This window comes from Camelina sativa, chromosome 15 (genome assembly GCF_000633955.1).
Source record: "Camelina sativa cultivar DH55 chromosome 15, Cs, whole genome shotgun sequence".
In the NCBI taxonomy this organism is placed as follows: Eukaryota; Viridiplantae; Streptophyta; class Magnoliopsida; order Brassicales; family Brassicaceae; genus Camelina; species Camelina sativa.
The window spans coordinates 18,145,040-18,256,402 of record NC_025699.1 but is presented as its reverse complement, the minus strand read 5'-3'; the positions used below and the strand labels follow the sequence as shown (position 1 = coordinate 18,256,402).

General features: G+C 37.3%; 12 protein-coding genes and 3 pseudogenes across 14 annotated transcripts in view; 7 read left to right on the top strand and 8 right to left on the bottom strand.

Moving 5' to 3' along the window:
- The window catches only part of LOC104747120, a 1,841-nt gene extending 469 nt beyond the window's left edge, over nucleotides 1-1,372 (top strand). Inside the window, exons 2-6 of the mRNA XM_019237258.1 lie at nucleotides 1-145; nucleotides 338-497; nucleotides 587-685; nucleotides 766-848; nucleotides 932-1,372. Coding sequence (XP_019092803.1) covers nucleotides 1-145; nucleotides 338-497; nucleotides 587-685; nucleotides 766-848; nucleotides 932-1,067 — 623 coding nt within the window. The 3' untranslated portion in view covers nucleotides 1,068-1,372. The remainder of the gene's footprint in view (nucleotides 146-337; nucleotides 498-586; nucleotides 686-765; nucleotides 849-931) is intronic.
- LOC104747121 (long chain acyl-CoA synthetase 8) lies at nucleotides 1,315-5,236 on the bottom strand. Its single transcript, XM_010468692.1, has 12 exons — nucleotides 5,081-5,236; nucleotides 4,454-4,974; nucleotides 4,284-4,364; nucleotides 3,919-4,191; nucleotides 3,639-3,770; nucleotides 3,379-3,552; nucleotides 3,066-3,295; nucleotides 2,436-2,553; nucleotides 2,219-2,350; nucleotides 1,999-2,133; nucleotides 1,692-1,898; nucleotides 1,315-1,611 (listed from the first exon to the last, which is right to left on the bottom strand). The coding sequence occupies exons 2-12, from the start codon at nucleotides 4,958-4,960 to the stop codon at nucleotides 1,447-1,449; spliced, it is 2,154 nt and encodes a 717-aa protein (XP_010466994.1). The 5' UTR covers nucleotides 4,961-4,974; nucleotides 5,081-5,236; the 3' UTR covers nucleotides 1,315-1,446.
- Nucleotides 14,634-15,746, bottom strand: LOC109129119 (uncharacterized mitochondrial protein AtMg00810-like). Its single transcript, XM_019236757.1, has one exon. The coding sequence runs from the start codon at nucleotides 15,744-15,746 to the stop codon at nucleotides 14,634-14,636; it is 1,113 nt and encodes a 370-aa protein (XP_019092302.1).
- LOC104747119 (TMV resistance protein N-like) lies at nucleotides 33,504-34,918 on the top strand. Its single transcript, XM_010468690.2, has 2 exons — nucleotides 33,504-34,085; nucleotides 34,175-34,918. The coding sequence occupies exons 1-2, from the start codon at nucleotides 33,664-33,666 to the stop codon at nucleotides 34,374-34,376; spliced, it is 624 nt and encodes a 207-aa protein (XP_010466992.1). The 5' UTR covers nucleotides 33,504-33,663; the 3' UTR covers nucleotides 34,377-34,918.
- Nucleotides 34,928-36,940, bottom strand: LOC104747118. Of its 2 annotated transcripts, none has more exons than XM_019236533.1 (4): nucleotides 36,812-36,940; nucleotides 35,763-36,034; nucleotides 35,387-35,575; nucleotides 34,928-35,286 (listed from the first exon to the last, which is right to left on the bottom strand). In XM_019236533.1, exons 2-4 carry the CDS (start codon nucleotides 36,009-36,011, stop codon nucleotides 35,203-35,205), a joined length of 522 nt encoding a protein of 173 aa, XP_019092078.1. In that variant the 5' UTR covers nucleotides 36,012-36,034; nucleotides 36,812-36,940; the 3' UTR covers nucleotides 34,928-35,202. The 2 variants fall into 2 exon arrangements, with proteins under 2 accessions (XP_019092078.1, XP_010466991.1); XM_010468689.2 differs by having other exon boundaries at nucleotides 34,937-35,286; nucleotides 35,763-36,038.
- On the bottom strand, nucleotides 45,382-46,637 carry LOC104747117 (annotated as a pseudogene).
- LOC104747116 (zinc transport protein ZntB-like) lies at nucleotides 50,665-52,950 on the top strand. 2 transcript variants are annotated; one of them, XM_010468688.2, is made up of 5 exons: nucleotides 50,665-50,853; nucleotides 50,960-51,797; nucleotides 51,963-52,042; nucleotides 52,191-52,455; nucleotides 52,530-52,950. In XM_010468688.2, the coding sequence occupies exons 2-5, from the start codon at nucleotides 51,032-51,034 to the stop codon at nucleotides 52,787-52,789; spliced, it is 1,371 nt and encodes a 456-aa protein (XP_010466990.1). In that variant the 5' UTR covers nucleotides 50,665-50,853; nucleotides 50,960-51,031; the 3' UTR covers nucleotides 52,790-52,950. The 2 variants fall into 2 exon arrangements, with proteins under 2 accessions (XP_010466990.1, XP_010466989.1); XM_010468687.2 differs by having other exon boundaries at nucleotides 50,666-50,853; nucleotides 50,956-51,797.
- LOC104747114 lies at nucleotides 53,062-55,072 on the top strand. Its single transcript, XM_010468686.2, has one exon. The coding sequence runs from the start codon at nucleotides 53,201-53,203 to the stop codon at nucleotides 54,908-54,910; it is 1,710 nt and encodes a 569-aa protein (XP_010466988.1). The 5' UTR covers nucleotides 53,062-53,200; the 3' UTR covers nucleotides 54,911-55,072.
- On the bottom strand, nucleotides 55,001-60,581 carry LOC104747115 (annotated as a pseudogene).
- LOC104748584 lies at nucleotides 64,299-65,847 on the bottom strand (annotated as a pseudogene).
- Nucleotides 66,801-68,342, bottom strand: LOC104748583 (AAA-ATPase At1g43910-like). Its single transcript, XM_010470199.2, has 3 exons — nucleotides 67,980-68,342; nucleotides 67,341-67,893; nucleotides 66,801-67,254 (listed from the first exon to the last, which is right to left on the bottom strand). Exons 1-3 carry the CDS (start codon nucleotides 68,333-68,335, stop codon nucleotides 66,859-66,861), a joined length of 1,305 nt encoding a protein of 434 aa, XP_010468501.1. The 5' UTR covers nucleotides 68,336-68,342; the 3' UTR covers nucleotides 66,801-66,858.
- LOC104748582 (F-box protein At1g11270-like) lies at nucleotides 72,512-85,210 on the top strand. The gene is made up of 3 exons (XM_010470198.2): nucleotides 72,512-72,689; nucleotides 78,028-78,981; nucleotides 85,077-85,210. The coding sequence occupies exons 1-3, from the start codon at nucleotides 72,512-72,514 to the stop codon at nucleotides 85,208-85,210; spliced, it is 1,266 nt and encodes a 421-aa protein (XP_010468500.2).
- Nucleotides 93,180-94,644, top strand: LOC104747113 (probable E3 ubiquitin-protein ligase XERICO). Its single transcript, XM_010468685.1, has 2 exons — nucleotides 93,180-93,320; nucleotides 93,827-94,644. Exon 2 carries the CDS (start codon nucleotides 93,925-93,927, stop codon nucleotides 94,408-94,410), a length of 486 nt encoding a protein of 161 aa, XP_010466987.1. The 5' UTR covers nucleotides 93,180-93,320; nucleotides 93,827-93,924; the 3' UTR covers nucleotides 94,411-94,644.
- On the top strand, nucleotides 96,233-97,562 carry LOC104747111 (probable E3 ubiquitin-protein ligase XERICO). The gene is made up of 2 exons (XM_010468682.2): nucleotides 96,233-96,491; nucleotides 96,723-97,562. The coding sequence occupies exon 2, from the start codon at nucleotides 96,821-96,823 to the stop codon at nucleotides 97,304-97,306; it is 486 nt and encodes a 161-aa protein (XP_010466984.1). The 5' UTR covers nucleotides 96,233-96,491; nucleotides 96,723-96,820; the 3' UTR covers nucleotides 97,307-97,562.
- LOC104747112 lies at nucleotides 98,767-104,678 on the bottom strand. Its single transcript, XM_010468683.1, has 15 exons — nucleotides 104,226-104,678; nucleotides 102,226-104,093; nucleotides 101,701-101,877; nucleotides 101,542-101,613; nucleotides 101,367-101,447; nucleotides 101,255-101,292; nucleotides 101,087-101,174; nucleotides 100,875-101,000; nucleotides 100,341-100,535; nucleotides 100,176-100,255; nucleotides 99,993-100,062; nucleotides 99,811-99,915; nucleotides 99,553-99,658; nucleotides 99,330-99,417; nucleotides 98,767-99,249 (listed from the first exon to the last, which is right to left on the bottom strand). The coding sequence occupies exons 1-15, from the start codon at nucleotides 104,608-104,610 to the stop codon at nucleotides 99,060-99,062; spliced, it is 3,669 nt and encodes a 1,222-aa protein (XP_010466985.1). The 5' UTR covers nucleotides 104,611-104,678; the 3' UTR covers nucleotides 98,767-99,059.

Sequence of the window (111,363 nt, the reverse complement as noted above, 5' to 3'; positions counted from 1 at the left end):
CGCAAGACTTGTACTTTTTGAAAAAGCTCTTGAATTTGAAGAGTGATGATGGTTTTAGAATGAATCAGATCCTTGTTGGGTTATGGTACATCATGGGTTTGTGGCCTTTGGTATATGGCATGCTCCTGCTTCCCACTGGTCGAAGGTATCATTACTTTTATGGCTTCTTCCTTTATCCTCTTTAGAGAGTTAAGTAACACTCTAAGCTGCAATGAAATAGAGAAAAACTAGTAGTTTAGAGTTGTCTGATACCATATTAGAGATTGTTCAGTGAAACTTTCTCATCAACTCTCATATTAGTGTTTATATTCAATCTATTATACACTTTGTTCGACAGTAAAACCCCGGCTTGGCCTTTTGTTGTGCTTTCGTTTTTCGGTGGTGTATACGCTCTGTTACCTTATTTTGCCTTGTGGAATCCTCCTGCTCCTCCTGTTTCAGACACTGAACTGAGAAAATGGCCTTTGAATATTCTGGAATCAAAAATAACTGCTGGGGTAAAAGATCTCCCTCTTTTTGTAATCTTTATTCATGTCTCTCGCCTTTTGGTTTTCCATTACTGAGAGTTGACACATTTATGCATCAGGTAACTCTTGTTGCAGGACTGGGTATAATTCTTTATTCAGTAGTTGGTAATGCTGGTGACTGGACAGAGTTCTATCAGTACTTTCGAGAGAGCAAATTCGTAAGTTCGATATGCTCATTCTTTTCCAGAAATGCAAATCATCTTTTTGCTCATATTTGACATACCTTCTCAAAATGCAGATTCATGTTACGAGTCTTGATTTCTGTTTACTGTCTGCATTTGCTCCGTTTTGGGTTTACAATGACATGACCAGCCGAAAATGGTGAGTTCTATACAAAGCTATTTACCGTGTTTACTCAAGCAAGACCCTTTTCTTTTCTATTGAACACACTGCTTCTTTTTCAGGTTTGATAAAGGCAGCTGGCTTTTACCGGTATCAGTGGTGCCATTCTTGGGACCTTCTTTGTATCTTCTCCTACGACCAGCAGTGTCAGAGACGACAGCTCCTAAAGAATCTCCATCATCTGACCCAAATCAATAGCAACATCAACGCTCACTCGATGACAAGAAAATTGTCACGGAGTTTCCAAAAGCCGAGGAAGGTTTCTCAGAGACTATCAAATTTCTGATGCATGAAGGCTGATGATAAGATTAATGAAAATGGTAAATCACCAGTGCCACAAATGTATTCTAGAAGAGGGAAATGTAATTCTAGATCATACAGAGGGAAATGTAATTCTGGATCATCAGAACAAACTACTCCAGCTCCTTAACAATAGATTCAGTACTACAGTGAAAATGTAATCTTACCAATATTTCATTAACAAGAGAAAAACTCCAACTTTATTGTAGTAGATATAACGAAACGTGGAAAATCAAACTGAAATATATAAAGTTTGTCGCAAGTCAAAGAAAATTGTTTAGGCATACAACTTGTTGAGTTCATCTTTGAATTTGGCCTTAATCTGCTCCCTCTTTATCTTGAGAGCAGCTGTGACTAATCCCGACTCCGGTGTCCACGGCTCTGACAGCAACTTGATCTTTGCTGGAAGTTCAAACTTTTCGAGTTTTGCCGCTTTTCCTGCCTGAAATTGTAAGAGTTTGGAATACATATATTAACAGATGTAAGTATGTAAAACCTGAGACGGCTATTGAAAATACAAACCTTGGTAAGAGACTGTTGAACCTCCTTGACTGCATCACCGTTCTCGCATAGCTCAGCGAAGTCACTGTGTTTAACTCCGGCTTCCTCTGCCCATTTCTCTAATGCTCCGTGTGATGCAACGACAAGAGCTACACAGTAGCTGTTCATTGGGTCAGCATGTACCATGATGTTATCAACGTAGTTGCTTGAACCCAAAGCTGCCTCCACCTGTGAAACACACAATTCAGACAATAAAAAGGCATGAGGCGATAATAATATCATACCATCCTCATTTCTCCATGTAGAATTTAAGTTTTATTTGGCAAACCTTTCCGAGAGATACGTATTCCCCGTGTTGAAGTTTAACAATATCTTTCTTTCTGTCAATAACTTCAAGACATCCATCAGGGTGGAATCTTCCAATATCTCCGGTGTAAAACCACCTCGTGCCCTTCTCATCAACCTGCATTTTGTCATGTTGACCCTCAGAAATCTATATAGCAAGTGGGTAACTAAGCTCCTAGAATATGCAACACCGTGTGCTTTACCTTGTAAACCTCATCGGTTTTTTCTTGATTGTTGAAGTAACCTGCTGTTACACTGTTACCACCTACCACAATCTCCCCTCGAGGCATTGGTTTGTCTGAAATTCTGTAGCCACCTTCTTCCCAAGAAACAAGCTGCAAGATGAAAATTTTTTCTCATGATTACAAAAAAATTTACAAATTGTCAATGTGTTGTGTTGATTAAAGATTGTCTGCGAACCTTAATGTAGCCGCATGGAAGTGGAGGTCCTACACGGCCAACAGAAGGGTCGTCCCACTCAGAAAATGTAGCTCCAGCACACGTTTCAGTCAATCCATATCCTTGACCGATGGGAGCCCTAACAGAAAACAATGGGCAGTCACAATCAGAAAAAATCTAAGCCCAAGCATTATGAAGTTGCTATGACGAATACAGACAAGTACAACCATACCAACGTCACTAATGATGTGAACACAAATCCAAACGATTTCAATGGCATTTTCCCAAGCTAATATGGGACAAGATGTTATGAACCAACTATTTGCTTGAGAATTAAGAAAGATATGAATGCTTAGCTACCTCTTAACCCTAATTCTCTCTTAGAGAATAAGGTTAATTCTTGGGGCTTCGTTTCTCATTAATCAATAAAGACCATTATATAGGCCTTGATACAACTTAATCAAAACCCTAGTAAAATATAGAAAATACTTTAACGTAGAATGGAAATTATGAAAACCAAATGCATAAACTAAAGCACCAAAACCAATTAATTAAAACGTCCTAACCATACTCTAATCTACCTAACCATGATCACGTATCACAAGACTCGTATGGAAATGTCAAAAGTGAGACCACAGAGGATTCTCTTACCCCATGCAGATATTGATGAAGCGTTGTGAATCAGGAGATAGTGGAGCCCCTCCACAGAGCATAAACCGGATGTGTCCTCCAAGCACAGCACGCACTTTCTTAAAGATTAGAGTATCCCACAACATTTTCTCCAGACCCCAGGCACCAAACCAGCTTCCATCCACAGCTGCCAGCCGGCGCTTGTATGCAAAGTCAAAAAGGGTCTTCGCCATCCCTCCCTTTTCCTCAACCTAGATTATTACGTATAGAAATATAAATGATATAGCAAGTAACTCCAAAAATACACACAACATTATTGTCGCTAAGATGGTACCTTTTTCAGAACTCCATCACGGACACGATCAAGAATAGCAGGAACTGCAGTCATGATAGTTGGATTTAGAGCTGAAACATCTCCTTTAGTTCCTTTCTTAATTTTATTAGAAGTGTCAGTCAAAGTCATTGCTGAGCCATAACCGATGGCACAACCTGAGGTAAAGACCACAATCTGAAGAAAAAAAATCATGATTTGGTAAGAAAGAGCAAGACAATAAGGTAGTACTTAAAAGAGAGAGAGAGAGCACCGTAACATACCTCAGCTTCCAGCTCAAACACATGAGCCAAAGGTAAGTAAGCAATATATGTGTCATTCCTATCCAGTTTTGGAATAACCTTCATAACTCCTGCAGCAGTTGCGACAAGATTCCCGTGGGTAATCATAACTCCCTGAGTGAATACGCACAACGAAAGGTTAGGAAAAACTGCAGTGATAGATTTGCTAAACGAAAATAAAATATGGTTTCCCGTATCAAGAATTCAGGCAAGCAAAAACACATAACAAAGAGCAAGGAAGCAGTCCAACACACACACACACCTTTGGTAGGCCGGTACTACCACTGGTAAACATTATAACAGCAACTCCATTCTTCGAAGGTAAGATGGGTTGAACAGGATTCTTCTGCCCCAGTTTCTCAACTTCAGAGATGGACGAAACAGTTGTGTCATCCATATTATTGAAGTCACTAGGATCAACATCTACTCCATCTTCTTCAATGTAAATAATGTTCTTTATAGTCTTCAAGCTTGATTGTATCGCACACAACTTTTTAAGTTGTTTTGAGTCGCATATTAGAGTCGACACTCGTGTCTGTCAACAATACAAAACTCTATATTCAGAGATCCAGCAACCAAATTTAGTAATTAAAGAAAACATCAACGTCAAAAACTTCCCCTACCAACCTCATTAAGTGAGTAAATCAAAGCCTCTTCTCCTAAAGAAGCATAGATTGTAACAACGGTTATGCTCTGCCTGAAACATCCCTGAAAATTTTGACCAATTTCATCAAACAATATCAAGCAAAAACCCACATAAACAAAAAAACGGCAACCATTAGCTAAAATGAAGGAACCTGAAACGCGATAAACCACTCTGCACGAGTATCCGAAAAGATAGCAACACGAGTATCAACATTATGTCCAACATTAACCAACCCGGACGCAAAGTTACAAACACGATCAAAGACCTCTGCATAAGTTTGCCACTTGTACTCTCCCAAATGAAGCTTCTCAAACTTCCTGCCATCACTAGCCGTAACAAACTCTTTACCAATAAACTCTCTAGTCCCAAGCAACCGATCTCTCGAATACTTTTTACAAGACTGCTCAAACAAAGCAGAGATAGTTGTAGCTCCTTCCCAAGGAACAGTAACCAAATCAGGAGCACTAGCATGACGCATCGTATAACCTTCCTCGCCGCCTAATTTGATCGGAACACCTCTCTTTTTCCCCTTTTTGCTTCCGTTGAACACAACGGAGAGTAACACAGGTACAAGTAAAGCAACGACTCCACCTCCTATGATCCCATAGACTCCAAATCCACTCGGTGAACCCATTGGATTCACCCCAGAATCTTCCATAAGAGCGAAGAAAGCTACAACAACGGAAAGGAACAATTTTAACCGGACCCGATGATGATCGATCGAGCGAAACAGAATCCAAAGCTAAGGAATCGAAAAGTTTTGGGAATTGTGGGTTACCTACGAATGGGATCGAGGGATCAGTGAAAGGAAGTTTCTTGATGAGTTCTTCGAATCGTATTCCAAAAAAAAGAAAGTGAAAGTTAAAACCTTTTTCGCTGTTTGAAAACTTCTGAACAATCCGAAGCTTGTGGACTCTGTCTTTTATTCGAGCAGCCGTGGTTTAGAGAGGAATGATTCGTCGGTACGGTGATGGACACGTGGCTGTTGGGTAATGGAGGGACACGTGGATGTTTTTCTATTTGGTTTTTTGTTGCCACGTTTACTTAAAATTCCGGGGAAGCTGCTTCGTTGAAGTTCTAAAAGATTCTCCCAATTGAATAATATGGAAACGCTGATTTTTCAAATCCAGTGGCAACTAAAATAGTTATAGAAAAATACGTAATAACGATTAATATTCAAATGTTTCATTCTTTACCAACTGGGATAGATTCCGAATTACCAATAAACTCTCTATAATGTTTTGAGAGTCTGAAATATACTTAATTAGAATTTATATCTGAGTATGTGATTTTAATTTAAAATATTTTTTATCAATATAAATTTTTAAACTCATATATAATCATTCAAATTTTTGAATATAAATCTTTATAAACACTAAACTTACTTTACTAAGTGATATTGAAACGACCGACCTTTTTTTTTTAATAAATAATAAATATAAATAAATAACTACAACTAGTGGTCCCATACCTACTAGCCACCTAACCAAATTCACAATCAACAGCGGAATAACAAACCAATAAAATTAAGCATGTGATTTTAATTTAAAATATTTTTTATCAATATAAATTTTTAAACTCAAATATAATCATTTCATTTATGAGGCAAGTCTTGAGTTCGACTCATTTCAGCATCAACTCTGCTGTTAGCTTCTTTTTTTCTTCCTCCTCGAAGCTGCTCTACGGTGGCGGGATGGCAACGGATCTTGGATCACCATCTCCGTTTGACTCGCGTCGTCCAGGCTCGTCGGAGGACCTGTTCCGATGAGCATCCGCAAAAATTTGGGCGGCGGCTGCAACTGTGTTCTTCAGTTGCAGAATTAGGGTAAACGAAGCCGGTTTGATTCCGGTTCGTGTTTTAAACCTGGGTCAATTTTGATTCACGGTTTTTTATTTGGTTTGATGTAAGTGGTTTAAGCCCTTTGGGATTTGTAATGGGCTAAATCCGGAAATAGCCCATTGGGCATTTATTTATAAAATTGAATAGCCTTTAACAAAAAAAAAAAAAAAAAAAAAAACAAACCAATAAATATCCAATAAACCAATAACCAATAAAATAATAACCAGTATTAATTCCAATCACAAACTAATGGTCCAAACAGCATAAATCAAATAACCAGCAATCCTAAACAATGTTCTAATGACTCAACTCTAGCAACCTAGCAATGCCAGACAACATCCAATCGAGTCCCTAGAACATCCTCTTCTTCATTGCCTTGATTCTACGATCACACTTTGCCTTTACCTGCACTATAAACACAAATTGAGATGCATGAGTATTTGATAAACACTCAGTGAGGCAATCTTCCCATCTACTGGGCTATACACACAAGCAACAATGATTCCAAAGTTCCAAACAAGCATCAAACAAAACACACAAACCAGGAAATCAAACATCGTCTCGCTGGAAGGGAGGTGTCAACCGACACCAGCCTAGTGTCGACCAACACTGGCTCAATGGTGTCGACCGACACTACCCCACAGTGTCGATCGATGCCCAATTTGCTGGTGTCGACCGACACCAAGTGGTATCGATCGACACTCCCTCTGCAACTGCGATCCGCGCGAAGTCGAGAGTCGAATCTCGCTCCCAAATCTCCTCCAAATCGTCCAATACTCAAAACCCAAGCCTTATACCTCCATAAGAACCTGTATCAACCAATCCCAGCAAGAAAAACACACAAACAAGCAACAGCAAGCAAGAACAAGGGAATCAAAGGCTTAGATTAGCCATGGTCATGCACTCACCTCTTTGCAGGAAGATTCAGGCCAAAAGCAACGAATCCAACCTTCCTAGCAAGCTTCTAAATCCTTCCTAGCTTCCAATCTCTCAAGAACAGCCAAGAAATCTCCGAATCCCACTCAAAAGCTCAAGAACCAACTCTCTCTTTTGTTTTTCTCTAAAAGCGGCCAAACAACACAAAAACACGACCTTAGGTTGTTTTCCCCCTTTTACAACTCGATTTTAGGGATTTCCTAAACCAACCACACAAACCGGACGATTAAAATCGAACCGACCAAACCGGTCACAACTAGTGTCGATCGACACCTCCTGTGGTGTCGATCGACACCCTCACCAAAATCTCAATAATAGGTTTGCGGGTGTTACAGATATACAACATATATATTGTTGAAGATAATATTTTTTTGTTTTTTTTGTTTAACATCTATCAAATTTCATTAATATGAACCAAATACAATCAATGGTTTATGGAACAAACATTTGTGCGGAATTTTACTTTAATTTTTTATTAATAAAAATTATTTAATATAAATATAATTATTTTAAATTTAAAAGATAGATTTATATAAAAGTCATACTTATTTTACTACTCCAGAAATTATAAAATAGCAAAAACTAGGAAAGATAAATTTCATCTGCCATATTCTGATATTCATATGTAAGTTTCCTTCATGCATTAGTCTTCGTCCTCGTCCTTCCTATGTTTTCCAGTGATACACAAAATGCAAGAACCCACAATCATCGAGAGGATCACAAAACCAAAAACGGAAAGGAATGCCACTATAAACCATTGCATTTTTAAATAACCGAAAGAATTTAGAAATGGAGTTTACGTTGATATAAAACTTTTTCCTGCCTTTCTCTCTTCATTCAACATCCATTGCTAATATACAATGGATTTCAAAGGGATTTTGGTATGGTTGAATGAATCCAAATTTACTAATAATTTTGATATTGTCTCTAATAGTAATCGGATATGTATGATGTTTATCCATAAAACACAAATCATATACATTAAATTAATTTTAAAATACCTTATTATTAAACTTTTAGTAGAAGAAATGATACATTTATCAAAACATAACTACATTTAATAGCTAAATTTCATTATATTTGGTAGCAATTTAATTGCTAAATTAATAAAATAATAACTAAATAAAAAATGAATTAAGTAAAATAAATAAAATATTGAAATATTAACAAAAATAGTAATTGGATATGCATGATGTTTATCCATAAAACACAAAGCATATTGAAACAACCCGACCCTTTTTTTTTTAATAATAACATTAAATACAATACATAATTAAGCAGCCCATACTACTTAACTAGACCAACCTAAATCACAACTCTTCTTTAAACCAATAACAACCAATACACACAGCGGAAACATACCAACCCTACAGAACCATTACAACATCAATACAATACCAATCCTAAGCATTCTATCCAACAACCTAGCATATATCTATCCAAGGTTCCCAACATAAACAATATAGCAAAGACCAACAACACACAAACGAGACCCTAGATCATCCTCCTCCTCATCGCCATGATTCCACGTCACATACCTTTACCTGCACACCACAAACAACAATTGAGATGCGTAAGTATTATCACAAATACTTAGTGAGGCAATCCTCCCATCTACTGGGCTATACACACAAGCCACTGAGATTCCAATGCTTAACAAATAACAACCAAACACAAACAAACCAGGAAATCACATAACAAGCAACTTGGTGTCGACCGACACCAGAGAGGTGTCGATCGACACTGGCCAAACATGGTGTCGACCGACACCTAACTGGTGTCGATCGACACTCCCTTCGCAGACGCGAACTGCACGAATCCAAACGACGAACCTCCGTTTCCAATCATCTCCAATCCGTTCCAACCTCACCCAAAACCTTCAGGAACCTATAAGAACCATAACACAACCACCACAAGCAAGAACAACACCACTAACACAACCAATCAAGCAAGAACAACACCACAAAGCACCACCAATCAAGCAAGAACAACAAAGGATTCTCAGGCTTAGATAAGCCATGGTCATGCACTCACCTTATCAACTGATTATAACAACCAATACAACCAGTTGAGACCCTCCTAACGTCTGAAACAGCCCAGAAACGCCCTACAACAAGCCACACAACCAAAAACGACTTATAACAAAACTGGACAGAAACATCAGAAAAGAACAGTCTCAAAGACGAAACCCTAAAATAAAAACCAACCGTTAACTATCAAATCGCTCCGGTGAAAAGCTACCCCTAGACGTCACGAAGCTTCCCACAAAATTTCAGCACGATCAGGCACCACACGAGACCACGATCTCAGTTACAATCTCCGATGGTCCCAACTCGCGTCTGAGAAAACGTGTCTCACGAAACTGCCAATAACTCATCGAGTTTAAATCCAAATCTACTTCTGTAAAAAGGCGAATGACGATGAAAGACTTGGGAATAAACCTACCAAATTTCATTACCTTTGAGAACGATTTGATATGCCGAAACTGTTTCCTCCCAAACCCTAACGATTCTGATCTTTCTCCTTTAATCTCCTTCACACCACAATAGGCTCTCTCCTCTCTCTCTATCTCTGAAAACGGCGACAAGACACCCTAAAACCCTTAAATTTGTCGCTTCTCTACTTATAACACGATTTAGGGATTTTTCCTTGAACCAAACCGAACCAAACAGCAATTAAAACGAACCGGACCAAACCAGAAAACATGGTGTCGATCGATACACCAAGGGTGTCGATCGACACCCACACCAAAACCTTAAAAATTGGTTCGCGGATGTTACACATATGCATTAAGCTAAATTTAAGATAATTTCTTATTAAACTTTTAGTAGAAGAAATGATACATTTATCAAAACATAACTAAAATTAATAGCTAAATTTCATTTTTTGGTAGGAATTTAATTGCTAAATTAATAAAATAATAACTAAATAAAAAACCAATTAAGTAAAATAAATGAAATATTGAAATATTAAAAACAATAGTAATTGGATATGCATGATGTTTATCCATAAAACACAAATTATATGCATCAAACCAATTTTAAGCTAATTTCTTTTTAAACTTTTAGTAGAAGAATTGATACATTTATCAAAACATAACTCAATTTAATAGCTAAATTTCATTTTTTGGTGGGAATTTAATTGCAAAATTAATAAAATAATAACTAAATAAAAAATGAATGAAGTAAAATCTATATAATAATAACAATCTGAAAAAATGCAATCAACATTTGCGATTTTTCGTCGTACCTTTTCGTAAAATATATATATATATGTATTGACAGAAAATTTCAACGGTTGCATCTCTTTAAACGGTTGTGTCTATTCAACATTTTTATAAATTTATATATAAGTGACTTCTCATCATTGTATTCAATTTTCTTTATTTTATATTTTTGACAGAAATTTTTTGCAGTTCCGTATCTCTAAAAAGTTGCATCTGTTGAATATAGAGTTATGTCTTTTACAAACAGTTGTATCTATTCAAATGTTCGCATCTTTATAAATCTATATATAAATAACCTCTCATTATTGTATTCAAATATAATAATAACACTCTGAAAAAATACCAACAACAGTTGTGATTTTTCGTCGTACATTTTCGTAAAATATATATATTTTTGATAGAAAATTTCAACGGTTGCATCTCTCTAAAAAGTTGCATCTGTTAAATGTAGAGTTGTGTCTCTTACAAACAGTTGTGTCTATTCAAATGTTTACATCTTTATAAATTTATATATAAGTGACTTCTCATCATTGTATTCAAATTTTCTTTATTTTATATTTTTTTGTAAAAAAATTTACAATTGCGTCTCTCTAAAAAATTGCGTCTGTTGAATACAGAATTGTGTCTTTTACAAACAGTTGTGTCTATTCAAATGTTCACATCTTTAGAGATCTATATATTAATAACTTCTCATCATTGTATTCAAATTTTTTTTTATATTTGTATTAGTTAAAAGAGAATTTGTTAGCAATAACGTCTCATCACTGTGAGAAATTTATTGCAGTTTTATATATGTTTTTAATTGTTGTATTATTTAATTATATTCAGTCTCTATGTATACAACCATCTATTCATCGAGGGTTATCGTTCTATTGGTATGAATCCAAACCGAAATTTTTGTTTTTAGCTGTTAAAAAATGTGGTTCAGTTTGGTTTTTAAGAAAATGAGAGCATATTGGCTCGTATATGTTTGTTTTTTTTATGTCACAAGCATATATATATATATATATATTTTTCTACTCCATGCTTTTTGATTAGAAAACTAATTGTATTATAGAAAACAATATGGATTTCTATATTTTTACTTTAAAAAAAAAATATAATCATGAAATATCAAGGTAAAAATAAAAATAAAATATCATAGTTTTTTTATTATATTTTCTAGAGTTGGGAATATTCAGTTTATTGAGAGATGGAAAACTGGTGATCAACAGAAAGATTGACGGTTGAGATGATTATCCAATAAACTATCTTGACAACAAAGACTTATCTACAACTTCATATAGGTTAATGGAATTTGTATATTTAGTTCTAGTCATAATACACTCAAATTGAAATCTTAACAACAAAAGATACTGAATATGAAATATTATAAAAGTTTGAAAAGGTTTTGGATTCTGACTGCCAAAAAAAAGAGGAGCGTGTGAGAGCAATGAATCCGGCCGTCCTTGGCCGACCATCTTCCTTAGACACGCACATTGTGATGCTACATCATACACCTAAATATTATTGTTATAAGTTCTAACTATTATTGTTCCCCTATAATATTTATTATATTATTTATTTATGTGTGACTCGAGATAATTAACCAGCATCTTATGGAAAAAAATTAGTAATAAGTACATTCAATATTAGATTAACCATGTATATATAATCTATTATAATTGGCAAAATGTTTAATGACTATAGGTTGTTTTATATAAAAATATGTTTCATCAATAAAACGATAGTTGTTTTTATTACATATACATTTACAATATTGCCTTTATGAAAATAGATGTATCCTTTTATATGAATATATAAATGATTTTTGATTTAAATAAATAAAATATGTGATAATTTTCTGTTTAGTTATATTCAAATTTGCTAGGATTGGTAATTTTCTTACTGATTGACTGAATAGTAATATTTATATTCATTTTTATGAAGTAAAAATTGATTTTGGAAATAGAAATATGTTTGAGTTATGCTAAAAAGGATTAAAATAATTAATAGAAATGAATTTAAACAAATCATTATGTCAATTTAAGAATGGTCCTCAATTAATATTTTTAATATTTATAATTTGTTTTATGATTATTAAAGAAATTTATAGTGTCTTATATAATGTATTCATATTTTTATCATTTAAAACAAAACAAAAAAAAAATTTAAAAATATAATCATTTACATATCATATTTGACAATAAGAGAATAAATTGTAACGATTCATAAAATATACAAAATATGACTGTAAGGTTAAGAAGAGAAGACATGACTGTAGATTACATTTATACATTTTTCAGAAATTTAAAAATATTTTACGAAAAATTACGACGATAAAACATAGATAAAAGGTTACATTGAAAAGACGCAAACGGAAGGTTAAGACGAGTAAAAGCGAACAAAATAACACAACTGATATGTTATCTCATGGCAGTTAATCGTAAAAATTTGTTTAATTTGATGTGTGTAGCACTGATAATTATTTAATCATACGTAAAGGTAAGATTATTTAAAAAAATATATTTTAATAAAAATATAAAGAATGTTTCAAAAAATTTGTATGTTTTTGAAATTTTTATTAAATAGTTTAGGAATACCAATAGTTTAATTAATAAATTTAATTAAAGAATTTTTCTAATAAATATTTTACTAAAATGAGTTTCCGTGATATCGCGGGGGCTCTATACCTAGTAAATGAAATATTGAAATATTAAAAACAGTACTATTAATTTTTTAGTAGTTAATAAAAGTAATAACTATATAAAAATGTATTAATTAAAAGAAATAAAAATTTAAAAGTAATAAAAATAATATTATGAATTTTTTTAGTAATAATAATATAATTCATCATTTAACAAAAAAAATGATCGTATTTTAAAATTATGAATATGTTAATGAGTTTTTGAGATTGCATCACAAAACTAACATTTAAAAAATAAAATAAAAACTAACATTTAAAAATAGAAAATGAATTTTTAGAAAATATGTAACTTGTTTAGTGAATGGATATTCATTATCGGGTTTAACTGTTTGATAATCTTAGCATTTATGACATGGTCCAGAGTTCTATTATGGCAGATGATGATTCACTTGGTATATTTTATTAAAAATGGAAAAGTGCTCACTGTGGAGTCCATATTTTATGATCCGCGTGAGAAAAGAGAAGAGGTGAGCATACCAAAAGACCAGGGGATAATTTTATTTTTCTTTATATTAATAGTTGATTAAAGCAGCCACTTCTATTCATTTGTTTTACAGGCAAGAACTGCAAAAAACCACTTTGCTAGCGTTGAAGGGGATCACCTAACTTATCTTAGTGTTTATCGGGAGTCAGATAAGTTATTGGAAAAGAAAAAAGTAGCCGGCAGTGGAAACAATATTGATAAAATTATGAAAAAATGGTGTAAGGAGAACTTTGTGAATAGCCGTTCCTTGAAGCATGCTCGGGACATATATAGGTTGGTACGGTTATGCCTTCTTTGTAGACGGGTTTTAATGTGTCTTCATGCGGAAATGCATGCTTGAGTTTCGTAGATGTCTTGCTGCATCATTTTTCCTTAAAGCAGCACAGAGACAATTGGACGGTACATACAATACAGGTAGGTTTACCTATATATGGTGGTTCATTTATTATTTTAACATGTAAATACGCCTATTATGCTCTGCTCTTTTAGCAAAACTTCCATCGATATCTAATGACTTGACAGGGCTTTGGAAAGTGGTGAGATTGTCCACATCCACCCAACTTCTGTTCTATTCCGTGCTTTGGAAAGTGTTATATTCGACGAGCTCATGCAAACCAGCAAGAAGTACATCAAGAACCTCGCAAGCATTGATCCCTGATGGTTGGCTGAGTTGGCTCCTCATCATTACAAAACCGCAGAGTGAATTTAGCTTACCCCCTTAACTTATTTTCTAGGTAAAACACAACAATATCTCTCATCAGTTTTTGAAATTTTAACATGGCATAGAGAGAAGATTTACATCTCCCTGGTTCTTTTTGTAATCATCATTTCTCTCTCTCTCTCTCATGCAGATATAACTATTTCTATCCTGATGGAGGTTGAATACTGATACCACTGGAGACTGATGCTGAACATTTAAAGGGAATGCGTTCGGTTGATAGAAGATGACTGTGGCTGAGCTTAGCATTACTTATTAGGAAACAAGAAGCTTAATCTATGCTATGTGAGAAGAAAGTAAAGACTCAAGAAATACTCTGTTTCTTTATTATGATTTCAAGATAGTTTTTACACAAAGAAGACAATGTCTTATATAGACAACAAAGAGAACAATCTAGAATTGATGAGTCACTGTGACAGCTCTCATTACAGCTGTGATCAGCTAGTCAGCATCCTTATCTTGCAGTGAGCTAAAACGGTTGTGTAGCAGAGGCATTGCAGGTACAGCTTTTGGCATGACTTGAGAGTGTTGACCTTGACCAGCTTTCTTTATTGGGCTTCCTCCTTGTTGGATCATTTTGTGGCCCAGCTCACAAGTATCACTTATATTCCCCCTCAAACTTGTGGTGGGTGGAACACCAACACCAAGTTTGTGTCGCAGACTCTCAAACTCACGCCTGGGAAGAGATTTTGTAAAAATGTCTGCAAGTTGAAACTGAGCTGGGCTGTGTTGTGTCTCAATGTGTCCCAATGCTACTTGCTCCCAAATGTAGTGGAAATCAGTGTCAAAATGCTTTGAACATTTGTGAAGAGCAGGGTTTGTACTGAGATCCACTGCAGAGAGATTATCACATTGGAGCAAGGTTGGAAACTGTTGGGATATCCTGAGATCACGAAGAAGGAATGATAGCCAGGTTATTTCGTGAGCCGTATCAGTTAGCGCCCTGTACTCTGCTTCAGTAGACGAGTGTGAGACCGTTTCTTGTCTTCTAGCCGACCAGCTGATCAGGTTTGGACCAAGAAGAATGCAGAACCCTGATGTGGACCGACGAGTTTTTTTGCAACCAGAGTGATCACTATCACAAAACGCTGAAAGAGACAGATTAAAGCTCTTCTTTATGGACAACCCCATTTGTATTGTACCTTTGATGTATCGCAATATACGTTTGAGCAGTCCAAAGTCAGAGATTGTAGGTTCATGCATCCGTTGACACACAAAACTGACTGCAAACTGAATGTCATGCCTTGTGATTGTGAGATATTGAAGCTTTCCCGCAAGACTCCGAAAGTAAGTGGGTTCAGAGAAGAGTTCTGTATTCATCTTGTCAAGATTTTGTGGTAGTGGTGTTGGCATGGGATTACAGTCGGACATACCAGCCTGATAGAGAATGTCTTTTGCATAAGCCGTTTGATGAAGAAAGAATCCATCCTTGCATTTTTGGATTTCAACACCAAGGAAGTAGCTGGGAGCTTCAAGATCTTTCATAGAAAACCTTTTATTTAGAGATTCTAGCAGAGTGTCAACTAAACTCTTATCACTTCCTGTAAGAAGCATGTCATCAACGTATAAGAGCAGAACTAGGGACTTACCATTTTTGTGATAAGTGAACAGAGATGGATCAGATTTGCAGCAAGTGAACCCAAATTCAATTAAATATTTGCTGAAAGTGTCAAACCAAGCTCGTGGAGCCTGTTTTAGGCTGTATAGAGCTTTTGTGAGTCGACAAACATGGGAAGGTCTCTCTTTATCAAGAAGCCAGGAGGTTGAAGCATGAATACAGGTTCTTGTAATTCTCCATGAAGGAAAGCATTAGAAACATCAAGCTGTTTGATGTCCCAATCCTTAGCAACTGCAACATCAAGCACCATACGAATTGTTGTTGTTCTTACAACTGGACTGAAGGTCTCCAGATAGTCCAAACCTTCCTCCTGATCAAAGCCCTTTGCAACGAGACGAGCTTTTAGCTTGTCCACCGAACCATCAGGTCGAAGCTTGGTTTTGAAGACCCATTTGCACCCCAGAATGTTCATATCCTCCGTAGGCTCAGTCAAATCCCAAGTGTGCAGCATATGTATTGTTTTGATTTCGTCATGGGCTGCATCATTCCAACCAGGATGTGCTAGAGCTTCTGTAATGTTTTTTGGTTCTTGAGGAACAAATCTTGATGTAAGAAGGACGTATCTTGGATTCGGTTTATGAATTTCTGCTTTCCCTCGAGTTGTCATAGAATGAGCATTAATCTCTTGTGGTTCATCTTCTTGATTGTCAAGATTTTCTTCTTCTTGATTTTCAATATTTTCTTCTTCAAGAGCTGAACTGTCAGTGTCTTCCCCTGTTGATTCTTCTTCACTCTGCATATTATCTGTCTCATCAACATTCGTGATTGTATTTTCAGATTCTGAACCTGTTGTTGTTGTGACTCCACGTGATGAGTGGACCAAAGACTGAATCGGAGCTATGTCAGGTGATGTAATTGGTGATGCTGCTTGCCACGCTTGAAGTAGAGGAGTTTGGTATGTTGGAATCAGGTGTTTGTATTATTGTTGAAAGGGGAAGCAGTTTTCATCAAAAATAACATGCCTCGAGATGTAAACTCTACCTGTTGGAGGGTATAAGCATCGATATCCCTTATACTGAGTATGGTAGCCCAGAAAAACACACTGCAGTGACCTTGGATCAAATTTGTGAGTAGCCATAGGTCTAAGACACGGATAGCAGGCTGAACCGAAGACTCTCAACATGGAATAGTTAGGTTTCTCGTTGAATAGAACCTCAAACGGACTGCAGTTGTTCAGTATTGACGAGGGTAGAAGGTTGGTGATGAAGCTGGCTGTGAAAAAAGCCTCAACCCAGTGATATAGAGGAGTGTGACTATGAAACAACATAGTTAGTCCTAGCTCAACTATATGTCTATGTTTTCTCTCAGCAATTCCATTCTGCTGGAGAGTGTAAGGACATGAGATTCTATGAATTATCCCATTCTCTGAGAGAAACTATTTAAGTGCATTGCTTGTAAACTCTCCTCCACCATCACTCTAAAACGTTTTGATCTTAGTCTTGAATTGGTTTTCAACCATTGATTTAAAGACCTTGAATATAGAGATAAATTCAGATTTTGCTTTCATAGGATAGAACCAGGTGAACCTTGAGTATTCATCCACAAAACTGCATAATATTTAAACCCTTGTCGAGATACAACTGGAGAGGGTCCCCATAGATCACAATGAACTCGATCTAGGGGACAAAAAACTCTTGAATCCGAATCAAAAAACTGTAATCTACTATTCTTCCCCATCTGGCAAGGTTCACAAATGGAGGTTGTTCTGCTCTTATTGATGCTAACTTCCTTGCTGGTCTTGAGATGTTGGAGAACCTGAGAATTTGCATGTCCAAGCCTATGGTGCCAAGTGTCTTCTGAGGCTGTACACTGTCGATTTGAAAATAAAGCTACAAATTCTTGATTCTCCGAAGTGTATAACCCTCTATTTCGTGGACCCTTTGCTACCACCTTCTGAGTTGGTATGTCAACAATACAAACTTTATTAGAATCAAACCAAACTCCACACGGCAAGTCATCACACAGTTTAGATACAGAAATGAGTGATTTTTGCATATCTGGGCATACCAAAACGTCTTTTAGCGAGATTTTACCTGCAATGGTAGCGGATCCAACATGAGTGATAGGTATGAAGGTGCCATCTCCAACCTGAACTGTGTCATTCCCAGTGTAAGTCGCAGCAGACTGCAGATTATTGGTCAAGGAAGTGACATGAGCCGTGGCTCCAGAATCAATGACCCAGTCACTTCCGTCAGAGATTTGCAGAGATGAAAACACTTGAGCAACATCAGGTCTTTGATAATTATGATCAAAGCGATTCCAGCAATCAGATGCGAGATGTCCTGTTTTACCACAAATCTGACATATGGGACGTTCACCAGAAGACTGCGGAGCTGTTTGATGTTGTGAGAACCATCTGCCACGAGAAGAGTAACCTCCACGTCCTCTGTTTTGGCCTGAAGATCGACCTCTGCCACGATAACCTCCCCTCGACTGATTTCCATAGCCATTTTGTTGAACATGAAACGCAAGATGTGGGGTAACAGCCTCTGGAACCGTGTAAGACTAAAGCTTGTTGTCAAAGCTCTCAACTTCTGAAACCACATCACCGAAGCTTGGCGGAGAGGCCTTGCTCAAGGAGCTTTGAACGACAGTGGCAATCGGATCATAGTCACGCCCCAAACCATTTAAGAACCCAAAAATCTTTGAGGATTCATCTATTGGCTTGCCAATAGAACTCAAGGCATCACAAATAGCTATAAACTCTCGACAATACGCAGCAAAAGACATGTCTTTTTTCTCTAGAACCCATAGACTACGGCGAAGAGCAAATTCCCTAGCAATGCTACTCTTATTGAAGTTCTCAGCTAAAGAAATCCAGACGTCTCTAGAGGTAGTGAGATTATGAACGTACCTGAGGACTTCTTCAGACAGAGTGCCAAAAAGCCACGATCTGACAATTTGATCTGTGCAGAACCAGCTTTCAAACTGCGGATTGGGAACCTCTGCGCCATTTGTTGTCGTGGTGGTACGAGAAGGAGCTGTCACGGCTCCATTGACAAACCCGATGAGCTTTTGACATGATAAGAGCGATTCAAACTGAGTTTTCCACAGAAGGTAATTTGAGTTGTTTAGCTTGATAGTGACTGTACTCGTGACATGAATATTGTCAGGAAAAGGGTAAGAAGTCGCCATTGTAGAACCTGTTAGGGTTTACAAGGCTCTGATACCATGTAAGAGAATCCAAGAAAGGATTTATTGAAACTAATGAAATAGAAAAGATATCAAATAGCTCATTGAGCTTTATTATGCAGAAATGTAAAGAGAAGGGGAAGAACTTAGATTGTCACCAAGAACAAGAGATTGTAGATTAATATTTCATAAATGTGATGAAGGAGAGTTGTCTCGATACAACTCTCAAGGTTCTCTTGCTCACATAACAATCCTATTTATATCACTTTCTAAGGAAACCCAAAGATACATAGGCTTGCAATAACACATTGGGCTTGGCTTGGACTTATGTTTGGCTTCTACCTTGAATGGTCTTATACTCTCCCGCAAACTCAGCAGCGGTGTGAAAACAATGATGCTTAGTTTGTATGCACAAAGGACGACCAACATCAAGTTTTAGCAAGTAGTAGGCTTGGCTTGGACTTTAGAGCTGAAGGTGAACTTGACACTTGCAATAACACTTTAAAAAAAAACCATGTGAGGTCTATACTTGTAGAGTTTCGATAAACTCTCTCAGAGGTACTTTGACCAATTGACACTCAAGTTTGGGTTTATACTTGTAGAGCTATGAGTGCTCTCTCAGAGGTATTCCCAATTTCCAGATTTGGGTAAACACTTGTAGAGTTTTTCACTCTCTCAGAGGTGCTCCCAAGCTATTCTGAAACAAAATCACTCTAACTACTTTGAGTGACTGTTTTGTAACCTTGCCATTGGCTTTGAATCAACCACAATGTCCCTTCTCCTTTTCACTTCAAGACTTCTGTCCAAATAAACCATAACAGCCTAATGCATTCTAACTTCTTGATTCCAAGCCAACAAGCCTAAACTAACCAGAAGCATTGTCTCTTGTTTAGCCTAAGAAGAAAGTTCAGACACTTTACCGTAGTTGATGTAGGAGCTTGATTTTCAGTCCATGATCCCATGGATGAACATTATATCTCAATCACACTTTTATCTTCTTGAATCAGTCTCAATGCCAACAGATGTGAAGAAGTATTTTGCAGCAAGAGGAGATCAATAGATGTGTGCTCCACAAACTCCATCATTCCAAGCATAAGTGCAGCAGATTGAGAGAGAAAAGAGAGCTTGAAGTCAGTTCGTTTGAAGTATTTAATAGCCTCAGTTCACTCAAAGATCAGTCCTTAGTGTGAGATATTTTCAGGTCTATCTTTGTAGCCTATTTATCTCACGAAGAGTCCGGGTTTTCTTTACCTCGTCTAACTCCCCTAAGATGCCTTGTAATGAATGTGAGACTCTTCCTTATCTACTAACATACTACTCACTCTCAGCTTCTTCTTCAACAACCACAACAAAACAGATGATTAACAGTCCATCTAACCTTCTGATTTTCTCTTTGGCATTTTATCGAACAGCTTGTATGCGCTCAACAAAACCAGACATATGCAGCCATAAGATCATATTTAGCATACCCCAAACCAGCATATTTCATCCGAATATCTCAATTCCAGACCTATAAATCTAACCAACCATCATCCCTACTCTTGTGTTGTCTCAAAGCAAAGACCAAAAACATTACCGTTTGTTATGATTTGGTAGTAGCGGGTTACGGTCTAGTTCGGGGACAACTCCAACAATTTCTGTTCTCAACATACAAGTGTTGCATAATCTCCTCTGCTCTTCTTTGTCTTCGTCTCAGCTCGGGAACCTTAATCATCACCACCATTGAATGTGTTTTCAACATTTGCCTTTTAGCTTTCTTCTGGATTAGATTGAGCGGAAGCTATAAGCTAGTTAAACCCATAAGAACCGTTTGGCTCTGATACCATGTAAAGAAAGTAAAGACTCAAGAAATACTCTGTTTCTTTATTATGATTTCAAGATAGTTTTTACACAAAGAAGACAATGTCTTATATAGACAACAAAGAGAACAATCTAGAATTGATGAGTCACTGTGACAGCTCTCATTACAGCTGTGATCAGCTAGTCAACATCCTTATCTTGCAGTGAGCTAAAACGGTTGTGTAGCAGAGGCATTGCAGGTACAACTTTTGGCATGACTTGAGAGTGTTGACCTTGACCAGCTTTCTTTATTGGGCTTCCTCCTTGTTGGATCATTTTGTGGCCCAACTCACAAGTATCACTTATACTATGCTCTTATGTAGAGCTGGAGACACCGAACATTTCAAGGGAAGAAGGTGTGTTTATTATTGTATCTTGTAATAGATTTAGGTGTTTTTGGCTTTCGCCTGCACTCGACTTATTATGTGTCCAAAGTACAAACATTCCAACTTTGAACACAGTTATTATTCTCATTTTATAGTATATTCCTCGATCCTCTCATATTTTAAAATAAATTTACAAGTATACTATATGCTACTTTTTATACTTCATTTTAAGGTTTATGTATATGTAGTATACCATTATTTATATGAGGTAATCATATATTAAATAATAAACTGACATCATATACTTTAATTTCATTTAAAAGTTTGCATTTTTAATAATATCAATTGTTTTTTTTTGTTTTTTTTTTTTTGAAATAAGCAGTTTATTTTAGATAGGTTATATTTTAGATAATGGATATTGGTAAGGGTAACCCAATTAATTCCAGAATAAGAGATTCTATTCTAATAAAATAAACAAAATCATCAAACAAATAGAACAAGATTTTAGTGAAATGAGTTACAGTCTATCGATGCATATAAATTAGTTAGTAAAAATAACAAACTTATGTACTTAATACAACAATGAAGTTAAAAAATTGAAAACAAAACAAAACAAATAACTTTATGTATCTCCAGATTGATTGAAAACACAATTAAACAGTTAAAGAAATTACAAAAGTTGCATTGCAAAATTTTTTTTTTTAAAATAACAAAGCCGCACAATGGGCGGGCTTCTCCCTAGTAACTTATAAAACCAAAACGAGAAAGTCGAAACATTAGCCGACTACTCTTCATAACGTAGATTGGACCGTCTCGTTGAGCTGTTAAGCTCCGTCCATCAATCCATCATCGTAGACTAAACTTATGATTTGCCATTAGAGATATATATGTATAACAGACAGTACAAGCATGTTTTAATATGGTATAGGTTTGATTGTTTTTGTTTTGTTTTTATGTTTGATTGTTTACAATACTCCGTAACTCAATCTATGACATGTTATGACGTATACTCACTAACTCATAAATTTTTGTTTCAAAACAAATTATGTTAACAATACCGATCGAACTAACCATATTTTACAGTCTAATTGATATGAAACAAATTTGTAATAACAAGACCGATCGAACTAACCATATTTCACAGTCTAATCGATATGAAACAAATCTATGTTAACAAGACCGATCGAACGAACTAACGATATTTTACAGTTTAGTAGAATATATCATTATGAAGACTCAAACTGAGTAGAATGCGTGAACTAATTAATAAATGGAAAACAAGCTCAAGACTTTTGGTCATTACGCGCTCGTACAATTGATAACTTTACGTGGTCGTACAATTAATAACTTTTTAAAAAAATCATGGTAATTTTAATAATAGTTTAGTTGACTAACGGAAAGTTTATACTTTATACTGTATTTTTCATTCAGAACTATAAGCAGAATTCCTCATGACCATCACGGATCTAGTGTGAGAACAGAAAAGAATGAGAAGAAGATGAAAGTACATCTTAGATCTATCGAACAGAATGAGACAGAAGCAGAAGGGTCACCACAAACGACAAAAGCATAGCTTTTGTCTAAGCAAACGGGCCAACACAGAGCAAGGCCCAATAAGGCTGTCAAAGTAATTTACAGACCCAAATCCATTAGTGAGCCCAACAATACAACACAAGCTTCTCCCTTCCAGAATATTCCTGCACAAGAAGACAAGTCAAAGATTGAAACAAAGATTGAGACAAAAGGAACTTCACATAAGCTGCCAAAGAAGGAAAAGGAGAAGGTTAGCTGTAACACTCAAATAGAGCTAGCCAATAGGTTTGCAATACTTGGCATTGAGGAGTAATCCTAAAACCCTAAGGTCTCATGTATATATAAAGACACTATTGTAATAAGCAGTCAAGTAAGAAAATGCAATAATAAGAAATGCTTATCTTCTTCATATCTTGACTGCCTCACTCTATCTTCATGGTATCAGAGCCATGGCTAATCAGTCCATGGAACTCTACTCTTCTCCTTTCCTTTTTCCTACATTAAACATTTCAAACTGTGTCACTTTAAAGCTTAACCAAAAGAACTACATATCATGGAAGTCTCAGTTTGAGTCGTTCTTATCTGGTCAGAATCTTCTTGGATTCGTGAACGGGTCGTTTCCTTCTCCCGGTGCGGTCATTCAAGTCCCACACATCGGAGGTCAAGTCACCACAGTTCAAAATCCAGATTACAGCGAATGGTTTAGAGCAGACCAGATTGTTAGAGTGTGGCTTCTTTGATCTCTTTCTGAAGACATTCTCGCTGAAGTCACAGGCACCACAACGGCTCAGGAACTATGGAATGCTCTCGCTAGGCACTTTAACAAGGTATCCTCTACACGGCTCTTTGAACTGCAAGGCAAGCTACAATCCTCAGAAAAACTAGAGAGGCCAATGTCTGAGTACCTAAGAGATATCAAAAACGTGTGTGAGCAACTAGCATCTATAGGGAGCCCAGTTCCAGAAAAGATGAAAATATTTGCAGCTCTTAGAGGGTTAGGTAGAGAATACGAACCTATCAAGGTTTCTATTGAAGGGATGATAGATCTGGTTCCACCTCCTACCTTCGATGAGGTCACTTCATGCCTCATCAGCTATGCAGACAGGTTGGCCACTTACAGTGTATCACAAGAGATGTCACCCCATGTGGCGTTCTTCACTAACCAGCCTGGTCGAGGAAGAGGCAGGAACGGTGGATCTCGTGGAAGAGGAAGTTTCTACACCACCAAAGGCAGAGGCTTCCCACAACAAATTTCCCCTCACAGTAGTGGTACTGAAGCAAAGGTGGTATGCCAAATCTGCAACAAACCAGGTCATCCTGCTATCAAATGCTGGTATAGATTTGACAGTAGTTATCAGTATGAAGACATACCTCAAGCTTTAGCAGCCTTAAGAATCACGGATGTCACGGATTCTGGTGGGAACGTGTGGGTTACAGACTCTGGAGCCACCGTACACGTCACTAATTCCCCACATAATCTGCAGAAAGCTCAATCATATGCCGGAACTGACACAGTTATGATTGGGGATGGTAACTTCTTGCCCATCACTCACACTGGATCAACTAGTCTTCGACAACCTATGGTAAGCTCCCTCTCAATGATGTGCTAGTTTGTCCTGATATTGCAAAATCATTATTGTCAGTTTGTAAGGCTACAAATGATTATCCGTGTTCTTTTCAATTTGATGATGATGCGGTTCGTGTTAATGATAAGGAAACAAAGAGGCTGCTGATTCTGGGAAATTACAGTAAAGGTCTATATATACTGAAGGACTCACCTAAGAAAGTTTTCTACTCCACACGACAACACTCCGTAAGTGAAGACGTCTGGCACAGAAGACTGGGACATCCAAATGATCAAGTCCTTCAGCAATTGTCTGCAATAAAAGCTATTCTGGTTAATAAAGGAGTCAAGAAGATGTGTGAAGCATGTCAACTTGGCAAGAGTAGCAGATTACCTTTTTCTTCCTCTAGCTATGTTGCTTCTAGGCCCTTAGAAAGGATTCACTGTGATCTTTGGGGACCTGCTCCAATAAGTTCATTTCAAGGCTTTCGCTACTATGTAATCTTCATTGATAATTATTCACGCTTCTGTTGGCTATATCCATTAAAGTTGAAATCAGATTTCCTCTCCATCTTCACTATATTTCAAGCAAGAGTTGAAAATCAGTTTCAGAGTAAAATAGGAATTTTTCAGTGTGATGGTGGAGGTGAATTCATGAGTACAAAGTTTCTCGATCACTTACAGAAATGCGGTATTCAGCAACTGGTTTCATGCCCTCACACTCCTCAACAGAATGGCATGGCTGAAAGAAAACATAGACACATTGTAGAATTGGGATTATCAATGATGTTTCAAATTCGAGTACCTCAAAAATATTGGGTTGAAGCTTTCTATACAGCAAATTTTCTGATAAACCTTCTACCTACCTCGACTCTTACCAAAGGATGTAGTCCGTATGAAGCTCTAATGGGAAGGACTCCAGACTACTCAGCTCTTAGGGTGTTTGGTTGCGCCTGCTATCCTACTCTCAGAGATTATGCTGCCACAAAATTTGATCCAAGGTCACTTAAATGTGTCTTCTTAGGATATAATGAGAAGTATAAGGGATACAGATGTTTAGTACCTACCACAGGAAGAGTCTACATTAGTAGGCATGTGCTGTTTGATGAAGAGAACTACCCATTCACTCATTCACATCGGCATCAACAGCCTTCTAATCCAACACCACTGATGAAAGCTTGGCTCCAAAGTGTGGAAGTAACTCCTGCGCAAGCACTTGAAATGAAAGACACAGAGGATGCTAACTTAGATCAACCGGTGTTTACAGATGAAGATTTCCCACCTTTACCACAGAGGAGTAGTGTAGTTGTCGCACCTTTGATCGAGGAAGAGAGTTCTGGGTGTACGACAGGCTTAGATCCTGCTTCTATAGGCAACAGCTCTCTACCTTCATCACCAAGGGTTTCGACAGCTCCATCTACTCCTTCTCACCAATCACAATCAACAGACATAAGAGTTAACACATCACTTCCCATACCAGAGACAACACAAGAAGAGTCACCACCAGAAACAAGCAGGTCCAGTAACTTATTGCCTGTCTCGCCTTTACCGTTCACAACAGAGGAAAATGAGCAAATGTCTTCTGTGTGATTTGGGAACTTGATCACCGTGTCCGTACAACGGCCATCCGTACAACCTCCGCCGGGCCGTCCGTACGATCGTGAGGCCTAGTGGTGAGAAGCCCATGTAATGTCTCACAAGCCTCATGTGAAAGACTTACCAAGTCTCTAGAACCTTCTTTCCCAACCGTTGGAGATTCAAAGCAAGTGGGAAGCCAAAGTCAACTTAGTATCACATGTTTAGTTAAGGAGTCTTAGATGTCTCTATCACTAAGATAATCGTGTAGCATATTGTAGAGAATATTCCCTAGCTGTATTGTCTATATTTAGGTTGTAACTATGTTCTAATTGAAGTAAGAAGCTTTATTCTTCTTCTATACTCTCCCTCTTACACTCTCATACTCTCTTGTGCGAACACTCTCAATCTCTCTTGATCATTACACTCTCTCATTTCTAAACTTACATGGTATCAGAGCCTTGTTGCTCCTCTCTCTAAACACTTCGTTCATCACTCACTTCCGCACTCTTTTACTTCCCTTCACAAACGTTCAATTTCTTGATTCTTTCTCTTTAACTGTTGGGTAAACTTATTGACCATTGGACAAAACTCCATGGAAAGCACCAAAACCTTGATTGTTCCAGTTACTCTCAAAGGAGAGAACTATTTATTGTGGGCAAGAACCACAAAGACGGCTCTATGTGGCCGAGGGCTTTGGACCCATGTGACATCGAGTGAAGCTCCAAAAGGCGAGCCTATTGAAGACGGCAAAGTTGTGGCCGCAAGTGGTGAAGAAAAGTGGTTTCAAGAAGACCAAAGTGTTCTCGCCATCATACAAAACTCTCTTGATGCTCCAATACTCGAGGCCTACTCGTATTGTGAAACGGCCAAGGATCTATGGGATACCTTGCAAAATGTCTTTGGTAACACTACCAACTTAAACCGAGTCTTTGAGGTCAAGAGAGCTATCAACAACCTAAGCCAAGAAGACATGGAGTTCACCAAGCACTTTGGGAAGTTCCGGTCTCTTTGGGCTGAGCTTGAAATGCTTAGGCCAGCGACACTTGATCCGGCTATCTTGAATGAGAGGCGTGAGCAAGACAAGGTGTTCGGCCTCCTCCTTACACTGAATCAATCCTACAATGACCTTATCAAGCATATCTTGAGGTCGGACAAGCTTCCTAGCCTAGAGGATGTGTGTAGTCATATTCAAAAGGAGCATGGCTCCATGGGGCTGTTTGGTAACAAGGGGGAGCTTGTAACCGCCAACCAAGCTGATGTAGCGACCGCAAACAAGGGCTACTATCGAGGCGACGACAAGAATCCTTTAGTGTGCCACCACTGCAAGAAGCCGGGCCATTTCAAGAATCAGTGTTGGATTCTCCACCCACACCTCCGAGCAAACCGGCCAATGAACAACCGTGGAGCACCAAGAGCTCATCAAGCGACTGTGGAGACGCCAAGTGTAGAATCAAATCAGCGAGCCTCGGACGTGAACGAAACTGCCATGGCCGCAAACAGTGACCTAGTCAGGAAGTCTGACCTTGACGCTCTAATCAAAGCGCTCAAAGAGAACTCCGGTAACTCACTTCTTGCTTTAAAACCAGATAAACATCTTATAGTTGATTCCGGTGCATCTCATCACATGATTAGTGATTCTAGACTAATGAGTGATATTAAACCGGCTAATGGTAATGTTGTGATAGCAAATGGTGAGAAAGTGCCGGTTAAAGGCATTGGAAATTTGAGATTATTTGATAAGGAAACTAAAGCCTTCTATATGCCAAATTTTACTTCTAACTTGTTATCAGTTAAGAGAGCCACTACTGATTTAAATTGTTGTGCAATATTTGGTCCTAACAAGGTGCATTTTCAGGATATTGAGACAAGTAAGGTTCTTGGTCAAGGAAGTTCCAAGGATGATCTCTATGTGCTTGGGGACTTGAATTTATCTTCTTCTGCTTCTTGTCTTAATTCGGTTGTTGTTAAACCTAATGACTCTATTTTACATGCTAGGCTAGGACACCCTCACACTAGAGCCTTAGCTTTAATGTTTTCTAATATTTCTTTTAAAAATGATGAGTGTGAGACTTGTATTCTTGGTAAACATTGCAAGGCTGTTTTTCCTAAATCTGTTACTATTTATGAAAAATGTTTTGATTTAATTCATTCTGATGTTTGGACATCTCATTGCTTATCTAGAGAAAATCAAAAGTATTTTGTGACTTTTATTGATGAAAAATCAAAATATACTTGGATAACTTTGCTTCCTTCTAAGGATAGAGTTCTTGAGGCTTTTACTAATTTTCAAAATTATGTCACTAACCATTATCATGCCAAGATTAAAATTTTGAGATCAGATAATGGTGGAGATTACACAAGCCATGCCTTTAAGCAATATCTAGCCAAACATGGAATTCTTCATCAAACTAGTTGTCCATACACACCACAACAAAATGGTGTGGCTGAGAGGAAGAATAGGCATCTCATGGAGGTAGCAAGGTCTATGATGTTCCACACAAGAGTTCCAAAACGCTTTTGGGGAGATGCTGTACTCACAGCGTGTTATCTTATCAACCGCACACCAACAAAGATCCTCAACGACTTGTCTCCATTTGAGGTATTGAACAATGAAACACCTACATTTGATCACTTACGAGTGTTTGGTTGTGTGTGCTATGTGTTGCGACCAGGTGAACTAAGGGACAAGCTTGATGCTAAGAGTACTAAGGCTATGTTTATCGGCTATTCGGCAACTCAAAAAGGGTATAAGTGCTATGACTCGGAGACAAGGAGAGTTCTAGTGTCTCGTGATGTCAAGTTTGTGGAGTCACAAGGATTTTATGACGAAAAGAACTGGGATGAGCTTCGCAACCTCTCGACCTCTTCATCTGATCGGACACGCAACCTCCGAGTGATTCTTGAGAGACTCGGTATTGAGAATGATCGGATCATCAACGAGCCGGCCAGACCACCATCACCTGAACGTCCTGAGCCATTGAATGAGCCTGACCTTGATACACCAGAGTATCCTGAGATACATCCCAATGACGAGACTGAGCTGCCCGCGGATTCAACCGAGCTGCCCGAGGATAACAATGCCGAGTCACCCGAGGAACCGGCCGAGCAACTTGAGGAAATCATTACACCAGGGAGAGCCAGCTCGGAGGCTGGAACTATAGTCCCTCTTCGACGTAGCCAACGTCTCAAGTTTCCCCCATCCAACTGGAAGAACACACGAGTGTACTACAACAACATAGCCGTTGCACACCCGATTCAAGACGTATGTACTCTGGCGCACTTTCCGATGGAACATCAAGTCTTCCTTGGCCAAATTGACAAACATTGGGCTCCCCAGACCTATGATGAAGCCAAGGACCACAAGGTTTGGTGCGACGCCGTCGATGCCGAAAATACGGCCATGGTGCAAAATCACACATGGGACGAGTCCGACTTACCCAAGGGCAAGAAAGCTGTGACCTCTCGGTATATCTTCACTATCAAGTATAAGAGTAATGGGGAGATTGAACGTTACAAGGCCAGACTTGTGGCTCGTGGGTTTATGCAAACGTATGGGGAGGATTACAAGGATACGTTTGCTCCGGTGGCCAAATTACACACAGTTCGAGTTATTCTCTCCTTGGCCGTAAACTTGGACTGGGATCTATGGCAAATGGATGTGAAGAATGCGTTCTTACAAGGCGAACTTGAGGATGAGGTCTACATGCGGCCACCGCCTAGCTTAGAGGACACCATAGGCCCGGGCAAGGTACTGAAACTCAACAAGGCGATATATGGCCTTAAGCAATCACCTAGAGCTTGGTACCACAAGTTAAGCACAACCTTGCTTGGGAGAGGCTTTCGCAAATCAGCATCGGATCATACACTCTTCACTCTACCAAGTAACAAAGGTATAATAGTCATTCTAGTATATGTTGATGACATCATCATATCTGAAAGTGACAAGGTAGGCATTCAAGAGACCAAGGAATTTATTAAGTCAGTTTTTGATATTAAAGACCTTGGAGAGCTTAAGTATTTTCTTGGTATAGAAGTGTATAGGTCTGATGAAGGATTGTTTTTATCACAAAGAAAATATGCACTTGATCTCTTAAGTGAAGCAGGAAAGCTTGGATCAAAGGCTGTGACTACACCACTTGAAGAAAACTACAAGACAGCCGGAAAGGGGGAGCCTCCATTCGAGGATGTCACGCGATATAGACGCCTAGTGGGTAAGCTTATATATCTAATCATAACTAGGCCTGATCTTTGTTTTGCTGTGAACCAGGTGAGCCAACACATGCAAAACCCAACTAGACATCACTGGAACATGGTGAACCGAATCCTCAAATACATCAAGGGTGCTCTGGGACAAGGCATATGGATGGGCAGAAATAAGAGCACCGAGTTAATAGGATATTGCGATGCAGATTATGCCGGAGACCATGGGGATCGTTGCTCAACCACAGGATAATGCACGTTTTTAGGAGGGAACCTAGTCACTTGGAAAAGCAAGAAACATAAGGTTGTCTCGCTATCTAGTGCGGAGTCCGAGTATAGGGCCATGAGGAAGTTAACAACCGAGCTTATGTGGCTTAAAGCTCTATTGAAGGACCTTGGAGTCGAATCATCAACACCTATCACTATGCATTGTGATAATGAAGCAGCCATCCACATCGCCACCAATTCCGTATTCCACGAGAGAACGAAACATATCGAGGTTGACTGCCACAAGGTGCGAGAGCAGATTCAACTTGGTGTCACGCTTCCATGCCATACCGACACCAAAGAGCAACTAGCCGACATTTTCACAAAGGCGGCTAGTCCACAACTGTGTGAATACATTCACCCTAAGCTTGGACTCATGGACCTCACCAAACCTTGAGATCCTATACTCTTTTTCCTTAAGTATAGTTTTTTCCAAGTGGTTTTCTATACTAAAGTTTTAATGAGGTAGGTGATCAATGGTTCAAGCTTGTGTCATGGGGTCCAATGACTAAGCTTGAGGGGGAGTGTGATTTGGGAACTTGATCACCGTGTCCGTACAACGGCCATCCGTACAACCTCCGACGGGCCGTCCGTACGATCGTGAGGCCTAGTGGTGAGAAGCCCATGTAATGTCTCACAAGCCTCATGTGAAAGACTTACCAAGTCTCTAGAACCTTCTTTCCCAACCGTTGGAGATTCAAAGCAAGTGGGAAGCCAAAGTCAATTTAGTATCACATGTTTAGTTAAGGAGTCTTAGATGTCTCTATCACTAAGATAATCGTGTAGCATATTGTAAAGAATATTCCCTAGCTGTATTGTCTATATTTAGGTTGTAACTATGTTCTAATTGAAGTAAGAAGCTTTATTCTTCTTCTATACTCTCCCTCTTACACTCTCATACTCTCTTGTGCGAACACTCTCAATCTCTCTTGATCATTACACTCTCTCATTTCTAAACTTACATTCTGATCTTCAGTCTTTTCGAGAAGACAATAATAAGCTACCGGATCTCCAAGCAGTTGAGCAGGCAGTAGAAACTGTTCCGGACATCCAAACAACTGAGCTACAAGAAGACAATGCTCCTCAAAATACTGGTCCTACAGGAGATGCTGGTCCTACAGAAGAGCCTCTTCCAAGCCAACCTACACATAAGATGATCACACGGTCAAAAACTGGCATTCGTAAACCAAATCCGAGATATGCACTCATGACTCACAAAGTGTCATATCCGGAGCCTAAAACTGTAAAAGAAGCCTCGGAACATGAAGGATGGAATAATGCAATGGGTGAGGAAATGAGTAATTGTAAAGAAGCAAATACCTGGTCTCTCACTCCGCCTACACCAGATATGCATATTCTGGGATGCAAATGGGTATTTCGCACAAAGTTGAATGCTGATGGATCCCTGGACAAGCTTAAAGCGAGATTAGTTGCACAAGGTTTTGACCAAGAGGAGGGAATTGATTACCTCGAGACCTATAGTCCAGTGGTCAGAACACCCACAGTTCGCTCTGTTCTTCACTTGGCTACCATCATGAACTGGGAAATAAAACAAATGGATGTTAAAAATGCTTTTTTACACGGTGATTTAACAGAGACAGTATATATGAAGCAACCTACCGGGTTTGTGGATCCAACAAAGCCAGATCATGTCTGTAAGTTGCATAAGTTACTCTACGGCCTCAAGCAATCACCGAGGGCCTGGTACGACAAATTCAGTAAGTTCTTACTTGAATTTGGCTTCTACTGCAGTCAGTCGGATCCGTCTCTGTTTGTCTACATCAAAGATGATGCTATGATCATTCTCCTTTTGTACATTGATGACATGGCTATAACAGGCAACAGTTCCGCGGCTCTGTCAAAATTGCTAGAAGAGTTAAACAAGCAATTCAGAATGAAAGATCTGGGAAAACTACATTATTTTCTTGGCATCCAATTTCAATATCACTCAGGGGGAATCTTTCTTTCTCAACAGAAGTATGCAGAAGACTTACTGGTGGTAGCTCAGATGGAAAAGTGCAACCCGATGCCAACTCCCTTGCCCCAAGACATTCATCGACGTATCGAAAATGATACTCCTTTCCCCAATCCGAAGTACTTTCGCAGCTTGGCTGGTAAGCTTCAGTACTTGACTCTTACTAGGCCTGATCTCCAATTCGCTGTGAATTTTGTCTGTCAGCGGATGCATGCTCTGATGTAATCAGATTTCAACCTGCTTAAGAGGATTCTCTGATACGTTAAGGGCACAATATCAATGGGAATTTCGTTTTATAAAAACACTGATTGCACAGTTCGAGCTTATAGTGATAGTGATCACGCCGGCTGTGACCTCTCTCGACGTTCCACTGGTGGCTACTGTACGTATCTAGGCAAGAATATCATCTCTTGGGCTTCTCAGAAACAAGACTCGGTCTCTAAGAGTTCCACTGAAGCGGAGTATCGAGCTCTTTCAGAAGCTGCATCCGAGGTGACTTGGCTCTGCAAGATTCTCAAGGATCTTCGGATTCCTCTTTTCAAAGCACCGGAGCTCTTCTGCGACAACCTCTCTGCCGTCTATTTGACTGCGAATCCGGCTTTCCACAAACGCAGCAAACACTTTGAAACCCACCATCATTACGTCCGTGAGAGAGTCGCTCTTGGAACCCTGACTGTCACGCACATCCCTGGTGAGTTTCAACTCGCCGACATCTTCACAAAATCCTTACCGATCGGAGCTTTTGAACATTTGCGGACCAAACTCGGCGTGTCCTTTCCACCCACTCTGAGTTTGAGGGGGGCTATAAGCAGGATTCCTCATGACCATCACGGATCTAGTGTGAGAACAGAAAAGAATGAGAAGAAGATGAAAGTACATCTTAGATCTATCGAACAGAATGAGACAGAAGCAAAAGGGTCACCACAAACTTTTGTCTAAGCAAACGGGCCAACACAGAGCAAGGCCCAATAAGGCTGTCAAAGTAATTTACAGACCCAAGTCCATTAGTGAACCCAACAATACAACACAAGCTTCTCCCTTCCAGAATATTCCTGCACAAGAAGACAAGTCAAAGATTGAGACAAAGATTGAGACAAAAGGAACTTCACATAAGCTGCCAAAGAAGGAAAAGGAGAAGGTTAACTGTAACACTCAAATAGAGCTAGCCAATAGGTTTGCAATACTTGGCATTGAGGAGTAACCCTAAAACCCTAAGGTCTCATGTATATATAAAGACCCACTATTGTAATAAGCAGTCAAATAAGGAAATGCAATAATAAGAAATGCTTATCTTCTTTATATCTTGACTGTCTCACTCTATCTTCAAGAAACTCCCAAGAAAAGAGATGAACAAATAAATTAATAATCCAACGCGGTTGTTGTTAGTGGGGTTATATATGGGTATGGATGATTGAAACATATGCAGAACAGAAGTCGTCATGGTTTTCCGGGATGACGTTTACATCTTTTGCCGAGATTCAAGTGGAAGTCGCTTTTCTTCATTATTATTAGCGGCTCTACTCAGTCGGCAAATAAAAGTCTTTGAAGATATCTCCAACAGTCCCAGACAAAGTGAGCATGTTGACGTTCTAGCAATAGACGAATCCAAGGTTTTAGTGATTGTCTTCAGTGCTACTTTAATACAACGTCGACGGTATTGGAATTTGAAAAAGCTTGAGACGATCATAAAGGGGGAAAGAACCGCCGGACAAGTTATCATACCGGTGTTCCTTGACACAGAGCCTTGCCATGTAGTAGCCGATGAAGTCTTCGCTAGATTTAAAATTGGCAAGGAAGAGGCGGTTAGATGGGTCGATGCTGTAACCAAAATTGCTGCGCTACCTGGCCGGATGTATGCAAGGTTCCACTTCTTCTTCTTCTTTAGCATTCATTTTTTGTTTCAAATTGTTAAAAAACAACATCCATGTAATATTGATGTAATATGTTCAGGGATGAGAGCGTGTTTGTGGAGAAGATTTTTCTCAAAGTCATGAAGATTGTGAAGCCTAACAAGCCGATAGTGAAAAATAGAAGCCGGTGTTCCATTGCAATGACCTTCCTCGTCATCATCAATTTGCTCGTGAGATTGCTTCAGTGGTTGCGGACCGGTGTTCTTTCGTTGGCAAGCCTTACTTCGCAAGACTCTCTTTAGCAATGGCAATTGTTTCTGTTGTCCTCTCCATCATTGACCTCACTTACAAAATCCGAGTCCATAAACTTTGTTTCCGTTGCAAGTGGCCTATACCTTGGTTCTACTATCCATCACGTGGCTACAACAGAATCTTCGCAAGTTTCTCGGATACGGTCTTATTGTTCTGTGGCGTTGGTCAGCTACTAGTGTCGTCGATCAATTGGGGTTTTGTCGAGAAAAAACGCCGTGAGGGTCCTATCAACGTATCAGTGACGGCACTCTTCTTTGCTATCGGTATGGTAATCTCCAAGTTCTTGGAGAAGCCGGGCAGCCATTTGAAGGACAACTGACTCTAACAAAAATGTCTTGATTGTTTTAACAGTAGTTTTTCTTAGCACAAGACATTGCCAAAAGTGTGATCAGTTTGGCTTCCACTCTTGCATTGAAAGAAGAATTAAGGGTTTAGTCTTTTATTTCCTTCCCCTTTTGATTTGGTTTGCTCTGTTCTGCGTTTAGTCTTTTAAAAATTTACCTACAATATACTGAAGTACCAATCAAACCCATTTAGAGTGTGAAACATCTTGACACTGTAAAGATGTTTAATGATTTTGATGAAAATTTGTGTGAATACACGATGCAGTTCCGAAACAAACGAGAATATTCATATCTCGCTTTCCAAGATTTCTTTATTACAAGACTGCTTATGTATGTTCTTCTCCCTACTGTCCTAATAATGCCTATGTTCGCTTAGGAGAATGGCCGATAATGTTCTTGACTACCAAATTCTTCTTAAGTTATATATATTAACCAGGAAACTCCCATTGAAACAAGGAGAATTCATGAAAACCTAACTGGAACCGCGACGAACACTTTCTTCGGTTCGTGCAAGCGCATCTGTTAGCACGTCTATTGTCCAGTTTTTCAAGTCATCCTGATGAAAAAGGAAACAAGTAAGAAGTCTGATCATCAAACGACGATATGATTTAGCAAATGACAGTAAGGTTTGATGATTGAATATAGGTTTTTTTTACCTTGCGCACAGGTTCTCCAGTTCTAATTTGTGCATTTGGGCGAGCAAGCTTGGACTCAAAAGGTGTTCTTGGCCTTACTTCTCTAAACTCATCCCACTCCTCACGTTCGATCATCCGCACTGTGCCTTGCCCCGGTGGTGCATTCTTTATCTTGCGTTCAATCATTTCTTGCGATTTTGAATCATCGATCTAACAACAAACCAATAATGAGAAACAGCAATTTCCTCAGGATTCATCTTTATCTAATCACTCAATTGCACAAAGAAATTATAAAGCAGTGTAACAGCTCAATTACGAAGCCACATCTACTTAACAGCTGCTAAGACATTAACAAGGAAGACACACTCATAGAGAGAGATGACATAGAAAGGCTTACCATCATTAACACCTTTGCAAACAATGCGATACCGACAACGGCGAGGAACATAGGCATGGTTGCTGTGTCCAGATACGATCTTGATTCTGGAACTTCAACTAGAAACTGATTCTTTACTGGGTTCCTTCGCTTCTTACTTTTTTGCAAATCGGCTAACTTCTTTCTTAAGGTTTCTGTTGGGGCATCATTAGACGGTGAATGAAATCTTCTCTTAAGCAATGTAAATAACTGACTCTGCCGAGACATCATAATAACCAGGAGCAGGGAATCTTCTTTCTATGTCAAAGAATAGACAAAAAAAAAAACACAGTTTAGCCAAATTGGAATCAAGGAAACGATGGAACCATTAGCCAAACTCCAACACAAAACATCAAGCAGAAATAAACGTTCAATAGGCATTTATTTGCATCTTTTGTTTAATCAGAGAAAGTAAGATGCAACAGATATAGACTTAGATGAAACTATTAAGTCTCTCTTTTTTATTTAACCAGCAGCCCTCTTAGAAGAACACACCCATCCTATACATAGTAGACAACACAAATCCTCTCTCATAATGACCTCAACAAAAAAAAAAAACACTTCAGATATCTTCACGGAAGCTAACAATACTAAAACTAATCTCGATGTGCAAACTTAATTGCGACCACTCTGCTAGATGCTAATGAACTATGCTAAATGAATTGAGTGACATGTTCAAAACAAAGAACCACAAATTTTCAAGAACTAATCCAACTTAGGTAGCAAGATAACACTGTAAATTATAATAAATCCAATCTCGAATGTTAAATAACATTTCGCTGCGGCATTGTAACGAACACTTTGTGTGCAGCTTTTCCTCAACATGAGAGATACGAAAGATTAGACATTTTTTGCAGCAAGGACTAGTGGGAAATGAAAATAGGTGCGTAGGGAAAAAATTGGCTATAAAACCCAGAAAGATCATTCACCAAACAGATCAACGAAACTTATTCAGAATGAATTAGTTCAATGATTAAATCTCTTAAGTGAAGAGAGGTTATAAGATGAGGAGCTTGCAGATGTAAACGTACCAGATCAAGAGTGATTGGGTAGACAAAACGAGACTTGTTTTGTCGCCAAAGTCTTCTTCTTCGTTTAGGGCATCATCTCCAACAAGTCTCCTGGTTTGGACTCCAACAATGGATCCTCGAAAAATCTTTTAAAATTAATTAATTTGCAATATAGTCCTTAATATTTACAAAAGTTAGTAATAATAATAAAAATTCATAAATAAATATAAAACTTACAATTATCTATATATAATAGCAAACCCACTTTTTTGTGTCAATTTTTAATCCAACGGATGAGATTAGTTCCAGTTTTAATCCAACGGTTTAAAATTATTAATCGTGTCTTTTCGTCGCACCCCCATCTTTCAAAAGTCACACCTCTTAGTTTTTGCATCTTTTTGTTGTACCTTATGGTTTCAAAAATAACATCCATTAATTTTTACACCTTTTAAATCATACATCTTAGTCTTTGCATCTCTTTGTTGTACCTCCTGATTTCAAAAATCACATCCATTAATTTTTACACCTTTTAAATCACACCTCTTTAGTCTTTGCATCTCTTTGTTGTACCTCCTGGTTTCAAAAATCACATCCATTAATTTTTACACCTTTTAATTTCACACCTCTATGTGTTACACCTCTTTGTTGTACCTCCATGTTTCACATCTATTAATTTTTACACCTTTACATTTCACACCTCTATGTCTTACACCTCTTTGTTTATTATATATAAACTTTTCTTGACTACATAAACAAGTTTCGAAAAAAAAAATTCTGAGTACTAAAGAATTGTATTATTGAAGTATTTTTTTAACTTTCAAGCATCAATCTCTAATTCAAGGTAATTTAATATTTTTGCTGCGAATGACCTGTAGTGTTTCTCGGTTAGATTATTATTACTGTTAGTCGACACTATTAAGTTCATACATTAATCTTATTTTTGTTAACTTTTAGTCTCTTCAAAATTTTTAGCCTTTCCGGTTTTTATGTTTTTGCATGGCTAATGTTATTAAGTACGTGTGCCATATTTTTTGCATGGCTAATGTTTTTGATTCTCAATGTGCAGATTTTATTTTTTGACTTTTTGGAAAAACCAATACCAAGATACGAGAGGCATGATGATATGCAGTGATGCTGGAGCTACGGATAAGCCAAATTTTTTTAACAAACATGGTATAATTATAATTTTATATATGTTCTTATTTTAACCCTTTTTTTTCTAACAAACATGGTATAAATGTTAATTTTTTTTCCATTAGATGTTCATGATCCAGGTTAGTTTGCATTTTTTGTAAATAAAGTTTTTAAAAATTTTAGTTGAATTATAATTTCTTATACTTTCTGGGTATCAAACATTTTGATAATATATTGAAATATTACAAATGAGCATGGAAATAGAGAGCTTGTGACAACACAAAATCAAATTCTATAAAGCGTAAGCACGACCAAATGACAAGTCAAGTTAGAAAGAAAAGATCTACTAAAGGTAACTTATTTAGTCTTTGATGACTTTCTAATCTGTATATACAACTTTTTAAAAACATAATGTATAACAGTCACTTTTAGAGTGATCTGGAATCTGCCAAAAAAAAGAAAATGCAAGAAATTTATAAAATTAGTGTTTAGCCTAAAGAAGAGAACATCAAAAGGTGAGATATTATTATCACCTGTTTCACCACATCGACTTTGTTTTCGCTGTCGTTTATTGAAGAACATGATGGTACCGATTCATAGACATAAGTGGGAAATCAAATAGAGGGGGATGCAGCCTGGATGGAGAGCAGTCGACACGGTGGAATGGGATGGATTGGGAGAGACCAACATAAAATCCTATGTTCTATATTTTATTAATTTTCTGACTTTTTTAGTTTAATTGAATTACTTTGATTGAATAGCTGATGAGTGTACAAGTTTTTGTCTATATGCATTCTTAGTCTGTTACGTCTTGGATTTTTTTTCTTTTCCAAAGAGGAATATGTGATTTGAAGCAAATATTACAAATCCATGTATCAAATGTGTTAGTAGGAAATAAGGCAATCAAGATTAACCCATTAAAAGGGAGGAAAGAAGGGGGTCTTTTGAGGGAAAACGTGAGACCAATATGCATGTAACTGTGGAAAGCATTATAGCCAAATATATATCTCTAAAAGTTGTAGCTGAAGAATGTGAGTTACTCTATACTAACCAATTAGGTTTGATTGGTCGGTCATATAAAACTCGGTTTTGTACATATCTAAAAGTGAGAGAAAAAAACATCCACAAGCATAAGTGAAATTTTATATATGGTTAAAAGTAATGTTCATAGTAAATCATTTGTATACAAACTCCACTTGCTTACAGCATCGGAATATTGATTGTGATTTGTGAATCAGTAATCTATGGAAAGAGAAATCGCGTATCAAAGTGAAGGGGAAACGAAACTCAATCCAGCCATCTACTCCGATCCCAATCTTCGACCTTCCTTCGACAAGTGGCATTTAGTACTTTCTCGATATAGTAAATAAACCAAGAGAGAAGCAGCCTCGTATGTATTTCGATTGATAATGATCAACAACAAAGACAATTTCTAATAGCGAATTAAGAAAGGATACCAATATATAGCACCATATGGTCGGAGACAAACATAAGTGAACTTTTATATATGGTTAAAAGTAATGTTCATAGTAAATCAAGCTCTAAAAAAGGCTAACTTTTGTGTGTGACAACATAAAATATAATAACATTGAAATGAATCTTTGGCTTTTTAATCAGCAGAAAGCAATAGCAAGAAATGAAAACGATCAAATTGATTGAGAAAAGAAAGAATTTAGGATGAATTACAAATGTTAAATTTCAATTTAGGATTTCACCTCCCCGTGCGGCAACGCACGGGTCGCTTTCCTAGTATATTATAAAAAGAAAAATCATATTTTAAACCATCAAAATGTCATTGAGTAGCACTTTAAACCTTGCGATTATTTCATTAACACTATAAACCTTTAAAATAATTTTACTAATGCTTTAAATCTTAAAACTAACATTCTTGTTTGCACCGGCATTAACAATGACAGAACAGTAATATCCGTAAAATAGTTAAACTATGCTGGTTTCGTTTAAATATTTGTTTAATTTAATTTAATTATTTATTACAGTTGATAAAAAAAATTAAAAACAAAAAAATATATCAAAGCAAAAAAATTGAAGAATCAGGGGTAAGATTAAAACATTTGATAAATCTAAAATTGAAGACGACAACATATTTAGAAGATTCATTGGTTTCCAATGAGAAGTGATTCGATTTAATCAGAATCCAGAGGAAATGCATTTATTTAAAAGATTAATAATATGAAGAATGACGTTTTAAAAGTTTTGTCTACAATGAAGATGAATACAAATTTATCCTTTTCTCTTTTTATTTATTTATAAAAACTAAAACTAATTAATATTTAAATTAAACCAACATAGTTTAACTATTTCGCGTTGACGAATATTATTATTCTGTTAATTTTTATGGCGGTACAAATATGAAAGTTAGTTTGAAGGTTTAAAATGCTAGTAAAATCATTTTGAAGGTTCAAAGTGTTAGTAAAATCATTTTAAAGGTTTATAATGTTAGTGAAATTCTCTCCAGGTTTAAAGTGCTACTCAGTTACACTTTAAATGTTTAAAATGTGATTTTCCCTATTATAAAACACACAATATAATTTATTTTATCATACAACACATAATCAATACATAGTAATGTTACATCTTATTATATATAATTAGATTTTGAAAGTTAGCCAGATTTTGATATGTGTAGAAGTTAATATTTAATAAGAGGAATTTTATATTACAAATATATATATATATATTGTTTTAAAAAATATTAATAATATAAAAAGATAATTATTAAAAAAATTACAAAATTTAAAAAAATTTTAAAATAATTATAAAGAGTCATATATATATTTTATAAAATTAAAAATTATAACATTATTTACTTATTCTTCATTTTAAGTTATTAATTATACAGAAAAAAATAGAATTGAGATTAAGGAAAATATACACTTAATTATTTAATTATAAATTTTGTAAATACTAACTTTTATATAAACAAAGATCGTCTCATATTTTTCATCTAACAAAAAAATTTATTCAAAAACAATTATTTCAACTTTGTTCTATTGGTAAAAAAAATTTAATGGGAATGTAAACTTTTCTTATTTTTTAAACCAAAAATTTCTCCTACTTTCTCCTTTTTTAGTTTTGAATAGGTAAGATTAATATGTTAACCAAAAAAAAATTAATATATGCGTCTTTTTTTCTAATATTTTAATATTTATTGTAGTATTTCTAGATTATTTTATTTAATATATACTTTCATCTTTGAATTATTTAGGATTCATAGATTATTGTGCTTAAAATTTTCTATTATTTATTTAATTATGTCAAATTAACTTTTTTCTAATTCTTCAACCTTGATTAGTTGATCATAGACATTTTTTCTGCAAACATAATTGTTACCATTCATTCAATCCCAAAAAGAGATAACGAGTAGAAACTCAGCAATCTAATGGTTAGATAAAATAGGCTAATCAAACACAAAAATGGATATAATTGCATTATAAGAGCAGCAAACATCAAAGGATAACTTACCACAGGATAAAGCTGGTCAAAGTCGAGTCTACTAGTAAGAACCCATCGATACTTTGCTTTCAAGGAGAAAATGGCTTGGTCTCCTCCTTCCAAGAGGTGGCCCTCGTCCAAAAAAATCCTTTCCCACTCAACTGAGTGGAGTGGCCCGATAGTTTTTGGCTTTTTTCCTTGTATCTCTTTATGGGTATCGCAAAAATGTTGTGGCTTGACAGACCGAAGTAGCTTGTGGCAGTGTGGGCAACCCAAGGTTTTGTCAACGCTCCTCCTGACTGTTTCATAACTACTGATGACAAAATCAAAACATGTCAGGTCTTCAACATCACATCCATCATCAACCACCAATACTCTAGCGCTGCTAGTAAGTTTTGCAATATTCTCTTCCCACTGAGACAGAGAAAGAAATGGGAAACAATAAGCGTTTTGGATAATGGCAAATTCTCCTCTAGAGTCAGCAGTAATGGGTATATGCTCTAATATAATTTATTTTATCATACAACACATAATCTATACATAATACAAGTTACATGGTAATATAAATTACATATAATAATAAAACACATAAACATAAGTTTTACAAAGTTACATATGAAATAGCAAATTAATCAAACATTATTTCTGTAATATTTTTGTGATTTTGGAGGTTCAGGATCTGATTTACTGGAATACTAGTATTTTGGTACAATTTGTAATATATGTAATATCTATGTGTATAAGTAATTTGCTTTAATTTGTGTTAAGTTTGTTTAGTGTATTTTTATTTTGTGTGATCTTTATTTAATGTATTTTTCCTTTTTTTGTGAACTTTGTTTTTAATATTATATTTTATTTTGTGACCTTTATTTTTCATGTTACAAAATATGTTTTTCTATTTAATTTATTTTAGTGTGCTTAAGTTCTCTTAATTAAATTTTCTATCATTATTTGTGAAAGACATAATTATAGAAGCCAAACTGAAAATAAAAAGTAGCTTCAAAATCTCAAATTTCACTATTCAAAACCTTAAATTTGATGAGGTCTTAATGATTTGTTGGAATGCCAAAAACCTCAAAATTTGAGAATTTAAGAGTTTGTTGGAGATGCCATTAATTAACCGCGGATGTTCATAAATAAGAACAATTAATTTCTTCTGATCACATAGCACAAAGACTGGACTAGCCTGTATGCTACTACTTAGTATTATATTTTTTACATCACTACTAATCTATAGTTTAAATATTTTTATTATTATTTACTAGGAAAAGTGACCCGTACAGAAATGTGAAATTCTGAAATAAAAGTCAACATTGACAATTCATTGTAAATTTTTATTTTTCTATACTAATTTGATTATTTTCACTGACCCAACCGACTTTTATATGATCAACAAACATAATTAGCTATTATAAAGTAACTCAAATTTTCAGCTCCAAATTTTGGAGATATATATTTAAAAAATACTTTGACATTCTTAGGCATTTTGGTCTCACATTTTGCTTCAAAAAAAAAACTCATTTAAATAAAACTCAAAAATACCTTGAAGAAATGATTAATGCGGTTGGAAAACAATACCAAACAAAAGTTAAATAAAACACTACAACTTTTAGCGAAGATAAATGAATCAACATCAAGAAAACAATTTTTTGATTTTTTTTTATCTTAAAACTTTGAAATAATACTCTAAAATATAAAAACTTGAAAGTTGTTTTGAAGGTCTATAAAAGTTTATATATAAAAACAAAAAGGTGTGAAACAAAAATGTATGAAAAATAATAGGTGCGAACATTGAAAGATGGGGATACAACCAATAAACACGTTGGAATAAAAAAACCTTACAACAGTTGGGACTTGGGATCATTAACAAATCTAAACCGTTAAATGAGATAAGAAAAACAATATTATCCATTATATTAAAATTGACCTCTAAAAATAGGTTTATTATTAGGGTGAGTTACTAGAATATTGCATAAAAGCTTCCTTATTACAAAAGCAACATACAATTGTTTGTAATGACTAGACTAACACCTTGTACCTATACTACCCCTGAAACTAGTGTTGAGAAAAAACGTAATTACGGCTAATGCCATTAGAAAAAAAAAAAAACATTGGAAGTTGGGACTAAGTCTACCGATCCTTTGATGGTAGATTTATACACGTGGACTGATTAAAGGTGTACGTCAGATATTTTTGGTACACTTAGTTGTAGTCTTGGTACACTTATCGGTCACTGTAGATGGTACACTTAGTTGTAGTGTTGGTACACTTATCGGTGGACGTACATGAAATCCATTCGGTAGATTAAGTTGGTAGAGGAATTTCCCTTTGATGATAGACTTTTGTTTTTAGAGTGTTTAGCGGGAAACGTAAAAGGGTGGGAAGATATTTATGATAGACTAATGGCATGTTGCGACAGATTTTTGCGACAGCCTTCTCTCCTTACAGATATTTTTGGTATACTTTGTTTGTTTTTTGAAATAGTTTTCGTAGTGTTGTGGTAGGCTTCATGTCCGTGGTAGATTTAGTAAGCAAGATTGACAGCTGTAAAGTCTTACCAGAATAACACGAATTTGTTTGAGCTGGCAAAGACAGTCTAGCGTTGCGATAGACTTATTGGAGGAAGATCTAAACAGGTTTGTTGTTCTTCCCTAAATCTTTCCTCTGGGTTCATCCATGGAAGAGCAAGATATCGTTTAGGAGATCTATATAACTCACTTTTTATAGGTTTTTAATTTAGAAATCAGATGTTGAGACGAAAATCTATAATAGTTGAGTAAAAACCCCACAAGTGAAACCAAAAAAATAGACATAAGTCGTGAAAAAATAAAGTGAGGCAGGGGAAATTAGGGTTTTCAGTCGTATGTTAGAGGTAGAAGACGAGGATATTATGGTAATTTCGGGTTCATTAAACCTAAAATCGAACGTGTACGTACATATAAACGTCTACGTACATATGAACTTATACATACATAATGTTCTTGAGATTAGTGTACGTACATAACGTTCTTTTGCTTAGTGTAGGTCCATAAATCCGCTTTAATGAACAATATTATTGTAATTTTGTAGTCATCTTCAACATATCTTCTTCTGCAACCCTAGCTAATATTGTCGTTGTTGTTCACCGGAAATGGAACAAGTAAGAGATGTTACTAGAAAAAGTAAGAGATGTTACTAGAACAACCTATGTAATTCTTAATTGTTTATTTATTTGTGGTCGTTATGTCTACACAGCAACTGGAATCCTTTTCGGTAAACACTACGGTATCATCCCTCCTATCTGATTCAACATTTGTAATAACAACCCTGCAAAAACATGTCACAGTTGAACAAACAACCCCAAGTTTCATAAAGACAAAAATCTATCAATCTACTACTATTATAAGTTAATGTATTTGCCTGTGAGGTCTTTGGTTTTCATCTGCAACAGTATAAAACAAGGTGACTCCATTTAAAGCCCATGCCAAGCTAACAACTCCATCAACTTCCAACCTCGGAACTAAAAGACCGGTTCTCAAATGCTTAATTTGGAGAAGGAAACGTTCAACTCCTTTGTGAGTTACATGGGTTTCGGAGATAGGTACTGAACCGAACTAGAGAAGATTGACAGCATAAATGATTTGCACCATTAGAGAATTCACTAAAACAGTCTCTGGATCAAACCCATGCTCCCGAATTATTACGTATGGTTTCCTTTAACCAAACTTATGCATCTAATCACATGTCTATAGCTGCATTGATTAAGCTATGAGACATCATAGTCTTGGTATTAAGCTATCTTTACTTCCTCCAATGTACTTAACCCATTACTTACTAACAATTTAAATTAATGGTTCACGAGATTTGTCGTGTGTCGTTCTCGGTTCATAAAAATGGTGTGCAGTTTACAATATGAGAAATATGAATTGTTTGTTCCTTATAGTTGTAGAGTTAGAAACTAACTTCAACATAAAACCACCCCAATACTAAAACTCCGGGAGATCAACAAACTAAAAAACACACACACAATATTTTTGAGTTCCTACAAACTGGGGAAAAAAGGACAAAAATACAGTAAAAAGGTAATGAATTGATACATTCAAAAGAGAGAGAGACTCGTGAAGCATTTTAGGAGCGAGGAGAAGGAGAAGAAGAAGATGATAGAAGGTTTTGAACAGCATCCATGCTAGGAATAGCTCCTCTCTCTGTTACTGTAATGGCTCCACAAGCGTTTGCGAATAGAAGTGCCTCTCTTAGTTTCTTCTCATCCTGCAAATTCACAATGAGTCAGATTCAGTCTAGTTTATAAACCACAGAAGGTTAAAATGATAGAGATAGAGTAAGTAAAAGTACCTTGAGAAGAGTGAGATCAGAAGCTAAGCTGTTCAACAGACCGCTCACGAATGCATCTCCTGCGCCGGTTGTATCAACAGGCTTCACTTACTCCACCAACTCTACCTTTAAACTCCTGCAAGAAAATATACAGCTACAAGAATAAGTAATCTAATATCGATTTGATACGGAAGAAGAAGTTTATTCTAAAAGAGAAGCAAACCTGAGTGTAGTATCTACAGCCCTTAGGTCCTTCTGAAACAACGAGAAGCTTGAGATTGGGATGAAAGAGCTTTTGCAACACCACATCATCATCATAAGGATCATCTCCACCAGTCAAGAATGTGATCTCGTCCTCACTGATCTGAGAAACTCTCAGACAAAACTTGTGTCAGTTCAAGTACTACTAGGGATGATGATCTGATCTTCTACCTTAACTTGGAGTAAAAAATATCATATATACCTTTATCACATCTGCTAAGTTCCAAATACTCAGGATCTCTTTCCTTGCAGCATCTTCTGATGGCCACAACGGCAATCTCAAATTCGGGTCATAAGATAAGAGACTCCCTGAAGCTTTAGCGATTTTCATAGCTGCAAGCTGAGTCGAACGGCAAGGCTCCTCAATCAAACTGATGGAACCGTAATGAAAGATCTTGGCCTGTAATCAAACAAAACAACCAGTGGACTTAAGTCTCTCATCTTGGTTTGTGGTTCAAAGTAACTAAAAAATCTAATCTACCTTTTGGATGAGGTTCTTGTCAAGCTCAGATTCCGAGAGAAGCATATCAGCACTAGGGTGCCTGAAGAACAAAAACTCCCTCTCTCCATCAGCTCTTAAAGTGACAAAGGCCAGAGCTGTCCGTGCATTGTGATCAAATCTCATTCCAGAATTGTCGACATTGTTCAGCCTTAGAATATCAGCTAACATACGTCCAAACTCATCATCACCAACCTAATTTTTTTCCAAACAAGATCAAAAACTCATCATCAATTTCCATATCTTTCTTATCCCTCAATGATTCTTCAAATTTCTAATATAGAAAGGTGATCAGATATGGTACTCTAGTACACACCAGATTCATGTTGGCAAGTCATGATCCATGAAACGACTTCATCTTCAGAAACAGTGCCCAGCTTGTCAAGTAAGTCCAGAATGGTGAGTCCCCAGTATGCACCATTCATTCTCAGATGATCCATAACCCAATAACTCCTTGAAGTGCTTCAGCCTTTACACGGGAAGACACTGAGCTATAGCTGTTTATATACTCCAGTGGAAGAATTTATTTAAGATGCGGGGAGGACGGAATCTTCATTTGCTGGGCGAGGTTACAGTGCCCCGAGAACAGCTTCTTCAAAGAGATGATGAAAACCTTTTATGTTCTCCCATCGAGACAGCTTCACACCGTAACTGAAACAAGGCCTAGAGAAAACCCGAAACAATTCAACAGAAAAAGCTGGGCTTTGGACACAAACCCTAGATGTCACTCAACACCAACACAGAGGAAGAACCCGAAGACAAAACAACCGTAATTGCAGAAGAAATGGATTATCAAAGCCAACTCGAAGAAACAAGAAGCTGACTAAATACAAACCTCAGACGAAGCAGCACCACCGAATAGCCAACAGAATCCAAGAGCAAAACTTTTCAGGTCCACCTTGAGAGCAGCCGGAAAAACAAACAGGTCACCACCACTCCCAATCCAACGAGAACAGAGTCGAGAGACCTGAATGTCGAGACAAAAAAACCAGATCGGGAACCAGATCCTCTAAAGCTAGATCGGAAAAGCAAGACGGAGCCACCGGGAATAGATCCATCTAAGAACAACCCCAATCCGCCACAAGACGGAGACGACAAAGCTAAAGGTTGAGATTGATAAAAGGAAAAACAAAAGCAAACTACCAAGAAGAGAAACTACTTAACTACAAAGGAAATGGACCGACGATGGTGCTCTGGAAGCCACCCATCGCCGGTCATCGGGCAAACTTTTTTGTGACGGCTAGGGCAAACAGTTGAGAGAGAAAAAGAGGAAAATAAGAAAAATAGGAGGAATATTGAACAAATCTCTCCAAAAACACCTAATGAATCAATTTAAGCAGAGATGAGTATTTTGGAATTTTTAAAAAATTCACCTCTAGATCTGTAACAAAAATATGATTTCTTATGTTTGGATGCTATGATTTTGTCGAAGAAGATGAATCAATTAGAAAGAATTATTCTGGTTTTTTTTACAACCAAATTTAATTAGAAATGGCATAAAACGTAATAAAACACACAACTCAGGTATAGAAATAATTTGCAAACTTTTATGTGTTATTCTAGTAAGACAGAAATCTCAACGTGTTAGTCTAGTAATAAACCTACTTTTATGCAATATTCTAGGTAATTTCCCTTATTATTATATATAGATACTATAACAACATTGTGAATTTTTTTTTGTTTGTTGGCAGTAATGGTATTATAACAATCTATTTTGCGACATCAATTGTTGTATAATAATTAACATCAATATGTGAAATCAGTTCTTTGTGATATTTCAAAATTCAAAATATTTAATAGTTGAAATTATATTTTTTTATTTTTTATTTTAAACTTAAATTGTCATATCACTAGAATAACTGTTCTGTATAGTTACGAAATTTAGCTACAAAATAATTAATGGCAAATTTTAACTTCAGAATGTGACAAAATGTTACAAAATATGGTAAAAAAAATTTTGTTGCAAATTAGTTAGTATTCGTAGCAAGTTAATCACAAAACGAGACGAGACATTAGTGTAGCAAATTTACTACTAATTTAGTGACAAAAATGTTTGTAGCCCCTGAGGAATCGTAACTGTTTGTAGGGATGAATTTATTAAAAAGTCGAAATTATTTGCTGCACATGAGTTGTAACAACTGTGACAACTTGTGTCACTCTGAACACGAAGCTAATTGTAACTAATTAGTTACAACATTTGCGTAACAAATGATAAAAAGTTTAAGACGACTCAATGGGTATCCAACTGTCACAAGTTAGAGACGGTAATGGTGTGGCGTTTTGAAGCTAGTTTTGAAGCTAATTGCTACGAATATTTTCGACTTAATGTGTGACAAATAGCGACAGACAAATATCATAAATAGTAGTTATTTGCTACTAATTAACTAGTACCAAATTGGTAGCAAATTTCCACAATTAGTGATGGAGGGAAAATTTGCTACAACCAAATTATTACTAATTTAATGTGTGGCAAAATTGTAACAAATATTTTTTTGCTATAAATAATATGTAATATCTACTAATTAAATCGTAACTATACACAACAATTCTTTCTTCTAGTGTATGGTTATTCATGGACTTCCAATAAAAACAGGTGTTCCTTACTGAGTTTATTATCACCAATTTTGCCAAAATGCTTGTTCGTGAAAGTGGTGAGTTATGGGATGAAAGAAAGACCACAACTTTTTCCTTGAGTATTTTTTTTCTTTCTAAGAAGACACTCGATATGTTAAAAAAATTCTTCTATTTCTCTAAAGAAAAATCAAGATGTCTTTTGGGAGAATGAAAATGAGGTATATGTGGAATTGGTTGGATCAGGAAAGATGGAGTTAGGTATTGTGAAATGGTTTTGAACCAACACATCCTCTCTCACTCTCTTACCTGGTCTAGTTTAGAAACCGAAGTGGTTGCATAATAGGGAGCGGGACTCGATCCCTGGTATGATGGTGTTTTGTACATTAAAGACTTACCTTTGGCCACTGCACTAAGATCACTTCATGTGACAATTTTAGTTATTTATACGTAATACGTTTGTTTCCAAAGTGATTCTTGTGGCTCATTTAGCCTTCAAAATATGACAGTGATGATATATACATGCGGTCAAAAAAATTCAATTCTAGATAAGGGAAAAACGGCTTTTTCATACCCCGACAATAGCCCTGTGTTGAATTCATATATATGACTATTGATTTGGCCTAAACATACATTATGTTTATGAATATTTGAATTCCGTACCCCAACATCGAAATCAATACCCCAAGTATAATTGTTGTGCCATAACATACAAAAACGTGTTTATCGACTAACTCTGTTAAGCTTCCGTGTGCACAACAATCAAAACGACGTCGTTTTGGCTAAACAGAGAAACTAAAATTTTGACCAAAAAGACGTCGTTTTTTATTTCTCTCACAAAATCTCTCTTCCTCTCTCCCGAAACTCTCTCTCGCAGGTAGGAACCCTAGAATTTGGGCATTTTTAATTTTTGAGTCGATCTGAAGTAGTTTAGGCAGCCCAAAATAGGTGTTTAGGCAGCTCTTTCAGATCGACTCGAAATTGAAAACGCCCAAATTCTAGGGTTCCTCTGCCGTGAGAGAGTTTCGGGATAGAGGAAGAGAGATTTTGTGAGAGAAATTGACCAAAACAAGGTCGTTTTGGTCGAAATTTTAGTTTCTCTGTTTAGCCAAAACGACGTCGTTTGGATCGCTGTGCACACGTGGATTCCACGTCAGAACGGTTAAACGGAAGCTTAATAGAGTTAGTCGATAAACACGTTTTTGTATGTTATGGCACAACAATTATACTTGGGGTATTGATTTCGAAGTTGGGATACGGAATTCAAATATTCATAAACCTAATGTATGTTTAGGCCAGATTAATAGTCAAATGTATGAATTCAACACAGGGCTATTGTCGGGGTATGAAAAAGTCGTTTTTCCTCTAGATAAGTATCGACTTTTGTTGTTTATGACGCAATTATCAAGTAATTAAGATTAATTATTATTTAAAGTTTGTTGAGTCAGTTTTTTTAACAAAAGCATATTCAGAAAATTAACTTTACCAGCATGATTACTTTATCTAATTTCACACTAAATTTAGTCTTAATATTTTCATTAAATATTTCAAAATTCACAAAAACTTTTAAACATTTAAATAAAATTTCTTAATAATTATGAGTTTTGTATAATTTTATATATAGTGATTGAATTGGAAAATAGTAAAAGCCATAAAGATTGTATGATCCAATCTGTGCCATTAAATTGGCTCTGACAGATTCCTACTAGTTTCTCTTGTCAACGCCCAGATTCAACTGTTTCATCCTTCTCACGCGTCTGAGTCTCCTCCACAACAGCTTCGTCTAATTAGCTCCGGTGATCTAGCTTCAATTAGATCTCACCCACACCTGCATGTAAGTTTATCCCTTTTGATCTCAATTTGTGTCTCTTCCGGATTTTACAATGTTGTTTAATTTGCTGATCATGGGATTTTGCATCTACCCAATTCGTTTCAGGAAGTGAATTCGCAAGTTTGATGATCAAAGTTTCTATTTTTCTTTGTGGGTTGATTTCAAAAGTTAAGATTTGTCAATGATGCAGCAGCAGCAAGATCGAATTGGTGATGAAGTAGATGAGACAGATCTTGAGTCTTTAACAAGTGGCGTTCCTCGTAGAGACGCTCATAATAGGTTTAGGTCTCATCATCAATTCTCAGGAATGGTGAGACAAAGAGCTTACATTTTTGATGGTGATGGCAAATACTATAACAAAGAATGGGATCTTGCTGAAGGAACAGGGAAAGAGTTTTGTTGGTATCATGTTGAGTTACCTAAAGGGAATCAGAAACTTTCTCAATCAGCTCAGCATCTTATTGATGCTTTGTGTCCACCATTGAAGCTTCAAGACATTCTTTCTCTTGTTAGTAATGGACCCTTTTGTGGGCATGTTGATGGAGCACTTGTTTTTAGAGTTAACTCTCCTGGTCCTGCTTCTAGTAGCTTCACGTTCAAGATTGCTGCTAGGATTACTGAGAATTCTGTGATTACTGTGTCTTTAGGACGAGTTCCTAGGTTAGGATTCTCGCCTATGGGTCAATCGCTTCTCTCGGAAGTTCCTAGTGTGGATTCCCCTTCGTATTACCGTGGTGAGAGGAAGGAAAGAAGTGGGATTGTGATAGAGGAGCATGTTCTTGAATTCTTGCTGACTATGAACCATTCTGAGGAAGCTGATAACCCTGTCCCAACTTCTGTTTCGAATCTTGTTGTGCATATCATTGACACACATGTTGATCAGCTTCAGGATGTTGTTACTAAACTTGAGATTGAATTGGATGCGGTGGAACTCGAAATGGATAGAGGTTAGCTAGCACTCTCTTCTTCAACAGCTATTTTTGTTACCAAAGTCTATATGACTCAAATTAAAAACATGCATTTGCCATTTTTTTGTGCACCATGATAAGGAATTTTTGTGAAGGATTTGATTTGGTTGTTGGTTTCATATGAATAATCGTTTTTGACAATAGGTGGATTTGCTATGAAGAAACAAATGTTGGATGATAGAAGGTTCCCGAAATTGCATCTCAACTTGCAGCGTCTTTTGCAGGTAGAGCTATAGATCACCAAACCTTGAGCTTTCTTCAGAACACTGTTTGGTGTGACTTCATGTCTTTGCAGGAACTTTTTGGTGGTTTAAAAGATTCTGGCTTCATTTCGTGTTTCTACTCTGAGTGAAACATTTCTCTGAGTCTCAGGTGATTGCACATGGGGAACAAGTATTTCCAAGAGTGAAGGAGAAATGTTCCACGAAGCCTTGGTTTCTGGCAGAAGACATCAACTCCTTGGAAGAGTTGATTGGGCGGTTAAGACGTTTAAAAGAGAATGTAGGCTTCATTGCGAACCGTGTCACTGCAATCCAAGCTGGTTTGGATAGCTGGCAAGCCGAGCAAATCAACCGAAAGCTCTACTACCTCTCCTTTCTTTCCATCATATTCCTTCCTCTATCGATTATAACCGGAGGTAAAGCAAAACACCAAAAAAGCCAACACTCTCTTTTCCATTCAAATCACTATCTAACCTGTTGTTGTAACCAGTTTTTGGGATGAACGTTGGAGGAGTTCCTTGGACGGGACAAGACAAACCCGAGCTAGGAGACGGATTTAGAAACGTGATGTACATCTGTCTGATAATGCTGGCTCTAGTGTTGTCCTGCTTCGGTTTCCCAGCGTTATATAGTCGGATAGCTTCTTGGTGGAGTGTTAGAGATATGAAAAGAAGCTGGTCTCTAAACAGAAGATCGTTCCAGAAGAGACCAACCATAGTCCAAGAAAGAAGAGGCTACCTTAGGCTCTAAACCAAACAACTTCCCCTCTTGAGTACTTTCTTTTTCACGTTTCTCTTCTCTCATAAACTCTTGTTCTCCTGTTTAGATCTTTGAGTAATACTACAATGTACAGCTGTGTTATTCTTTCAATTCTTCATTAGATTTATCCAAAACACTGTGAAATGGTGTCAGCCAAAGTCTTGATCTTTACAATATCTTTTGGTTTAGCATTAATACCATTATCCAATGCAATAAGAATAAAAACACTGATTGGTGGTTCCATTGGGAAATAAATACACTAAAAACCACAACAAAATTACGATTCTGCCATTGTCGGTGGATCTTCACTTCACTGGACTTCTCCCTGCAAGCACAGTACGTACTACCATTGAGGATCTGTAGCTCTAAATCTCTTCTGGTTCTGTATCGGAAGAAGAAGAAATGTTTGGCCGACCTGCGATTTCAAGAACCGGAGGGTTCCGTCCTGAAAACTTAGGTCAAAACGCGCTCAACTTAATCGGGAACATAGGCTTCTCACTCTTCGTCTTCGGAGTACTAATCTTCACCATCATCGCCGCTACTTACGAACCAGAGGATCCTCTCTTCCACCCATCTGACAAAATCACAACTTTTCTCACTTCCACGTCTAACGCTACGTTGAGATCTGATGACTCTGTTGTTAGAACCGGCGAAGATTTCATGGTGGCGAATCAAACCGAGATTGCAGCTTTTATCAACATAACTGATGTTGAAGCCACCACTGCCAATAGCAATGAGACCAATGAGGAAGAGGGTAATCAGTTGGAATGTGATGTGAATGCTCCTATTGATTGTAAAGATCAAGAAGTGTTTCATCTTATGATGAAAGCTACGATTGAGCAGTTTAAAGACATTCACTTTTATAAGTTTGGTAAGCCTGCGGTTGGGGAAGGTGTGAATTCTTGTGATATGGCGTGGCGGTATAGGCCTAGAGATGGGAAGAGTGCTGCTTTTTATAAAGATTATAGGAGGTTTGTGATTGGCAAGTCTGAGAATTGTAGTTTGAGTGTGGTTGGGATTGGGGAGTATCATTCGGGTTTGAATGCGAGGAAGAGGAAGAAGAATCAGAAAGCCGGGTTTGAGAAAACGGGTGGGAAGAAAGATGATTTCTCATTGCCTGTTGTTGGTGAAGTAGTGAATGATTCACTTCCTATGGTTGAGTCTGATAACGCGTTTAGAAGTGGGAAATACTTGGTTTATGTTGGTGGAGGAGATAGGTGTAAGAGTATGAACCATTTCCTGTGGAGTTTCTTGTGTGCACTTGGGGAAGCTCAGTATTTGAACCGGACTTTGGTGATGGATTTGACGTTGTGTTTGTCTTCTATCTACACATCGTCTGGCCAGAACGAGGAAGGGAAGGACTTCCGGTTTTACTTTGATTTTGAGCATTTGAAAGAAGCGGCTTCTGTGTTGGATGAAGTTCAGTTTTGGGCAGAGTGGGGGAAATTGCATAAGAAGAAGAATAGTTTGAACCTTCATCTCGTGGAGGATTTTAAGGTCACTCCGATGAAGCTTGCTGGTGTAAAAGATACGTTGATCATGAGGAAGTTTGGGTCAGTAGAACCTGACAATTACTGGTACAGAGTTTGTAAAGGAGATGCAGAGTCTGTAGTTAAAAGACCGTGGCATTTGTTATGGAAATCAAGAAGGTTGATGGAAATTGTCTCTGCGATTGCATCGAGGTTAAACTGGGACTACGATGCAGTACACATTGAGAGAGGAGAGAAAGCAAGAAACAAGGAGCTTTGGCCTAATCTTGAAGCAGATACTTCCCCGAGCACTCTCTTGTCGACCTTGCAGGACAAAGTAGAAGAAGGAAGGAATCTCTATATAGCAACAAATGAAGAAGAGTTATCCTCCTTCAACCCTTTGAAAGACAGGTATGCCACTCATTTTCTTTATGACTACAAAGATCTGTGGGACGAGAGCAGCGAGTGGTATTCAGAGACTACAAAGCTTAATGGAGGCAATCCGGTAGAATTTGATGGTTACATGAGAGCATCTGTTGATACAGAAGTATTCTTGAGAGGCAAGAAGCAGATTGAAACATTCAATGATCTTACAAACGACTGCAAAGATGGAGTTGGGACTTGCAATGCTGCAACTTCCTGATCCCCATTAGGTTCTTCATTTGTTTGTTGTTTGAAATCATCTTGTACCACTTGTTTCCAGTTTTGTCTTGTAGAATAGCTTTGTATTTTCTATTACTGTTGTTTCGTCTCTCGTGACTTTTAGACTAATATTTGCCCTTTGGGCATTTCTAGTTTGGTTCTATTTCTTTGAAATGCAAAAACTGAGAAGAAGATGATATTATTGATACACAAAAAATTGTTTTGGTACAGTGAAGAACGGTATTACTTGAGACAACTAACAAAAGTGATGCAAAATTAAGAAAAAATGTTTCATCGTCTTTGTTTACCACTGGTCTTCTCCTTCTTAATTGGAAAAAGGGTGAGCTTCTTCTTGCCAGAGTCTGCTATGGCGTCAGCTTTCTTGAGCAGTGAAATGGCAACTTGATGCTGTCTTTCGTTTACCGTCTTCTCATCCATGAACGGTTTAACCTCAAAGGTTCCTCTGGTGAAATGTCTAGCAACCTACAAAAGACATATTTATTCCTCAGTTGTGTCAGAAAATCTAATATTCAGACAGCTTCATCAATGCAAACTTCTGGCTAACGCGAATCCCATCAAAGGAGGAAGAGTGCTGAAGGTACCTTTAAGAGAATCCATACTTTCAGGGAACTACTGAGGATAGCAAGCCGCGTCCTCTTCCCCGTTGTCAAGAAGCTTGACATATGACTGTCCACCCGCAATATGAATCTTGGCCACGACTTGGGGTTCTCTAGGTCTCCTCTTTTCTCCATCTTTGCCTGAAATTTTAGATCGTCATGACATGGACCAAAACATCATTGACGGATGGACGTTTAAACAAAATGGAGAACAACAACAACATCAACAATCACTTATTCTAGATGCTCTTCATTTGGTTGGAAAGAGAATTAACAGAAAAGAGTCTATATTGTAACACTCACGAGCTGCCGACAAATCTCTTGCTCAATTTTTGAATAGGAAGTTTCCAGTGCCTCCACTCTACCAGTTGCGTGACAGCAAGAACACGGTTCACTGATCATGAATGTTACACTTGGTCGAACCTGTGAAAAAGTTAGATCCACTGCAATAAGTATAGATCAAGGGCTCAGTTCTTTCTGGGGAACGACCACAGCTGTAACAGTATATAGTGGACGTGCTATGCCAAAAGATTTGATCAGAAGCTCTACAGAAAGAGTAAAATATCCACAAGTTGGAACTATACCCTTTTTCTTGTTATTTCCATAAGTCCGTGCCTAGACAGCTCTGATACTTTTACCAGTGACCTATCTCTCTCCACTGCTTTCTTAACCTCTTCATAAACGAGTCTCTTATTTGCTGAAACCCAAAAAAATAAACAAGAATATTCAAGATATCCATTGTCCACACCAAAAAAAAAAAGATATCCATTGTTCAAGAAACGGATTTGCACATCTAAAATTTGAAGTGACTGCATGAAAAACAATGACATTCTAACTTACATTCATCTGCCATGTCAATGAAATCTACCACAATGATACCGCCAATATCTCTCAGCCGAATCTCCCTTGCAATCTGAATCATGATCACATCGAGTATTAATAAATAATTTTCAAGATCAGCATATTGCAAAACTTGAATAGACTTCAAGGAGAACTACACAAGTCAAGCAGGCCTCACACAGTTACTCTTTCTCCCTGTTAAAATTTTCCTAAGGCATTTACTAATCATTGGATAATTCATACACCCATAAATATGCTCGTATCTGACCTCATGACACATTCTGTAGAATAATTACTAAGGCAATTTTCAGAGGAAGAATTTGTGCCGCAAAAGGTTGGCGAATATAATATGTAATCTAGCAGCCAAAATGTATCACATACTTGTCTGGCAGCAGCAAGATTAACTTCTAAAATAGCTTTCTCCTGTGAATTACCCTGACCAAACATTCCATGTCCTCCGTTCACATCAATAGAGACCAACGCCTCAGTTTGTTCAATCACTAAAGAACCTCCATTGGATAGTGGAACTCTGCAGGAGGCAAAATATACATTTACATGAAGATATCTGGGAAGGAAAAGGTGGGTCATAACTCCCGAAGTGCGGTGTTAGCCACTTCTTACCTTTTACTGAGAATACCTTCGATTTCCTCCTCGATGTCATATAAATCAAAAAGAGGGATACCCTTATCATGCAGTTCCACTCGATTACAAAGATCAGGTGCCATATCCTGCAGGTAGTGTGTAACCTGTAAACTAATACCAGTTAGTGAAATAATTTGGATACAGTATTACTCTATTGGGGATCCGTTCTAGACTATGGTACAGTTTAATTATCTGCAAGTGCAAGAATTGGTACAAATAGAGAAGACGTAACACATCTAACTGGAGCTTTTAATTAAGCATTTGAAAATAACATTCAAGATATGATGTAAATTAATAAATGTATGAAGGTACTAAGATCATTGTTTAGACAAGGAAAGTCTCCTTCGACACACTATCCATTTCTTATTGTGGAAAATGAAACTGAGAAAAATGAGGGCAATGTACCTCATGGTATGTCCTGGGAGAGTCAACTACCATCTTCTCAACCTGAAAAACACAAGATGTTACTGTCACTTGAATGTCCACCCATAGAACCTTAAGGGGCAAATGGGGCAAATCGAGGAGAAAAATATGAAAAATGGCCTAACTACCTTGTCATTGAAATAGTCCTGCACAACTGAGAGTGTTTGACCCATTGCTCTATGTAGCAGCGCTGGAATGGCTCCTTCAACACCTTCATCTGCAGCAAGAGCTGCAGATTTTGCTTCATCTGATATGTTCTTCCAGGTTAAAAGCAGACCTTCTAAGTCTTTCTGCAGTTCTTCTAAAGAATGGCCAGCAGCTACAGTTCTTACAGTCAGGCCAAAACCCTGAGGCTGCAATGTTTTTGCTATAACTTTTAACCGGGTTCTCTCAACTCCCGAAATTTTTTTCGAGACTCCAATTCGTTTGCAGCGAGTCAGTAATACCTATACGGAAAAACTTTATTTCAGACAATAGAATCATAAGAAACGATAGGGAAAAGTGTCACAGGAAAAAACACATGTCATACCCAGAATCTACTTCTCAGTTTCGGGTAAGCAGTAAGAGTTGGACCTTTCGTACCGAGGCCCTCTTTAACAACTTGCACAATTATCTTGGTGCCTTTCCGAACTTGAATCCACTTATCATCCTTAGATGACATCCCCTTAGAAGTTTTTGCAACTGATCCATTAGGAACGAGGGAATCTGCAGAGTGTTCTCTTTCCAGAGGAATAAAGCCATTTTCAGATCCAACTTCCACAGCACCATGGTTCCCTACAGTTCCATTAACTAGTCCAGCTAGAGCATCTGAGACATGATCTTCATCATTTTCATGCTCATCGTCATCATGAAAAGATTCCCCAGGGTCATTTGAATCAATGTCTAATAAACTACTGGCTTCAAAGTCATAGGAAGTATGTTCGATTTCATGGGGAGCTGGAATGTCATTGATAGAGAGGACCGGAGAACTATCAGCTGCTTGCCTCTTTGATCCATCACAGAATGGAGGGAATATGAATGGTTCCCTGTTTGACTTAATGTCCATGAAAGAATGTCTAGCACTTCCGATATTCACAAATGCACCACCCATATGGGGCACAAACTTAGTGATTACGCCCAGGTAAACACTATCACACTGCACATTGGTCTTAACTGGTTCCAACAATAACTCAACCAGCTTTTCACCTTCCAAGACAGCAATCCTTTGCACAGTACATATAGAAGAATTGATCAGTATTGTAGTAGAAATGGATTCTGGTTGAAACAATCCATCATCAGGTAAGAGAGTCTCAGTCAGCTGGTGATGTTGTTCATCAGTATCTAAGTCGTTTTCAATTTCATCACAGCTTTCGACATCTTGTTCGCTATCAGTCTGCATATTCCTTGCATGTGGCAAAGTAATAGATTCTTGAAGAAACCACGGTTCCTCAATAGGCTGATAATTGTCAGAAAATAACGCCCTAAATTTCAAGTTCTCTGACGAAAAAGCTGCAAGCTCATCACCGAAGAAAGATTCATCTCCTACTTGCTTATCATTCAGAAGTGGTCTCGGGACTTCTATAGCACTATCGGCGGAATTGCATTCATCTGCCAAACCACTGGAAGCATTTGAGTTTTAAAACATTTTGCAAAGGATGAAAAGAGACAGAAGGAGGAGGAACCACGGAAATGTAACCTTCGCTTTGAGCTTAAGTAACAGAATTTGGAAAAAGGTAAGCATCATCAATCCAAGACCCCCATACGTAGGATTCTTGTGATTTTGAGGAAGCACTCATCCATGAATCATTTACAACTATTTTTCTCTCTCGACTGACAGAAGAAGGAACAGGTAACGAAAATTGTGGCCCTGGTCTCCAGATGACATCAGATGAAGACCCGTATCCAGCTTTTAACAAATAATTATACCTGAAATTTACACCAGAAGCAATCTGCCAAGCATATTAAGCTATAAGACATAAGAACTAGCTCTCAACAAAAGAGTTTGGTTCCTTTTAATTCTACGAGTGAAGATTAAAATATTTATGTAAAGTAAGATACACCTCTACTTATGTCCGCTAAGGCTTAAGTGAAACAAGTGAATGGATTACCTTGACTTTAGCTTCCCATTCATTTTCATTTTCAGTAGGCGACATTGAGATTGCACAGTCTGGCTCCCAGCTACCTAAAGCGGAAGGATCTCCAGTAACATAGAGATGTTCACTGGGTGCCAGATCAGCTTCCACAATCCAAACAACCTCGCATAATCCTTTGCGCAGACTAGCCGGCTGTTCTGAGAATACAGAAAACCCAAAATATCAATAGTTGAAAATACAAACATCAAAATCTGAGGCACAACAAAACTGAAAACACCACAGGAAAGTTAAACAATGCGAAATGTTTTCTTCTCCCAGTTACCTTGTTGGGCGCTTATAATAGCAGACCTTGTACGTAAACGAGAGACCCCAAAGCACAAGGTGAGCCTAAAGGTCTTCCCAGGCTCAACATTAGAGAACATATATCTGTTGAACGACAGAGAATCTAAGTCATTACAAATGGCATATCCTGTTCAAAAAATGGTATAATTTTCCCTCTAATCTTGTTGTGTCAATATATTATCAAAAACTGAGTTCAGGGAGGAGCCCTGTGAGATATGAACTCAAGAGACTGAGTAGAAACAGGAAGAGCAAGGTACAATTCAACATTTTTCCCAAAAGTAAACTTCCACTAAAAGCTCTAACAACACTATCTAAGAAACCCATCTCCACAATTTATTAATTAAATGCCCAAAGCTTCAATTTCAATTAGAACAGACCACAGACAAAGTGTATGATAGAATGCCCCAACGAAATAACTTACGAAGAAACAGGAAACCCAGAAGTAAAAAGCCACGAGGAGCGTGAAGAAACTGAAAATTGAGGAAGACGACGCCATGGGACTTCAGCAACATCCATGGTACTACTGAGTTGCTATTGAGTTTCACCAACACACGGACCCGGTGGACGAAACGAGCGGAGTTAGAAGCGCCAGTTTCTATGATGGTGAAGAAGAGAGAGCCGAAGCCGAAAGAAGTGGAAAGAGCTCGGCTTTTTTGAGCAAAGGCTTAGAAATTGAGATTCCGCCGTGGAGGTGCTCGAGAAGATGACGATAACGGAAGGATATGGTGGTGACTGGTGTGCCTCCTTTTCTTTGGCTTTGGCGCCTTGCTGTGGCACGTGCGAAAGATATTGTATCATACGTGTGAAACTCTCTAAAGCCCAATAACAATTAATAGTTAGATTTGTGATCTACTTTTGGCCCATTAATTCAGGTCTAGATTGGACTCACCTGCTACATGTTTAACAACTGTTGTTCCAAGAAAAAAATAGAGAGAAAATAACTATTGGAACAACTATTGGACAGACTTTAGCCGATGCAAAATCATGAATAACTATTGGAACGACTATTGGACTTTAGCCGATGTAAAATCATGAATAACTATTGGAACAACTATTGGATTTTATTTTAACATCGGCTATAGTTATTCCAAATAAATAGAGAAAATGATCATATAAAACGATTTCTCCTAAGAACTTTAGCTGATGCAAAATCATGAATAATAGTATCAAAATCCATGCTTTCTAACATAGTTTTCTCAATGCATAAAATGGCTAAACCGTTCAATCTTTCTTGAGACATTGAAGATCTCATGTAATTTTTCAATAGCTTTAATTTTGAGAAGCTTCTCTCAGCGGATGCTACAGTAACAAACTAACAGGTGTAGTTAGAAGAAGTCTATAAGCAATTGAAACATTTGGGTAACACCCTATACTTTCAACAAATTCAAGCACCTCACTAGGTGTCATTGGCACATCTAGTAAAACCATTTGTAAAACTTTCAATTCAGAATAAAAGTCATTTAAATCAACATCTGATACAATGCCATGAGAAAATGTTTTCTGAAAATTAGTGCAATACTCTCTTAATTCATTTTCATCAAGTGACTTTAATTTCAAAGAATCAAATAAAAACCCAATAAACACTTTTAAAAGTAGTATTTGCTCAAACCTATTTTTAACCGAACCAATTGCCATATCTACAACAACAAGAAAATAATTAACTCTAAAATCATCTTCAACAGATAATGCTTCTTTATCAAGGTCATGTGGGAGAAAAAGAGCTATTTCCCCCCCCCCCCCCCCCCCCNGAGAACTATCATATCTAGCTAGATAGAGCCAGAACTTTGACCACAATGTAGATATCCCCGAAAACAAAGTTCGATTCATATTTCTCAACTAAACCAAAGTTCTATACTTATATCTCCCTAAATCTGAGTTGCATTGGTTTGGATTGTGGACCCAAGACTAAACCAAATATACCCGAAGTTAAACCAATTAAAGACCCGATTCTTTACCCAATTCTGATCCGCTAGTTCATAAACCTAAAAATCCCCAATTTTCAAACATAAGAACCCTAAATTGATTTGGCATAAGAAATTTACAGCAACCGATGCCTCCATCGTAAACTTTAATAACTGAATTGAATATAATTGACTTTCTCAAGAAAAAGAAGAACAAATCATGTTTGCTCTTTTACAAAAAGAAAACTTTCAGCAAAAGAAAAAGGTTATGAATTTGCAAAAGGTTACAAATTTCCTTTGCAAAAGGCTACAATAATCTAATGAATGAAGAGAAGATCGAGTTTGAAAAATAGAGGGAGAGCTAATCACTTCGTACCACGAACAATTTGATTTTATTGCTTCTCCTCCTCCGATCAAATATTTAAAGCGACCAAAATATTTCATCGCCATTGGTTTTGTTGAAAGCTAGTGAAAACCTCGATTATCAATCCCCTTTCCACCACCATCTCCGATGGTTATGACTTCCCCGGCGCCGATGAAAGCACCAATTCCCTCTTCAGCCATAATCACTGCACCGCCACTTTCATCCCACTGATCAAATCCCAAATCCTAAATCATGTTGTCACGTAATCCATGGTTACCCAAAATCACTGCACAGCCGCAAGCTTAGCCTTCCAATTCTCTTCTTCTATTAATTGCATCGGCTCGACGGAGGAGGGAGATTCTTAATTCCCACCGGGATGGATTTTAGGAAGACAAAGAGCCAATTCAGTTCCACAATGGTTTCGATTTGCTGTGTCATTAGAGTCGTTTGCTCCCATGGTTATATTTAGGGTTTCTAATTAATGGGAATTTGGGGAAGACAAGAGTTTGGTCGGGTCAAAAAAAAACGTTGGGTCAAATATAAGGTTTAGGTTGGTCAAATTGGTTTTAGGTTTTTTAATAGACGGTTAAGTAAGCAATAAACCAGTGGAAACCAAGGATTGTGGGTAATTAGATCTCGAACTTTTAATTCGGGGAGATATAAGTATAGAACTTTGGTTTCGTGGAGAAATAGGAATCGAACTTTGTTTTCGCGGATATCTACATCGTGGTCAAAGTTCCGGCTCTATCTAGCTAGATATGATAGTTCTCGGGGGGAAATAGCTTGTTTTCCCGGTCATGTGGAGAAAAGATCTCACATCTGATTGATAGATGTAAAGGGACTTCACTAATATATAAAAGGTTAGGGTCTCTCCACTCATTGGCAATTGGTTTTGAGTTGTAAGCCCACAGTAAAGCCCAAATTTAACATGGTATCAGAGCCTACACACGATATCCCGTTAATTAATCCGGCCTAGACAGAGGCCCAATCACCCCATTAATTGATGGCCTAAAGGAAGGCCGAATTTCATTGAGATAGCTAAATAAAGAACATTATCTCGAGGGGGCGTGATGGATTGTCGAGATTAATAGCTAGAAGAACCATTATCTCGAGGGGGCGTGTGGAGAAAAGATCCTACATCTGATAAATGTAAAGGGATTTCAGTAATATATAAAAGGTTAAGGTATCTCAACTCATTACCAACTGGTTTTGAGTTGGAAGCCCACAGTAAAGCCCAAATTTAACATAGCCATTAATCTCGACAATCCATCATGTCATTCTCATCAAATTGTTTCTTTCTAAAGATACGATGCTTAGTTGGAAATATAAGATCAATTGCTAGACCTTGAGCTACTTTCAAACAAGAATTAAATCCTTCATTTCTAAACTTTTCAAAAAACAGCATTATACCTTCCAATTGTCTTAAAGCAATATCGATGCACATGGATTTGGATTTTGGATTGTAAACTCTTGCGTACCGTGTTCATAACAAACAGTAATTCATACCAAATAGTCATGCCAAGTAAAAACTACTCAAAATTCTCAAGAGAGCCAATTAACTCTCAGTTTCACTTTTAGTTATGGCATCATCACAAGATTCAAATAAATCAAATAAAGCTAATCGTATTTGGGGAGCTTGAAACATTATAGCTTTAACACTTTTGATACGACTTTCCCAAGTATTGGAGAGACATTTCACTGTTAAGTATGGAGCATGGTCACAAAGAATCTCCCATCTTTTAGTAGAACAAGAAAACAATACATATATACGTTGTAAAATTCCAGAGAAAGAAATAGCTTTCACACAGAATGTGTCATATCACTAACCACAAGATTAAGACAAATGACAAGCACATGGTATATATAAGGCTTTTGAATTAATATCAAGTAATCTTTTTTGAACTCCTTGATGTTTTCTTTTCATATGAGAACCATTGTCATAACCTTGACCTCTCACATTTCCAACATCAGGATCCAAAGATGTTAGAGCATCTCTTAGTTTATCAAAGAGACCTAATCCAGATGTAACGACTACAGTAGTTAATATTATAAGACTGAGTCTCCCCCTAATACTTCATACACAACCAACATGTAGTTTACTATAGAATTTGTCACATCTGGTATGAAGTAGAACTGAAATATAATTAAAGTAACTTCTAATAAGTCATAAGATAATTAATAGCATCAGTTATGTCTGAGCATCTTTTAATTCTTTAGTCTTAGCATCTTCAATCTCACTCTCTTCCTCAACTTTGGTAATTTCTTCCTTCTTCATTTTCTTGTTTTCCAGGAATTTTAGGAGACCTTTGAGCGCAATATCAGCGTTCTTACTCGCCATGAGCTGCTGCGCGACTTCTGCCGGAGTTGCACTCACCTCAAGGACAACCTTCTCAAGAGGATCAAACAGGACATGGTCATCAATTTTGAGGTATATAGCCACAAGTTTCTTCAACACAAAAGGGGTGCAATAATCCATGAGAATGTGAAGATCCATTCTTCCTGGCCTCAGCAATGCCGGGTCGAGCTTCTCCTTGTGATTGGTTGTAAAAATTATGATTCTTTCTTCTCCACAGCTCGACCAAAGTCCATCTACAAAATTCAATAGGCCAGACAAAGATACCTGTCCAGAAAGAAGAAGATTCATAATAAGGTTCAAAAACAGAGAGGTTAATAAAAACAGAGGAATCTTTTTTTTGAACTTACCCCAGGGTCACGCTTCTTTGTTTTCTTTTCGAGCTCAACAGCTTCTTCCTTTTTGGTCTGGCGTATAGAAGACGAATCAGCTCCACAATCAATGTCTTCAATGAGAAGAATTGACCTGTTCTTGGTAGAGGTAAGAATCCTCCGCAACTCAGCATCGTCTCTAACGCTTTGAATTTGGAGATCATAGATATTGTAGTTCATGTGATTAGCTATTGCAGCCACCATAGAGGATTTTCCTGTACCCGGTGGACCGTAAAGAAGATATCCACGTTTCCAGGCGCGTCCCACACTTTTGAAGAAGTCTTTTCCTTTAGCGAAAGCATCAAGATCGTCGATCATGGTGGTCTTGAGTTGCGGCTCCATAGCTAAGGTCTCAAAGGTCGTGTGGTGCTCGAAAATAGCTGATTCCCATGATGAATCTCTTTTATCGTAAGTGTAGATGTAGAGATCTTCGCGATGTCTCATGATCTCCGCAGCTGTTTTCGCAAAGTGTGGGAAGTAATCTTTCATTATCTTCTCACGAAACTCCTTCTTACAAGTCAGATGAAAGTACCTGAAACATGAAACACTGTAAGAACAACAAAAATATTAAGACTTCAGTCAAGGAGAAGAGAGAAGAAGCAAAGTATACTTTTTCTCGTAGGGATAATTTTTAGTCTCAATGAAGCGTAGAATCCACTAATTGTGTTGAGAGGGACTCCGAGATTTGGCTCAGCGTCTGGATTCTTGAGATCACTCGAACCCACGAGGATTTCTCCGGTGGAGAGTCCTGCCAGACGCGTGGTTAAGTAAACTTTGGCCGCACGGAAAGTATTATTTTCGCAAAAATCCCATTTATGATCGATCACAAACGTGAAATTCGACTTAAAGTGAGAAGAGAACAACCCTACAACTTTCACAGTGATGTAATCACGGATTTTCTTAGGCACAATCTCGTTGAAGATGTTTCGGAGAATCAACGTGATTGCAGATAAAGATGTGTAGAGAGCGAAAACAGTTGATACAGAAGGGACTTGGCTAAAGAGAGAAGCCATTGCTTAAGCGAAGAAGAGCTTTCGTAAAGAAGTGAGAGAGTATATGTGTTTTTTTAGGGTTTATAAAGAGTTTGTACTTTAGAGTGGCGAGCAAGAAACTATATATATAATAAGATTATTACTATAATCACACAAGAAAGAAAAAGAAAGTTTGGCTTTTTAGGGTAAGCGTAGGAGACTTACACAAAATATGGACAAATTGAAATATGTTAATGTATCAGTGAATAATGTATATTAGTTTAAAACTTTCTGTTAAGATATAAGTAGTGAATGTAAATCATAGATATAAAATTAATTATAGAATTTTAATTCTATTTAATTGATTGACAATTTTAAAATAATATCTTGATATATGTTTTATTTTTTTGTTATTTTGTTTGTTTTCTTTTTCCATTATGCAATGAAGAAAATTAGCTATTTTTTAACATGTGTCAACATCTAATCGATAAATTTGACATATGCAATAATGTGAGTTAAATAACTTTGAAAACTAAATTTTATATAATAAGATATAATCTAATTTAAATTGCGTGTGTTAATTTTAATTAAAACCCGACAATAAAAAATAACAAAAAATTATAAAGGAGTGAAAATAAATTAACTAAACTACCTTTTGAGAAAGAAAAAAAAACTATAATGTTAACTGGATCTAAATTAACAAAATAAGTAATGTATCAAAATTGTAAGTAGATACATTACTTATTTTGTTAATTTACTGATGATGACAGAAACCTATGTATATGTCTTAAATATTGTAATGACTAAAGCAAATCAGTTTATAAAATGATAGGTTTAAAATAAACATTACTTGCATTGGTGGTTGGATTCGAGGTTCCTTGAGAAAGAAATTAAGTGACAGGGTTACCGGTTTTCAGCCAAACTATTGGGTTATATAAACAAAAATATATGTTTAATTATGAGTCTCTTAGGTATTGATTGGTTCTCCTCTGGTATGAAGAAATGGTTATTATTGCCAAAAGGAATTGACATACAAATTATATACTTTCTATGTTAAGCTTCTGTAGTGTCAACATCTTCAATTTCCCCCTCTTCCTCTACTTTGGTATCTTCTTTCTTCAACTTCTTCTTTTTGAGGAATTCGATATCAGCGTTCTTACTCGCCATGAGCTGCTGCGCGACTTCTGCCGGAGTTGCACTCACCTCAAGGACAACCTTCTCAAGAGGATCAAACAGGACATGGTCATCAATTTTGAGGTATATAGCCACAAGTTTCTTCAACACAAAAGGGGTGCAATAATCCATGAGAATGTGAAGATCCATTCTTCCTGGCCTCAGCAATGCCGGGTCGAGCTTCTCCTTGTGATTTGTTGTAAAAATGATGATTCTTTCTTCTCCGCAGCTCGACCAAAGCCCATCTACAAAGTTCAGTAGGCCAGACAAAGATATCTATCCACAAGGAAGAAGATTCATAATAAGGTTCAAAAAACAGAGAGGTAATAAAAAAACAAAACAGAGGAATATTTCTAACTTACCCCAAGGTCACGCTTCTTTTTTTTCTTTTCGAGCTCAACATCTTCTTCCTTTTTGGTTTGGCGTCTACAAGACGAATCAGTTCCACAATCAATGTCTTCAATGAGAAGAATTGACCTGTTCTTGGTGCCGGTAAGAACCTTCCGCAACTCACCATCGTCACTAATGCTTTGAATTTGGAGATCATAGATATTGTAGTTCATGTGATTAGCTATTGCAGCCACCATAGAGGATTTTCCTGTACCCGGTGGACCATAAAGAAGATATCCACGTTTCCAGGCGCGTCCCACGCTCTTGAAGAAGTCTTTTCCTTTAGCGAAAGCATCAAGATCGTCGATCATGGTGGTCTTGAGTTGCGGCTCAATAGCTAAGGTCTTGAAGGTCGTGTGGTGCTCGAAAATGGCTGCTTGCCATGTTGACTGTTGCCGGTTGTAAGTGTAGATGCAAAGATCTTCGCGATGTCTTATAATCTTTTCTGCTGATTTTGCAAAGTATGGGAAGTAATCCGTCATTATCTTCTCACGATATTGCTTCTTACAAGTCAGATGAAAATACCTGAAACATGAAACCAGTACTGTAAGAACAAAAATGATATTTAAGATTAAGATCAAGGAGAAGAGAAAGATTAAGATTAAAAGTACTGTTTCTCGTAGGGAAAACTCTTAGTCTCAAGACAGTGTAGAGTCCATTCAAGATGAATCCCTTCAAACTCATCAGCGATCTTTGCGTTGACAGGGACTCCGATATTTAGCTCAGCCGCCGGATTCTTGAGATCACTCGAACCCACTAGGACTTCTCCCGTGGAGAGTCCGGCGAGGCGCGATGTTAAGTAAACTTCGGCGGCACGAAAAGTCTGATTATCACAAAACTCCCATTTTTGCTCGATCACAAACGTAAAACTCGACTGATAATAAGAGGAGAACAAGTCTATAAATTTCACTGTGTAGAGGGCGAAAACTGTGGATACAGAAGGGACTTGGTTAAAGAGAGAAGCCATAGCTTAAGCAACAAGGAAGATGATGAAGAGCTTTGGTTAAGAAGAGTATGTGCTTATTTGGGGTTTATAAAGAGTTTATAGTGGTGAACATAAAAGAGAAACTTGCAAACTTTTAATAGTTTAATGCTTAATCAAGAAAGAAAAAAATAATGTGAAGGAAATTTACACAAAATTGAATTGTGTCCATGTGTCTATGAATTTGTTTAAAAGATTCTATTAACTACTAAGATATTCATAATAGATGCAAGTCATAAAGAGAAATATATATATATATATATATATATATATATATATATATATANATTTGAGAGTTTTCTATCATTGGAAAAGTATCACATACTATTAAAAAGAAAAAAATTATCTAACCAAACTAAAATAAAATTTAATGATATTATTGTCTTCTACAAAAAATTACAATGCACAAAATCTAAAATAAATAATAAAAGTAAAACATAAGGAAATATGCAACAAAAATCTTATCATATAAAGTATGGTTTGAAAAGTTACTAATTCATAAGATTGCGACATGTGTCAAAATCTTATTATGTTGTAGATTATTAAAATAATAAAATTATGAAAAAGTCTTATTATTATCTTGTAAAAGTTACTATTTTATAAGATCGTGACATGTGTCAAAATTTTTGTTATGGTGTAGATTATTAAAATAATAATAAAGTTTTATTATTATGTCGTAAATTATACAATTTTGTAAAAAAATTATTATGTTGTAGATTATTAAAATAATAATAAAATCTTATTAAACGAAGAAAAAAAAAGAGTGTTGCTTCCATCATAAAATATCTCTCTTTAGGCGATCGCTCATACACTACTCAAGCAAAAACATCTTTCTTTAAGTCACTGTTTCCGGCCGGCGCTGGCTTCTCCGGCGTCGGTCGGCCCTCTCTTTTTATTCTAGTTTTTCATTTTTCCTTCCTATATAGTTTTTTTTAGATTAAAATAAAATATTTTATCATCTTCAATTGCTCTTCACCGTTACGGTGATGGTTGCTACCCTCTACGCCAGTGATAGGGGTTTCGTGGGACATCTCTCCTTTTTTCCGGCAGTTATCCCCACACCAAAGCCCATGATTTGATGTGATGTATTCTCTTTGTCGCAGATCTATAAATGGAGAATTCGAGATATGGTGTTTTCACAACCATTTTCACAATTTCCAGTGGTCGTTCAAGCCTCTGAGCCTAACGATTCTTCTTAATGGGTAAGCCGATGAATTTAAGGTGTCAAAATTTTGGAGCCTCTTTTACGGTGTTACCGGGACAAGCATATCTGCTTTGGAAAAAACACCCATGAAAACCACCATGGAGAAAGGGACAATTGTGGGGTGAAGATATAGCGATAATAAGCAATTATCAATGGATGAATAAGGCAAATTTGATTTTGATATCACGAAGGAGACAAGTTTCAGAATCAAGTCTAACAACATTCAGTTTCAGTTTATTAATCAAGGTTATGCCAAGTGCATTTTGGAGTTTCATCAAAAAGATGATAGTTATTTACAATTGTATGAAAGGGGGACTTAACAAATGTTATCTGTTAGCCCGTAAGGCTTTTGTTGGAAAGCAGGGTTAATCTACTCTTTTCTCAAAATTGTGTTCAATTTCCTTTATTTATGATAATCGGTTGTATTTGATTTGTTTCTATACTTTGTAAACGCATTCTGATATCTATGATAATTTGCTGTTAAAAAAGAAAATTATTATTATGTTGTAAATTATACAATTTTGTAATTCTAAAGAAAACGAAATCGTCCTAACAAAAAAATTCATAATTCAAAAACATAAAAAAAATCATACAGATAATTTTACAATATAGATATACGTAGTTATCGTAGTTAAAACTAACATGTGTCACGATCTGTGAGTTACTATTTTTGTTTTGTTAAAAGGCTTTCAATTTAAGTTGCAGGAGAAAAAAAGTTTACAAGGCCAAAGCCCAATCCGGAAGCCCGTTTAGAGAAATAAAACATAGAATGGAAACGCATAGTTATGAAAGAACCAAAAGTTGAACCCTCAGTTAGAATTGAACCAGATTTACAGTTGGGAGATAACCACCTCTAACCAGCTCCATTATTGCACCTGAATCGACCAAACACTGGCGTAATGGAGAGTTGAGACCTCTTGGAGATTAGGGTATGGTTGTTGTTGTCTCTGCCGCTTCTTCTCCAGAGAACCAGAGGTGTAGAAGCGAGAGAGATAGTTCCGACTGAGTGTCTCGCAGACTAGAAGCTTTGTTCCTGATGAATACATCAATTTGACGAAGGAGGAGATCAACAAACTTGTAGCTGTTCCTGTGAAGCCGGTGATTTATTTCCGACCAGATGGTGTAGATCACGGCTTGCCAAGCTAGTAGTGCAAGTTTCCTAGAGTCACGCGATCCCCGGGAGTTCAAAAGACGTTGGATAGTCGTGCTCCATGATCGAGAAGGATGGAGGTTGCAACGAGTAGCGGACCAGATCGACCAGCTAAAGGAGCAGTCAAATAGCAGATGATCTCGTGTTTCTTGCTGGATCCCACAAAGTAAACACAGTGGATCTACTTGGAGACCCCAGTTGAGTAACCGGTCTTTGGTGGGTGATCTGTTCAACATGAACAGCCAAGTTAGAAACTTATGCTTTGGGATACCTCAAAGAACCAAACAATAGTATGCCAAGGAACAGAGGGATGATTTGCCGTTATCGCTGAGCAGATAATGCTTGTAGTATGCCGACCCTTAAGTGAATCATCAATCCACCAGAGGTAAGAATCTGGTTCTTCTGTTAGATGAATGGTAGAGATCTATGTGGAGATTGACTTGTGAGTCCGATCTTGCAGGTGGGAGATTCCAAGCATCGTGTCGCCACAGATCCGATAACCGAGTTCCTCGACGAATGCCAACTTGATAGATCCCATCTCCTTGAAGGTAAGTTGTCATTTTTCCCAACCTACTCCAGTTATCTGTCCAAAACAGACACGATTCACCATTTCCACGCTTCAACTTAATCCAAGGGTAAGCCATTTCCCTAATTTTTAGCAGCTTGTTAGTTAACCAAGAGTGTTTATTATCTGTTTTCCTTGTCCAGAAGCTTCTAAGATTACTAGAGAGGACTTCTTGCCTGAACCACGCTACCCATACTGATCCGGCTCAGAAGAAAATTAACCAGATGAGCTTTAACATGCAACCTATGTTCCAAGCCTGTAAGTTACGGATCCTTAGCCCCCCTTCCTTCTTTTCTAATATGACAGTCTCCCAAACAACCCTTGCTGAATGATGTCCCTCTGTCGTACCCTTCCATAGAAAAGCACTCGAAAGAGAGTTTATAATTCTCACACACTTTTTTGGCAGGACAAAACCGGAACACCAGAAGTTTGAGATCTCTGCTATTACCGTGTTTAGGAGTTGGAGTCTGCCTGCAAATGATAGAGTTTTAGTGGACCAAGCATTGAACCGACCCTTTACCTTCTGAATCAAAGGAGCACAGTCTAACAAGGTGAGCTTCTTTGTACACAGGGGTATGCCTAAAAATCTTATAGGCAATTGTCCGTGACTAATCCTAGATGAAGAAGTGATTTGGTCTATTTCAGGTTGAGTTAAACCAGAGGTGAAAAAACTGGTCTTAGGAATACTAATGGGTAGACCTGACACAACTTCATACTCTTTGAGAAATTGTAAAACATTGTGCATTGAGGAAGCCGTTCCATTAATGCATTGAGTTGCTAATTTTGAGAACCAAACTTTATATAATAAGATTGTTGTGTGTTCCTTTTAATTTATAGTATTAACAATTAAAAAAAATATAATAGAAAATGTATTCAATATTCGTTTAAATATATTTTGCCCATTCTCGTTCAGAAATTTATCTCTCGTTTAGCAACCAATTTCTCCAACAGGTAAAAAAAAAAACCTTTTCACTCTCCTCCCCTCACAGTCAAAGTCTCACAGACATCAAAAACAAATATTCCTAAAATATTTTGAATTTCAAGGAAATTTTAATTTCCACATCGGTTTAAAAATCTCTACGCAAAATTGTTAATGGGCCTAAGCCCTAAGCCCAAGTCATAAAGAAATTAAGGTCTTCCTTTTTTCTGAGTTTTCCTTTTTTCCCAGTGTTTACAGGCTATATACTCTGTATATATTTTTTCGATAAGTGTATTGATATGATATCGATTACAAGCAAGACAATGTCGAAGAAAAGAATTGGGTCGAGACTGGTATCGAAAAGGCATCGCTCTATTGTGGATTCTCTACCACACGACGTTGTAGCGCTCATCCTCGAGAAGCTTCCGGTGAAACCTCTGCTAAGACTCAGATCTGTATCTAAGTTATGGAAATCAACTATCGATTCCCGACCTTTCAAGGAAAGATAACAAGAATCAAACAAAGTTTGGATAAAACTAAATTTCTCATTAAGTGTTAAATGTGTGATTACATTAGCTTATATACAAGAGTAGGATTAAGTGAAAGGAGGCTTAATCCTACATAAACTAAACTACACTAAACCAGTCAATTAAACCGGTTATCAATCCTAATACACCCCCCTCAAGTCTCTGAAACCGAGGCTCGATCAGGATGAAAGAGACTTGAGATTGACATACGAGATAACAAAGAATGAAAGGGACCAGGATGCAAAGGTTTAGTGAGGATATCAGCATGCTGATTGGCACTAATCACGTGAAACAACTTCAAGAAGCCATTCTTCACCTGATCACGTACAGTGTGGCAATCAATCTCAATGTGTTTAGTCCTCTCGTGGAAGACCGGATTAGTCGCGATGTGCATTGCTGATTTGTTGTCACAAAAGAGTTTGGCAGGAACACGTATCTGTACTCGTAAGTCCTTCAGCAGCTGAGTTAACCAAAGAAGCTCACAAGTTGCTAATGCCATGCTGCGATATTCCGCCTCTGTGCTACTACGACTCACGGTTCCTTGCTTCTTAGACTTCCAGCTTATCAAAGATGTACCAAGATAAACACAGAAGCCAGTGACAGAACGGCGAGAATCAGGGCAAGTACCATAATTTGCATCACTGAATGCATTGAGACATAGTTCCGTGTCCACAGAGTAAAAAAGACCCTGTCCCAGATTACCCTTAATGTAGCGTAGCACACGTATAGCAGCAGCATAATGAACATCAGTTGGACATGAAAGGAACTGGCTAAGATTGTTGACAGCAAAGGTGATATATGGCCGAGTGATAGTTAGATATAGCAATCGTCCAACCAATTCCCTATACGAAGTTCCATTGGCTAATAGGTTCCCTGATTCCCTAGTTAAATGTACAGTCGGATCCATGGGAACAGTTTCAGGTTTACAGGCTAGCATACCTGTCGCAGCAAGAATATCCAGAGCATATTTGCGTTGACAGATGGAAATCCCCGAAGCATTCCTGGCTATTTCAAGACCGAGAAAATATCGAGGAGCACCAAGATCTTTAATCTTAAACGCCTTATGCAGAGCAGCCTGAAGTGCCTGTAAGTCAAAGTCATTATTTGATGCAATCATAATGTCATCAACATAGACCAATAAGGCAATGAACCGATCACCAGTCTGTTTAACAAATAAAGTATTGTCAACAGGAGACTGCTCAAAGCCTTCACCGAGAACCACAGTCGAAAAACAATGATACCACTGCCGCGATGCTTGTTTTAGACCATACAAGGATTTGTGCAGCTTGCAGACTGCATTTGGAGGTAAAGGTGCACCACTAGCAGGAGTATACCCTTGGGGAAGACTCATGTAAATTTCTTCATCAATAGTGCCATGGAGAAAGGCATTTGTGACATCCATTTGCGTAAGAGTCCAGCCTAGTTTCGCAGCAAGACCAAGGATAAACTTGACACTTGCCAATTTTGCCACAGGAGAAAAAGTCTCAATATAATCTATTCCTTCCTGTTGTGTATATCCCTTAGCTACTAGGCGTGCTTTGTATCTGTCAATTGAACCATCTGGGTTATATTTGATAGTGTAAACCCATTTACACCCAATCACATGCTTACCTGGGGGTAAAGATTCAACAGTCCATGTGCGAAGCTGCTCTAGAGCTGTAATCTCCACATCCATAGCCTTCGGGAAATGAGGGTGTGCCATGGCTTCGCGGAAATTTTTCGGTTCTGTTTCAAGTGAACAAGAAAGAACAAAAGCCTGATAGGGAGACTTTAGTTTTGAATATGTAAGAACAGAGGAAAGAGGATAAAGAGGATCAGAAAGAAGAGGAGAAGAAGAAGAGAAAGAAGAAGAAGAAGAAGAAACAGAGGAATGGGAAGTGTGAATAAGATTGCAATGGTAATCAGATAAGTAACCTGGAGCCTTCACCTGTCTCTTTGACCTGGTCATGATCAGAGGAGCCTGTGCTGAGGCAGATGTCACAGTCTCTTGTGATGATGGCAATGGAGGAGCACTAGAGTGTGTGACAGGTAACAATGATGATGATGAGGATGATGTACGTGTAACAGGAGCAGAAGCCAATGCATTACCATCATAAACAGGATATGAGACCTTATCGATAGAATCAAGAACAACAGGTGTAGACAAGGGTGTGATGATTCGAGAAAACAAGTCTTGTTTTGGTAAATCAGATGAAATAGTTTTATAAGGAAAAACAGTTTCATGAAAAACTACATTGCGAGTTATTGAAACAATATGAGTATCGAGATTCAAAACTTTATAGCCTTTATAACCGGGAGAATATCCTAAAAAGACACACGACTCTGATCTAGGAGTAAACTTGTTTCTATCCTTAACAAGAGTAGAGGCATAACAAAGACAACCAAACGAACGTAAAAAGTTATAATCCGGTGTTTTCTTGTATAATTTTTCATAAGGTGAAATTTTATCTAACAAAAGAGAAGGAGTGCGATTAATAAGAAAAACGGCAGTAAGCACACAGTCAGACCAGTATTGTAATGGAACATTAGATTGAAACAACAATGCACGTGCAACGTTTAACAAATGCTGGTGTTTTCGTTCCACAACAGAGTTTTGCTCAGGGGTATATGCACATGAGAACTGATGTATCATGCCATGATCCTTAACAAGTTGAGTAAAAGCTAGTTCAGGAGCATTATCACTTCTAATGGCTTTAATAACAGTCTTATGTTGTGTTTGGACATGGTTAATAAAATCAGGAAAGACAATAGAAACATCACTTTTATTTCTTAGCATATAAAGCCATGTTACTCGAGTACAATCATCCACTATTGTTAAAAAATACCTATAACCTTCTACAGACTCGACAGAAAAAGGACCCCAAACATCTAGATGAATAAGATCAAAAGGCGAAGAAGACAAATGATTTTGAGATGGAAAAGATAATTTTCTTTGTTTTGCTAAAGGACAAATTGGACAATGTAAAGAACTTGACTTAGACATAGGTAAAGTACCCGACATATGCTGTAACTTGGCAGGAGATGGATGTCCTAGGCATTGATGCCAAAGGTCACCATCTACGAGCAAGGATCCACAGAAAGTTGCAGTAATAACGTCAGTTTCCAAGATATAAAGACCGTGAATTAAGACGCCTCTACCAATCGTCAAGTCCTGAGAAAGGTCCTGAAGAAAACAAGTATCGGAGTAAAAATGTGCAGAACACTGATTATGATGCAACAAAGAACTAACACTCAGTAGATTAAATTTGAAAGTCGAGACATGCAACACATTATGTAAAACTAGATGATCCGAAATATGTATGGTGCCAGTATGTGTAATTGGCACTCTAGTGCCGTTAGGGAGCGAGACTGTAACACCTGAAACAGGAAAGACTTCACTAAACAAAGCCAAGTCAGAACAAACATGGCTAGTGGCTCCACTGTCAATTATCCAAGCACCATTAGGAAGAGTAGAATATAAAGAAGTAAGTGAATGATGTTGAAAAGTGAATGTATGATTCTCATATCGGAGATTAGAAGAAGGAAATTCAATTGAAACAGTACCAGCGGTGGAAGTAGGTGCCATGGCTCCACTCTCAGTTATCGTAGCAGTTAGATGAGGAGATGACTGTTCAGGCAGCTTGACATGATTGTTGAGTTGATGGATCAAAGATTGAATTTGTTCAGTACTAAACTGAGACAAATTGAGGTTACTAGTAGTCATAGCTGGTGGTGGCATATAGAGAGGAGCAGGTTGTGTAACCGCATTAGCCATCAGTCCCGGAGTTGCATACTGAGATGGTTGAAAGTGAGACTGTGGAGGAAACGAAGGACGTTGTCCTGAAGTGCTTTGACTACGAGGTAGTGAGTATTGTTGTCCAGAAGCTCTCGGTCCAAACTTATGACCCGGTGGATAACCATTCAGCTTGTAGCACTTTTGTATCGTATGACCAGAACGGTTGCAATGAGTGTAGTATGGTCGCTGACTAGGCCTGTAGTTCACCACAGCATAAGCCGAATTATCCGGAGGACCAGTATAATAGCCTGTACTCGGATTCTGCGTAGCCTCTTGACTATAGTAACCAGGAGAAACCATTTCAGAAGGTCCAGAATTCTGAAATACTACATTCTCAAGCTTGGTAGAAGGAGTGACCGTCCTTTGTCGCTCATCCTGTGTTACCATGTTAAAAGCATCAACAATATTTGGCAAAGGTTTAAGCAATAAGATATGCCTTCGAGTAGCTTCATAACTCTCATTCAGTCCCATCAAAAACTTTGTAACTTTGCTGCGTTGTTGGAGTTTCTCCCATAGAAGAGCTGCATTACATTCACATCGTCCACAAGTGCAAACCGGCAAATCAATGTAATTCTTGTGTTCTTCCCACAACGTAACCAATTCTGTATAATAAGAAGTGACATCAAGTGAACCTTGCCTAATCGTACTCAATCGTTGTTCAATCGCATAGACTCTTGGTGCATCATCCTGCTTATAGCGAGAGAGCAAATCTTTCCAAATAGCCTCAGCAGTAGACATAAACAATAGACTCTGGCTAATCTTTTTACTAACTGAATTCATTAACTAGGTAGCTACCATGTCATTACACCTAGACCAAGATCCAGCATCGCGATGAGTATCAGCAGGTTTAGGAATTGTACCATCGATGAAGCCAAGTTTGTTGCGGACATTAAGCGCCATGCGAATTGAGCGACGCCATGAATGAAACTCAGAACCATCATTGAGACGATCGGAAACTAGAACAAGTCCAGCATGATCCGCTGCGTGCAGGAAATATGGATTCTCATACTGATCTGGAGCTTGATGAACATTGCTTTGATTCGCTGTTGAATTTGGATTAATCGATCCCATTTCTGATGATGAAATTGAGAATCAACGAAGAGGATCTGTGCCGATTGAATGATTGAAGAAGAAAGCAACATATCTAGGTCAAAGAAATCGAAATCAAAAGCAAGAAAAAGAAAACAAAAGATGCGAACAAAAGAAATTGCAATACAGCGAAAGAAAAGCGAAGGATAGAATCGATGAGAATCTGGGAAATCGAGCGGCTCATGATTTGAAGGAGCAAGCTCAATCTCAGCTCAATCAAAGAAGATGAATGAGAAACAATGGCGGAAGCTTTTTGAAATTCTGTTAGTGCTCTGATACCATAACAAGAATCAAACAAAGTTTGGATAAAACTAAATTTCTCATTAAGTGTTAAATGTGTGATTACATTAGCTTATATACAAGAGTAGGATTAAGTGAAAGGAGGCTTAATCCTACATAAACTAAACTACACTAAACCAGTCAATTAAACCGGTTATCAATCCTAATAAAAGACAACTGATCAACCGTAGGCAATCACAGGGTCCCGATGTCCTTATGGTTCGTCTCAATTATCACCGTGATGATGGTCGGAATCCAGATTCTCGCAAAATTGTGTTGGGATCATCAACTCAAGTTTGTACAGCCACGTTTCCTGTTTCGGGCAGCATGTTCTGTTACGGTAGTTGCGACGGTCTAGTCTGCGTCTACTGTATCTACACACCGAGTGTCGTGGTGAATCCCTTAACTAGATGGCATCGGACTTTTCATCTTTCCTACTGCCAACATCTCCTCATCCAAAAGTATAAAAGAAAAGAGTTTGACTTGCCGAGTCTTAAGCTTGGATTCGGTAAAGACACGGTGAAAGGCACGTTCAAGCCGGTTTGGTTATATAATTCATCCGAATTTGGCCTCAACAATGTCACCACTTGTGAAGTTTTCGATTTTTGCTCCAATGCTTGGAGGTTCGTTGTCCCTGCTTCTCCTTATCGGATAAACGCTCATCACAAACCCGTGTATTTAGATGGTTCACTTTATTGGTTCACCGAATGTGAAGAACCCATGGTGTTATCTTTCAATCTTCACACCGAAACGTTTCAAGTCGTTTGTAAAGCTCCTTTTGCATATCGATGCGACCCTCTTCAGCTCACCATGTGCGTACTTAACAACCGCTTGTGCGTATCTGAGAAAAAATGGCCGACACAAGTTATATGGTCGTTTGATTCTTCAGGCAGCGGCAACAAGACATGGAAGAAACTGTGTTCGATAGATCTCACCTTAACGGTTTCTTACTTTAAGGAACCCGCCTTGGCTCTGTCGCCGATAGCTATTCTGGAGAAGAAAAGGTTACTCCTTCAAGGTCCCGATTGGGTGGACCCACTGGTGACATATAATCTCCATAGCAAATGCTATAAATTACTCTACAAACCAATCAAACCTAGAGCTCCTGTTTCTTATTTCCAAAGTTTGTTCTCTGTTCTATAATTTGATTCTTTTCTTTTCTTTGTATCGATGAGAACCATTGTAACTTAAAAGCAACTTTCGCAACTCTGAATTATTAGAGATATATTGCTTGCTTCCTCTAGGCTGTGCTTCATTCACAATGATACAACGCCTATGAAGAGTGCTTCTCATTACTTAATCAAAGAGACTTACAAAGGATATATAGAGGTATACAACAACAGTTAGTTACAGTTCCTACGTCGTATGACTAAGTCGTGGAGAGGCCTATATAACATTGGCACGTTAGTGTCACTGTATGACTAAGTCTTATGTTAATGCCCATCAACCTCTTATCCGTTCATCACTCCAATAGTTTGCTTCATGGATTTCTCGTCTTTGAAGGATACGGATCAGAATCCTCTTGATAACCTCTCCTTCGAGCTCAGAATATATACTTTCAAGATTCTGATCTGATCTCTGGCGGCCCCAAGGAGAAATTAAGCACGGATACTCAACACCTTTATTATTGCCGTTCACACTTTCATCACCAAGTTACATTACTTGAGAAATCACAACCATAACTCTTGATACCATAAAAGATCTAGAATATCTATACTATTAAAGCAGAAGTACTCTCTAGAGTAAAAATGGACCATGACTTGGTTTTGGTAGGTTTTTCATTAAAAATGATTAGAGAATCATAAAATTTAATCTAATTAACCTATAGTTTTGATTTCTTTAAATGACAAAAATACCCTCGGTCGATCACTTAAAAAATTGCCGGGTCGGGACGCGGATCCTAAAATATCCGACTACAGAAAGAAAAAAACCCGCGGATCTGTTTGTATTCCAGAATAATATTTTTTGGATCCAGTATATTATTTCATTCAAGATTAATTATTTAAGATCCCAAACAAACTCATTCGATATAAGCAAACACTTTTATTTCATTTTCTTTTAAGGTATTTAAATGAAAACCATAAATTTTAATTACCAAAAATTCGGATATTTCCTTAATTACCGAGATTGATCTTAACAGATAATCTTTTAAAAGGAATATTTAGTGATTCAGATAATCTTTTAAAAACGAATATTCAAGTTACCAAATCTGACTAAATTGCTTGATTTCCGATATTATAATATTTCCTTAACGAAATTATAGTAATTAATTGTGAGTAGTATAGATAGAAAGAATTATAAACGCAGAAATTATCTATATGTAAAGTTGTAAACTAATTTACAGAAAAGGTGTACTGTATATCCCACATCGACTAAATATTTTGGAATACGGTTCATAATCACTATAAATATGTGACTAAAATGTTTTGAGTACAAATGAGCAGGAAACTTGATTTATCAGGTATCCAAATTTAACAGTTTAATTTGATTCTATTTGAGAATATTTAAACTTTTAAAAAATAAACATATTATAATATATTTACATTTTTTAAAAAAAGTTTAAGATATTATAAATATTTAAATTTTTATAGATGGTTAAATTATTATAAATATTTGAACTCCGTCGAAAGTTTAAAATATCATAATATAAATTTAAAGTCTATAAAATATTTAAGTAATATTAATATTTTAATTCTAAAAAATTTAAAATATAAAACTTTTTTGAGTTAAATCCGTTAAAACATGTATTTTTATCAAACTATAAATTAAGTCATGGAAGCAGGGTGTGTCTATCCTCTTACGAAACTACTATCTGATATTGCGGAGTGTCTATTCTCTTACAAAACTACTATCTACTACTGTGGTGTGTCTGTTTCCGTGAAAAACTACATTTTACAAACTACTTACTCTATTAGGATTTCCAATTTACTGTATAACCCCAAATATACAAATAAACACTATATAAACAAATAAAATAAATCAAATAAAAAACTATATTACAAAAATACAAATTACAAAAAAAAAATAACTAACAAAATATATAATTCCGTGCTATAGCACGGGTATCACCTAGTATTTTCTATTATTTCTCTTAACACCCAATGGATGCCTACTACATATTTATACAAGACTGTAAACTCTAAGTATGTGCAATGTAAAATACTAAACAACCCTTTCATTAAACATTCGTTCACATCTTTCTCAACATTGACTTAGACACTTAGTAGTTTAGCCTATACGGCATGTGATTTGCTAATTACTATCACCACAATAACATCATAAGGACTTTCAGTACTCGAGCTCCAGTGTTGACTCCATAAATATTCTAAGTCAAAGTATCCTAAAAATTTAAATATTAAGATTTGTTCAATATTTATCATATTGTTTTAAAAATATCAATTTAAACTATTTTACAATTTTCCAAGTTAACATATCCTAAAAAATTATTTTGTTTTATATAATAATGCTTTTCAACTAAAGAAATGTATGAAATTCGACGCATATTAAGTCAATGTTCATACTTTTCAAAAAAAAAAAAAAATTGTTTTATCTTTATAATTTTTTTAATAATAATTTTAAATAGACTATGAAAGATTATGATGGAAACTTTATTTGTTTCAAAAAAAGAACCCACATGTGACTTTTTTCAAAGGAGTTTTCTCGTTTTTAGTATAACTGAAATTTCTCAAAATATCACAAGGGTTTCAACTCGTAAGGGTGATCAATTTTTTTAATTAATTGCACTTTTCAAATACTATAAAGGGCACTTTTCAAATACTATAAAGGGGATAATTAATAATTTATAATATATTCTTACATCTCTAATTTCCAAAAAATTAATATAATTGTATTAGTAAACATTAATATAAGTTATATATACTAGGAAGATCTTAGATATAAAAAAATTGAGTAAAAACATGGAATTTAAAATTTACTAAACATTGATTATCATTTCGTGTTTAAGTTTTATACTTTATATCCAATTATCCGCTACAACTTTTCGGACCCGACTATTGCAGTTTGAATCAAAAGCTTACCTATTCTACTATTTAAAATATCATCTTTAGTATTATCATCACACTTTTACTAAATTTAATTTACAACTTAACTTAGTGTTGAATATATATTGGTTGTTCACCTCTACGTTTTAGTACCACCTACCTATACCTAGTTACATTATAGCTTCAAACACTTTCATAGTTTCATACTTTCATTAGCTCTCCTTCAAAAGTTTTTTTTGGAGCGGTTAGCTTTAATGGTTTTTAAAAAGTTTGTCCTTTCGATAAGGTCGGACCATGTGGAGCGTTGGAGTATTCTTACGATACATTATATATGGATAAAATGCCAAATTACAATTTGATATGTACACATCAAAATAATTCAAAAGAAGACGAAGAAGACAAAGTGTAGAACATGAAGGCCGCAGGTCCTGTGAGGGCCCAAGAGAGGACACATGGCCAACGTGAGGTTTTTTACTCAATACAACGTAACTAATGTGTCGTGACATGTTTTATTCAGATTTGGGATAACGACAAAATCAATTTCACAACACTATTTTTTCTCGAATCAATTCCATAACCCTTATGTCGGGGTTTTGTACGACATTTTTGTAAATCAAGTATTAGTTTAAGGGTGTATAATACTATTTAAATTATGGTTCGTATCTTGTGTGATTTGTCTCATCGTATTTATAGAAGAAGCTATCAATAGCTCTCCACGATACCTACTAGCAAAAAGCAGTGACCACCTAACTCATAAATTTTTTAAAATGGAATTCTAAACGTTTCGAATGCATAACTCATTAGTACTAAATTACACAAGAGACTCGAGTCAAAACTGGACGTCAAAGTACAATTTAAACGTGTATATTTGGGTTAAAAAACAATTTCTATAGTCGATAAAATAAATATACGAATTATAGTGAAATTATCAGATTTTAAAATTTTGGATGTGTAGTTAGGTTTCTTGCGGCAGCTGTGTATGTTTTAATTGTTATATCATTTTCATCTTTGTTGTCGTATTAATGTTGTCCACTCATCCATTCAGTTTTCCTCTCTTTTATTTCAGATTACTTCCATGCTTACAAAATTATTAGAGAATTATATATAGATGAAGATGGATCATTCTTAATGGAACTATAATTAAGAAGGTTGTTCTATTATATAAACAAGAATACAAATGTAAAAAAAGAATACTATGAGAATGTATATATTGTGTAAGTTTTGTGTCCCTATATCAAAACTATATCCACTTCCATTTTGTAAATCTCAGCAACGACATCAAGATCGGCCGTGTTTCAATTGAGTTCATAAATGAGTTAGGCGGCTGAGGCCTCACAACATAAGCTAGAATAATTAGCTTAAATACTTAGGCTCCATTTTTTTTTTAATATGAATAAATATGGTAGTATCTTTTTGCTAAATGTCACAGTTCTCGTTGTGATAGAAATATAAAAAATCTATAAAATGATTTATTAAAAGAGTAATATTTCTGAATTGTGTTGTATACAGATGAACTAGAAAATATTCATTTATTCTACATTTTTTCATTCATCTTTATTCCATTATTCTTTTGATATTAAAAAAATAATATCTATTTGTATGGATTTCATATTTTCTCCATTTTTAGTTTCTCAATTTTTTTGAATCTTAGCACTTTCAAAATTATGAGCAAAAAACTCTTCTATATTTTTTCATTATTTTTTATTTTAAACCCTTCCAGTTTTATGTATGAACCAGTTTTTAATTGGTAGTTATATACTTTTATAAATATTTTTCTAAATAAACTCATCCCTTTTTCTTTCAAGATATATTTTGTTGGTTAATAAAATATATCTTGAAAGAAAAAGGGATGAGTTTATTTAGAAACAACAATTTTGGAGAAAAACAACAATTATACTCTTTTGACGACGGCGATGGAGATGGTTCTAGGGTTTTGACCTGACTATGAGCGTTTATTATTTTGGTTTTCTTTGGGTTTGATGCGGTTGTTACGGGATTTCATTTGGGTGTTGTGATATTGGATTCAGATCCCCGGATCGGAAATTCAATCGAAGGAATCAAAATGATCCTCGGAAGAGGATTGGTCGAATCTGGAAGGTTGGGCAATCTTGGTGGATCTTTGCTGTAATCTGTGCGGATCTGTATCTCTGGTGGTCCGCTGATTTCGATATCAAAATGGGAAGACGGAAGGATTCGAATTTGTTTTTCTTTGGGCTTCTCATGAGATTTGGGGATCCTTGGTATGATCGGGTTACGACTGGCTTTAATGGTTTGATCTGGTGCGCTATGCATATCTTGCTTGATGATTGGCGATTACAAATTTCACGAGATATGGTGGGTCGGATTTTCTGGGATTCGATTGGTCCTATGAGTTCGTGGGTCTACTCCTCTGTCGAGTATAAAGACCTGGCCTTTGTGCAATAGGAAAATCATCACTCACAGTGTTTTGTTCTCTGTTTCGAAGCTTCTTGTGCTTATCTTTTATGCGTCTTGTTTTTGTTGTTCGCAACATTTCTTGTGGTGATGTCGGAGAGTCTGGTTCTCAGTAAGGGGTCGAATGTGATGAAGACCAAAGTGAAGGTTCCGTATTTTGACAATACGGCATTGATCAAAGGTTATTCCAAGACAATGGTCGGGAGATGTATGAACCCGAAGATGCAAGACATGAAGGCTCTCCTTCTTATGTTCCCGCGGATTTGGCATATGTCTTAATCCAATGCAACTAACTAATTATAAGACTTTGAGATAGATGTGGAGAGTTTAAAAGCCACTTATACCAATTTTGTCCCAAAACAGGCTAAAACCAACAAAACATTGCTTAGAAGCGGTAAACAGCTATGTTAGTGTTTCTGTGGTTAAAATGTGTCTTAATCCAATGCAACTGACTAATTATAAGAGTTTGAGATTGATGTGGAGAGTTTAAAAGCCACTTATACCCATTTTGTCCCAAAACAGGCTAAAACCAAGAAAACATTGCTTAGAAGCACTAAATAGCTTTGTTAGTGTTTCTGGGGTTAAAATGTGTCTTAATCCAATGCAACTAACTAATTATAAGAGTTTGAGATAGATGTGGATGAGTTTATTTAGAAACAACAATTTTGGAGAAAAACAACAATTATACTCTTTCGACGACGGCGATGGCGATGGCTCTAGGGTTTGACCTGACTATGAGCGTTTATTATTTTGGTTTTCTTTGGGTTCAATGCGGTTGTTACAGGATTTCATTTGGGTGTTGTGATATCGGATTCAGATCCCCAGATCGGAAATTCAATCGAAGGAATCAAAATGATCCTCGGGAGAGGATTGGTTGAATCTGGAAGGTTGGGCAATCCTGGTGGATCTTTGCTGTAATCTGTGCGGATCCGTATCTCTGGTGGTCTGCTGATTTTGATATCAGAAAGGGAAGACGGAAGGATTCAAATTTGTTTTTCTTTGGGCTTCTCATGAGATTTGGGGATCCTTGGTATGATCGGGTTACGACTGGCTTTAATGGTTCGATCTGGTGCGCTATGCATATCTTGCTTGATGATTGGCGATTACAACTTTCACGAGATATGGTGGGTCGAATTTTTTGGGATTTGATTGGTCCTATGAGTTCGTGGGTCTACTCCTCTGTCGAGTATAAAGACCTGGCCTTTGTGCAACAGGAAAATCATCACTCACAGTGTTTTGTTCTCTGTTTCGAAGCTTCTTGTGCTTATCTTTTGTGCGCCTTGTTTTTGTTGTTCGCAAAATTTCTTGTGGTGATGTCGGAGAGTTTGGTTCTCAGTAAGGGGTCGAATGTGATGAAGACCAAAGTGAAGGTTCCGTATTTTGACAATTCGGCATTGATCAAAGGTTATTCCAAGACAGTGGTCGGGAGATGTATGAACCCGAAGATGCAAGACATGAAGGCTCTCCTTCTTATGTTCCCGCGGATTTGGCATATGGAAGGCAGAGTTGCTGGTGCAGACCTAGGGATGGGGAAGTTTCAGTTCGATTTCGATGAGGAATCCAATATGCTTGAGGTGCTAAAGTTGGCTCCATTTTACTTTGACCATTGGATGGTCTCCATGGTTTGCTGGCGTCCGGTCGATCCTTCCTACCCGTCGTCCTTGACCTTCTGGGTTTGAGTCATGGGTGTACCGTTCCAATTTTGGGCTGCTCCAACCTTCAGGAGCATATGGGAAGCATTGGGATCTGTGTTAGATGTCGATATCGATGGAGGGAGGATTCAGGTGACTGTCAATGGTCTCAAATGTCTCTGTTTTGAGACGGAGGTGGAGTTTTTCAATGGTGAAGCCACTGTGGTGTCCCTTCGCTATGAAAGGCTGTTTGGCTTTTGCAAGAAGTGTTTTAGTTTGTGCCATGATGAGGATCATTGTCCTCCATTAGAGGAACCTACTATAGCACCACTTGTCTTACCTCGGGAGGATGCTGATCGCAGACACCAGAGCTATAAGGGTGCGGTTAAGTCAGAGAGGCAGAGAGGTTCTGGATCGGAGGGAGGTGCTAAATGGGGTTATCAAGGTAAACACAGTGGCGAGGGGTCTCAGGCTGATGGGAAGAGACCTATGGAGGGGCGGTCTGATAAAGGTTACAAAAGTCGGTCGACTTTTCCAGTTGGGGAACCGGTGCACAAGCAACGTCGTTTCCAACCGTCTGTGCAACATAACGAACACAGACAACCTTGGGAAGTTGCGAAGGGGTCTGAAGAGCACCTCAATGATAAGTTGGAGCAGCGTGATTCTGGTGTTGTTACGGTTCCAGTGGATGATCTTCGTCCAAGTAAGGTGGTGCGTAAGGCATTGTTTCAAGAGGGTGCTTCGACGGACAATGTGGATACAGTCGCAGAGATGGGTGCTATTTGTGCTGTTTTAAATCCAGGGGTAACAATGCAGGCATCTCATGTTGAGAAGGAGGAGTCTGGTGTTGTTGCTGTCCCTAATGGGGACAACGACACTATGTCTGTCCAGGAGCATGTTGTGCAGGACCTTGCTGTGGATGCTGGTGTGGTTACGAAGAGTGTTCAGGAGAAGGAGGTCTTGGTTCCCATGGTGGAGGAGACTATCGATATGCAGGTTGATACTGATGCGACAGAGGAAGAAGGGAATGAGGATCAGGCTGTTGCTGGTATGGAGGAGGAAGCTTTCGTTGGTGAGAAACTTGTCATAGCAGGGACGAGAGTATTCCAAGTCAAACTACGGTTGTGGAGAAGTCATGTAAGGGAAAAGGCGCCATAGGTACCCAAGGTCTGGGTTCCAAGAAACTGAATGTGTATGTACGTACCCCCTGCAAGCGACCAGCTTTAAAGGGCTCTGCTTTGGTTGGAGACACGGTTACCCTGAAGCCTCAGGATATGGAGAAGGGTATCGCTGGTGGAGCTAAGCCACCAATTTCAAAGCTTTCAAAATGAAGATACTAAGTTGGAACTGCCAGGGACAGGGCAATAAAGCTACTATTGGGTATCTTAGGGATTTATGGGGGAAGCATAAGCCAGATTTCTTGTTTTTGTCTGAAACTAGACAACCTTTTTCTTTTTTAGAGTCTTTTGTTGGTCATTTTGGTTATTCAGCTTTAAAAACTGTTGAACCTATTGGATGTAGTGGTGGCTTGGCCTTATTCTACAATAATAATAATAATAATAATGTTTATTTTTTATTTGAATCAAACAGACTCATTGATGTGGAGATTAATTATAAAGGGACCTTGGTGATACTCTTTCTTGGCGAGGTTGGAGGGACAAGAAACCGATACGGTGTCGACTAGACCGTGCATTAGCAAATGACCAGTGGCATGATTTATTTACTGATTCTTTTACGGAATATTTACCATGGATTGCATCGGATCATATGCCGGTGTTAGCAGTAATTGAGGACAAAGTTCATCGGGATAAAAACAATTTTCGTTTTGACCGGCACTGGCTTCATAAGGATGGGCTCTTTGGAGCAATAGCGGAGGGGTGGGATGTGGGGGTCGGTTCATCGTCTTCCACTTTAGTGGGCAAAATTATTACATGTCGGCGGGCCATTTCTCAATGGCGGAAACCTCAGGTACCATATGGACGGGAGACAATTGAGGATTTGAAAAATAAATTAGCGGTGGCACAAGAGAATGACAATACATCAGTTGATGAGATTGCGGAACTTACTTGGCAGTTACGGGAAGCGTATCGGGATGAAGAGGTTTATTGGTATCAGAAAAGTAGAAGTCGCTGGATGAGATTTGGGGATAACAATACCAGTTATTTTCATGCCCAGAGGAAGCAGCGGCGGGTCCGAAACCAAATTGTCGGTCTTAGTACTTGGTCGACAGAGGAAAGTGAGATCCAAAATACTGCATTTTCGTATTTTGAGAAGCTTTTCACTTCGTCAAACCCTTCCGATTTTGAGGAGAGTCTGGCCGAGATTGGTACATCTATTAGTCAGGTCACAAACGATTCTCTAACATGGGAAGTTTCTGAGCTGGAGATTAAGCAGGCACTATTTATGATGCATCCGGATAAAGCCCCGGGACCGGATGGTATGACGGCATTATTTTATCAGAAAGCTTGGAGTACGGTTAAAGCGGATTTGGTCCTTTTGGTTAATTATTTTCTTCAGGAGGGAGTTTTTGATAAACGGTTAAATGAGACAAATATTTGTCTTATTCCGAAGGTAGATAAACCAACCAGGATGTCAGAGTTGCGTCCGATCAGCTTATGCAATGTTGGGTATAAAATTATTTCCAAGGTTCTATGTCAACGACTGCGTACTATTCTTCCGTCTTTGGTTTCCGAAACACAGTCGGCATTTGTGGCGGACCGTTATATTTCGGATAATATCTTGATCACGCAGGAAATGTTCCATGGCCTCCGTACTAACCCTTCATGTAAAGGGAAATTTATGGCCATCAAGACGGACATGAGTAAGGCTTATGATAGGGTTGAATGGTCTTTTGTTGAGAAATTGCTTCATCAGTTTGGTTTCTGCGAGACATGGATATCTTGGATTATGTGGTGTGTGACATCAGTTAAGTACAAGGTATTGATTAATGGTCGTCCTCGGGGATCCATTATTCCACATCGGGGATTGCGACAAGGGGATCCTTTGTCGCCTTATCTTTTTATTTTGTGCACGGAGGTGCTTATTGCTCATTTTCGGAAAGCAGAACAGGCAAAGCTTATCACTGGTATCAGGGTTTCCACTGCTAGTCCTCCTATTTCGCACCTGTTATTTTCGGATGATAGTTTGTTCTTCTGTCGGGCTACAAAAGAGCAGTGTGAGGTGGTTTTGAGGATTCTCAAACAATATCAGCGGGTTTCTGGTCAGCAAATCAACTTCCAGAAGTCCTCTATTCAATTTGGACATACGGTGGATGTTAATCTCAGGGAGGAATTAAAGGAGGTCTTGGGTATAACAAATTTGGGCGGGATGAGTTCTTATTTGGGCATCCCGGAAAGTTTAGGTGGATCTAAGACAAAAAAAATTTTTGTTTGTCCAAGATAAGCTGCAAGCACGGGCTAGTGGGTGCCTGCAAGATTGTTATCCAAAGGGGGAAGGAGGTAATGATTAAATCAGTAGCCACGGCGGTTCCTACCTTTGTAATATCGTGTTTTGTCTCCCAAAGACGGTCACGAGAAAGCTGACAAGTGCCATTTCGAATTTCTGGTGGAGCTCGTCTGAGCAATCACGGGGACTACACTAGATCGCTTGGGATAAGCTATGCTCCAGCAAAGATGCTGGGGGATTGGGTTTTCGGTGTTTGGATGATTTTAACACCGCTTTGCTTGCCAAACAGCTTTGGCGGCTAATTACGGTGTCGGATTGCCTTTTTGCACGGGTTTTTAAGGGTCGTTACTATCGGTATTCTGAACCTTTAGATCCTATTAAGTCTTATTTGCCGTCTTATGGGTGGCAAAGTATAGTTTCTGCTCGCTCTCTGGTTAACAAAGGACTAATTAAACGGGTAGGATCCGGTGGTTCCATTTTGGTATGGACAGACCCCTGGATTCCTGCCCAATCCCCGAGACCAGCACTGAGCATGGGGGCTCCTACTGACCCTCAGCTCCGAGTTTCAAATTTTATTGATAGGAGTTCAAACTCCTGGGATATGGCTCAGCTTACGGCTACGTTTGTACCGGAAGATGTGGCTATAATCTCTGCCTTACCATTGCAACATCCGGATAAACCGGATTTGCTGGGCTGGCATTTTACTAAGTCTGGTACATATTCCGTTAAATCAGGGTATCATATCCTCCGTTCAAAGCACACAGTTCCTACTGAATTGAGTGTCTTTGGGCCGAGCATTGTTCCTCTTCAGGCCTTTGTGTGGAAAATTAGATGTCCTCTGAAGCTTCGACATTTTCTATGGCAAGTGCTATCGGGGTGTATGGTAGTTGCGGCTAATCTAAGGAAACGTGGTATCTGTGGAGAGGCCACATGTAGTCTTTGTGGTTGTCAGGAAGAGACAATTAATCATACCCTCTTTGAATGCCCACCAGCTAGACAGGTTTGGGCTTTATCCCAATTCCCGACAGCACTGGGTTTTTTCCCATCGGAGTCGGTTTTCACGAATATGGATTCCCTATTTTGGCGATTCAACAATATTCCAAACCAGGAATTCTTCCCCTGGATCTTGTGGTATATTTGGAAAGCACGCAATGATAAACTTTTCAGTAATTTGGATTCAAATTCCCTTGCTATATTACGAATAGCAGAGGATGAGGCAAAGGCATGGGCTCTGGCTCAGACAGAGGATATGGTTCACACATCGAATGTTCATGATGCGGTTCTACCATCTAGAAACGGGGGTTTGGGGGCTTCTCGGTCTTTCTCAAGTTATACTTGTTTTGTTGATGGCTCTTGGAAAGCAACAGATCGCTATGCGGGTCGAGGATGGTACTGTACATCACCTTGGGGAGAGGCTCCTACTATGGGTGCTGCTAACCTTCGTCGTAGTCTATCCCCTCTTTATGCCGAGATTGAGGCCCTTGTCTGGGCTATGCGTTGTATGATTGGGACGGATAATCAATCTGTGGTATTTTTCACCGACTGCTCTGACTTAGTGAAAATGGTGTCTTCACCTTCCAAGTGGCCAGCCTTTACGCCTTATTTGGAGGAGTTTGTTTCGTTTGCTTTGGTTTACGTCCCTCGCTCCCAGAATGGTAAAGCGGATAATCTAGCTCGACGAGTTCGTTCAGTTTCGCACTTAGTTACCTATGTAAACAATTTCCTTTGTTTTGGCTCGTTTGAGTCATTCTTGTAAGCTGTTGACAAAAAAAAAGATATATTTTATTGGGTTTTTAAATATACCTTTTCTTAAAATTGAGACATGTATTGGATACAATAATAAATGTATATATTAAACATTAATAAAATCTAGTTGAAAACTTACCAACTAGAAATAACAAAATATATTTAAATAAAAATGCAAAACATTATATAAAATATCTTTAAATGGATATAATTTATATGGGTGATTTATATTAACTAATATATCTTGAAACGCAATATTATTTTGATGACTCTAGGCAGAAGAAATGCATAATATGTATATGATTACAATTTTCAAGCGGAAATAATTTGTTTGATTATAGTAACCAATGATATAAACAAGAACTAAAATTAAAATATACATATAGCATAGAAAATGACTTTAATTAATATATATATACATGTTACTAGAGAAACTTTTTAAGATCATATATTTAGCGGTTAACTATAAATTGTTTATATACAAATAAATACAATCATAATTTTAGTATATGTGAAGTCTTTGAACGACTTTCTTATTCAGGAAGTACTTGTGTGTGCAACACCTCAGTTTATAGAGAACTTTGGAGGTTTTGATGTCTTCTTTGCAGTGTAATATACATGTCTTCTTTGCGGTATGGAGGAGGAATCTATGGATCATTTATTTTTCTAATGTTCTTTATCAACGGAAATTTAATTTAAAACAATGTTGAAACTGTAGTCCATAATCCCATTTATAGCATGAAATCCTGTTAACCAATGACTACCTTTAGCTTCTAGAAGCAAAAACACCTTTCTTGCATCGCTTCAAACATGGAATGCATGCGTTTATTAAATTTGGACGGAGCGAAATCGACGGTTTCATAATAGTATAACGCTCTCCTCAAATTATGTTTTCCTCACAATCTTCAATGTCATCAAAAGTGTGCCCAAATTCTGATTTTTTTTCGTATCCCAAACCGAGTATATTTTCTTCAATGTTGGGTAAAGGCTAAGTACGAATTCCCTCCTTGGATTGAATCTTATTATGTACTTGTCCTCTCTTAGGAATGTGCTTATCTTCTTTTTCCCTTGCTCTCTTCTCTTTCTCCTTCTACCATTTTGGTTGGATTTTCCTCTTCTTTATATGTCGGTTATTGTAATAGACGAGTGGTTTATCTAGTAAATATAATCTTTCAATTTCTTTGTTGTATATTCTCGAAAATAACATAAGAATTCAAATTAAAATATACATATGGCATAGAAAAACTACTTTAATTAATATGTTATATATTCATGTTACTAGAGAAAAACATTTAAGGGCTTCTTGTTTTTATAACAGTTACATTTTAAAGAATAAATATTATTGGTTTGACAATATTTTGTTTTTTCTTTTGTTTTTTTGTTGGTCGGGCATGACAATATATCTAATATGTATGTAGATAATGGAATAACTGAATAATTGTTAGCCAAAGAAAGAATTGAACTGAATAAATAATTTGGAGAAATTTTTTATAAAACTAAATTTTTCAAAAAAATAACTATAAATTGTTGACACTCTAGTTTTAGAAGATTAATTATGTTTTTTTTTCTAACTAAATCTTTAACATGCTAGTAATATATAGCATAATCACTATTCCAAAACGTGAAAACATGGATAAATTGCATATTATTTATCATATTGTTTACGACAGTGATTGTGATATAAAAAGTAGACAAAATGCTAAATACAGTGTTAAATTTTGTTTGTTGGTACAAAAACATGGTATTAATGTTTGAAAATGTTAAATCATATTATATTTTCAGTCTAAATAAAATATTCAAGTGTGGACAAAAAAGAAGAAAAAAAGTTAGTGCCAAGCACTACATTTAAGAAATGAAAACACCCTACTTACTAATATCTTTTTCCATTAAAACATGGATTATTATTGGCAGTGTATGATTAAACAAAATGGAATAAAAAAATTTGGAAGCAAGTACAATTGTTGATATAAAGTAACCATGGTTAAACTGAAGAACCTGAAAAGGCTGAGATAGACCTAAACTAGATTGACTAACCATAGTTAAAGCTTCTCTGGTTAAAGATATTGGAAGCTTTTGATATTTGCTTTGCTATATATTAAACAACAATTGGAACCTCCTCTTTTATCAGAAAACACACAACACTTTCTCAGATTCCATCACTACTTTCACACCAGGAAAACTCACAATAAAAACTTCATCTTTACTCTTGAATTGGTGATCATCGCTTCTCTTACTTGACTCTAGAGGTTCGTAGTCTCGTTCCCCTAATTTTTTGATTTTTTTTCCATAGAAAGATTAACCTTTGATTGGCCCAGAAACACGTTTGATTGATTATTTGTTCTTGTTTCTTTCATAAAGTTTGCATCTTTCAGAGGTTTTGATCCGTGTTTCTTGATTTAGGGTCAGAATATTGTGTGTTGTACGGATTAGACGCGTCTGTGGAACTAATTGTACAAAGATTCTTGAACCCTTTTGAGACTGATTAGTGTTTTCTGGGTTTGAGGCACCTCGAACGATTGGAGTAAAATCAACTTGATAAAGCTTTGTGCTTTGGTTTTGATTTGTTTTTAAGATATAGAGTTATTTCTCTTTCTGGATCAAGATCATTATATGAGACCTCCAACTGTATTGATTGCTCATACTAGACATTGAAATCTATGTGCTTTGGTTGGAGTGTTTTAAATTATCAGTTTATTTGGTTGAGTCCTTCTTCAATGATGTGCTGACTGTGTCCATAATGGTGTTTTTACAGATCACATACCTTGTACCGACAAAGATTTGATCAAGATTTACATCTTGTTTCAAGAATCCAGAGCAAACCCGTTGTAGCAGTTTCCAAGAATCGAAAGAATGGGTCTATCGAGTCTTCCTGGTCCATCAGAAGGAATGCTATGTGTGATATTAGTTAACACAGCATTATCTATCTCCATCGTCAAAGGCATTGTTCGGTCGGTCCTTGGCATAGTAGGAATCCGTCTCTCGCCACCTTCATCCTCGCCTTCCTCAGTGACTGCGTCTTCAGAGAATCCAACTTCAGAGCCTTTCGATTTCCGGGTTTGCCAGCCTGAGAGTTTCCTTGAGGAATTCAGGAACCGGACTCCGACGCTTAGGTTTGAGAGCTTGTGCAAGTGCAAGAAACAGGCGGACAACGAGTGTTCGGTTTGCCTGTCGAAATTCGAAGGGGATTCAGAGATCAACAAGCTAAAGTGTGGCCACTTGTTTCACAAAACTTGCTTGGAGAAATGGATAGACTATTGGAACATCACTTGCCCACTGTGTAGGACTCCTCTTGTTGTTGTGGCAGAAGACCACCAGCTTTCTTCTACTGTTTGGTGACTGCTTTTCACTGTATAGTGCTTTTTTTGTTTTTTTGTTTGGGTGTGTTTGTTTATGTACAGCTACTTTACTATGAATTAGGCTGCGTCGCGGTTGATTGTCGAACAGATTTAGACCGGGGATGGGTAATCTGATGTACATATCTTGTGAGTTATATATATATACACCCATGTGTAATGGAGCTCTTGTGTGAACATAGTTTTCATGAATCTATGTGAGTGTGTGTGTGGATTACGGCCTCATGTTTACAAAGTCGTATGAGTAATTAAGCTATTCAAAACGTATGATTGGATCATAGTCTCTTTTGAAGTTACATTTCTCTAACCATACAAAAAAAACAAAAGCGCAAGAAAGAGAGTTATTCTGAACCTGCATGTAGTTGTGGGGTGGAGGATGATCCTGGTCTCACGGCGTAAATTTGTCTAGATTTCCCTGAAACAGATTTTCCGGTTTCAGGGCGTAAACTGATATAGTAAAGAGGGTTAAGAAGTGATGGACATATGGAGGGTAGAGATTAGAAGTTGTGTTCAACGGTGGAAACTATTTGGAGCTCAAAGACAAATTTGGATCATTCATGACTCATGAGATTTGTGTTGAGATTGTTATCTACTTTCTTCTCCATTTTGTTCTCAGTCTGTTTTGAGAATTTGTGTTGAGATTGTTATCTACTTTCTTCTCCATTTCCTCTATGTTTGTTTCGAGAATTCTGTTGGTTAATTTACTCATTGTAGCTTGAGTTGTTTCTTCCTCTATGCTCTAGCAATTTAAGAAGTGAACATTGTAACATTATAATGTTTGATTTGTTCTAATAGAGAAATTGTAGTTGATATGTAACATAAATTTGTAAAGGTTTTCAGGTTTCAGGGCGTATATTTGTAGAGGTTTTCTCATTTCAATGCGTAATTTTGTAAAGATTTCCGGTTTCAAAACGTAAATTTGTAGAAATTTCATGGTTTCAGAGCAAAAATTTGTAAAGATTCTCATGTTTCAGAGCGTAAATTTGTAAAAGTTTTCCGGTTTCAGAGCGAAAATTTGTAAATATTTCCAGATTTCAAAGCGTAAATTTCTAGAGGTAATTTGTAAAGGTTATTACGTAAATTTGTAAAGTTTTTTCCGGTTTGAGAGCATAAATTTAGAGAAGTTTGCTCTGTGTATACTCGTGAGATTTGAAAGTGTTGTGTAATTGATATGATATTTGACAAAAGAAATTAACTTTTTGATGACATGTCTTGCAAATTGGGAAAGATAAGATAAGAACATTACTACATTAGTCTGCATACTATCAATAACAATAAGGTAGCAAATAAAGTAAGTAAACCCATAACCAAAATCCAGAATAGGTAGGTTCAGTGTAAGGTTATTTTAAAAAGATGGGATAAGAGTGGCCTACACCACTTTCGTCTGTTTACATTGTGTTACAGGTGTCGCCAATTTACCAACTTGATTTTGGGGATTAATGGTGTCATTTAGCAAATGATTTGTTGATCGATATATAGCCAATACTTTTGATAAAACTTCGCAAACAAACAAACAGACATTCAGAGTTTAGTTTGTACGCGACCAAAATATTAATAGGTAATCTTTTACCCTAAGACCTAAGACGTGGAAGACTACTTGACGTTACATATACAAACCCAAGACTAAACTGTAACAAAGTTAATCTTCTGGTTACAAGATTAAAGGGCAAAGGTACTAGACTACTAGTAGTACAAGAAGTAGTAGCCCTTGGTGTGCCATATTTACAAAACCCAAACCAGCAAACTGTGAAGTGTTATGAAAGGAGACATCATCTCTTTTGTGATTGCAACACTNAGTCTCGTTCCCCTAATTTTTTGATTTTTTTTCCATAGAAAGATTAACCTTTGATTGGCCCAGAAACACGTTTGATTGATTATTTGTTCTTGTTTCTTTCATAAAGTTTGCATCTTTCAGAGGTTTTGATCCGTGTTTCTTGATTTAGGGTCAGAATATTGTGTGTTGTACGGATTAGACGCGTCTGTGGAACTAATTGTACAAAGATTCTTGAACCCTTTTGAGACTGATTAGTGTTTTCTGGGTTTGAGGCACCTCGAACGATTGGAGTAAAATCAACTTGATAAAGCTTTGTGCTTTGGTTTTGATTTGTTTTTAAGATATAGAGTTATTTCTCTTTCTGGATCAAGATCATTATATGAGACCTCCAACTGTATTGATTGCTCATACTAGACATTGAAATCTATGTGCTTTGGTTGGAGTGTTTTAAATTATCAGTTTATTTGGTTGAGTCCTTCTTCAATGATGTGCTGACTGTGTCCATAATGGTGTTTTTACAGATCACATACCTTGTACCGACAAAGATTTGATCAAGATTTACATCTTGTTTCAAGAATCCAGAGCAAACCCGTTGTAGCAGTTTCCAAGAATCGAAAGAATGGGTCTATCGAGTCTTCCTGGTCCATCAGAAGGAATGCTATGTGTGATATTAGTTAACACAGCATTATCTATCTCCATCGTCAAAGGCATTGTTCGGTCGGTCCTTGGCATAGTAGGAATCCGTCTCTCGCCACCTTCATCCTCGCCTTCCTCAGTGACTGCGTCTTCAGAGAATCCAACTTCAGAGCCTTTCGATTTCCGGGTTTGCCAGCCTGAGAGTTTCCTTGAGGAATTCAGGAACCGGACTCCGACGCTTAGGTTTGAGAGCTTGTGCAAGTGCAAGAAACAGGCGGACAACGAGTGTTCGGTTTGCCTGTCGAAATTCGAAGGGGATTCAGAGATCAACAAGCTAAAGTGTGGCCACTTGTTTCACAAAACTTGCTTGGAGAAATGGATAGACTATTGGAACATCACTTGCCCACTGTGTAGGACTCCTCTTGTTGTTGTGGCAGAAGACCACCAGCTTTCTTCTACTGTTTGGTGACTGCTTTTCACTGTATAGTGCTTTTTTTGTTTTTTTGTTTGGGTGTGTTTGTTTATGTACAGCTACTTTACTATGAATTAGGCTGCGTCGCGGTTGATTGTCGAACAGATTTAGACCGGGGATGGGTAATCTGATGTACATATCTTGTGAGTTATATATATACACCCATGTGTAATGGAGCTCTTGTGTGAACATAGTTTTCATGTATCTATGTGAGTGTGTGTGTGGATTAAGGCCTCAGGTTTACAAAGTCGTATGAGCAATTTGCTATTCAAAAAGTAAGATTGGATCATAGTCTCTTTTCAAGTTACATTTCTCTAACCAAAAAGATACAAAAGCGCAAGAAAGAGAGTTTTTCTGAACCTGCATGTAGTTGTGGGGTGGAGGATGATCCTGGTCTCACGAGCGTAAATTTTATCTAGATTTCCCAGGTTTTATGGCGTAAATTTGTAGAGATTTTTCGGTTTCAGGGCGTACCCTAATATAGTAAAGAGTAAATTTGTAGAGATTTTCCGGTTTCAGGGCGTAACCTGATATAGTAAAGAGGGTTAAGAAGTGATAGGACATAGGGTTAAGAAGTGATAGGACATATGGAGGGTAGAGATTAGAAGTTGTGATCAACGGAGGAAACTATTTGGAGCTCAAAGACAAATTTGGATCATTCATGACTCATGAGATTTGTGTTGAGATTGTTATCTACTTTCTTCTCCATTTTGTTCTCAGTCTGTTTTGAGAATTTTTGTTGAGATTGTTATCTACTTTCTTCTAAATTTCCTCTATGTTTGTTTCGCGAATTCTCTTGGTTATTTACTTATTGTAGCTTGAGTTGTTTCTTCCTCTATGCTCTAGCAATTTAAGAAGTGAACATTGTAACATTATAATGGTTGGTTTGTTCTAATAGAGAAATTGTAGTTTATATGTAATATAAATTTGTAAAGGTTTCCAGATTTCATTGCGTATATTTGTAGAGGTTTTCTGATTTCAATGCGTAAATTTGTAAAGATTTCCAGGTTTCAGAGCGTAAATTTGTAGAAGTTTCCTGGTTTCAGAGTTGTAAATAGTTCCAGGTTTCAAGGCGTAAATTTCTAGAGGTTTGAAAACGTAAATTCAGAGAAGTTTGCTTCGTGAGATTTGAAAGTGTTGTGTAATTGATATGATATTTGACAAAAGAAAGTAACTTTTTGATGACATGTGTCTTGCAAATTGGGAAAGATAAGATAAGAACATTACTACATTAGTCTGCATACTATCAATAACAATAAGGTAGCAAATAAAGTAAGTAAACCCATAACCAAAATCCAGAATAGGTAGGTTCAGTGTAAGGTTATTTTAAAAAGATGGGATAAGAGTGGCCTACACCACTTTCGTCTGTTTACATTGTGTTACAGGTGTCGCCAATTTACCAACTTGATTTTGGGGATTAATGGTGTCATTTAGCAAATGATTTGTTGATCGATATATAGCCAATACTTTTGATAAAACTTCGCAAACAAACAAACAGACATTCAGAGTTTAGTTTGTACGCGACCAAAATATTAATAGGTAATCTTTTACCCTAAGACCTAAGACGTGGAAGACTACTTGACGTTACATATACAAACCCAAGACTAAACTGTAACAAAGTTAATCTTCTGGTTACAAGATTAAAGGGCAAAGGTACTAGACTACTAGTAGTACAAGAAGTAGTAGCCCTTGGTGTGCCATATTTACAAAACCCAAACCAGCAAACTGTGAAGTGTTATGAAAGGAGACATCATCTCTTTTGTGATTGCAACACTTCGGAAATGCAACGACAGAGTCTCAATATCCGAGGATATCCCAATCCAACAACATCCACTGCAGATTCTATTTCGTTCTTCAGTTGCTTCGACACAACACCGTCTCTTTTTGGGCCTGTAACTTCTAGTAATTCGCAAGGAACTACATCACCAGGATACTTCCCACTGTAACAGAAAGAACACACAGTTTCATTATCGGAGAGTCTTTAAAAACTTGATAGCTACTAAGCTGCTTATATACTTACTGAATCAAACATGCCACATCGAGAATCACATTTAGTTTTCTCAAGTTTGTGCAATCAAGAAAGCTAATCTGCAAATGAAGCTGCTCCGCTGCAATCAACAAGACATTAGTGTTCCTCTCTCAGACAGAACTAGTAATTAAAGGATTGCTACATTGCGCATGTGTTGGCCACTAATGTTAAACTAGTATTACCAAAATGGAAGTGCGAGGAGGAACTAGATTACCTGATGGAGAATCAAAGTTTCCTTGGATCAAATTTGGTATATTCATTTGAGCTAAATGAAATTCCTCAGCCACGTTAAGCAGATTGTGTAGGAGCAAACTGGTTTTCTGCATTCTCAGAGCAAAATGAGACAAATTTCAGAGGTCTGCTCACATAACTTGCAACGACATTCTCAATAAGAAAGAAAAATACCTGAGATGCTATGATAGTATTAAGAGAACCATAGCAACAAAAAAAGATCATTGAGACAGAAACACACCTGTGTAATCTCCAACAATATATTGGAACAACCAATATACTTTTGGGAGTCTTCAGCATTAAACAACGAGTTAAATGCAGTTGAAACATTCAGCCCTGGGAAATGCTGAAGAACAATGCCTTGATTAGAAACAAAAGGAATATGATGTATAAATGGAAGGAAAACAGCTTGGATGTCCATACCTTAACAAATGTATCACTCAAACTGTTTGAAACTAGTACATATGAAGGATGGCCAGGCTTTAATGTGAGCCTGCATATCCAAGAAATTGTTCAATAAAGTCCATAGCACTCATGTATATGCAGCAAAGTGTGGAAACAGATTAATCAAAAAATTTACGGAAAAGTGAAACCAACAGGACCAACCTTTGGTTTAAAAGGCCACTATAGTTTAGAACAATGCTTTGACAATCATTCCATTCACCCAAACTGTCAACTTTCCAGACCTGCCGACAGCAGAAGGGTCATTTTAAGTTAAGGAAAACACTTCGTTTTAGATCCCCATGTCTATAGATATAAGAGGGTATATACCAGAATATCCTGACGTATGGATCTGCAACTCATTCTCTTTTTTAAAGTATCTTCAGCAATTTTAATAGTGTCTGCATATGCCGGTTCTCCTGTCATTGTGTCGAACGTAGTAAAGCATTGAATCAACTTCTTGATTTTTGAGTCCAATTCTATGATCTCCTGTGTTATCTCTGCCCATTTACTAGTAATCATAACCTAGAAAAATGTTGATAGATAAGAAGTCTATTAATTACTTGGATTAAAACAAGCGTCAAAATACACAAAAACAGCAGAAGTGTAAATACTAATAAGATAAAACATAGCATCCATCTCTTATCTATATAATATCATGAGACACTGTGGACAGAACATTATATCTGAGATGTAAACATAAATTTTTCTGCAATAAGAGTGAAAAAGTCATCACCCTGAAAATTGTTCCATGCCTACCAAAAAAACAATTTGAGCCTCTAATAGAGTTGACGCGACCTAATAATTTGGAAGACTAGACACCCCAACATATTCCTGGAATGGTTTTCAAACTGGTCTAGTTACCTCATCAGCTTGGTTAGGATCTAACAAGCCAGTAGAACGGAAACCATGTTGACGTAGAAAGTTGGCACAATTCAACCTCAATGTTTCGGATGTTTGTACACCGGTGGTCACTGCTTGAAACTTTTTCTGCATATCATATAAGAGAAATTTGATCAAGCATGCAGAATCAAAGAAAATTTGAAAAGGAGGAACAACTTAAGTAAAGTAACTACCGTCATTATTTCTTCCTTGAGGTGCAGCAACTCAAGTTTGGCTTTTTCGTATGCTAACTTGCAGAGTAATGATCTACTCTCAGCATGTCTGCAATAATACTAACAATGAATGTTATACACTGGGCACTAATTTATTCGAAAAATATATAAAGGCAGTACAGGGATAACCTCTTTGTCTTAGCACCACTCAAGTCGTCACATACTTTCTACAATTAGAACAAGATCATCAGTGTACATTTATATAGAAATAATGATCGCAGAAGTTTTCTAATAGGCTAACCTGAGACTGAATTTGAAGACAAAGCATCTCACACAAATGAACCTTCTTCATGTGTGTTAATATATCTTCCACCTTACATATCTGCACTTTTGGAACATTAGTACTGCAACTATAAAAGCTAAAAGGAAACAGTCTCAGTAACCAGCTTGGGTTCCCATAGAGAGAAATAATATACCAGTCTTGGGTTCAGCTTATTAGCCAATGGATCAACCATTTGTTTGATTTCTTCTGATACTTTTCCTGGAATCTGCAAGGTAGTGAAATAGTAACTCGTTTGTATGAAGAAAAGTGGGACTAACTTCCAATAACATAATAGGTTATCACCAGTACTTACTTCTACCCAGTTCACTACTTGTCTACGAACTCTGCGGCAATCATGAGCATTGAACTTTCCATCACGGTGGTTCATCACTGAATTTGAAATATACTGTGTACTTCTCCCGACTTTGGGGCTACAATTTCTAACTGCACAATCAACATCTTCTGCTTTCCTTGACAATCTGGATGATCCCTGCAAATTACTATAGTTCAGAAATCTGGCTAAACATCAAAGTTATATCATCATATCATTTCATCCTTTGGGATAGCTTCGAAATTTGATAGTCTCCAGCGTATAATTTCTCAAGATCTTTGATGGAATCTGAGTCAAAATGTTCAATCTGAATGACCTCTTAGTGGGTACTTACTTCTTATAAAGGAATGATCTGGTTCAGCTGTTGGTGTAAAACAACCAATTTCGAAATTTACAATCATTTCAGAGATCCAGAGGATCTACTCACGTTCAGAAATGGAGTGTGTAATCCATTTTTCCCGTGGAGAGAAAGTTCTTCAAAACATGTACATGGGTCGAGAATTTTACCTTAGCATGTAAAGCCTCATTATTGCTTCTGTCCATAGATGACGAGCCAGAGGTGCTAGGAAGGGTTTCTGTAACTACAGAAGGAACATCTTCAGCTGAGATAACTTCTGTTTCACAATGGACTTTCAAATGATTATTATCCTTCAGAAGGAACTCGGCAGCACTGATGTCGGTTCTGTTTTGATTTTTATGCAGCATACTGTCCTTCTCTTTTCGTTTAGCAGAGCCATTCAAGAAGCCTGTGTCACTAAGTAATACGCCAGATTCTTGAAGCAATGATTGAACTTTGTCGGATAAGGTATTCAAAGAATTATTACTAGCGCATTCCTTGGTCACATTTCCATCCCCAATCTCAGATTTTTCGGTGGCTTTACTGTGCTGCTCTTGATCTTGAAGAATAACAAAATTCTTTGATGCTGACGTCGTTGCATTTGATGACACAAACTTCTCAGGGGTGCTGGCTGTCTGATTTCTTTGCTGTTGTTTAAAGAGTGAACCTTCTGTATCAGAAGTAGTATTTCCTTCTGGACTTCTGCGTGCAAACACATTACTAATGTCAGCAGCAGGGCTCAACGCACCACAACTGTTTTGATCTGGTACACCTTTCTTTTCAGAAACTTGAGTTCTATCATCGCTAGTGTCAACATCAGGGCTAAATGCAGCATTACTGCATTGATCTGGCATGTCTATTTTTTCTGAAACTGGTGTTCTATTATCACCCCTAGTGTCAATAGCAGGGCTCAATGCACCACTACTGCATTTATCTGGCATGCCCTTCTTTCCTGAAACTGGTGTTCTACTATCATCGCCAGTGTCGACAACAGGGCTCAATGCACCACTACTGCATTTATCTGGCATGCCTTTCTTCTCAGAAATTGGTGTTCTATTATCATGTTCGGATAACAAATCCTCCAAATTGGTAATGGGTATATCTGCATGAATTTCCATGTGGACATCTACTTCCCTGCCAATAGTTGATGGTGTAGTCATAGAACGGTTTCCAGATAATTGAAGCTTTGATATCTCAATTCTCTGAATAAGAGCAGAACCAGGGGAAGGTGGAATCAATCCAAGTCTGGATTTGCTTTTCTGAATGGTTGACAAGCTCTCAACTAGTGCCCGAGTTTCCCTGCTCATAAAGCTTCCACCATGTTTAGGGGAAGGAGTAACACAAGATACGGACTGGGGTAATAAACCAACTGAAAACGCACTTTGCCTTCTAATAGTTGACGAGGAAAGTGAAGCATCCTCTGTGTAATGTTGGCTTCCTGATTCCTGCAGCACTATCTGAGGGCGAGAGCAAGAACCAGAAGGTGACAGGATTTGACAAGCATCACTACTATCTATACCATGTGAGTCTTTATTAGCTTGAACGACGGGAATGCATCCATTCTGAGGGGACAAGGAAAAATCATGGATGGGGGATCTTGCTTCCACAGTATTGTCTTCAGGAAGCAATTCCTTGCTTTCATCTGCCAGTAGAGCTGCTAATGTAGGAGATATATAACCATAATCATATTTGCGAGAATTTTCACCAACGATACTCATATCATTTGAGTCTCTACCACCACTCCCCTTCTCAACAGGTAGAGGGGACTTTGGAAATAGCTTCTTAGGTTTCGTCAACAACACCATTGCACTTCCTGTATCAGATCTGGAGGTAACCTCAGTTGGTGTTTTCTCTTCTACTGGAAGATTACTCATAGGAGTCCTCACATCTCCAGACTCTGACCTCGCAAGACTCCGGAAATGCATAGAAAATGCTGTAGAGTCCATTGTCATTTCATGGTGGTCTTCAGAGATAGTAGCGTCAGACAGTCTTCCAGGATTGATAAAATGGGAAGACACAGGGCCGAAGAAACTGTCCTCTAATTAAAATAAAAAAAAAAGATTCAACTACATGAGTAAAGCACAGAACTTTATCTTCTCTTCAAGCCTATCTCTATATCAATTGCAACATTGAAATCAAAGGTAAATGGAGAATGAAATTGAAGGCGTACCGTCATCACTAGTAGCAGAGCCAACAGTGCTACCACCTGAAGATGGCGAATATTTTGGCCTCAAGAAGGATTTATTCAAGATTGGCTCATCTTCACCATCACCATCTCCATCTCCTTCAGTGTCTTCGCGGTCAGATAAATCGCCGAAAAACTTAATTACTTTATCCTCAGACTCTGACGTTTCAGCTTGTTCACCCTTCGCGGCGGAGGTGTTCGGCGGCGTCTCGTAATCTTCGTCCCGTTTGAAAATGTGGACGGAAGTGATTTCACGGTCGGCGAAGCTCACTCGCCTTAGTCGTTTCCGGCGCTGTGCTATAGATTCCTCGTCTGTTCCGATTCCGCCGGCCGTGTTGTTCATCGGATCTTCAGGCTTTTCCGACGCCATTGGGTAGAGAGGATTTGGGGGAATTTTAGGGTTTTTGAAAATTGAATTATTATCTGAAAATTATATTGTGCGGGAAAAGGGAAAACTTTTAGTTTATTGAAGTTTTTTTCTCCGACCTATATAATTGTTGTAAAAAATATGTTACGTTTAATTTTGTGGAAAAAAAAAATACGTTTAATAAAACGGTCAACAGACTAGATTAATTTTGGTTCTTAATTCTTATACTGGCTTTGATTAGTAACACATTTAACGGTAATAACTTTCGGTATTCGGGTTTTCGGGTTTACACCTATAGAATTCATTCGAATTTTTATACTATCGGGTCTGATTCGGATCAGATTCTTTCGGGTTTAGGTAAGTTCAGATATATCCGTATTCAAACAAACCATAATAATAGACAAAAAAACCATATTTTATCTTACTAAAAATGTTTAAACAAATCTATATATATAAATATTTAACGTTTTCATAGGACAGAATAACTAAAATGACAAAATAGTTTACGATATGTACCAATAAATGCCTGAGGTACTGGGTTTGAATCCACTTAGATGCATTTTTCAGGTTAGTTTCAGGTTTGAATCCACTTAGATGCATTCTTTGAGTATCAGATAATACTCAACCTGATCGGTATAACAACATATCACCCAAATCCAAACCGAACTGCTTATTTTGTTGCCTATTTCAGGTCGGATTCGGGTTCGGTTTTTGGATCTGGTTAATATGACCAGGGCTAATAGGCAATTAGAAATTCACACGCTAGTTTAGTTATTAATTGGGCTATGATTGGTGTCACCTATTAATATCGTTTGCAAACGAACCGTTCTAATAGTCACTAATCAATAAAACGGTTGAAAATTTTGGCTGGATAAAGTGGTTAAACCTTAGTTTTAGTGGTTGCAAACACCAAGTTCATTCACTTGGAGAAACCAACGCTTGCTGATGTACTGATGTACATAAGTTGCAAATTTTTATTTTGGCATTTTGTTCTTTGTTTTTGGCATTTGGTTCCTTTTTATCTAGCAAAAAAAAAATTCATATAATAAATTCATGAATTTTATATAAAAAAAGTTATATGACATTGAATATATTTAATTCAATTTCTTATAATTTATGATAATTTACTATCATAATCTATTATCGTTATGAAAAAAACTAATTCTTTAGCATTTTAACAATTTTTATTTAACTATGTTCATATTTCATATTATGAATTAAATAATAATTTATTATTCCATATTTTTCATTTTCCAACTAAACTATTTTTTTTACTAATTATTATAATTTATACTATTCAACCGCTACAAATGTTACCAATCAAAACTAAATACTCAACCGCTCTTTTTAACTCTACCGTCTTTTCCCTTTCTTATCTTTAACTGCTTTTTTAACCACCTTCTCTACAACTGCTTATAATTTTCTAACCACCTCGTTTAAACGTAGTCATCAATCAGACTTTGCATGAGCGATTGCAATAGGTGGATGAAACCCAACGACGAAGGCGGACCCATATGTAATGATGGGAGGTCAGCTCAGCTGCCCAAATTTTGGAAAATAAACATTTCTTTAATATTTTTTTAAAAAGATGATGAAGTTTAGAGATGAAAATAAAGAGAGAATTTTGAGTAAACTTGATTCTTTATTATAATTTTAGGATATCCTTACACTCTTGAGACACATTGTCTTAATATAGAGATCTAGAGAACAATCTAGAATATAATGACTCATAGTTACAACTGTGATACTCTAGTCATTATCCTTATCTTGCAGAACACCAAATCCGTTATGGAGAAAAGGTTCTGCATCAGGTACAGTCAACTTTGTCTTGACTTAAGAGTGTTGACTAGGCTTCTTTCTTGTTAGACTGTTTTCTGGCCCATCTCACATACCTCACCTATTAGAAATATAAAATAAATATCATATTCCTTAATGTTGCACATTTTTCATCCTCAAATTCAGATAACACCGTGTATGATTTACTTTCCTTTTAATTGTTGGTAAATATCCTTATTAGTGAGAAAAAGCTTGGAAATTCAAAATAAAAAATCAAAATTACTTAGGCTTATATTAGTAGATGAATACTATGCCAATGATTTTGTTGTTTTTTATATTAAAATATTTATGTATTTTAAGTTTCTATTCAATTGAATTAAATATTTTTTTGGTATTAATATTAATTATTTTTCAACCATTTTTCGAAATTTTGACATATGTTAAACTCATGTTTTCTCCAATGATATGAAAAGACAAGTAGAGTTCGAATTAATATTTGGTAGATGGAGCTAACACTGTATTTCACTTTAAAGTAAAACTAAATATTACTCTATATTTAGGGTTATTCTATTTTCTACTAACACTATTTTTAGAGTTACAAAATAGATATAAATATTGAAGAGAACTATACTCAAGTTTTAGAGTTACTCTATTTCATTGTAGTAAAAATATAGACTAACAGGATGTGTCTTTAGTCAAGTGGTTACATCACCACTTCTGCGATTAATCCCACCGGAGTTCTACTACACTAAGTCGCGTTACCCCACTGATTTCAAAACTAAACAGCAATGTTATTTCATAATATGTGTATTTTAAGGGGCTGTTATTGATTTATTGATTTGTAAATCCATATATAATTTTAAATTCCTTATTGATTACGAAAATCAAAACACTTGGATTTTAAAGGAACATGTTTTACACTTGGATTTGAATCTTCCTATTTTTCACTTTGAAATCCATTCAAATCCGTGTAAAACATAATTTGGATTTGAAATCCAAAAACAAATCATTAAACGAATAAAATGAGATTTTAACAAGTTATTATAAATCATAGAACCAATAGCACATTATTTTGATAAATATTTTAAAACGAGTGATTGAATAACATCTGATTTTTGTTTGGATTTTTAAATCTATTAAAATCATAGAACCAATAATCCCCAAAAAAAATATTCGTAACAATACTTGTTTCTGGAATCAAAACCAAATAGATAGACTTTAAGTCAAATGTTATTTTCTATGTGATATCCTCAAAACTAATAATCTCTCGGAAAGTATTTGTGGTTGAACTCCTCCATGAAGTCAGCCCAAGTCATCTCCCTATGCACTCTCCTAGCAGCCACTGATCTCCACCGCTCCTGAGCATCACCAATCAGGTTGTGGACCCCTATGTCCACCCAAAACTCCTCAGGACATCTAAGAGTCTGGAAGTTACGTTCCACACTCGTCCTCCATGCATTTGCAGCAGTAGGATCCGTACCACATGAAAACCACACAATATCTATGTTATGCATCTCCCTCAGCATAGACACATAACGAGCATGATCTCTCACATCCGCAACCACTGGCTGCTGCTCCTCCGCCACCACTGGTGGCACTTGAGCCTGAGCCGGAGCCACTGTTGGCAACCGCTCCAACACCTGTGCTAACAAGGTCGCAAGATCAACGCCTCCTCCAGGGACTCCACCTGCTAGGACTCCCACACCCGTAACCCTAGCACCACCGGCCACTCGAGGACCGACACTACCCCCACCGGCCACACTCATGGATCCCTCCTGAAGGCCCTGCGACTCGCCAACACCGTCAGCTGTCACACTCTGGTCCACAGTATCACTAACTGCTGGGCCTCTGCCCCTACAACGACCTTGGCCGCGTCCACGACCATAACCAGCAACATCTTACTCTCTAACCATCTGCACTACCATGAACAGAAGGCTAAGCCCTCAATTATATAGGACACAAAAAAAAACATAACTCACTGTGGAATCACACAGTAGGCTCGAAGAGGATGTTCTAGGACTCAATGTCACACACAATTGACTAACTCACATAATCAATCAAATCATGTAAATCTCAAACATCTACAACACAAAGTCTAGTGAACCCAAACCTAGAACCGTAAGGGCTTTGATACCAAACTAAAATGACCTGACCCATTTTTTTTTTAAATAATAAATAATAATAATAATAATAATAATAATAATAATAATAATAATAATAATAATAATATTAATATCAATAATAAATACTCTAAACTAGTGGTCCCAAACTGTGTAGTTTGTCGATGTTAGCATCGGACAATGGATCGATAGTGATCCAAGATCCTTGGTTCGTGGTGATGGATTGTTGTCTCCCATGCTTGAGAACAAAGCTTCTTCAATCACCGTCTTCTTGGTCAAGTCTTGAAACGACCGACCTTTTTTTTTTTTTTTAAAAAAAACTAATAAATAATAAATATAATATAATAAATAAACTACAACTAGTGGTCCCATATCCACTAGCCACCTAACCACAATCACAACCAACAGCGGAATAACAATACCAATACTCAATAAATAATATCCAATAAATATAATAACCAATAGAATAATATCCAGTATAAATTCCAATCATAAACTAATGATCCAAACAACATAAACCAGTGAACCAGCAATCCTAAGCACATTCTAGGACTCAACTCTAGCAACCTAACAGAAGCTAGACAACCAAGCGAACCACTAGAACATCCTCCTCTTCATTGCCTTGATTCCACGTTCACACTTTGCCTTTACCTGCACCACAAACACATATTGCAATGCATGAGTATTTTATAAACACTCAGTAAGGCAATCCTCCCATCTACTGGGCTATACACACAAGCAATAGAGTATCAATAACCAACACACAACAATCAATGAACGACAAGTAACAAACCAGGACTCGGCATCGACCGACGCTAACAAGCATCGACCGATACCAATTAGGGAAGCATCGATCGACACAGAAGCTGCATCGACCGATGCAAGTACACTTGCATCGACCGATACCCAATCTGCATCGACCGACACATGCTCGACGTAACGAAAAGCCCTATAATTTTACGCGCCGTCCTCGCACTTGCATCGACCGACGCAAGTTATGCATCGATCAACGCAACATCGAGCACCGTGTTTTCCCGAAGCTTCTCGCCGGATCTTCATTCCTATAACGACGAAACTCGATCCCCAAGCCACAAGAAAGCTTACTAATGTCCATAGCAATGATCTAACAAGCCTAACATCACACAGCAAGCAGATTAAAGAATCCTCTAGCTTAGATAAGCCATTGTCATGCACTTACCTTTGCCACAGAAGAAACTGAACCTCACACAACCAAGAACAAGCTCCTAGGAAGCTCCTACGTCGATCCCAGCTACAGATTTCACCAAGAAACGCCATAGATCTCCAAAAATCACCAAGAACTCTCAATCACTTTTTCTCGCTTTTCGTTTCTATCAAAAACGGCCACAACCCACGACTAATGAGACAAAAACGACTTAAGGGTTTTCCCTTTTCCCTTTTGCCCAAAACGCAGCGTTTGACTTAAGACAAAACGCAGAGAATTGAGTCAGCATCGACCGATGCTCCAACTGCATCGATCGATACACACCCTAAACCGGGATTCTGGTTCGCGGGTGTTATAATTCTCCCCCACCAAACTAGATTTGTCCTTGAATCTCGAACAACCATCAGCCAAGGACTCCCACGCAACCGTCTCCATGGCCTGCACTCCTCCGACCGATCTACAGAAGGTCACCTCTAGGCGATAGACTCACGCTCCAGGCGTCATTTGCTCTCGACTTTTGGACTTTCCTTTTTCTCATAGGCCTAAACCTTGAGTTCTTATTGGCTCCTCATCAGACCTAAGTCTGCATACCAAATGTTGGCTCCTCATCGGGCCTAAACCCGCATGCCATAATATATAAGGAAAAATCCAAACTCGTCTCTCGGGTCGTCACCCTACAGCGCACCTCCGGACCGTCGTCCGAAGTCGATATACCAACCATACTCCCAAGCCACAAAGTCTCTGAATATGGCAGTACTAGGAGAACCTAAGTCCTCCAAGAGCTGCGAGCAAGCAATTCTGAACACGTCTAAGTCTTATCCCTATCCAGGTTTCCTTCCCGTGGCTCGCGTAAAAACATCTCAATGTCCTACCAACCACATATCCCCTCACTGGAATACCTTATGACCACACAAGGATCATATACATGCCACAAGACCAAAAAAATGTCCTAAACAGGACCGCCACAAAGGCCAAACAATCTGTCCTAAAAAGGACCGTCACAAAGACCAAACAATATGTCATAAACAGGACCGTCACAAAGACCAAAAAATCTGTCCTAAACAGGACCGTCACAAAGACCAAACAATCTGTCCTAAATAGGACCGTCACAAAGACCATATGTNGTCATGTTAGGCTGAAGATCCTCAGGAATCTTAGCCAACACCTGCTCACCCTCACGGAGACAATTCCGCAACATAGATACATCTAAAACCTTATGGAATGCACGCATCACCTCAGGTAACTCCAATCTATATGCCACTGGTCCAACCCGCTCAATCACTCTGAATGGACCCATATACCTCAGAATCAACTTAGTCTCTGACAACGACCTGTTCGGACCCCGCAACATGGCCATCTCGAGGTACACTCTGTCTCCTACCTGAAACTCAAGATCTCTCCTCCTCCTATCTGCATAACTCCTCTGCCTATCCTGAGCCTCCTTCATGTTCAGCTTGAGAACCCGAATCTTCTCTGAGGTCTCCTGAACAAAACTAGCACCAAACATGCTCCTCTCCCCCACCTGAGTCCAACATAATGGTGTACGACATGGTCTCCCATACAAAGTCTCATATGGAACCATCTTAATACTCGCCTGATAACTGTTGTTGTAAGCAAACTCTACCAGGTTCAGGTGATCTGCCCAATGGCCACCCCAATCCAACACACACATCCTCA

Excerpts from the sequence above, each read along its gene's own strand:
- LOC104747119 (XM_010468690.2), top strand. The coding sequence starts at position 33,664 with ATGGTTTTCCGGGATGACGTTTACATCTTTTGCCGAGATTCAAGTGGA. Across the intron at positions 34,086-34,174 it reads CCTGGCCGGATGTATGCAAG|GGATGAGAGCGTGTTTGTGG; the intron begins GTTCCACTTCTT and ends TAATATGTTCAG.
- LOC104747111 (XM_010468682.2), top strand. The coding sequence starts at position 96,821 with ATGGGTCTATCGAGTCTTCCTGGTCCATCAGAAGGAATGCTATGTGTG.
- LOC104747112 (XM_010468683.1), bottom strand. The coding sequence starts at position 104,610 with ATGGCGTCGGAAAAGCCTGAAGATCCGATGAACAACACGGCCGGCGGA. Across the intron at positions 101,614-101,700 it reads AAGTAGTGAACTGGGTAGAA|ATTCCAGGAAAAGTATCAGA; the intron begins GTAAGTACTGGT and ends ACTACCTTGCAG. Across the intron at positions 99,916-99,992 it reads TGAGTGATACATTTGTTAAG|CATTTCCCAGGGCTGAATGT; the intron begins GTATGGACATCC and ends ATTGTTCTTCAG.
- LOC104747113 (XM_010468685.1), top strand. The coding sequence starts at position 93,925 with ATGGGTCTATCGAGTCTTCCTGGTCCATCAGAAGGAATGCTATGTGTG.
- LOC104747114 (XM_010468686.2), top strand. The coding sequence starts at position 53,201 with ATGTTTGGCCGACCTGCGATTTCAAGAACCGGAGGGTTCCGTCCTGAA.
- LOC104747118 (XM_019236533.1), bottom strand. The coding sequence starts at position 36,011 with ATGATGTCTCGGCAGAGTCAGTTATTTACATTGCTTAAGAGAAGATTT. Across the intron at positions 35,576-35,762 it reads TTGCAAAGGTGTTAATGATG|ATCGATGATTCAAAATCGCA; the intron begins GTAAGCCTTTCT and ends GTTTGTTGTTAG. Across the intron at positions 35,287-35,386 it reads CTGGAGAACCTGTGCGCAAG|GATGACTTGAAAAACTGGAC; the intron begins GTAAAAAAAACC and ends CTTTTTCATCAG.
- LOC104747121 (XM_010468692.1), bottom strand. The coding sequence starts at position 4,960 with ATGGAAGATTCTGGGGTGAATCCAATGGGTTCACCGAGTGGATTTGGA. Across the intron at positions 2,351-2,435 it reads TTCCATGCGGCTACATTAAG|CTTGTTTCTTGGGAAGAAGG; the intron begins GTTCGCAGACAA and ends TTCATCTTGCAG. Across the intron at positions 1,612-1,691 it reads TTCAACAGTCTCTTACCAAG|GCAGGAAAAGCGGCAAAACT; the intron begins GTTTGTATTTTC and ends TTACAATTTCAG.
- LOC104747116 (XM_010468688.2), top strand. The coding sequence starts at position 51,032 with ATGATGCAGCAGCAGCAAGATCGAATTGGTGATGAAGTAGATGAGACA. Across the intron at positions 52,043-52,190 it reads ACTTGCAGCGTCTTTTGCAG|GTGATTGCACATGGGGAACA; the intron begins GTAGAGCTATAG and ends TCTGAGTCTCAG. Across the intron at positions 52,456-52,529 it reads TCTATCGATTATAACCGGAG|TTTTTGGGATGAACGTTGGA; the intron begins GTAAAGCAAAAC and ends TGTTGTAACCAG.
- LOC104748583 (XM_010470199.2), bottom strand. The coding sequence starts at position 68,335 with ATGGCTTCTCTCTTTAACCAAGTCCCTTCTGTATCCACAGTTTTCGCC. Across the intron at positions 67,894-67,979 it reads AGTTTTCCCTACGAGAAACA|GTATTTTCATCTGACTTGTA; the intron begins GTACTTTTAATC and ends TTCATGTTTCAG. Across the intron at positions 67,255-67,340 it reads AAAAGAAGCGTGACCTTGGG|ATATCTTTGTCTGGCCTACT; the intron begins GTAAGTTAGAAA and ends CCTTGTGGATAG.
- LOC109129119 (XM_019236757.1), bottom strand. The coding sequence starts at position 15,746 with ATGCTTCTTACAGGAAGTGATAAGAGTTTAGTTGACACTCTGCTAGAA.
- LOC104748582 (XM_010470198.2), top strand. The coding sequence starts at position 72,512 with ATGTCGAAGAAAAGAATTGGGTCGAGACTGGTATCGAAAAGGCATCGC. Across the intron at positions 72,690-78,027 it reads CGATTCCCGACCTTTCAAGG|AAAGACAACTGATCAACCGT; the intron begins AAAGATAACAAG and ends TCAATCCTAATA. Across the intron at positions 78,982-85,076 it reads TCCTGTTTCTTATTTCCAAA|GATTTCATTTGGGTGTTGTG; the intron begins GTTTGTTCTCTG and ends CGGTTGTTACAG.